At 48.0% G+C, this 135,820-nt stretch overlaps 1 protein-coding gene and 1 non-coding gene across 2 annotated transcripts; both read left to right on the top strand.

The window, feature by feature from the left end:
* The first annotated feature begins 21,754 nt into the window (after positions 1–21,754).
* On the top strand, positions 21,755–21,884 carry LOC114699305. The gene has a single exon (XR_003735510.1).
* A 3,636-nt stretch (positions 21,885–25,520) lies between these two features.
* On the top strand, positions 25,521–84,307 carry Ypel2 (yippee like 2). The gene is made up of 5 exons (XM_028878274.2): positions 25,521–25,721; positions 48,594–48,906; positions 76,490–76,533; positions 77,627–77,735; positions 79,737–84,307. Exons 2-5 carry the CDS (start codon positions 48,790–48,792, stop codon positions 79,824–79,826), a joined length of 360 nt encoding a protein of 119 aa, XP_028734107.1. The 5' UTR covers positions 25,521–25,721; positions 48,594–48,789; the 3' UTR covers positions 79,827–84,307.
* The last annotated feature ends 51,513 nt before the right edge of the window (positions 84,308–135,820 follow it).

Genomic DNA, 135,820 nt, shown 5'->3' with positions numbered 1-135,820 from the left:
GTGAAACAAAAAAAAAAAAAAAAAGAGGGGCAGAAACTGAGAGTGTGCCTCACACACATAACCCTGGCATTCCGGAAGTCTGAAGCAGGAGGATTGCTATGAGTTTGAGGCCAGCATGGTCATCATAACAAGTTCCAGGTCAATCTGAGATACACAGTGAGATTCTTTCTTGAACAAACAAACAAACAAGTAAAATAAGATGGGTATAAGTATATTTTAAATAAAAATTTAAATTAAAAATAATAAAATAGCCAGGAGGTGGTGGCTCACGCCTTTAATCCCAGCACTCAGGAGGCAGAGGCAGGCAGATCTCTGTGAGTTCGAGGCCAGCCTGGTCTCCAAAGCGAGTTCCAGGAAAGGCGCAAAGCTGCAGAGGAACCCTGTCTTGAAAAACCAAAATAATAATAATAATAATAATAATAATAATAATAATAAAGTTTACCAGTGATGGAGTTATAATCCTTAGTGCTAACACACGACGTTCTCGGGTGTACTGCAAATGTTCTTCCCAGCTCTCCTCCTCCCTAATGGATCCACTTCCCTTTTAGTTGGGTGCATGATGGTTATCATTTTTTTTTTAGGCCTTGTGATTCTGAAATAAACATTTAAACATTAATTAATTAATTAATTAATGTTTATTTAACATAAACATTTTACAAGGGTGGTACACCCTTGTAATGCCAGTACTTGGGGGAATGAGGCAGGATAATGAGGAATTCAAAGCCAGCTCTAGTAGTATAGCTAATTCAAAGTCACACCGGGCTATTTGAGACCCTGCTCCCCAAAAGGCCAAAACGGGGGCTTGAGAGACAGTTCAATCAGTAGTGTATTCGACAATCATGAGGATCTGAGTTCAAACCCCAGAACCCATGTGAAAAAGTCAGGAATGTTGGTTCACCCATGTAACCCTAGCATCTGGGAGGTTGAGACCGGAGGATCCTGTTACTAGCTGGCCAGTCAGTCTAGCCTAATTGGTGAGCTCCAGGCCAATGAGAGATTGTCTCAAAAAAACAAGGTGGGGCTGGGGGGGAAGGCTCAACAGTTATTTATCTGTTCATCTGTGTGTGTGTGTGTGTGTGTGTGTGTGTGTGTGTGTGTGTGACCAAATATAGCTTCCAAGCCTAGAACACCTCTGAATCTTTCAGGTCTCATATACCCCATGCTGGTCTCTGAACTTCTATGGTGATTCCTCCCCGGCCCCCCCCAGCTGAGGACCGAGCCCAGGGCCTTGCCTGGTGGCTCAGCAATTAAAGGCACCTGTCTGTCGCCAAGCTAACGATAGGAGTTCAATCATGGAGACCTACATGGTGGGAGGAGAAACCAAATCCCCCGGGTTGTCCTCTGACCTCCATGCACAGACAAAATTAATAAATGTAATAAAATGTTCTTTAAAAGTATCTGGTAATGGTAACAGGAAAGAAGAGCTTGTGTGGGATCTCAGTTTGAGGGAACACTGGTATGGGTGTCATGGCAGCCGGAGTGGAGCTCACACTACATCACAGTCAGGAAACAGTCTGGGGAATTCTTGTGCCTGACTCACTTTCTGCGTTTCATTCAGTCCAGGACACCAGCTCATGGACTGGACCGCCACGTTTAAGGTGAATTTCCCCACCCCAGTAATCGGAATCTAGGTAACCCCCACGCATGCCCGGCAGCTAATCTCTCTCGGATCCTGTCAAGACACCAGCTTTACCCCTCACACCAGCCAAAGCAGCAGCTTTCAGGATCCGATTCTCTTCTTGCACTGTGGTGCAGGGGTCACCTCAGTTATCTGGCTTGGCATCAAGCACCTTTATCTGCTGAGTCACCTTGCCACCCCAAGGTCTCTAGATTGTGGGCTTTCCTGTATCTGCAGGAGGAAGTCTGTATTGTCTTGACCTTTGACCTGGCAGAGGTCATGACCTACCTGCTTCTAGAGAAATTCAGACAGACGTGATCTGGGTACCTTTGGAGCAGGAGTTTTGAGAGGGACCGCTCATGGGATTCTCTCTCCTTTCTAGTTGTTTCTAGATAGACCTGAGAGGGGCTGTTCAGCCACGTCAGAGCCAACGCCCCAAGAGTGGAAGGCTACAAAGGTACGCTGTCTGAGGCGGAGAGCACAGTCCACTCATAACCGGAGGATCTGAAGTGCTGCTATCTGTGGTTTGTGGGTGGAGCAGAGCAAAGGACACCGATCTGGAGGCAGGTGGAGCAAAGCCCATGGAAGGAAGCGAGGAGGAACTTGCTCACCTTCTTCCAGACGATGCCCTGGAGCCTGCACCGGCTCAGTCATTTGAAAGCTCTCAGACGCTTTCAGCTTTGTTTAAAAACATTTAAAAAATTGTTGTAAACTATACATAACTTAATTTTTATAAAGTTTCCTTCAGTAGGAACTTCTTTTAGGGACCCACTAGTCTGGTGGTAAGACAAAATTTCACACACACACACACACACACACACACACACACACACACCCCACTTTTATTACACTGATCTTGTGAGGAAGCTGATCTTACCACATCTACATTTCCTTTTTCCCTCAACTAAATGCATATCAAATATGTGATAGATGCTCCTTAAAGTTTCAATGGGAGGAGGGTCAAGCAGTGGTGGCGCACTCCTTTGATCCCAGCACTCAGGAGGCAGAGGCAGGCGGATCTCTGTGAGTTCGAGGCCAGCCTGGGCCACAGAGTGAGTTCCAGGACAGCCAGAACTGTTACACAGAGAAAAATCATGTGCCTGGTGCTGGGATTATTAGAATGTGCTACCATGCCAAGCAGTCACTAGGTTCTCATCCTTAGACGAAACAGAGACATCAAATATGGCTACTTCAGCCTTCCTAAAGTAGAGACCAAGAACAAAACGGTCCTGCGTCACCACACATTGAAAAAAAATGTGAGGATCGTTGAGATGGCTCAGTGGGAAAAGAAACTCACTGACCAAATTTGGCAACCCCTGCTTCATCCCTGAAACTCACATGAAGGAGAGAAGTAACTCCATAAAATTGTTTTCTAATCTACACACACACACACACACTCACCAGCCATACACACAAATGATCGTTTTAAGAAGAAATGAGAACCCAGCCAATTCTCTTCAAAAGTGCTTGCAGAGAGCCTGTTTTCATTTAATCTGTTCCCTGAATAGTTTCCCGTGTACAATGTATCCTGTTCTAGGGTGTTCAGTGGTGAAAAATGCAGGCCAGGCCCCTCTTCCGATGTCCACGATGAAGGTTTTCAGTCAACCCAGGCAGTTTGGCTGAACTAAGATGTGTGTGCTGTTGGACCTGGCTGTAAGTGCCTCCCTCTCCTTAGCTGAGTCCCCATGACAACGACAGTCTGCAAGCAGACGTCCCAAGTGCCGACCCTGCCTGACTGGCCCTTTGGGGAAAGCGGGCCTTTCCTCTCTTGCCCCTGGAGACCGAGTGCCAAATGATTCAGGTAAAGCTGCCTGTGCCCAGCACTAACCAGTTCTGTTTCACAGAGAAACCCTGTCTCAAACAACAAACAAACAAACAAAAAGCTCTCACTGGAACTGGCTATGCAGACCAGCTTGACTTTGAACTCACAAAGATCCACCCGCCTCTGTCTCCAGAGCGCTGGGACAAAAGGGATGCACCATCACACCTGGCTGAAAAGCATGGGTTATGCCAGCTGTGATCTAGGAAGCTGACTTGGGCATGGCAGAGAATTCTCTAAGTAAAACATCTGTGTTGTACATACTTGGTTTTAATCTTGAACTCTTTGTTGACCAGGGCATTTCATTTTGTGAATGCCCTAAGCAATTCCAGATGGTCTGTCCTTGCGTGGGAGGCTCGGGAGCGGGGAGGGAGGAATTCGAGGACTGCGACACAATGTTTCCTGTTGGAGCCATTTCTGGGCAGGCAGAGCACTCGGCCTCACTGAGCATTGCTAAGCATTGCAGGTGGCTTTGCGCTCTTTCTGTATGGAAGGCTTTAGCTTTCCTGACCCAGATTCTTGACCTCTTTCACACTTCTTCATTCTCTGCTTCTGAAACGGCTTTGTTACAGGGATGACGCAATTCTGGGGGGGGGGGGGCGGGTAACCTTGTGCAGAACCACTGGGTAAGATTGGTAAAGAAGCGATTATTGTAAAATGGCATTCGTCCAGTTTAAATGACTCTGTGTGTGTGTGTGCACACATGTGTGTGTACGCTCTTCACAGTGTGTGTGTAGAGGTCAGAAGATGACCTCACATGCCTTCCATCTGGTTTTCGTTGTTCACCACTATAGACCGCAGACTCGCTGGCTGGTGATCTTGGGGGATTCTCTAGACTCGGTATCTTGTCTGACTCTCGGAGCACTGGGGTCACCACTGTGGGCTACAACCCAGACTTCACAAACACAAGTTTTCACACTCGTACAACAAACGCTTTACCCACTGAACTGTTTCCCCAGGCCCACCCAACTCCATTTCTTTGGAAACTGGTCTCACTGAGTTGTGCTCACTGGCCTGGCACTTCCTGTGCTGATCAGCCGCCCTTGAATTGGCCGGCCATCCTGGCCCCGCCTCGTCAATGCTTGGATTACAGACATCCCAGCCTATATGGCTTAAATGACTTTTTTTGGAGGCAGCAGTGAGGATTAAATCTACAGCCTATCACGTGCTAGGCAAGGACTCCACCACCGACCCAGAATGCCCGTTATTCTTTTTTAAAAAGCAAAACCCAGCTGGAGGGATGTCTCAGCTGTTAAGAGCACTTGTTGCTCTTGTGGAGGACCCAGGTTCCGTTCCCAGCACCCACATGATGGCTCACAACCATCGGCAACTCCAGCTAGCCAAATACTCATCTATACAAAATAAAATAAATAAATCTTAAAAAAAAATTAAACAAACAAAACCAACTTCTTACCCAGCCAGGGCTTTGCTAAATTGTACAGGTTGGCCTTGAACTTATGAACCTTTGACCTCAGACATCCAAGTGGCTGAGATTACAGGCCTTCACCACCAGGCCCAGCAAATCAGATCATTCATTTCCTTCAATGTCACAGCCTTGCCGTCACCCCAAACCATTTCCTTCCTGCATTGCTGCAGAATCGCCCCAACGTCTCCCCCGCTTCAGTCTGTTATTAAGGCAGCCGCCAAAGCAGTCCAGTCTGCTTGGTGGTTAGGAGCTCTTGCCTCCTCTTGCCGAGGACTTGGGTCCATTTCCCAGCATCCACACGGCAGCTCACAATCACCACTGAGTGAGTGAAGGCATCAGCCACTCATGTGCACACAGACATACATGCGGGCAAAACACCCCCCCCCACACACACACAAATAAACAAATCTAAAAAAAACCCAGTATTTTAAAAAATCCGGCCGGGCGTTGGTGGCGCATGCCTTTAATCCCAGCACTCGGGAGGCAGAGCCAGGCGGATCTCTGTGAGTTCGAGGCCAGCCTGGGCTACCAAGTGAGCTCCAGGAAAGGTGCAAAGCTACACAGAGAAACCCTGTCTCAAAAAAAAAAAAAATAAATAAATAAATAAAATAAAATAAAATAAAAATCCAGAAATCTGAGCAGTGGTGGCCTAAACTTTAATCCCAGCATTTGGAGGTAGAGGCAGGCAGATTTCTGAGTTAAAGGCAAGCCTGGTCTACAGAGTTCCAGGACAGCCAGGGCTACACAGAGAAACCCTGTCTCAATAATAATAATAATAATAATAATATCATCCAAAAGTGTAAATCCGGATTGGTGAGATGGCTCAGTGGGTAAGGCACTAGAACCATGCTAGAGTTTAATCCCCAGAATCCACCTGGCGGAAGTGACCGCTTGGGATAATGCTCTGACCTCCACATGAGTGCTACCTCACACACCTGCAAATACTCCTACAAACAAACAGTTAAAGTAAAACAAAAAAGAATGACCATGGGGCTGGAGAGAGGGCTCAGCAGCTAAGAACACTTGGTGCTCCTCTAGAGGACCAGGCTTAGTTCTGAGCACCTACATGGCGGCTCACCGACAAGCATCTGTAACTCCAGTGCCGCGGCATCCAGTGCCCTCTTCTGGCCGCTGTAGATATTGCATGCACTTGATGCACATGGAGGCAAACGCTTAAACACACAAAAATAAATCTTAAATCAACAAGAAAGAGCTAGGTGTGGCGGTACACAACCTCAGCACCTCAGCACTTTAGATGGAGTGGCTAGTGGTTCTCTGAGTTCAAGGCCAGCCTAGTCTTTTTTTTTTTCTTTTTTTCGGGACAGAGTTTCTCTGTGTAGCTTTGCACCTTTCCTGGAACTCACTTTGTAGCCCAGGCTGACCTCGAACGCACAGAAATCTGCCTGCCTCTGCCTCCCCAGTGCTGGGATTAAAGGTGTGCACCACCACCCCGGCCAGCCTGGTCTTTGTAGAGACCCTCAGAGAAAAGAAACAAAGGAAGAAGAAGGGAGTCATCTGGATGTGCCCATAATCCCAGCACTGGGAGACTAAGGCAGGAGTACTGTGAGTTCCAGACCAGTCTCACAAAAACAAAATGGAGAGAGCCACAAAAAAAAGAAAGAAAGAAAGAAAGAAAGGAAGGAAGGAAGGAAGGAAGGAAGGAAGGAAGGAAGAAATCAAAACCAAGCAATATCAACAAAGTCATACCTGTGTCTTCTCTAACCAAAACCCTCCAAGAGGCCGCTGATGACAACCTTTATCTCCAGCTGCAGGGGATCCAGGGCCTCCTTCTGGCCTATCCGGGTCCCTCGATACATATTTATTTTTTAGCTTTTTGAGACAGGGTCTGTCCATGTAGCCCTGGCTGTCCTGGAACTCACTTTGTAGACCAGGCCTGCCTCAAACTCATAGAGATCCACCTGCCTCTCCTCCTGGGTGCTGGAACTAAAGGCACACGCTGCCACCACCGTCTGGCATAAATAAAATTTTTAAATAAAATAACCCCTCCTTTGATTTCCTTTTTTCAACAGAAAGCCAAGGGCCTTCTGGGGTGGCGTCTTTTCCTTTCCCCCGGCCTCCACCGCTCTGCCCAATCTCTCACTCTTTCCACTACTCAGTGAGTTCTCACCACACCGGCTCCTCCATCCTTCTCCACACACTCTGTCCACACTTTGGACATCTCTTCCATGGGTAAAATGTCCTGGGAAGAACACGATCATCAGTCCCCTGCTTGAAAGTTATCTTGTGGAGCTGGAGAGATGGCTCAGTTGATACGTTGCTTGGGAGGCAAGTATGAGAAATGGGTCTAAACTCCAGCACTCAAATTAATTAGAAGGCCTTAGGAATGGTCCCCAGAACCCACATTTAAAAAAAAAAAAAAAAAGCTTTAGGGGTAGATAATGCTGCTCCCATAAGCAACAGGTTATTAAACAAACATTCCCGTTCCAGGTGTTTTTCATGGAGGCCCCAGAGGCCTAATACAGACTATTGCCTAGGGCCTCATATATGCTAGGCAGCTGCAGTCAACGTGGCCCACAAAGGTTTCCTAGTGAGATCTGAGCTTTCTTTACCCAGCAGAGCTGCATTAGAGAATTGTTTGACCATGTGCGTGGCTTCTAGGTAATTGAAGGGTCTACACATGACTGAGTTAGGGAGAGATCTTTTGCTCCACCCCTTGGCATTCCTATAAATAGCCCTTTAGAAGAGACAGAAGGGGATGGTGGATAAGGATCTAGGCCCTCCCGAGGCTATCCTGTGTTTCTGTTTCTCTTCCCTCTGTCCTTCTATCTAAATCTCTTATCCCTCACTCCTCAGGAGTACCCTGGGGTAAAAATTGGGAGTGGGTCTCCCAGCTGGCCTCTCACAATGGTCTCAGAACTATGTTCTCAGTTTTCTCTCTGTATCTTACAGAGAAAGCGTTCTCAAGGTAATGTTTTGCCTACAGCTTTGCATTTTTAGGAGTATCTTTCATCCGTGAAAGCAGCATAAGCTAATAAAAACCTAACCCTAATAATTAGATGAACGTTAAAACATTTTATGAGCTTGCAGTAAAAAGTGGCCAGGCTTTGCGTAGCCTGTGGCATCGAATATTGGTGTAGTCTTTCAGAAGAGCGATGTCTGGACTCTTGAGGAAAATAAGATGATAAAGGAGGACTGAAGGTGTAGCTTGGTCTGTGGGGTGCTCTCCTCACACGTACGAGATTCTGGGTACACACACATTAAATAAAACAAGAAAAATAAAAAGAGCCAAGGATGTGGTCCATGGTTCAGTACTTACTCAGCTTGGAGGAATCCCCCCTGGGTTTAACACTCAGAACTGCAACACACACACACACACACACACACACACACACACACACACACATGCACGCACGCACGCACGCACGCACGCACGCGCGCGCACACACGCACACAAAGACAACTCCGTGTGTTGGTTGGTTTGTGTCAAGCTGACACAAACTAGGGTCATTTGGGAAGAGGGAACAATAATGAAAATATATTGCATGAAAATGTGTTGGGTGATGGTGGTGGCGGCAGCGGCGGCTGTGGGGGAGCCCGCCTATAATTCCAGCACTCAGGAGGCAGACCCCTCCCTGTGAGTTTGAGACCAGTCTGGTACACAGTAAGTCTCAACCCAACCAGAGCTACATAGTGAGACCCTGTCTTACAAACAAGACAAAAGAAGCAAAACCTGTTTTTAAAATCCTAAATAAAGCTGGGTGGATCTCTGTGAGTTCCAGGCCAGCCTGGTCTACCGAGCGAGATCCAGGAGAAGCACCAAAACTACACAGAGAAACCCTGTCTCAAAAAAAAAAAAAAAAAATGGGGCCTGGAGAGATGGCTCAGTGGTTAAGAGAACTTGACTGCTCTTCCAGAGGTCCTGAGTTCAATTCCCAGCAACCACATGGTGGCTCACAGCCATCTGCAATGGGTGGGATCTGATCCCTTCTTCTGGTGTCTATGTAAAATACATTAATAAATAAATCTTTAAAACAATGTACCCCCCAGCTCCCCAAACCAGCATTTCTTTGTCCTCCCCCATCGTAGCCGCTTTCTTTGTTTAGCTATAATCTTTTCACAGTTCTTGGCCTCAGATTTTTAAACCTCAGCGATATTGATAGTCAGGGGATCTCTCGTTGTTCTAAACATGGCAGGAAGCTCTGCAGTGTCTCTGCCCTCTATTTCCTAGGTGACAGTAGTGGTGCTCCCAGAAGGTCTTTAGATTTTGACAAGTTTCCTGAGGACCTGGCTTCGGGAGGGGGGCGCTGGCTGGCGATACCCAAATGCCACCACCAGAGGTCTCCCTAGACCTCATAATGATTTGAACTAGTCACACTGGGCTGTGGGAACTACCAAATACTTTATCATTTGATGGCAAGTGACAAAAAGTTTAACTAAAGCATCTGATTAATTGCTGGTTCAAACAAATTTCAAATTGATGCACATATTCTAAAGAAGTACGACACTACTTTTTTCTATCTAAAAGTTATGCGTGTGTGTGTGTGTGTGTGTGTGTGTGTGTGTGTGTGTGTGTTGTAAACTGTGGAGAAAGCTGACTGACACAAGCTATAGCCTGATCTCTTGGGCAGGATGCCAGTTAAGAACAGAGAAAAAAATATGTAAAAATCTCAGGAAATAGGAAGAATAGGATTTAAAATGTACTTACTGGTGCCTTCACTATAACAAATGTTAATAAAACTGGGAAATTGGGGAGTGGGAGGATGGCACCTGCCTTTAACCCCAGCAGAGGTAGGTGGGTTTACTGTGTATGGAGTCTTTCTCTGTCCTGCCAGCTTCCAAATAACGATATGGAGACTTCTTATTAATTATGAAAGCTTGGACTTATCTTAGGCTTATTTCTAGCTAGCTTTATAGCTTAAATTAACCCATTTCTATGAATCTATGTTTTGTCTCATGGCCTTTTACCTCTCTTCCATCTTGCACCTCCTGTTTCCTCTCTGTGTCCTCTGGTGTCTCTCCCCCTTCTAAGTTGATCTCTTTTCTCTCTGCCTGGAAGTTCTGCCTAACCTCTTCCTGACTAGCTATTGGCCATTCAGCTCTTTATTAAAACAATCAGAAGACACCTTGGCAAAGACACATCTTCACGGGGTACAAAAAGGTTATCCCACAACATTTCTGGGAATTGGAGGTCAGCTTGGTCTACATACTGAGTTCCAGGCTAGCCAGGGCTACATAGTAAGACCTAGTTTCCAAATCAAAAACAAAACAAAACAAAAAACAAAAAACAAAGCTGGAAACAGATCCTCACTGGGCTCAAGACATTAATTTCCTCACTAGAGATTTCCTTACTGTGGATATTAGTCCATGTCACACTAACCTTACTGGGTTATTCTGAGGGTCAGATGAAAGTGCATGAGATGCCCTGCAACCCACAAAGGGCACCACTGCTTGGGGAATGCAGTTTGTTTTTGCAGCTCCTTGCCAATCTCCCTGTGAATTGTTACATGGAGTGTGTATGGAGGCAGATGGGGAAGGGTCAGACCGGAGATCCAAAAAGAGAGTCTTGCTGGCTCCCGATTCCTCTTCTGAACAGAAGGTCTTGGGTTAATGTAGAATATTATTTTAAGCTGTGTTAGTTTTGTTTATGTTGCATTTGTTTTTAACTCTGTGAAGCTGTGTTACTGTGCCTGTCTAAAACATGTGATGGTCTAATAAAGAGCTGAATGGCCAATAATAAGGCAGGAGAAAGGAAAGGTGGGGCTGGCAGGCAGAAAGGAGAAAACTGGGAGGAGAAAAGAAGTAGCCAGAGAAGGAGGAGACTCCAGGGGCCAGCCACCCAGCTACACAGCAAGCCACGGAGTAAGAGAATGGGAAAAGCCCAGAGGCAAAAGTAGGTTAATTTAAGGAAAGCTAGCAAGAAACAAGCCAAGGCCAGGCATTTATAATTAAGACTAAGCCTCCATGTGTGATTTACTTGGGAGCTGGGTGACAGGACCCCCAAAAGGACAAACAACAACAGGTTAAGCTGGGCTCATATCTCTAATCCCAGTGTCTTAGTGTTTCTATGTGAAGAGACATCATGACCACAAAACAACTCTTATAAAGGAAAACATCTAATAGGGGTTGGCTTACAGTTCAGAGGTTCAGTCCATCATCATCATGGTGTGATGTGGTGTGCAGGCAGACATGGTGCAGGAGAAGGAGCTGAGAGTTCTACATCTTGATCCTCAGGCAGCAGGAGGAGTCTGTGGGGCATGGCTTGAGCATGTATGAGACCTCAAAGCCCACCTCCACAGTGACTCACTTCCTCCAACAAGGCCACACCTTCTAATAGTGCTACTCCCTGGGGGTCAAGCATGCAAACACATGAGTCTATGTGGGCCGTTCCCATTCAAACCACCATACCCAGTATTTGGAAAGCCAAGTTAGAGGGAATTGCCTCAAGTGTGAGGCCTGCGTGAGCTGTATATAGTAGGTTCTAAGCCAGCATGAGTGTCTTAGGATTTCTATTGCTGCGATGAAACACCATGACCAAAGAGCAAATTGGGAGGAAAGGGTTGATTAGGTTTACTTCAGCATTGCTGTTCATCACTGAAGGAAGTCAGGACAAGAACTCAAAACAAGGCAGGACCCCGGAAGCAGGAGCTGATGCACAGGTCATGGAGGAGAGCTGCTTACTGGCTTGCTTCCCCTGGCTTGCTCAGCCCACCTTCTTATAAAACCCAGGACCAGCCTCCTAGGGATGGCACCACCCACCCTGGGCTGGGCCCTCCCCCATTGATCACTAAATGAGAAAATGCCTTACAGCCGATCTCACGGAGGCGTTTCCTCAGCTGAGGCTCCTTCCTCTGACGACTCTAGCTTGTGTCAAGTTGACATACACAACCGGCCAGTACACTGGGATATAGTGTGAGACCCTACATCAAAACAGCCACCAAACTGGGGACCGCTCAGTCCCTAAAGTGCTTATGGCACAGGCCCGAGGGCCCAAGCTGGAATCCCTAGCACAGTGTCAAGCTTCAGCACTGGGGGAGGGGATGCGGAGGGGGGAAGGGAGATTGCTGGAGCTCCTTAGCCAGCACGCCAACTGAATCAGTGAGCTCTGGGTTAGTGAGAGACCCTGTCTGAAAAAATAAAACAGAGAGGAAGACATCAAACATTGACCTCTGGCCTCTAAGTGCATGCACACATCCATGCACCTGTACCTAAATACACACACACAACAGCAAGTCGAGATCTTCAGGCTGGAGTATAGATAGCTTAGGGACAGTGTGAGTGTACACAAGGCCCTCGGTTTAATCTCCACACTGGCCAGGATTGAGGGAGAGAGAGAGAGGCGGGGGAAGCACTCTGTGGTATACTACTTGCCTAGCACATTGGAGACCCTAGGTCCAGTTCTCGATGTGAGGGTCTGGTAAAGGAGTTAAATGCAGAGAGGATCCCAAGTCCATAGCCTCAGCAGTGGCTGCACCTGTCACCTATGGAGCTTTCTTTGTTATTGTTGAAAACATTTCTATGTTGTATTTTAAGAATGGCAGGCAGGAGTCACACCATTACAACAGGGCCTACGTGGGAGGTTTATTGAGGAAAGGGGAGAAAGGGGGGCAGACACCGGTCCCTGGGGACTAGAGTGAAGGAAGAGAAAGAAAGATGGGATGTGGGCAAAGTGGCTGCAGTTGATGTATCCTGTCAGGACTCTAAGGGCGGGCCAGTACAGATGCCTAAATGCTAACAGTGTCTATCTATCTATCTATCTATCTATCTATCTATCTATCTATCTATCTATCTAATTAATTTAGTGTGTATAGATGTGTGCATGCAAGGACCATGGCCTACATGTGGAGGTCAGAGGACAACTTGTGGGAGGTGGGTGCTTTCCTTCTACCTTGTGGGTCATGGGGATCGAACTCGGGTTATTAGGCTTGACAGCAAGCACCCTGCCCCACTGAGCCATCTTGATGCCCCATCACTTGGGGAGCTTTTAAAGGCATCTATGCCTTGGCTCCATCTCAAACCAATTAAATCAGAATTGTTTTAGTATATTTCAAAACATCTCCAGGTGATTCTACTCTATAAGCAAGTCTGAACTCTGGTCCTAATTTATCTTAAGTCAGCTGGGCCAGGCTTGGTGATAAATGCCCGAAACTCCAGCACTCTATGAGTTTCGGGTCAGTGAGGCACATATAGAGTCTCTGTTTCAAAGAACAAACAATATTCCAGGTCTGCTGGCACACACCTTTAATCTGGAGGCAGAGGCAGACAGAACTCTGTGAGTTCGAGACCAGCCTGGACTACATGATACATTCTAGCTATCCAGAACTACATAGTGAGACCCTATCTCGATAAATATTAAATTAAAAAGTCAGCCCAATTTCATGTAGGAAGGCTGACCTTGAACTCACAGGGATTCACCTGCATGTGCCTTCAGAGTGTTGCGATTAAAGGCATGTGTTCCCATCCCTGGCCAATGTAGGTTGTCCTTTAACCCCAAGAAATTGCTGGAATTGGAATACTGCCATCAGCTGAGACTAAAATAGAAGTCTGGCTAGTCAAGTTGCTAGGCACCAGATGATATTGTCTTTTGACGAATGAAAGTGGATCCATTTCAGTGTTATTTGAAGAACTACCCACAAAGGATGGGTAGTTGGCTACAGAATTATTTACCACTCTATGCCCTGGTAGTGTTCCAGCATCTTGGAAGCTCCTCTGGCCTTTGTAAACTCAGCTCAGTATATCAGTTCACCTCGGCTGTCATATTCTTTAGTGAGCGTTTTTTAATCATCAATTAACATATATGTTAATGAATTAACACTGTTAAAAAAAATGCCATCGCTTACAAGTGGTAGCACACCTCTGCAGTTCCAGCAGTTGGGAGGTGGAGGCAGGAGGATCAGAATTTAAAGTTAGCCAGACATGGTGGTGCACACCTTTAATCCTGTAACTCTGTGAGTTCGAGAACAGCCTAGCATACTTAATGAGTTCCAGTACAGCCAGGCTACACAAAGAGACCTTGTCTCAAAAACAATAACAACAACAACAAAAATAACAACATAACCAACCAACAAAAACTTTAAGGTTGGAACTGGGGAGATGGCTTAGTATTTTCCACACAAGAGAGAAGACTGAAGTCCAGATCCCCAGCACCCATGTGACAGGTAGGCATGACTGCCGGTGTATATTCCCAGTGCTTGGGAGGCAGAAACAGGGGATCCCCAGAGCAAGGTGGATAGCTAGACAATCCAAATCAGTGAGCTGTGGGGTCAAGCGAAAGATCCTGTCTAAACATATAAGGCAGAGAGCGTTAGAAGACATCCAGTGTCTAACTCTGGCCTCCACGGGCATGTACACACACACACACACACACACACACACACACACACACACACACACAATAACACTTACATTCACACACACCCAGGACAAGAACAAAGTGCAAGGCCATGCTCACATACATAGTGAGTTTGAGTCCAGCCTGAGTTACAAGAAACCTTATCTTAAAAGACAAACCCAAGCCAGGTGGTGGTGGCACACACCTTTAATCCCAGCACTCGGGAGGCAGAGGCAGGTGGATCTCTGTGAGTTCAAGGCCAGCCCGGGCTACAAAGTGAATTCCAGTACAGGCTCCAAAGCTACACAGAGAAACCCTGTCTCAAAAAACCAAAGGGGGAAAAAAAAAGACAAACTCAGCAGACCAGGTGAGGTCACAAGCCTTTAATCCCAATTGGGAGGGAGAGGCAGGTAAATCACCGTGAATTCCAGGCCAGCTTGGTGTCTACTTAGGGAGTTCCAGGCCAGCCAGGGCTACTTTTAAGACTGTCTCAAACAAAACAAGACTAGAAACTTAGTGGTGGTGGTGGAGGTGGTGGTGCACGCCTTTTTAGCCTTTAATTCCAGCACTGAGGAGGCAGAGGCAGGCAGATCTCTGAGTTCGAGGCCAGCCTGGTCTACAGAGTGAGTTCCAGGACAGCCAGGGCTACACAGAGAAACCCTGTCTCAAAAACAAAAATTAAAAACCAGGACTAGAAAGATGGCCCGGTAGTTAAAATTGTGCATTGCTCTTGTAGAGGACCAGAGGAGATTAGTTCCCAGAACCAATATCAGGCTGCTACAGTGCAGGGCTGTTGATTCGGCTTAGTGAGTGTAGACCCTTGCCGCAAAACCTGATGTCCTGAGTTCCATCCCCGGGACCCACGTGGTGGAAGAGGAGAACTAACTCCCTAAAGTTGTCCTCTGACCTCCACATGGGTGCCCCGCTAAAATAAATATATGTATGGTAGGGAGTGATTTTTAAAACGTTATTACAGGACAAAGTAAAATGTGAAGTACCATATACAGAAAAGGAAACATGAGGTGTTTGTATCAACCTCTCCAGGGTGGAATTTGCATTTTCCCCTGACACGCCTCAGTGAAAATGGGGCTATACATCATAAATCGATCAACACGATGGATTCACTCAGAAAATATCACACTTGACAGCTTTGGATACAATAGGATTATGCAATTGTTCTTTTCTGAAAACGAAGCCCCAAGCACTAATTAGTTGCGTGTGGTCTCGAGTTTCCAGCTGCCATTTGCTGATGGGCTGAGAGTTTTGCAGATGTCTAGCTGTCTTCCATCCCATTTTGGTTCTATTTATTATGACTGAAGGGATCTTTACCTGAAGTTTGGGGAGCACCTAACGATGACACTGTCTACACAGGACCAGAGTGACGTCCAAGGGAGCTAGAGTGAGCACCGGCTTCTATTATTACAAGAAACATCTTAGAGCCAGGCAGTCCCAGGGCTTGGGAACCTGAGGAAAGAGGACCAGGCATTCAAAGTTATTCTCAGCTACATAGTCCAGCCTGGGCTACATGAGGTCCTGACTCACGAAAACAAGAAAGACAACGAGCAAACGACCTCATAAGGCAACCGTGCTGAAACAGCCGTTCTGGTTGAGGTGATCAGGACAAGTTAAGTTACCCTGCCCTGTGCGGCTTCCCCTGTGGGCTACCCAGGACTGAGGAAACTTTCAGGGAGTTGGAACTGTATTGAACTGGGGGCAGGACTCTGTGGTAGAGCATTTGTCTTACATGTTAGAGGCCCCAGGTTTGATTCCCAGCATTAATAAATAAATTAAGTAAATAAAAAATTACAAAGTGCCGTTTAAGACATTTGAAAACTCACTAACTAGCCAGGCGGTGGTGGTGCACACCTTTAATCCCAGCACTCGGAAGGCAGAGGCAAGCGGATATCTGTGAATTTGAGGCCAGCCTGGGCTACCAAGTGAGTTCTAGGAAAGGCACAAAGCTACACAGAGAAACCCTGTCTTGTCTCGAAAAAAACAAAAAACAAAAAACAAAAAAGAATGGATCAGGGGCTGGAGAGATGGCTCAGCAGTTAAGGGCACTGGCTGTTCTTCTAGAGGTCCTGAGTTCAATTCCCATGAACCACATGGTGGCTCCCAACCACCTGTAATGAGATCTGGTACCCTCACCTGGTGTGCAGGGGTACATGCAGACAGAATACTGTATACATAATAAATAAATCTTAAAAAAAAAAAAAAAAGAATGGATCAGATGCCTATCGGTGGTCGTGCCTGCTTTTAATCCCAGCACTCGGGAGGCAGAGGCAGGCAGATCTCTGAGTTCGAGGCCAGCTTGGTCTACAAAGTAAGCTCTAGGACAGCCAGGGCTACTCCAGGAAACTCTGTCTTGAAAACCCATAAGCAAACAAACAAACAAACAAAAGAATGAATCAGACACCACTCTGTATGTGAGGTGCTCTGGATGAATGGAAACAGCTATTTTATTAAAACAAGTTCATGCCCAGAAAGGTCCAAGGTACTTAGCAACAGTCTGCAAGGCACATCTTCAGCTACATTCATGCCTGAAAACAGTGACTTGGCCAGAGCTGAAAGCACTTATTGTACATAAAGAAACAAAGCACAGTTACAGTGTCTGTCCACACAGGAAGATGGCACCAGGCCCTCCTCTGTGATGTAATGCCACGGGACTTTACTGATGGGTGTGGGGGGGAGAGCATGCGGTCAGCCTGTGAAGGGCCCTTCCCCCTCCCGACAGGGGCAGAGCTGGAAGTTTTCCCAGGTGGGATGGCGGTGTGAGAGTGTGCAGCCTTTACCCTCCAGGAAGTTTCCATTGTGCTGTGAATTTTTTTTTTTTCTAATGCAGCCTGCCCCTTTTATTATAGAACATCCTGAAGTTTCAGGTTCAACGTGTTCATACTTGAAAGCAGGACTGTTATCCTCACATCAGCACACGGAGAACAGACCCCAGCCATTCCTGCCTGGTTCCCACTGGGTGCAACTCAGCCGGAACCTGTCAGGAGGAGCGACCAGGTGCCAGGTGCTGAAAATGCACTGTTGATCTGATAAGTTCTCGCCAGCGCCAGCGGGGCCTGGCAGAGGAGACAGATAGCTGATAATTCTTCCTAGGGAGTGTGGAGGGCTGGGTGATGTAATGGAGCTATGAATAAAGTGCTATTCAGGGCACTGGGGAGAGAAACATTAATTTCGTTAGGGAGAGTAAGGGAAGGTCCTTTAAAGAGACATTTGATCTGCTCTTTGGACTGAGTCACCAGGCAAATCGCTTTACTTTTCTTTTCCAGTACCGGAGATCAAACCCAGAGCCTTGAACATTCTAGGTGAGCACTGTACCACAAAGCTGTTCCTACTTATTTACTGGTAGTATCAATATTCTTGATTTGTTTTAAATATTCAAGATTCTTTCCAGGCTTGGTGGATAGATGTGCTGAGACAGATTTCAGGTGATTGGATCCTTTTTTTTTTGGAGCTGAGGACTGAACCCGGGGCCTTGCGACTGAGCTAAATCCCCAACCCCAATTGGGTCCTTTAAAAACACTGGCCACCCCCAGCCAGGGAAGCTGGGATATGGTGGTGATCCAGTAGCAACTGACATTACAAAGGAAGTTCTCTAGGTTTATAAACAGACTTTAGAGGGTAGGGGGTCTCTGAGCTTAAGGTGGATGGATTTCTGAGATCAGCAGGTCAGTGGAGACCACTAGATAGGATATAGGAAGCTGATCCTACTGTCCCAACCTACCTTGGGGCCGTTACATGTTAGGAACGTCAAAGCTTAGGAAAGGTATAGATGGGGAGTAATGTATGACTGATCTCCTGTACAGTAACAGACTGGCCTGAAGCTTACGCTGTAACCCAAGCTGGCCTTGAACTCACAGAGATGTTCCTACCTTGGCCTCCCAAGTGCTGGGATTACAGGTGTAAGCCACCATACTCTGCTTGTTTTAATTTTTTTTTAAATATGGAATTTTTTGTTTGTCTGAGATTGGTTTTTCTATACAGTCTTAGCTGTCCTGGAACTCATTATGCACTACAGGCTGGCCTTGAACTCAAAGAGATCTGTCTGTCTCAGATACTCCACTCCCACCCCTAAAGGTGGAATTAAAGACATGCACCACTACTCCAGGCTTATTTTGATTTTTGAGACAGGATCTCACTATCTAGACCAGGCCAGCCTTGAATGTGCAGCCACCTGAATGCCTCAGCCTTCTAGGTTGCTAGGATAGAAGGTGGGTGTCTTGTCCCAGATTCTTGACATTAAAGAATGAGTAAGGGAAGCTGGGTGTGGTGGTGTACACCTTTAATCCAGCACGCTGGAGGCAGAGGTAGGCAGATATCTAAATTCAAGGCCAGCCTGATTTACAGAGAGAGTTCTAGGACAGTCAGGGCTACATAGAGAACCATGTCTCTGCTGGGTGGTGGTGGCTCACGCCTTTAATCCCAACACTCGGGAGGCAGAGGCAGGCGGATCTCTGTGAGTTCGAGGCCAGCCTGGTCTACAGCGCGAGATCCAGGAAAGGCGCAAAGCTACACAGAGAAACCCTGTCTCGAAAAACCACACAAACACACACACACACACACACACACACAAAAAAAAAAAAAAAAAAAAAAAAAAAAGAGAGAGAGAGAGAGAGAGAACCATGTCTGGAAAAATAAAAAAGAAGACAGTAAGTGGTTGGGGTTATGACTCCATTAGCAGAGTGTTTGTCTAGCATACACTAAGCCCTAGGTTCCCCAGTGCCATATAAACCTGGGCATGATGACATTATCTGTCTAAATTGGGAGGTAGAGGCAGGAGGATCAGGAGTTCAAGGACAGCCTGGGCTACATGAGGTCCTGTCGAGGGAAGGAAGGAGGGAGGGAGGGAGGGAGGGACGGACGGACGGTGGGAAGAGGACAACACTGTCATGGAATTTATACTTTAGAGCTAGATGGGACAGAAAACAAACCAAATAAGAGAACAAGATGACTTCAGAGAATCTCTTGGTATAAAGCAAATAAGTTGGGTTATGGCAGTGCTTGAGGGTCAGGAGACGAGTAAGACTGAGTGGTCATGGAGAGCCCTCTTGAGGAAGCATTTGACCTGAGATCCAAATGTTAAGGAGGCAAAGTGTTCTGGGTAGAGGAACAAATATACTGATTTAACAGACTGCAGTTTGAATATATCTCAAAAAGAATTGTGACCTCGAGGGCGGTGGTGGCTCATGCCTTTAATCCCAGCACTGGGGAGGCAGAGGCAGGCGGAACTCTGTGAGTTCAAGGCCAGCCTGGTCTACAAAGTGAGTTCCAGGAAAGGCTCCAAAGCGACACAGGGAAACCCTGTCTCGAAACCCCCCCCCAAAAAAAAAAAAAAAGAAAAAAGAATTGTGACCTCTAGCGAACAGTTAAAGACTTTTTCTTTTCACTCATTCTCTAAACAATAGTCCGGCAATCGTTTACATATCGTTGGATGTGAACTAGATATATTTAAAGTACATGAGAGGATGTGCCCAGGGATGTGAGCATCTGCATCTACAGGGCTTGGAATCAACATGGAGGGGCGCTGGAGCCAATCTCCAATGGGTTTCAAGGAACGACCTCCTAAATGTCGTACAACAAGACCAGGCCTGGGGTACTGGAGAATGGGAAGGTGGCCAGTCTGACTTGATCAGTGTGAGGAGAGGACAGATCCTGGAGGGCCAGAGGGTTTGGCAAGCCTGGTGAGTGGGCCCTAGACTACCAGAAGGACTTTGTTTTGAAGAAGTACCATCTGGCTAAATAGAGAATGAATTAGAAGCAGAGAGAGGTACTGGGGGGCTGTAACTTCCTCAAAGCAAGAGGCTCAGATCATGGTGGCCTCAGTAAAGACAGACATGCTGAGAACAAATGTATTTTTGTTGTTGTTGTTTGGGTTTTTTTTTTTTTTTTTTTTGGGGGGGGGCTAGGGTTTCCCTGTGTAGCCCTGGGATTATTTCAAATGCTAGGCAAGGTCAAAAGGGGCCAGCTGTGGTCTCATGGCCTGTCATCCCAGCACTCAGAGGCAGAAGCATGAAGATCTTCGTGAGTTCCAGGCCAGCCTGGTCTACAGAGTGAGTTCCAGGACAGCCAGAGCTGTTATACAAAGAAACCCTGTCTCCAAAAACAAAAACAAAAACCAAACAAACAAAACCCCCCCACAATGTAACCCATTGCTTTATATGCTAATTTTGAGTTACTAAAAATAAAAAAGAGGGGTTGGGATGTGACTTACTTTGTAGAATTCTTGCCTAGTGTGCACCAAATCCTGGATTTGATGCCCAGCACTACATAAAACAAGGTATGGTGGGTAAATGCTTAGAATCCCAGCACTTTAAAGTAGGGGCAATCTTTGGCTACATAGGGAGTTCAAAGCCAGTCTGAGTTACAGATGGTCTCAACAACACAGGTGTGTTGAGAGCACACACACACACACACACACACACACACACACAGATACACAGACAGACACACACAGAGAGAACTTGGCAGTACACACCCATAATCCCAGCCTTTAGGAGGCTAAGGCAGAAGGATTGCTGTGGCAGTGAGGCCAGCCTGGGCTATAGATTTTGCCTTTGTCTTAAACAATAAAACAAAATGAGGGCAGATAAAAGTAGTCTTGAGGCTGGAACTATTGCTCCGAAGGTAAAGGGGCTTGTGCAAACCTAAGTATTAGGCTTTCTGCCCCCATAATAGGTTTCTCCACCAAGGCAGTAAGCCAGAAAAGCTGAATTGAAAAAGTATAAACAACAAGTTTATGTGAGCAAAGCAACTCCCCGGTGGGTTCTCCAGCCCCAGAGATGGAGGCCAGAGAAGCCACACGCCCGAACTAAAGCAGAGAGACTATATAGGTTGTAGATGAGGGGTGATGATGTGTCTGCCACAAGCTGGGTTTGTGCCCAAGTATGGTCAAAAGTTGAATGCTTTAGGCGGGGACTTTGGAGGTTAGTAACTGCAGGGGAGTCTGTAGTAGCCACTGAGAGTGTGGAACTGGGCTTTTTGGTGCCTTCCCTTTGTTTGGAGACTCTGAGGGGGTAGGGTTTAGAGAGAGAGAGAGAGAGAGAGAGAGAGAGAGAGAGAGAGAGAGAGAGAGAGAGAGAGAGAGAGAGAGAGAGAGAGAGGAGCTGGGGAGGAGAAAGTAGAGAGGACTGGGGCTTCCCTGATCATATAGGGGTGAGCTGGAGGTTCCAACTGAAGACTAAGGACCTGAGTTTGGCCCCTGGAGTTTAGGGGCAACTTACCCAGAAGTTCTCAGGACAGGTGACCTGAAATGTGCAGTGAAAAGAAATAACAAGAGTGACCCTACTCAACAAGGTGGCAGTTGGTCCAGAAGGATTCTCCTTTAGTGGTCCAGTTTATAGTGCATCTCTCTAACCTGTAATCTCCCTTTGCTCTAAATGAAGTTATCTTGGAGGGCTGAAAGGGTGCTGAATGGCTAAGAGTACTTGCTGTTCTTCCAGAGGATCAGGGTTCCACTCCCTGCGTCCACATCAGGTGGCTCACAACTGCCTGTAGCTCCAACTACAGGGAATTGAACACAATCTTTTGACCTCCGTAAGTACAACACGCACGTGGTACATATGCACACAGATACACACATTAACAAAATAGTTTATGGGACGCTTCAGCGTCAGCCTTGTGGACAAATGATTTGTCTGCAGAAGGCATCGATTCTACACAATCATGGAGTTCTCTGTCTGACTTGGACAGCTGGCTAAGACCCATCAGTCCCCTCCTATGCAACTTTTTGAATTGCTACTCTAACTATTATATCATTTTCCTTAATATTTTGTTCAGTATCTCTGCAGATTAAGTGTACTGGATTAACAAACAAAACAACAAAAATAAGGAAGAAAGAAAACCAAGTAAAGTTAGTTCTCCAACCCCCTCCCCATTTCTCTTTCTAACTTTGTAAAACAATCAACAAAAACAAAGGGGAAGTAGAGAACTGACCCCCACAAGTTGTCCTTTCCTGACTTCCACATGTACACAAAGACACACGCACAGCAAAATAAATATATTTTAAAAACCGACCTTGAGGCCGGGCGATGGTGGCGCATGCCTTTAATCCCAGCACTCGGGAGGCAGAGCCAGGGGGATCTCTGTGAGTTTGAGGCCAGTCTGATCTACATACTGAGTTCTGGGACAGCCAGGCTACATAACAGAGACTCTATCTCCAAAAACAAAATAAACCAACTAATATTAATAAATATAAAAAGAGAAAACAAAAACAAAAAGCCAAAAAAGTAACTTTGTTCACAGCAATAGTAGCACTTACGTGGCCAAAGTTGGGAACACAGGATTGATAATCTAAGCTAATGGAAAAGAATGATCAGACTTTGGGAATGAACAGACTCAGCTTGGCATCACAGAGGAGTAAAACTTCCCGAAACAGCCAGGCTGATAATGTGCCTGTGAGACCAGGAACTTTTATTGCCACAGTTCTTTTTCCCTCCCCTGGAGCTGAGGACCGAACCCAGGGCCTTGCACTTGCTAGGCAAGCGCTCTGCCAGTGAGCTAAATCCCCAACCCTCTTTTTTTTTTTTTTTTTTAAACCGGGTCTTTTGCCTCTGAGTACATCTGTCGCTGTCTTTCTAAACACTGCTTCATCTCTGTTGTTGTCCTCGGGATAAACATCTGTCTATTCTCAACTGCCCATTGGCCGGCGCTTATTCCCTCTCAATAGGCTCTCCGAATAAGACCTGGTCAAGCAGGAAATGGCGCTCAAGATGGGCACTGACTAAATGTGTGCTGAGGGCCAGTGAAGGTGTTTGGGTTTAGAGAGAAAGAGAGCAGGTTCTAGCACTTAAGTCCCCCGTCCCCGCCCCCCTCCACACACACACAGACACACAGACACACACACAGACACACACTTCTTTGTCTCAGTTCTCCTTTCTTTCCTGTCAACTCACAGAGCTTGGCTCCTTTGCTTGGGAGGATGCATGATCTGGCTTAATCATTTTTTTTTTTTTTTTTTTTTTTTGCTGGAGGGCTGATCCTATTGTTTTCGAGCCCCGTGGTTCTGTTGCCTCTTCCAATCACCTGCAATCACACAGCAGGCCTGCAGGGGTCCTCAGAGCACCCCACACCAGGCAGGCTTCTTTAGCTAATGTTATCTTTTATTCAAACAGAAAACAGTAGCCTCCAATCTTGTTACATAACATACCAGTATCCTAGGGTGCACAGAATCTACTGTTAGGGAGTAGGGGACCTGTAGATACAAATATACTCACTAACACAAGATTGCAGAAATGTAACAAGTTTGATTTTTCTGGCTTCTTATTTGAAACTTTAGAGATGGAAGGACTTCATTCAGGAACCACCTTAGTTCAGCCCTCCTTCTATATGCTTGCAGTAATAGGAATTGAATCCAGAGCCCCAAGCACACTAGGCAAGGTCTCTACTGTGAGCTCATCTCCAGTCCCCAGCCCTTCCTTATTTTAGGCTTGTGGGAACTAAGGCCTAAGGCCACAAAGGAACTTACCCAGGAGGCAGCCCTGGGCTGGTAATCGAATCTAAAGAATTTAATATATATTCTCTTGTTTTATTTTGCTTTTGTTTTTGAGACAGGGTTTCTGTATAGCTTTGGAGTCTGTCCTGGAACTCGATCTGTAGACCAGGCTGGCCTTGAACTCAAAGAGATCTCTGCCTCACGAGTGCTGGGATTAAAGGCATGCCCACGACTGCCTGGCCAATGTATATTCTTAAAGATTAAACCTTAAACCTTTCAAGTTTGTGATTAATTAGCTGAAGGCTTTTTGCCCTCAGGATTTAGACTCTCAAAGTTGTCGATTGTAAACCATGACATCGCCCTTCCACTGAAACTGATATCTACTATAGAATATGAGGCGGTTTTTACTAATTGAATCCATACCTAACCATGTGATGTACATTAACTGAAGACAACTTGGTTGATTGCATGTACATTAAAAACAGCTGGGTGGAGTTATAGGCGACATTTTGAGTCACCTGGGGATCTACACAAACACCACACTGGGTTTATGTGTAAATTACTGAGTAGGAGGCAGAAGTTACCTGGACCTTCTGCAGCACCTCACATCCAGAAACGTATTTTTTTTCTTTTTGGTTTTTCGAGACAGGGTTTCTCTGTGTAGCTTTGTGCCTTTCCTGGAACTCACTTGGTAGCCCAGGCTGGCTTCGAACTCACAGAGATCCACCTGCCTCTGTCTCCTAATTGCTGGGATTAAAGCCGTGCACCACCACCGCCCGGCTTCTTTTCTTTTCTTTACATAACCTAGGCTGGCTTGGAATTGGCTATGCAGTTGAGGATGACCTTGAACTTCTGATCCTTCTTCTGACTCCACTTCCCAAGCCCTTGAGTTATAAGGCATGAACCACCCTGCCCAACTACCATGCGTTTTCTTTTTATTTTCTCCTTTCTAAACTGTCAATGGAAACATGTTTTTGCCCCCACGCCATGCAGAACCCCAGTGGTTCAGTGAGAAGGCTGGACTTGCTCTGTCCTCTGGCAGGAATTCTTTATCAAATTGACCTGCTTTCCTGCTGGAAGACTCTGCTCCACTCCACCCACCTGGTACCTCCCTGGATTTCCCGACTGTCATGCGTTTATTTTTTAACCTTCTCTTCCTTGAAAAGCACCACCCCACTGACCCAGAATGCCGGCTCCTCCTCCTCTTCGGTCATGTTGACCATTCCTTGTCTACTTGCTGGGGTTAAGCGACCTCATTAACTTCTGAAGACCCTGGAAAACCATCAACAGGGCACCCTAATTCCTCTTAAAGTCCTTCATGCATGCTCCCCCCCCCCCCCATTGAGGACTGAACCCAGGGCCTCTCACCCACCAGGCAACCCTTTTCTAGTTTTAACTGGTTGAAGTTACTATCAGGGGAGAGAGAAGAGAGAATTGTCTCTGCTTCTGAGCAGGGCATGGGTGGGCCTGGCGAGACTGGTACTTTCTTATTAAATCCACCTGCCTTGAAGTCTGAGGGCCGCTTCTGGTAACTTAGGCTCCGGGTCAGGAGTTACAAGCCAAGGGAGGAATTCCTCTCTAGATTCTCCCAGCAGAAGCACTATAAATCCCACTTCCCAACATAGCCCCGGGTCCTGGGAATCCCAGTAAACCCAAACAAACAGCCTCCTATCTCAGCGCGCTCACCCATCCCAATCATCCCTCCTCCCAGCCCCGCCCGCTAGCTGCCCGGACTGGCGGGACCCGGACCTCGCCACACTCCTCGCACGCGCGCCCCGCCAGGGCGGAGGGCGGGTGGGGGTGGGGGGGCGGGAGGCAGGGGAAGCAGGGGCGGAGTTCCGTCCTCCGTTGATTGGCTCCTCGCTGATGGGCTGCGGCCGTGCCGGACCAACCAGTGGCGTGTTGCTATGTGCTGAGCCGATGGGATAGGCGCGGGGGCGCGTCTGTCACCCGGCAAGCCCCCGGCCCGGACTCCGGAGGGATGCGGAGCGGCAGTGGCGGCGGCGGTAGCGGAGACTGTGGCTTTAAGAGCGCGCAGGGAGCGCTAGAGTCAGCCGTGCAGTCCTTCGTCGCCAAGCACTCCGGAGCGGCCGAGCCTGGCGCTGGCGGGACCGGGCAGCCTGCCGCCAGGTAAAGGGATCGCTGGCCGGTCGCGCGTGGGCGTGGGGCGCTGTCCGCGCGGGTTCGGGCTGTGTGCCCTGCAGGCGGTCCGGCTCCCGTACTGCCCGCAGTCCAGCTCGGCTGGGGCGATGCTGGCGAGGTCCCGCGGGGGCTCCTCGAGGGTTCCCGGGGCGCCAGGGGCGGGGAGCAGGCTGCCGCGGCCACGTGACCGGTTTGTTTACAAACACTGGCGCGCGCTCCGAGTTCGGGGCTCGGGGACGACGGCGAGCTGATGGGCGCTGGTGGGGACCCGCAGATGTGGGCGCTGCCGCTTCCCTTGTGTGGCGTGGTGCCCCCGCGGGTGGCACACGGTGACACCGGGCCGAGTGGTCTGTGTCTCCACCGAGACACTTGGGTCTGGGGCACACCGCCCTCAAAAGTCCCCAGAGTGCTCCGCCAGCCCCAGGCCGAGGGAACCGCAGCGAGTTCCTGCCTGGACGCTTCCCGGCGCCTCCCCAGCGGCCTTGCCAAGGGGTGGGCGCGAACTCTGCTGCCAGACCCGCTGCGGGGGCCTCTGCGGAGGGTCCCTCCCCGGAGCTGGCTCCCGTCTCTCCTTGCTTCAAGTTTCACCTACCTGGTTACTGACTCCCTTCGGGTGATTTTCCTGAAACAGTGGGGGCATTACTCGCGTCTCGCGGCTGGCATTTAGGAGGGGGAACACGCCTGTTCCTTTGGACCCCTTGTGCAAAGAACTGCCTGCCACCTCTGACTTCACTTTTACCCACCGCTTTTTAGCAAGCTGAGTGGACATCCTCCGGTTTACCCAGCCTTCCGCAGCCCGACCTCTGGAAGTGGCAAATGGGTCTGCCCAGGAGCTCTGCCGGGGCTTTGTTTTTTGGCCTCCTGGTTGGTTTGTTGTTGCCACGTTGGAGTGTCTTAGAGCTACTGACTTGGAGAGTCCAGGGCTAACAAGGGCCCTCGCTACCAGTCTTTTGTCCTCTTCGTTATCGCAGGGTGGGCTGTGTCCAGAGCACTGGGCAAGACTAGGGATGGTTGCTTTTCTGTACCTCATTTACAGAAACATTAGAGGCACAAGGGAATTACAGCAAATCTCATACGTGTAGCTTTGCGATAGTCTGGTTTGGGGGTTCACAGAATCTGATCGGTAAGATGGGGCTCACACTTCCCAAATCCCTTTTGCCGCACACTGCCATAGGCTTTATCTGAATTCAGCCTTCCTGTCTTCCGCTTTCTTAGCATTTAGTACAGATACAGTCTTACTTTCGAGGAAGTTTATAAATAATTTTTAAAAATCCTGTCGTTTACAAAATAATGGCTTTATTATGACTTTTTCATGCACATGTATCATTGTGCCCGGTTCTTACTCGACTATGACTGTCCGCCCCATTTTTGTCCTGAGCTGTGATATGAGTGGCTGTGAGCTCTTTACACTGATAACAAGGCCAGCCTGAGGAGAGCTGGGTAAACTTCCCTTTGGCACTATGATTTGCTCCCTATTTCATGACAGGGTCAAATGGGGTGGAGTGGGGGGCCTGGGCTCATGCCCTGCCTCAGTTGGACTCTGCCTTAGCAGTTTAGAATTCAGTAACACCTTGTTTTGGATCTCTCTGCTTGAATTGAGGTAGGGGTGCAAAATGAGAAATAACATACATAAGAATACAGTTTTCCTAGCTAGGAGTAGTGGTATATGACCAACCCCAGAACTCTTGAAGTTAGAGGCAGGGGGATCACTGCAAGTTTGAGGCCAGCCTGGTCTGTGTAAAGAGATTCCAGGTGGAGGTTGGAGAGAGCTCAATGGTTAAGAGCATGGGCTGCTCTTCCAGAGGACCTGGGTTCAATTCTCCCAGCACCCACATGGCAGCTCACAACTGTATATAACTCTAGTTCCAGGGGATCCAACATCCTCACACAGATGTACATGCAGGCAAAACACCAATGCACATAAAAATTAAAATAAATAAACCACACACACACAATATACTTGTGTGGACTTAATCGGTAGAACATGGGACTCTTAATCCCAGGGTCATGGGTTTGAGCCCCACGTTGGGTGCCAATAAAGAAAAAAAAGGGGCTAGACAGGACTATGTAGGGAGACATTTTTGTTGTTTTTTGAAACAGGGTTTCTCTGTGGGTAGCCCTAGCTGTCCTGGAACTCGCTCTGTAGGCCATGCTGGCCTTGAACTCACAGAGAATGTGAGACACTCTTGTCTAAGAAAATAAACAAAAACCTTTCAGCTCTTTAGAACTATGATTTTCAAGCTTTTGTGGGATCCCCAGTAAGGAATATATTATAACAGTGTGCACTGGCCTGCCTGCCACTGAAAGAAGTTCTGGGAAGCAGTAACTATTACCCGCAATACCTGCAGTGTTCTGTTTTTCCTCCTTCATTAGAAAAAAAAAAATCAGCTGGTGGTCATGACTCATTAATTTGATTTCCTAACCAAATGGGTCATGACCTTCAGTTTGAGAAACATTGGTTTAGGGCGGAGGTCCTCAAGCCTGACTGCGTGATAGCAGAGCAGTGTTTAGAAATACAGTGGTTAAAAGAAATATATATGTGTTTTACATATACATTAACCATATATGTGCATATGTACAGTGTGTTAATTACTCCAGAGGTAATTACTTTCACTCTGTCTCATTTTGAGACAGGGTCTCATACTCCAGCCCAGGCTGGCCTGGAACACACTGTGTAGCTCCAGGCTGGCTTTGAACTTTTCTACAATACTCCAGCCTCAGCCTCCATAGTGTAGAGATTGCAGGCCTTAGGCACCACACACCTGTTTAGAGCGGCTAGTTGGGGCTGCAACTTGTGTAGTCACCGGGACACCCGTAGATGACGGTGCAGGTAGCTGGTTAGAAGCACGGGTCTACTGGGGAGTTGATGGCAGTGAACACGGAGCACGGATGTGAAGTGTCAAGGTAGGTAGCTGCCCCCACACTTTCAGATCCCTCAGCTGCTAGCCGGTCCCCCTTTGGGGCCTGGCATGGTGGTGGACACCTTTGGTCCCACCCCTCAGGAGGCAGAGGCAGTCAGATCTCGTCGTGCCTTATAACAGGTGGGGTGACAGAGTGGGAGTCTATCTCAGAAGCTTAGGCAAAGAGGCAGCCCTTGCACCCGGCTTCACTCCAGCTCATGTGAGGCTGCTGCTGCTCACTGTGCTGTAGCCCTGGATGCTTCTGAGTGCGTGGGGGGTTGGAGATGTGAGCAGTGCTGACGAGCTGCTGTGCTGTTCACAGATTATGTGCGTTTTCATTGTCATAATGATGTTAATGGTTCTGAGGCAGTCACTGTGCCTAGGGGATTAACAATTGGCCAGCAGAAGAAAGGATTGATTTTGTTTAATGTCTGGCTGGTATTCCAGACTGTGTAGCCTGAGGGAAAGGCAGGCTGTGACTTTATTTTGATTTGGGAGTTGGGGGCGGGAATCAAGGGGCTTGTCTATCATCTGATGTTAATAAGAGACTCAAGTTCCCACATCTCTTGCCTAGTCAGCTGGTTCTTTCCACTGCATGGGCACAGAGTGTGCAGGTGGGTCTTCTTAGTCATCCAGTTCCTGACGCTTTTACTTCTGCACAGATATATATACATAAACACACCGGTGGGGCTGCACATCCAATTTCCCCTCTCTTATTTTGTCCAAACAGGTTGGTGGAAGAGATGTCTTTGAATTAAAGCTGCAGTTGAGCCTTACAAAGGATACTTAATTATCCAAATTCAGATTCTACTATGGTCCTTCTTGGCAAAGAAGTGCCTTGTAGGAGAGCATTCACTGTGAGATTGTTTAAATTAACTTTAATAACGCTCCATTTGACCTAGCTGCTCACATTCAGTGTATCCAGTTTTGAGCACACAGAAAGAAAAAAAAAAAAAATGGAAGCAACCAGAGTGGCAAGGGACTTAGTCTTAGGAAAAGAGGGGAAGGGGTCGGAAAGGAGATCAGGCACTGTTCCCTTTGTGAACGATCTCAGCGTTTCTCTGGGTCTATCAACCAAACCGCTGGGTACTGTTGACAGGCACAAAGCATCATTTTGAATTCTAGCCCACAGTGACAGAGAGCTAGCCAGCACCCTCCTGCCTGCCTGCCTGCCTGCCTGCTAAAGGTATTTTGTTAGGGCTGACAAGTTTTGGGTGATGTTATCCAAAACAAAAGGTGCTGTCTGCTTGGGTCTGTAAAAGATTGATTGCATCTGCCTGATTTCCCCCGTGAGCTGTGGCGGGTTCTTCCTGGTGCACTTACTTCAGTATGGTGCAACTTCAATCTCTGCCCCCCCCCCCACCTTATCACCTGTCTTTCTGCTGCAACTACGTGGGCCTTTGTTAAGTTTCTGAAACACGCCATGCTGTTTTTGAGAGTCTCTTAATGGTGCTCACAGGCTGTCTTCAGGCTCGCTGTGTGCCCAGGCTAGCTTTGATCTTCTGGTCCTCTTGCCTCTACCGCATGGCTGCTGGGATTACAGGTGTACATCACCACGCCCAATTTAAGACCTCCCCTCCCTTCTGGGTCACAGCTTTATCTTTTTAAAGATTTATTTTACATGTATGAGCATTTTGTCTGCATGTATTTATGGTGCCAGATTAGAAGAGAGTATCAGGGCTCCCTAGAACTGGAGTTTTGATGGTTATGAACCACCATGTGGGTGCTGGGAACCAGACGGGAGTCTTTGACAGGAGCAGCAAGAGACATAATCTCTAATCCTGCTTGGTTTTGTTGGTTTGTTTGCTACTGTTACTTTCCTTTTTCGGATGAAAGCCAGCCCCTCCCAGACTAGCTACCAGCAGCTCCTCACCTCTTTGCCCACAGGCTTTTTTAACCCCTTAACTTTGTTTTGACAGTCTCTCTGGTATCTGAGGCTGGTCTTGAGATTTATTATGTCCGGCCTCTATCTCCCTAATGGTGGATTTAATTACAGGCTGAGTTCTGTGTCTTGCTGGTCTTTCAACGTCATGCATGCTAAGCAAGCAATCTATCAACAGCTACATCCCCAGCCCCCAACTTTATTATTATTTTGTAAACTCGGTTTACTGTCATCTGGAAATATATTGTCTACTTGTTTATTGGAATGGAGTATTGAGAGCATCCATTCCATTCTGCCTTCCTCACTGCTGACAATACTTGGCATTTAGCAGGCGCTAGATACATACCTGTTGGCTAAAAGCGTAAATGACCAAAGGAGCCAAGCTTTAGTCTCTAGAGTAGGAAGTCTTTTGTTTTTTTTTTCTTCCGCCTTTGGCTTTTTTGAGGCAGGTTTTTTTTTCTTTGTTGACTTGCTTGGCCTCCAACTTACAGAGATCCACCAGCCTTTGCTTCCCGAGTGCTGGGATTAAAGGTATGAAACAATTTTTTTTTTCCTCTCTCTGAGACAGAGTTTCTCTGTGTAACAGCCCTGGCTGTCCTGGAACTCGTTTTGTAGACCAGGCTGGCCTCAAACTCACGGAGAACATCCTGCCTCTGCCTCCCCAGCACTGGGATTAAAAGCGTGCGCCAGCACACCTGGCTATGAATCAATATTCTTAAGAGGATATGAGAATAAGAAAATTTTTTTCTTTCTTGGAATGAAGATAGTATTTTCACAATTTCTTCTGCAGCTTGCATTTTTCACAGTATTTTTTTTTTTTTATTCCTTTAGTCCATTTATAGGTTGCCAGTCTCTGAAAGCTCCATGGTCGCTTATTGTTAATGAACATCTCTTGGCCTTCCACTGACCTCACTCTGGGTCTCACTGTTGTTTTTTTTTCCGTGACATGCATTAGCATTTCTATCAGTAATCACACATTTTATTAATACCAGCAGGCCTTACAGTGGAGCTGAGGGCCTAGCTTTGGAATCAGAAAGAACCGATAATTAGCTCTGTGACCTTGGGCAATCTACAATTCTTTAAATCTTTGGTCCTTATTTGTAAAATGGGACTAATAATAGTTGCTATCACTCAGGATTTATGAGAGGATTAAGTGAGAGAATGCAGGGGAAACCAGGCCTAGAGCTTGGCACCTAGGAAGCACTCAGTGCCTGCTGTTAATAACAGCATTAATGGTATGAGGTGGATTCTCATTCCTAGCTGGCAGGAGTCCATTCCCAATCAATTGATTTGGCAGTGAGTGGTGGGCAACTACCAAGTCTTAATTTATATTAAGTAAACAAAGATCAGAAACACATTCACATCTGACAGAACTGGAATGGAAATTATTTTAGTGCTTTCTTTTTTTTTTTTTTTTTTTTTGGTATTTCAAGACAGGGTTTCTTTGTGTAGCTTTGCGCCTTTCCTGGAACTCACTCTGTAGACCAGGCTGGCCTCGAACTCACAGAGATCCACCTGCCTCTGCCTCCCGAGTGCTGGGATTAAAGGCATGCACCACCACCGCCCAGAATTTGTTTTAGAGATAAGGTCTCACTGTGTAGCACTGGCCTCAAGCTCACAGACATCCACCTGCCTCTGCCTCCTGAGTGCTGAGATGAAAGGTGTGTGCACCACCAGCCTGGCTGGAATGGAATTTAGAGATCATCGAATTTAATGCAGACTGTTGTCCAACTCTTTTTTTCTTTTGAATCTTAAGATGGGTCTCCCTGCAGCTCAGGCTGTTCCAGAGCTCACTAGCTCCAGCTGGCTGCTCTTACATTAGTTTCCTATTTAAGAGTTAGTGTCTTTGGAAGAAGTAATATTTGTGGAAGTTTTAGAAAAGGCATGCTGTTAACTAGGTGGTGGTGGGGGGCAGGAGTAAGTGGATCCCTGAGTTCCAGGACAGCCTGGTCTACAGAGTGAGTTCCAGGACAGCCAGGGCTACACAGAGAAACCCTGTCTTCAAACAAACAAACAAACACAAACAAACAAACATGCTGTCTACCTGTGCCCACTCTTGTTTTAGCCTTGATTAAACCAAGCTGGACTGACTGAAGCTGCCTTCTGAGGCCCTCTTTTCTCACCTTCTCCAGAATGCTTTCACCGAGTGTCCCTGCTTTAACTGGAAACCCCGGAGAAGGAGCTTTATATAACTCGATTCTGCAGTTCTTAGGATTTAGATTGAAGACAACTACAGCCTCCTGTGTCTCCTTTAAGGAGTTCGAGGGAGAAATTCTTTTAGAACATAGTGCTAGGAAAAGGTTTGGCCCTCTAAGGAACTGGTATGCTGGGTTTTGTTTGTTTGTTTTTGTTTTTGTTTTTTGAGAATTGGAAATTTACAACTGCTCATTTCTCTTTTTGCTTTGGCTGTCAGGAAGTACAGAGCCAAAACTGGGCTTGATTTAACTAACTCCATAGAGGCCTGCACCCTAATTTTTTCAGTGTTAACCTTATAATTTTTTTTTTTTTTCTGATTTCACATGAATGACTTGTAGCTTTAGATACAAACTAGATATATGCTGGATTGGGAATTGAATCTAGTTAGATGATTTTGTTTTAGAAACCTAAACACTGAGGCTTACATAGACAAAGAGGACTTGCTTAAGATACAGCTCTAACTAGGTAAAGCACAGCTCATGGGTGCCAGGGAGGTGGAGGCAGAAGCCCCGGAAACTTGGAATAGCTGGAACTACATGAAACAGGCTTCGACTGTTAGCATTGTGTATAAACTAGGCAAGGTGGTGCCCATCTGTAATTCCAGTGCCTGGGAAGTGGAAGCAGGTAGATCAGCAAGTTCAGGGTCAGCCTAGGATGTGAGAAAAACAAAAGCTCCAAGTACAGATCATACATTCTGTGTCTCAGGTTTGAGGTTCTTTCTATTCCTGCATATGTTAGAGGAGTACCCACTTTTCACCTGACCCTAAATTGCCAATCAATTTCAATCCTAAGCAAAACATGCTTCCTCCAAGATGGGTAAAGGAGCCTTTTCCATGCTGGTGCATCTCTCCAATGTGGTGCAATGTTGCTATTTGCATTTTGTTTTTTTTCAAGATAGTGTTTCTCTGTGTAGCTTTGGAGCCTGTCCAGGAACTCACTCTGTAGACCAGGCTGGTCTCGAACTCACAGAGATCCGCCTGCCTCTGCCTCCCGAGTGCCGGTATTAAAGGCATGCACCACCACTGCCCAGCTTGCTACCTGCATTTCTGCTGCATGGCTGCTCTGTCTCCCCAGCTACATAGGCCAGCCCTTCCTTGTGGTCTTGAGAATGGGGCATGTCCAGACAAGATTGCCAGCTCAGAAAGAAGCAGGCCTAGAGTTCTCTTGCATGTTTCTCACTGGGGGGAAAAAAGGTTGATGTGAAATGGAAAATGGGTACCGCTGGGCTCAGACAGGGTCTCTGGGTGAATGGTAGCTGAACTTTGTTCTGTCAAGTTGGCTTTATTTTGTTTTGGTTGATGGAAATTTAGTCCTGGGGGACACTGACCTTCCCAATCATTTGCAGCGTTTTGTTTTTCCAGTTCCTTTTGGGAATATAATAGCTGGGGTTGGGGAGCTTAAGATTGGCCACAACTGCCAGTGGCGAATAATTGGGACCAGCAGAAGAAATTCTGACTTGGGGCTAAAATGTCATTTTGTTTTTTTGTTTTGTTTCGTTTTCATGGGTAATAACCATCCCTCAGATAATAAGACCTTTGGGGGATAGAGATGAGTTAAGGCACAGATCTGCCCCCTACAAGCACGCTCTCCAACCAGTGATGAAGGCACATGTGTAAGTAACCAGGGTGCAAACCAGAAGGAGCTCAGTCGTTGTGGAGACAGGGAAAGCAGGGTGAGGCTTTGGAGGTGGGCCGGAATAAAGAGGGTCTAAGTTGGGGGCAGTGTATTCTCCAGGGTGCAGAGTGGAGAGGACAGGGCGCTGCTTGGCTGCCAGTGTTGTAGAAAGGACCAGCTTGGTGGGAGTGAGCTGTGACTTCCACTCTCCGTAGAAATGAATGCAGTGGAAGAGCTTGGAGCAGTGGCTCTCTGGCCCCATTTCAATGTCCTCAGTGGAAAACTTCTAGAGATACTTTCTCATTTTCTCATCCCCACCCCCACCTCGTGTGAACTCCCGAATCTCCTGCCTTCACCTCCAAAGGCTGGGATTTGAAGGTTTTTGCTTTCTTCAGGATTTGAGGAAAAGGTTATCCCCACGCTAACTAAAGCCTCAGACTGAAGATTCCATCAATAAGAACGGAAGCTAGATTAAGCTAGTGCCGAATCTCTCATCTTCTCTTCTGGTTCAGACTGTCCCTCGCCGTCCCCACCCCAGTCCCTTCCCTCCTGTTTTTCCTCAGTTTTGCAATTGTTATTTTATGTATGTGGATGTTTTGCCTCTGTGTGTGTGTGTGTGTGTGTGTCTGTCCATGTGTCCATCCTCTATGTGTGCACCTGGTGCCTGAAGAGGCCGGAAGAGGATGTTGGATCCCCTGAGACTGAAGTTAGAGATGGTTGTGAAGCTACCATGTGGGTGGGTGCTGGGAATTGAACCCTGGTCTTTGGAAGAGCAGCCAGTGCTCTTAACTGCTGAGCCATCTCTCCGTTCCTGCTATTTATTGTTGAAGTATTGAATCTGATAGTATTCCAGTGACATCTCAGATAGGCATTATATTATATATTATGGATAATGTGGTACATACCTATAATCCAAGCATTTGGAGGTCAGAAGATCGTTTCGATTCTGAACAGGCCAGCCTCAGCTATGTGATTGATTGTCTTGGTCACATGTACACACCCCACCTCAACAAAACCAGTAATTTGTGTGTGTGTGTATATATATAAATTTTATTTTTGTGGTGCTGGGAATTGAACCCAATGCCTTGTGCCTGGCAGGCAAGCATTCTGCCGCTGAGCTATGCTCCTCAGTCCAGGAAATAGACTCTGAAAGCTTTCCTTTGCATTTGGAGCACTCCACCACCCCTGTGTCTATATGATTCTCTATCCATACATCGCTGGCCCTATATTTTGTTTTTATATTTTGAGACAGCGTCTTAGCAGGCCTCTCAGACTGTCCTTGGCCACGCTGCCCTACTGCATAACATACAGATTCTTCCACTTAGCGTAAACTCTGGAGGACACAGGGACCAAGAATACATTTTCCCAGACCTCTTCCTGTTTGTCTGGGTAGAAAGGGTCCATCCCAGTACTAGGGAAGTAGGAGCAGAAGGTGCATGAAGTCAAGGCCAGCTTTAGTGACGTCACCAGTTTAAGCCCTCTGCTCAGGCTGGCCTTGACCTCTCAGCCTCTTGCCTCGGCCTCCCAAAAACTAGGGTTTCAGACGAGCACCCCCACCCCCACCCCAGCTGAACTTCCCAGGGCTGGACTTCAGGTCCAGCTTTTGGGACGCCCCATAAACTAGCTCTGCCGAAGCTTCTTAAATGGAAAGGCTGACTTGGCAAAGTGCGTGTAAATCTATCCTCCATGCACTAGGCCTGAAAGGAACAAGGCTTTATTTGTGAATAAGGTCTATGGGCTGCTCCCAGGTAGAGAAGCCCAGAAAGTCACCATGAGCCTTCCCTAGCAGGCGAGCGCGTCGTCGTCTTTTATGCATCCTTTCAATGCTGTCTCTCTCTCCCCTTTCTCACTCTCCATTTAAAAAAAATTTCAATTTCCAGATTTCAGTTGTTGAAAGCCAGGGAGCTCAGGCACAGACAGTCTGTATCTAGAACGTGGGATTTATGTGAACCGGGGATAAAAGCGGGAAAGCCAGAGGCGCTCTGACGGCTGAACAGCAGAAGTGTATTGGCAGGTCTGGGATGGATAGCTGGTAGTTAATTGGAGCCCCGGCTGTGCCCTGGAGACCCATCAGTGAGAGAAATCAAGGTCGTGGCGGCGCCCAAAGTCCAAAAGACATTCATTAATTCAGCAGAAAGTTGAGTTTGGGAGCACAGACACATCAACTAATCACTTCTGGAACGGCAAAGGTGGAGCTGGATGGACGGAGCGGATGAATTTTGAGGGGAGGGGACTAGACTGGAGTTTGAAGGCAAGGGGGGATTTCTGGGCGATGTGGGCTTGGAGAAGCCGTATTATTTCCTTTTGGGGAGTGGGTAAGTGGGGGGTCACCCTGGGTCTCCCTATTTAGCTAAGGCTGGCCTGGAACTCAGCTTGCCTTGGCTAGCCTCAAGTGTACATACAGCAGAATTCTTGTCTCCACCTCCCAAGTTCTGCAATTCCAGACAAGACCACTCCTAGCTCAAGTCTCTTATTTTCTAAAGCTGTGTTCTCAATAGAGCTTCTAAGTGGCTGTTTTTCATTATATAGTTCAAGTATAGCCCTGTCTAGGGGACAGAAGAATGGAATAGCTCTCTGGGTCACAGACCATAGACTGAATGTTATTTGTTTTGTTTTAGCCAGGATTGTCATCTGTGAGCATGATCAAATACAAAAGGCCGGCACTAAAGGGTGGCAGAATTGGCCTGGAGGAAAAAAGGGTGCATTGGGCCCTCTCCTGCATTCAGCAGAGGCAAAGTTGCGAGGTCCTATGCTTGGCCTGACCCCAGTCCAAGATCTAGAGTTTAGACTGTGGGTTTTGTTGGGCATCCTGGGAGAGGATGCCTAGGTTGGGAGTCTGAGAGCTTCTCTAGGGTCCAGAAGGCACATACAGCCTGGGTAGGGTCATGTGGGCAGCTCTCAAGGGATCTAGTGGGATATGAAGGCTCAGGAAGGTGGAACAGAGTACAGAGTATCACAAGAGCCAGGTCAAAAAACAGGTTCATGCAGCGTGGCTCATCCGGGCTATGACCTCACAGTGCTGAGTCTCAGATACCATCTGCCAGCCCTGGTGACTCGGCCCCTCAAGAGTTAATTGCCTTTGTGGGGTGTTAATGGTGAGTGCCATTAATGGAGGAATGCCCAGAATCAGGTATGAGACTTGAGCAAGTGTGTGAGAGTTACAGGAGGGCAGGTAAGCAGAGAACAAGGTTTAAACCACCAGTGTGGTCCCACGCGTCGCTCATCATCCCCGGTTAGCCAGTTTTCAGGGCTCCCTGGTGTGCTGAGTGTGGAGTCCTGTGAAGAAGCCACTGTGAAGGATGGGTCAGAAAACTGGACCTTTTCAGCCACTTCCTTGTCTTGGGGGATAAATTCTATCTCCGAGAAAGGTAGTCATTGTGTGCTGGGATGAGGGCCCCCAGCTCTGCTCAGGGTTTGGTTTGTGCTAGGTAGTAAGGGATGAGCAGCCATTTACGGGGCACAGGAGGAGGTAGATTAAAATACAGCAGGTCACTGGGATAATTTGAAAGAGCATAGTAACTAACTTGGTCTGTTAGACAGGTTGGGAGTGGAGTGTGGAGGCTTGGCTCAGGCTCGTGGATCCCCCCAGAGGGGTTTGGACTGTGCCCTGTAGTCTGGTAGGGAACTGGTACAGGTTTTGAAACATGAGAGAGATGTGCTCAAATTGTGTTTTAGAAAGAGAGTTCTAGAATGAGCTGGAGAAAGAAGCGCTAAGTCAGCGAGTCAGGAAGCAGGGGCAGTGGCCCATGGTGAAAGAAAGGGCGGGGCTTGTGAGGGGCTGCTGCTGAGGACTGCTGTGGATGATAGAGAGTTAGGCACCACTCGGGCTGGGGTGCAGCTCAGTGGTAGAGTGTCTGCCAGGCATGTCTGTGGCCCTGGGTTTGATCCCAGCTTTATATATAAAAAAATCTAGTCAATTAGCCAAACCATATAAAACAAACAAACAAACAAAAAAAAAAACCCAAAAAACAAAAAAACTAGAGTCAACTGATTAGGGGACCTGAACTGAACTATAAAAAGGAAAGGAGTTGCCTGCTTGGTCAGTGGGGTCTTTAAGGAGATGGAGTGGGACTGAGGCCCTAGTGGCCAAGCACATGCCTAACGGCCAAGGCTCTGGATTCAATCCTCAGCACCTACCCGGTGGTTCACGATCATCTGTAACTCCAGTTCTAGGGGGTCCAGTGTCCTCTGAGCTCTGCAGGCACCAGGCAGTCTCTGCACATACAAACACTCAATACATATAAACAAATCTAAACAAACGACTTACAAGGACTGGTGAGATGACTCTGTGGGTGTAAGCCTGGAGAACTGGGTTCGAGTCCCCTCTGAAAGTTGTCCTGATGCCCACCCAGGTGCCGTAGTAAGCATGTACAAACATACATACACACATCCATGTATACATATTCACACCATACGAAAGTTATACTTTGAAGATGCAGTACCTGCAGGGAGTTGAACGCAGGGCCTCATGGGTAGGTAAGTGCTTGTGGTAGTTTGAAAGAAAATGGTGCCCAGAGAGAGCAGCACTATTAGAACATGTGGCCTTGTTGGAGGAAGTGAGTCACCGTGGGGGCCGACTTTGAGGTCTCTTGATCAAGCTTCCCTCAGTGTGACTTTCAGTTGACTTCCTGTTGCCTGCAAGATGTAGCACTCTCAGCTCCAGCATCACATCTGCCAGCACACCACCATGCTCCCTGATGTGATGATAATAATGGACCAAACCTCTGAAACTGTAAGCGAGTCGCCCCGATAAAAATATTTTCCTTTATAAGAGTTGCCCTGGTCATGGTGGCTCTTCACAGCAATAGAGACCTAATTAGAGTGCTCTACCACTGATGTCGCCCATGATGTCCACTTTGGTCAGCTTAGTTTGACCTGTCTTCTTAGGAGTTTACTAGAAGTACCCTTTAGGAAGGGGCCAAAGGTGCAGAAGCAGCATGCACAAGCTGAGTGTGTGCAGAGGAGCAGGCATTCGAGGGAGGCGGCCAGGAGGACATCATGGAGGAAGCAAAGCCTAGGACTCTTTGTTTTCAAGATACAGGGGTCTTGCTACATAGCTCAGGCTGATGTTCTTACACTAGCAGTCCTCCTAGGTGCTACAGTTACAGGCATGCACCACCTTGCCCAACTCGGTCCATACAGCTTAGGGAGAGGAGCTGAATGCCTCACCAAGGCGGAACAGTGTGAGCAGTAAATAATAAATGACGTATTAGTGCTTGCACCTCGCTTCTTTCACCGAGGCCCATATTTTTGCTACTTAGTCTTGATTGTGATTAATAATGGTGACGCCTTGCCAGGAACTTCTGTAGCTCTCCATTCTTCTTGAGTCAGCATTAAGCATATGATCCTGCAAGACCATCGGCAGTCCATATTCTTGGCCTGCTCTGCCTTGACACCCCCCCCCCCCTGAACTGTAGTTCAGGTTTGTTGGGGGGATGCGCCAAGCAAAATGCAAGGTGGTCACATGATATAAACTCTTGCGATAGTCTTGTTTCTGAGACAGGGTCTCACTGTAGCCCAGGGTGGCCTAGAACTCATTGTGTAGGTTAGGCTAGCCCTGAACTATGGCAGTCAGTCTTCTTGCCTCAGTCTGAGTGTTGGCACTACAGGTATGAGCCACCATGCCTGTTTTTTTTTCTGGGGTTTTGTATATTAGATTTCCCATTGTCTTCCCTCAACAGGAAAATTCCAAAAATCTGTATACTCAATTCCAGGATGCTTTTATAAACCTTGCAGGTCGGAAACTTTGCAGGGGAAACTTTGCTTCCCCTGATTATGAGTTCAAAGCCTAATTTGCATTTGAACTCCAGTAGTATTTTAGCAGTTTTAAAAGCATTCATTTCAAGCTGGGCTTGACCTCCTTAAAATACATGTACACATGTGGTGTATATGCACTCATACATATTTTAAGATTGTATGTGTGTAAGTGTGCTGTAGCTAGAGTTTCCCTGCCTTGCCCACAGTCAGGACAAATCTTTGTCACCCGCCAGTCCCACAGCCGCTCAGACCCAACCAAGTAAACACAGAGACTTATATTGCTTACAAACTGTATGGCCGTGGCAGGCTTCTTGCTAACTGTTCTTATAGCTTAAATTAATCCATTTCCATAAGTCTATACTTTGCCACGTGGCTGGTGGCTTACTGGCGTCTTCACATGCTGCTGGTCATGGCGGCGGCTGCAGTGTCTCTCCACGTCAGCCTTCCACTTCCCAGAATTCTCCTCTCTCCTTGTCCCACCTACTTCCTGCCTGGCCACTGGCCAACCAGTGTTTTATTTATTGACCAATCAGAGCAATTTGACATACAGACCATCCCACAGCAGTGTGCATGTGTACACACCAAGTTATGTGGGTGCCCTTGAACACCAGAAGAGGTTTTTGGAATCCCTGGAGCTGGAGTTAGAGGCAGTTGAGGTCCTTCTTCTATGGGTTCTAGAAACACAGGTCCTTTGGAAGAGCAACAGGGCTCTTACTGAGCTGTTTCTCTGGCCTGACTCAGTCACTGTTCTATTGCTGGGAAGAGACACCTTGACCAAGGCAACTCTAATAAAAGGAAGCATTTAATTAGGGGCTTGCTTACAGTTTCAGAGGTTAGTCCATTATCATCATGATGGGCAGCATGGTGGCATGCAGGCATGGTGATGGAGAAGAAGGTGAGAGTTCTATATCCTGATCTACAAGCAGAGAGTTGCACCCTGGGCATGTCCTGAGCTTTTGGGACCTCAAGCAAGCCCACCCCCAGTGACACACTTCCTCCAACAAGGCCACACCTCCTAATCCTTCTCAAATAATGCCACTCCTTGGTGTCTTAAGCATTCAAATATAAGCCCATGGGAGCCATTCTTTTTCAAACTACCACAAAGCCCCAATTTTGCTATTTTGGAAAAAAAATAGATTTATTTTATGTGTATGAATGCTTTGCCAGTGTGTATGTCTGTGCACCATATGTATGCCTGGTGTGTGCCAGAGGTTACAAGGCATCAAATCCTCTGGACCAGGAGTTAGAGATGGTGTGAGTCACCATGTGGTTGCTGGGAATTGAACCCAGGTCCTCTGTAAGGGCACCAAGAGTTCTTCATCTCTCTAGTGCAGTTCTTGTTGTTTTTAATATATTTAAGAGCTAGATTCTGCATTTGAAGGAACACGGATTTCGTCTTCCCATCACCCTTCTTCCTCCTCTCCCTTTCCTTTAGAATTCTCCCCAAGGCAGGCGCAAGCCTTTAATCCTAGCACTTGGGAGGCAGAGGCAGGCCAGCCTGGTTGACAGCCAGAGCTAGACAGAGAAACCCTGTCTCAGAAAAACAACAAAAGAAAGAACTCTTCCTCCCTTCTCAGTTCCTCTTCTACTTTCATGGTCTGTATATATTTCCAAATTTAATTCTAGACTCCACATATGAGAGAAGTAACTTGTTTGTTTTTTTCATAACTTTACTACCTGCTCCTAATTTTGTAATGGATTCTAAATCTTAATGCATAATAAATATATTTTTGTTTTCTGTTGTGTTTTTGTTTCTGTTTTTTGAGACATGATCTTATTATGTAGACAAGGCTGTCCTGGAACTTCCCGCTCCTGCCCGAGTGCAGGGATTAAAGGCATGCACCACCATCATTGGCCCTGTATACACATAATGTAAGTTATCTTAAATCCATTGTGGACCTGGGATTTGAAAGGAAGCCATCAAATTTCAGCCAAGTGGCCCTAAGCGTCTTCAGAAACTTCGGAGATCTTTCCATTGTTTTCTATTTTGCAGTTGTATCTTCTTGATAACCAGCTGCGGCTGCTTCTGCCCAACACTTAGTATGCCGTGTGAGTTGGAGGGTGTTCAAGGGAACTGTTTCCTTTTCCACACAGATGTGCTAGCAGATGTGAGCTTCCACAGGTAAAATACTGTGCTAAGAGCCATGCCGCACATTGCTCTGCTAACGGATGTGGCAAGGGCACCATTCCGCAGCCGCTTCTGAATGGGCTTTCCAAGACCGGCATGGTGTGTGACCTTGCTGAATTGAAGGCCTTAAGAAAATGAAGGTTGGTGGATAGAAGATGCTTCACTGTAGGACAAGGTTCTATCTACTGAAACATTAAAACATGGAATTAGAGGGAGGGAGAGATGGCTCAGTGGTTAAGGACACTTGGTCTCTTCAGAAGACCCAGATTTGATTCCCAGCACCCACATGGTGACTCACAGCCAGCTGTAACTCCTGCCCAAGGGCTCTCACACCCTCTACTGGCCTCTGAGGGAGCTGCACACACATGTACCACAAAGACACATGCAGACAAAACACTCATGCATTAAACAAATTTTTTTGAGACAGGGTTTCTTTGTGTAGCTCTGGCAGTCATGATGGAACTGACTGTAGACCAGATTGGCCTCAAACTCAGAGATCCACCTGCCTCTGCCTCTCAGGTGTATACCACCATTGTCTGCAAAAAAAAAAAAAAAAAAAAATACGTTTCCCCTTCCCCCCACATTTTTTAAAAATCAAAATCAGGCTGGGAATGGCCATGCAAGCCTTTAATCCAAGCACTCAAATACAACAACAAAGTATTAAGTCAGGATTTTAAGGAGAAAAGGAGCTGGGGTGGCCCACTCCTTTAATCCCAGAGGCAGAAGCAGGTGGATCTCTGAGTTCAAGGCCAGCCTGGTCGGCAGTGGTTTCAGGACTACCAAGGCTAGACAGAGAGACCCTGTCTCAAAGAGATAAGGAGTCCCAGAGATCATATAAGATTGTCATGAGACAGATACTTGCTCAAGTCAAGTTGGAGATGAGTGTTGGCTTTGTTTCTGAAGGAACATGACTCCTTGCGGTCCAAGATGGGTTTTGTTACCTGTGGTCCAGGGCTATTAAGAGGTATCTGTAAAATGATAACAGATTTTTTTCCTGTTGAGAGATTTTTGTTTGTTTGGTTTTTTCATTTGTTTGTTTGGTTTTGAGATTTGAGGCAAGGACTCACTGTGTAGCTCTGGCTGGCCTGAACTTGCAGTATAGACCAACCTGACTCACACTTGGAGCAATCTTCCTGGAGTGCTGGAATTGTAGGCCTGCGCCATCACACTCAACTCATGACTTCTTTTGTTGTTGTTTTTGAGACAGGGTCTCACTGTGTAGCCCTGGCTGGCCTGGAACTCTGTATACAACCTCCTAACCACCATCAATCAGCCAGGGGCACAAGAACACTGGTACCTTTGGTCTTGGGAGTGGGAACAATAACTCCTGTGCCCTTTCCCCCTTGTTGGTAAGAATGATTGCAGCTAATCAGGGCAGTAGAGAACCCTGTGCCAGGTGCTGTTAGAATATTTCACCCTTTATCATTTGATTCATCTCCCCTGGGATGAGGGCACTGTTATCTGTCTTCAGGCATTCTGCCCAGTGTTAATGCAACTGGTGAGAAGCCAGACCGAATCCAAGTTTACCTGGCCTCCAGGGCCTATGTTTTTTTTTGCTAGGTAGCCCAAGCTTTCCTCAAACTCATGGCATCTTCCTGCCTCAGTTCCCAAATGCCAGCTTTACAGTACCACCACACGTACCAGAGTTGGCTGAAGTCTGAGTGGACAGGTGAGGGCTTGATGAAGGGACAGCATGAAGTTGGACCAGACTGTAGCAACAGTAGTGAAGCGTGAGTGTGATTGTGGTGTGTTGGAGCCACAGAAGGGTTTGCATTGTCCCATCCAAAGCGGCGTCATTTTACTTTCACTGACCACCAAGAGTGAGGGAGTGCTGGAGTACTTAGTTGGAGAGGGGACACCAGGGTCTGCAAGTTGAGGAACTTGCCAGCAGCTGTCACCCGGCTAGGAGGGAACAGAACTCATTTGTGAGATTCTAGAGCCAGCCCACCTCTGGTAACCTTCTGTGTGCCCTACTGAACCGGCACGCGTTAGGGACAGCCCTGTCTTCCCTGTGGCAGCTCTGCTACCAGCCAGCTTCCGAGGCTGTTGTGGGATGCTGCTGCCTGACTTCCTGCTCACCTCTCAGGTTCCTCATGGCATAACTAAAGAAAGCGCATGCCACTCTTTCCTCTCAGGGACACCTGGGAGGTACAGTCCTGAATCTCAGTGGCTACTGGGACTCCCCGTGGGAATGGCCTGTCAGTCACAAGGGCCCCTGATGGGCTCAGCGTGTGTTCCCTATGCCTCTGGCTCTGGAGATGGTATATCTGAGATCTTTGTTTTTAATCATAATATTTCACATTTTTCTTTCCGTGGGGATCATCGTGAGCCAGCTGCTGGTGGTAGACAGTCTTTCTTTAATTTCCACTGTGGATTATTAGTTCACTTTAAGTGCTGTTTAAATTGTACACAAGCCCTGAGGCTTTTGATTATGTTGGAAATCAATTGGACTTTTCGAAAATGCTAAACAAGTTGGACTTTTGTATCCATGCACACTGTGGCACCATTAACAGGGACCAAAGTTCAGAAATTAAAATGTACCAAGTCCTGTGGCCCCATATGGGTAATTCATTTCTCTCCAGGAAAATCAGTGCACTTCTTTATTGAGAATTAAAACAAGCAAAATTTTTAAAAATCTCCTGTAAATGGTATAATGGCTATTCTTGGTTGTCAACTTGACTGCATTTGGAATTAACTGAAAACCTAAGTGCCTAGGTACACCTGTGAGGGATTTTTCTTTCCTTTTCTTTCCTTTCTTTTCTTTTACTTTATGGTTTTTCCAGACAGAATTTCTCTGTAACCTTGGGTATTATGGAACTCCCTCTCCTCTGTAGACCAGGCTGGCCTTGTACTCACAGTTCTATATCCACACCCACATACATACATGCACGCATGCATGCATACACACACGCACACCCACCTACAGGTTTCCCCCATCATACACATGCTGGGATCAGAGGTGTGCACCACCACCACCCAGAGATTTTTTTCTTAATTCATTTGAAATAAGACCCACTTTAATCAGGATCTTTGAGTAGGGAGTCACCTTTAATCTGGGCCACACCTTCTGCTGGAAGCCTATGTGAGGACTTGGACAAAGGAAGCTTTTACTCTTTGCCTGTTTGTTCTCACTGGCAAATACACCGTTGCTAGAGACTCAGGCATATGCAAGGAGACCAGCAGAGACATCCGGCCAATGAACAACTACTGGGTTCTTAGTCTTTCTGTTGGTAGACAGCCATTAATTAGACTAGCTGGACCACAGCCTGTACCACTACCTGGACCAATTCCGCGTGTGTGTGTGTGTGTGTGTGTGTGTGTGTGTGTGTGTGTGTGTGACAGACAGACAGACAGACAGACAGACACAGAGACAGAGTGTGTGTTCTATTCCTTTAGAACCCTGACTAACTACATGTGGGAAGAACACTAGGTGATTAGGTGGGTTTTTTGTTTGGTTGGTTTTTTCATTGTTGTTTTAGGGCCTGGTGTTCATCTTTGTGTTCCTACTTGGCCTGTGTCCTTTCTTATTAGATACACAATGCCTCCTGCCACTGCTTCACCATTCTTTATTCCAGGATTTTGTATTTTAAAGAGAGAGAGTGTGGGTGCTGGTGCCTGTGAGTGCAGGTGCAGCACTGGGGTTGGGGCATTGGCTCCTCCCAGGTTGGATTGCAGGCTGCTGTGAGCTATCTGATGTGGACGCTGGAGACCGACTCTACCAGAGCAGTGCGTGCTCTTTACTGCCCAGCCATCATCTCTCCAGCCCTCTTGTTTCTCTACCATTCTCTCTCCCTTCTTCCTTCTAGGTTGTCTTTCTAGCTTGTCCTAGACCAATTGAACATGGTAACATTTCTAATACTTTCTGTCTGTCTGCCTTGCCCCACCCGCACCCCCCACCCTCCACCCTGGAAAAAGTCCCTTCTTTAGGATACTTCTGAAATTACTAAAGAGCAATAATGCAGGACAAGGTGGTGCGCATCTTTAATTCCAGTGCTCTGGAGGCAGAGGCTTTTGGATTTACATGGCAAGTCCCAGGACAGCCAAGTTTACAAAGTGAGACCCTGTCTCAAAATAACACCACCCAGAGGACAATGAGTCCGCCATAGACAAGGCAAATGTCCGTGGTCCCGTCTTTCCAGGGTTTTCCAGCACCATGCAGCCTTGGCCAATGCATGGTAGCATTTTCTCTGAGTCATGGTGAGGTATATTGCATGGGTCCATGTTTGTGATCTACTCAACATTTTAATACATGCTGCAAATGCTTAATTCTGTAGAAAGAGCTGTGAATGTGTTTTTGGATTCAGGGCATAACAAGGAACCTCTGCCTGTGTACTTTTTTTAGGCTTCCTACAGAGGAGAAGTGGGAAAAGAAATAATTCTACTCCAGGGAAATGCATAATTGAGAAGCTGTCTTGTGTGCATAAGGAAGTACTCAATGGCCTCTGTAAAGCTCTCTGCCCGCCAGGGCCATTGTTTTCCTTTCTTTCCTTGGTGTTTGTGGAAGACCTGGGGGTTGATGATGCTCACGCTGGCCCCTGGGCAGCCACGGCTGTGGACTTGAAACATCCAGCTTAGACAGCTGGGCATGGTGATGCCCATTTCTGCAGACAGTTCTAGGGAACTGAGGCAAGCAAGAGGTTCCAGGCCTTCCTGGGCTGTAAGAAAAACAAAAACATAACCCAGACCAAACAAAAAGAACCCCTATGTTCCCACCCTGCTAGTACAGCAGAGGCACTTGGCGTGGACTGGGACTGGGTACAGCCTCCGTTTTCCTCTGCCTCTTCTGGAATTTTTATCCTTGCTAACTAACATAAGAGCAGAACAGGAATGTTGCAAATATTGAGGATAGGTCAGGAAACCCAGTGGAAGGGGCGGGGAAATAGTAACCTAGGCCTGTCAGCCTCTAGTCCCCACCGGCTGGCTTGGGATCCCAGGCATCTGTGTATCTGTTGTGGCTACGCCTGAGGCACGGTCTAGGGTATCATTTACACCTCTGTCCACCGACAGTATTTCTGTGTCGTCTCTGTCACACAGGTCTTCATCTGGAACCTGTGGGAGACTGAGCAGGGAAGACATGCCCTGGCCCCTGTGGGTCTGGATCTGAATCAGACAGGTCACACAAGTGGTGTGTGTTGGCCATGGAGCCCACATGGCTCAAGGACGCTGTGAAGAGAATTGTTCACACTGTCTTCATTATAGTGCTAGGCAGTGGTATTGTCCACTGAGAGAGGTGTAGCCCAGATGTGACAGCTGTGGTGGGGAGAATGAAAGGCAGGTGGGATGGATGGGAGCAGCCTCCCTCCTAATGAGAGACTTGGTTCTACTAGTTAGTGGATTTAGAGGAAAAAGAACACTATGATTTGCAGGTTTCCTCCTAAGTCCAGATGGATCCCAGACAGTCCAGAGAGGAAGAGCTTATTTTATTTGCCTCCCTCCCCCATTTCTCTAAATAATTTAATCTTCAAAGCATGTTGCAGGTGTTAATTAACACTCATGGCTCTCCTGGGAAGGTAGGCAAGGGGGAACGCCTCCCCCATGAGTGAAGTCCAGGGAATAGACAGGTGCAGAGCCTGAGGTAAGCAAAGGTTTAGAGGCCTTCCTTCATGTTGATCCATTGGGAGCGCCATCCCTCTCCCCTTTTCTTAGTGTCCTCTGTTCCCAGTACAGTGAGAAAGCTGAGGCTAGGTAGTGGAGTCTTCTACAGGAAGTAATGGAGAACTGGGGAGCATTGTGCAATTCACGGTCACTACGAGTTTTCAAATGTTATGCCTTTGATTTAATTCATTTACTTGCCTTTTAAAATACACGTATAAATACATGCACTGGGCATCTTGTCAGAGCAAGGTGTTGCAAAAGGGAATCACTTCTCGAAGACAAGCTAGCTAACATTCTTCGGGAGCATTACTAAATGGGAGCTTGGTCTTTTGAGTCCCACACTTATTCCAGCAGGAGCTGTTGTGTGGTTTGCTCCCCTGTAGGTGGTGGCTTCCAGGGTTGGCATGCTCCTGGTGTCTGAAAATGGATGCAATACAAACAGCACTATTGGATGTTGTGAATAGCTGAAGAGATACCGAGTCCGGGAGTGAGGATTTCTAGGAGGTCCGCTCTGGGGGCTGCGAATAGCCCATCTTCAGTCCTGGTCTGTGTCCAGGGATGGTAATGATGCCAGTTTGTTGTAACTCTTGTCAATACTGTGTTAGTACTGAATAATCTCCAACTATCTAACAGAGCCAGCGAGACTGGAGTGGGTGCAGTGTGAGGGAACAGAGAAGAGGATCTTTTATGTGGCCAGTGTCTGCTGCTCCCTCTCAGGGCAGCACTTGGGCTCATCTTGTAGGAAGCTTTGCTCCAGCTGCTGATGGTGTTTCCCTTTGCTGCCGCAGGCTCTGAGAAGCGGCTGTAGACCTCTACCAGAGAGTCCTTCCTCTGAAGACGTCACCAGTGTGTGGAGCCTGCCGCACACCCACTCCCTGCCAAACCACGGCCTTTACCTGTGTCTTTCGGTGTTTCCCGTGCGACCCGTCCTGTGGGAGTGCCTCGTGGGCTGCCCCAGAGTTCGCCCCACGCTCAGCTGCACCAATGGTGAAGATGACAAGATCCAAGACTTTTCAGGCATACCTGCCCTCATGCCACCGGACCTACAGCTGCATTCACTGCAGAGCTCACTTGGCCAATCACGATGAACTCATTTCCAAGGTACTGGTTTCCCAGAAGGCCTTTCTTGCCTCCCAGTCAGGGGGCATTTCCTGTTCCTGGGGTCATAGACTTCTAAGCTCTCTCTTTCATACAGTCTGGAATATTTGCATGCTGTCTTCTATAAGGGGAGGGCTGACCCACAGGCTGTCCTTTCAATGGAGAATTAACTCTGAATCGTAGGGACAGAGTAGTGGATCAGTTTATTTTAGAAGTTAGATGTCAGCCCTGTTGGCGGCTTGGGGGCCTGGCAGCTCACACAGTTTTGGGGTCCATCAGGCCTCTGCATGTTAGGCAAGAACTCTGCCACGGAGCCACCCTCCGTCTCCACTGTAGCAGCTTCACTGGCTGAGATGGGAGAGCCCCTAGCAAGCCCTGAGGAAAGGTGCCAGGCTTTATGAAAACTTGTCCTTTGGAGAGGAACAAAAGTGGCCTGTGGAAAAGCTGAGCCACTGGCCTGTAGGGACCTGTATACACGAAGTCATACAGGGTGACATTTGATCGTAGCTGAAGAACGAGTCCCCGTTTTCCCAGAGGTGCCTTGACAGCGGCTTCTGAAGTTGGGGCTGGGGGTCACTAATGAATAAACCCAGGTTCTCGATTGTGTAATACAGGAACTGAATACTTCAGGCCGCATTCTCAGGGGAGCTGTCTCCCTCCCGGTCCTGGATTCCCAGGGGAGGAGAAACAGGTTTTACTAGGCTAGATGACAAAGAAAAATCGTGGGAGAATTTCCCCCTTAATAGTATCTTTCCTGAGAAGCTAGCCTCCACACAACTAAGGGACAAACAAACACTTACGCAGACCCAGACTAAGAAACATTAGCGATCCCGAACTGTTTATAAGAACTGGCGAAGGCTCTCTTGCTTGCTTGCTTCTCCCTGGGTTTGGTAGTCTCAGCCCGAGATGGGTGATAGCTCCAGCCAGCAGTTACAGAACATTCCTCTTCAGCTGGCTGGCCTGACTGGCACATGAAGGCTGCCCAAACATCCAAGTCTGCGGTCATAGATTCTAAAATGAGGCCCCAGAACAGAATCTGTTGTTGTGGGTCTATTCCAGGCTGCTTAGTAACCTACAAGCTCCATACCTCCAGCCCCCAGGGCCCTGGCTGAACGGTCACCCATTCCACTCTCTTCTGCATTCCTGAACTGTGTTATTTACACTTAAGCCAGCCTTTAGCTATCTGCTCTATCATCTTGTCGCAGATTTCTTGAGTTTTAGGGTAAACCCTTGACTGGAAATTTGGATGTGGGAGGCCATGTCCATGGGAGAACTAGCCAGTCTCCTGGCATGGAACGTGAGCCAAAAACCTTGTATTTGAGTTGGCGCTGTCTCCTTTCCACAACCTTTTTCTGTAGTCATTTCCAAAATAAGTGTTTCTATCTAGAGAAGCATCTATGGCATCCTTTTAACACAAGGAAGAAGTGTTTTGTGGTGTAAGAAGCCAGGGCTCCCATGCACTTGAGTGTCCTCTGTGTACTGCAACCTGACACTAAAATTCTATTCCACCAACCCTGGGACTCTTGATGGTGGGTGGATGGTCATGTTGTGCCAGCGGGGAAGCTATTTCTGTCTGCGGGTACTCAGTAGCATTTCTTCACGAGGAGGTCTTGATTGGAGCTGGGCCTGAAAAGATGGATGGAAGTTGGACATGCAGAGATGGTAATGGTTTTCGAGGTTACCTCTGCTGTATTGAGTCAAGTGTTCGGGGCCTTCGATGGCCTGCCACATCCTTGTTTTTTTTTTAGTTACCTGCAGGACACAAACAGCCATCCATGGATATGAAGGTGGGGTCTCTCAAGCCTCTGCTGACAACAGCCCCCCCACCTTTATCCCTTCTCATGCACCCTTCCGCGTCCTTCTATTGTGTCCCTAGATCAGAATTCGACCCATGGCAAAACTCAGTGAATGATCAAATAAATGGACAGATGGGGCCCTGGGAGATGAGGCTGGGGGGTGGGGGTGGGGAAAAGCTTCGTTGGCTTCATGTCCTCCTTCCTACCCACCCCTTCTGGGGCAGGAAGGCTCACAAGTCCAGGCCAAAGTCAGCACAGGCTTTGATTTCATTGGCTCCAGCCAGTGCACAGATGGGGTGCATTAGGGCTGGATGATTCAAAGAGTTGGGTGAAATGCCTGGCTGGGGAGAGAGTGAGGAAACTGTGCTGGGACTGTACAAAAGACTCCTTTATTTCCCTCTGCAGCCGCCCCCAGCATTAAATAATCTATACATTCTTATGCACGTCTGCCTAATGGAAAGATCATTGCCTCGGCCCCCTCCTTGGAAAAATGAGCCTTTTCTTTTCATGTCCCCCCCTCCTCCGTTTAAGAAAGTTCAGGGAGATAATGTGGCTCCTGTTCTCCCTCTTGACTTAATCTCCTGTACGGTTTCAGAGTCTGCCCAGTAGGAGTTGAGAGCTGGGCAGCAGACAGCAGGCGTGGGGGGTGGGGGGTGCAGCAGAGCAATTAAAATGAGGCTTTGTGCTTGAAATGGGTCTTTAGTCGGAGAGCTGGACCTTTGGTGGTGGTGGGGGGGGGGGTTGCAAAATAAAAGTGAGTCTGCCTTTATTGTGGCTCAAGAGATGCAGAGGTCTAGAGAATGGAGTGTGTGCCTAGGAAGAACGGGACTTCAGGCGCCCTTCCTGCCGGCCGCGTGGCTAAGCCGTCAGGGACATGCAGCATTGTAAAGTTTAAACAGCTCGAGTGCGTTGATTCTGGTGGTGGAAAGCTCTGTCCTTCCCCGCCCCCTTGCCATACCCAGGAGGTAAGTCGCCAGCAACCAGCTGCCCAACCTCTGAGTCTCCTTTCTTCCTCATGAAATGGGCAAAGGTGTCTTCGCCGTGTGAGTGGAGTCTGAAGCCTGTGAAGGCTGGTGTAACAATGGACCGTCCACAGAAGTGGCTCCTGAACAAACAAACTCACTTCTCACACTTCTGGAGGCCGGAAAACCCCAGATTTGGAAATCTGGCAAACTCAAGTGTCACAAGGTTTACTTTTCAGTTCACAGATGGCTTCTTGTTGCTGTGTGGCCTTCCATAGTGGGAGGGGCAAAGGATCTTTCTCCGGCCTGTTTCTTCATTCTCGTATTTTGTGTATGTGTTTGGAGGAAGTCTTACTAAGCTGTTGCCCGGCATGGTCTTTTAACTGCTGGGCTGAAGAAGTCTTGCTTTGGCCTCCTGGGTATACAGGGCACGAGCCACCGTGCTTGGCTTGTTCTGGCCCCTTTATACTGACAATAATCTAACTCATGAAGGCTCTGCCCTCGTGGCCTAGTGATTTCCTAATGGCCATATATCCCATCTATTTCAGTCCGATGGGGTGGGGAGTGGACATTCAGACCATAACAAGGGGCAGGTAACCAGCACTTAGTGTGTGCCTACCTCACTGGGTTGCCACACAGCTCAGATGAGATCAGGGATGCATGGGTGGATTGTAAACGACAAAGATCTTTGCAGTATAAAGTATAAAGTCTCTTTACATCCAAAATGTAAAGCAGAATACCCCTCCAACCTACTCTCTGCCTCATAGCCATGAGTTTTCCATTAAGACCTGGTGCATAGGCCTTGGATGGATAGAAGGGACAGTGGATAGCCTAATGTGTCTATAGGAAGTCACACAGCCCTTGGTCTGTGGGAGGGGAGAACTTTGAATTGATAATAGAGCTATCTAGGGAATGTGCTGAGGCGTCCTGCAGTCTCCCCCTTAGAGGGTGTTGTGGTCTACATGCTGGGGTGTTTGTCTGCAGAGGTATTTTGAGTTGGCATGAGGAATTGCTCGCACTGTTGCTTCTTAATGTTGTCAGCCCTAGCATAAAAATGCTTTGGTTCTCAAATAACAATGGTTTCCACCAGATCAGTGAGTCCGTCTGCCTTAACCTCCCAAGCAGTCGAGATCTACAGGCCCCTGCCACCAAGTCCAGCTTCACAAAGCTTTTGTCCAGAGGCCCTCCCTTGCTCTCTTCCTGCCAACCCTCAAAGAACAGTAGGGCGTTTGAGAACTTGGGACTTCATTCCAAGACTTGATCCTTATCGGAAGGGCGTTGGGGGAGGCTGTTGGGTGGGTGTCCCGGGCAGGTGGAAGGAAGAAGTATTTTGCTCACCACCCAACCTGCTTGTTACTATGGTCAGATCTGTGGGTCTGGTTATTTTCTGGAGACAGGTGCTCCAGGACTGCAGACTGGCTAGTCTTGGTGAGGAAACACCTCAGGGTGTGGCAGGGACCAGCCTTAGGTCACAGCACTCTGAACCAGCGATCTTTGTCTCAGCCTGGGCCATGTTCTGTGCAAGGAGCCCCGAGCTGACTGGCCTTCTGGCTCCCGACAATCCTGAGGCTGGGAACTCAGGAGGCAGGTTTTGTTCCTTGTGGGGTTCCTTGGGCTGGCTCTGGTGGCATTTGGGCACTCTGTTCCTGCTAGGAGATTAGAGGTAGCACTGCTTTGAGCAGAGGAGCAGGGGGGCCGTATGTGCAGAAGCTGTATTGATCTGGTGGCTGCTAAGGGCTAAGCTGGCCTTCATGTCCTGCCTGTGCCTTTGAGCCCTAGGGTTCTACACCTGGGGTTCCCAGCAAGACTCTTTGACCTCTCACTCCAGCGCAGTGGCTTAAAGGTTGCGGACATGGTGGGGTGCTGATGTGGTGGTACGAAGATCTCTCTCGTCCTGCTGACAGTCCTGTCAGGCAGAACTTTGTTTCTCCTAGTTTCTGCTGCCCACTATCTTGTCCTTGTGGTGGTTTGTAGCAAGGGTACACACCTTTAATCCCAGCACTTGGAAAGTAGAGGCAGGTGGATCTCTGAGTCCAAGGCCAGCCTGGTGTATGGGGTGAGTTCCAGGACAGCCAGGGCTACACAGAGAAACACTGTCTCGAAACAAAAACAACAAATACTCTGAAGCAGTGGTTCTCAACCTTCCTAATGCTGTGACCCTTTATAATACAGTTCCTCATGCTGTGGTGACTCCCAACCATAAAATTATTTCATTGCTACTTCATAACTGATTTTGCCAATGTTATGAATCATAAATATCTGATATGCAGGATATCTGATATCTGACCCCCATGAAAGGGTTGTTTGACACCCCCCCCCAAAGGGGTCACATCCCACAGGTTGAGAATTGCTTTTGTAAAGTATTAAGGAAGGTCCTGGGCTGAGGATGCAGCTCAGTTGGTAGAGCGCTTGCCTAGCACACAGGAAGCCCGAAGTGGGATCCCCAGAACCACAGAAATACAGCGGTCTGTGCATGTAAGTCCAGCACTAGGGGTTGGAGACAGAAGGACCAGGAAGTCAGAAGTCACCTTTGGCTACATAGGTTGAAGCCAGCCTGAACTACATGAAATCCTGTCTCAAAAGGGAAGAAAAATTACACGAAGAATGTAGGAGTAGACAAAATGCCTGCATTTCCTTTTCCTTAGGTAAACCTGAAGCAAAGTGGACACTGGGGCATGAGAGCGGCACCCATGCTTCCCCGTGAGGCGCAGGAACTCCTAAGGGACAGGTCCATTTATCAGGGCTCTCACTAACTAGCCCGTGAGCTTCTCTGGCTTGCAAACTGTTGAACTCCCAATTTGAGGGTATGTGTTTACCTGAATGTATGTGTATCACATGTGTGTTCCATGTCTGAGGAAGGTGCTGGCATTGGGCTCTGGTCCTTTGCAAGGCTAACCAATGCTCTTAATGGCTAAGCCATCACTCTAGCCTCTTGCAATTTTTTTTTTTAATCTAATGGATGTATGCGCTATTTTTTTTTAATTGAAATAAAATTAGTATTTCTATTTTGACAATGGGGAGAAAACAGGATTGAAGCTTAATCTATAAATATCTATCTTAGAAGTGTTTAGCATACTGGGGCTCTGGTTCTACCCGGTAATTAGAGGGCTCTTAGAATCAGGAGGTTGAACCATCACTGTGTAGCCTAGTTGGGAGTCTTGTGCCTTTGAGTCTTTTTTTCTTTTAAGTTCTCTCTCCCTTCCTCCCTTCCTCTCTCCCTCCCTCTCTTTCCCTCCCCTCCTTTCCCTCTGTGTGTATGTGTCTGTCTGTCTGTCTGTCTATATGTCTATCTCTGTGCATCTAAGCCTGTGATTTTGTGTGGGGCCAGCAGTCAGTCCTCATTGTTGCCCCTCAGCTGCTGCCCACCTTGTCTCTTACTGGCCTTGACCTCAATAATTAGGCTTGGCTGGCTGGCTGGCTGACCAGCCAACCCAGGAACCCCAGGAATCTCCCTGTCTGTTGTCTCCCAGTGCTGGAATTACAAGTGCGTACCACCACACCTAGCTTTTCTTCTCTCACACCCAGCTTTTTACACGTATTGTGAGATTCAAACTCAGGTCCCCATGCTTAGGATATCTAGGTCCATATCTCCTTAGCAGCAACATTTGTGAGCTATACCCAAAGCTTATTCCAAAGTAGTTTTAACCAGTTAGGCTTTGTAAAGGGAATTACACTTCCAACCAGAAATTATTTCCTTCATTACAAGTGTTTGCTCTGCAAAAGCCCTGTCTCCTCCTAATGAGTATTAGCTCATTCATACTTCTCCAGAGCTGTCTGCTGACCACCTAAGAAGGGGTGTGTGAGGGGCGTGTAAAAGTGAGCTGAGTAGGAAAATCTCTGAACCAAGTGACTTGGTTGGATTTCAGCACTTGGTAAAAGCTGTTTGGAACCGTAAACATTGTACCTTATGGTGAGTTCAGGGTGAGATAAGCCCACGAAAGAGGCTGATCCTGTCATGACAGTGGGGACTGAGACAGTTATCACCAGTATGGGGACACCTGTGTCCCATTAGCCTGTGTGTTACTTGAGATGATTATGATGTCATGCTATCTCTAGCATAGTTCTTCAAGATGACAGATTTCCTATTAGTAAAATATTAGCACAAGGCAGGCTTTCACTAGGGAGTCCCAATCTAGGGTCTGTGGACTGACTGAAAGAATCCCTGAAATTGTGTGTGTAATCATATACAGGTGTGTATTTCTGAGGAAGATAACTGTCCATCAGGTATTTGAAGTTGTTGATTGAACAAGAAACCGGCTAAATCCCTACCTGCATAGAGAGTGAGGTTCTGTGCATACTTGAAAGACGTGCCCACGAACCAGGTGTGGTGGCACTTGCCTGGCAATCCCAGCACTTAGGAAACCAAGGCAGGAGAATGCCACCCACTGTGCTCAGACACATGTAGAAATGGGCGGGAAGGGCAGCGTGAACAGGGGCCGTGGAGCAAGCATGCAGGAGAAGCCCTTCTTCTGGGTTAGTCAGTGTGTGGGAACAGATTGAAGAGTAGGTTGGAGCCAGGTTGTTGGAAGTTCAGGCTTCATGCTGTTGGCAGTTTGATGTTCCTTAAGACTAGCTATGTCGTGCTGTGGCCAGCTTTGGTGATGCGTGTTGCTATCGTGTGGAAGATGAGCTGCTGGGGGGGGGGGAAGGGTGGTGGCCTGAAGTAGCCACTTGAGTATGTCCTCTGCTGCACTGCTGTGGTCTGAATGTTCTGGAAACTGCATGGTAATTGAGGATCCTCTGCTGCACTGCTGTGGTCTGAATGTTCTGGAAACTGCATGGTAATTGAGGACCCACTATGGACTGCTGCTTGGCAGAAAATGTACCGTCAGTGGTTGAAACAATGAACCCCTGCACTTTTTGGCATGAACAGGGGAATCAGTTCCAGTTCTTAAGTCTTCAGCGGAGCGTCATGGTTGCGCCCTGGGAAAGTGAATGGCCTGGCATATGTCCTGCTGCTCACTGGTCTGTTATCCAGGAGGTTTTGGGGGACCAGGACTGATAATCATCTTTGGGTGTGGACTACAGGGAGCTGGAACACAAATCTGCTCAAATGGGATCCTTTCTGTGTGGGTATTTTAAATAAACACCAAAAAGAGATGTTGACTTGACCAAATGAAGCATGTCCTACAAGCCTGCTCTGTGGATTACAAATAAATGCCTGCCAGATTTTACCCGAAGACATTTGGACACTTAGTGAGGTCGCAGGTACTTATAAGCTAGTGTTTCCACCCAAAATAAACTGGGATACACACACACACACACACACACACACACACACACACACATATTTTGGAGACAGGGGTCTTGCTCTGTAGCCCAGGCTAGCCTAGAAATCCCTTGCAGTTACTCTCCTCCTTCAGCCTCAAGTGCATGCAGGTAGGTGTAAACTAACACTCCTGGTGAGAAACTTTCTCAGGAGTATTGATGTTGGGGAACAAGACTTAGCTGTAGGAGCACTCTTCTCTTGTAATTTCGTTTTAGCCCAGGCTCTCCCTGTGGCCACTGCTGGTGTGGCTGCTGTCCACTGTTTCTTGTACAGTTTGTTCAGTGATACTCCATTTCCTTTATTGGACCCCTCCCCACTTATAGACAGTCTTGTCTTGCTAGTTCCTCAGTGTTGCCTTAGCCTGCCTGGTGCTAGGATCGAAGGGGTGGAATCCTAGACCCAGCCTGAGTAAGTAATACTTCTTTAAACACTCATCGAGGTGCTAGGGATGAGGAGGAGAAACCAGCATGATTCCTGTAGTGAGAGCCAGAGATCTTAGTAGGTGAGATGTGGAATGTAAGGCTCTCTGCAGAGGGCAGAAGAATGTTGCAGAGGAGACTGGTCTGGGCACCTTTTTAAAAAAAGGACTGAAAATCCCCATCGCCACCGCCGCTTACTCTGTTGTGTGTGTCAGACTCTCCAGATATGTCGTCCCTCCCTTAATTTATGACACCTCTTCTAGGTAGGCACCCCTCCCAGGTAGGCATCAGTGGCTTGTCCAAGGCCAAGGTTACAGAGAAGTCAGATAGATAGGCAATCTGGATCTGCCCAGCTCTTTTCACCACAGCCTGTCTGTGTGGCATTGGCTGACCTATGATTGTGTGGAAGTATCGGTGGTAGATACTTCCTCTGTTGCTGACATAGCCCGTGTCTGGGGAGTCTCTCTTGTTTCTCCACTTAATTTCCACACATTGGAGTGGTGGGGGTGGACCCTGGAATGGAACCGAGGGCCTCACCCATGCGAGGCAGGCATCTTGCTACTACTTGGGATCTCTGGGACTCTACCCATTCTCGAAGAGCACCGAAGGAGCTTTCCCAGGAGCTCTGCCCTCCTGTAAGATTCTGTCCCTACTTTGTCCCTGCTTTGAATTGTTATAGACCTGCCTGGGTTTTACATCACACCCCAACCTCAGATGCTCACTATGGCCCCGGCAGGCTGGATCTTCCCGTCTCAGCCTCAGTTGCTGGGATAAAGTGTCCTCACCACCACACCCAGCAGGTAAGCTTTTTATATAGAATTACCTTGTTTCCTAATGAGGTTCTAAACGCCCTCAGAATTTTAGAACCAAGTGCCTTTGAACCTGAGCCTTCTCATTTTATGGATTGGGAAGCCAAGGCCCAGAGAGAAATGGAGGACCTTTGGATTTTATTCCCTGCCCACCACTTACTGCCTTGCTCATAACAAGTGCTTATAAGTGCTGGGTGTAACCCCTGCAGCCGGGGAAATGAAGGTGTCAGCCTGTGATCTTCCAAGACTGCTCTGCTCCTGCCCTCCTTTTTCTCCATGTGTCTAAACAAGTGCAGTTAAGTTTCCTCCGCCCTCCCCCACCAAGGCTGCTGCAGTGGGGTGTGAACCAGTCCACCAGTGTTCAGATCCTGGCTGTTCACGTGGTAGTTGAGCACATTAAGTGACTTTGGTGTAAGCGACAGAAGAAGAGGAATATGACGGGAGATGTGTGGTGGAAGGCAGTTTTAGGGAAATTAAATGGGGTAGCTGGTGGGAAGGAGTGTTTATTTACAATGTGTGAGATAAAGTCCGTGCTTAGTAGCGAGCAGCTTCTGCTGTCCCGTCAGGATTTGCTGAGTAAAGTCAGATGGAATGTGACATTCGGATATAACCAGGGGCTGGTACTCTGTATTTCCTTTCTTTTCTTCTGGGAGGCTTAGCCACTGCATGGTCTGCCGAAGCCTTTGCAGTCAAGGGGTCTCTCTTTTTACAGCTCTAAGGTAATTAGATGCTAGCAGCCCCTAGCATCCGGGCTCCTCTGAGCCCCCGCCTCTAGGCAGCAGAGAGGCTCCCACCTGCCCTGCTAATCCATCTGTCAAGTGAGTTTGGGTCTTTGTTTTTGTTTTGACCCACTTTTCAACCAGTTGCAGAGACTCCAATCCGCTGTGACTACCTCTGCTCCAGCATCTGGAAGAGGGTTTCCAGGCTGGTGTTGCTCCCGAGCTATGAATCGCTTGTCAGTTTGCCTCATTCTCTGAGACTGCAGGGTGGGGGTTCTTTGGAAAAGAGGCGCTTTCTTTATCTTAAAAAACAAAGGAAAACAAAAACTGATATCTTTGTTCTCAAAGTTCAGCAAAACTCCAGAGGGAAGGGTCCGACCTGGTGATCCTAAGTATTATCTTTGAGGTCAGGGCCGCCAAACCGTTTTCTCTCCCCTCCCTGGCCTATGGCTGGTGTCTGGGCACTGAGTCAGAGGAGGAGGGGGAGGGGGTGGTGGAGATAGCTCCACCAGCTGCTGCTAAAAACAGCAGCATCCACTCGTCCACAGACACCCTCTCTAGACCATAGGAGTGTCGGGCCATATAGCAGCTGGTGCTGCTCTGCCTTTCCCTAAGGCTCCTCTCCCTTTGGATCTTTTTTGGGGGGCACAACCTATAACCATCAGAAGGAAAATTGCCCAACTTTGAGAAGTTAGGGGCCCCTTTTCCTTCCTTTTAGAGTTGGCCCCATTAAGAGCATTTTTCATTTTTTTCTTTCTCTCTCTCTCTCTCTTTTTTTTTAGCATCAGTTTCTCAACAGATGGATGGAGAGAGATGTATGTGAGACAGGAGCAGCAGGAGACCTGCTGCTTGCTGTGAGCTCTATCCCTTAGCTGTTAGACTCTGGGCATGGGTAGCAGACAGAGAGAAAAGCCTTAGCCTCACTGAGTGGTCCACAGGACCCTTTGGCAGCCAGAATGGGAGTCCTCACCCTGGGCCTGCTCCCAGACTTTGGGGTACCAAGAAGCCAACGTGTCCATACTGTTTTCAGTTCGGATTGTCTTTATACGAGATGTCCCAGCGTGATCAGCTCCCTCCTGACTATCCTGTACTGCCTGCCACAATCTGTGCTAGCCCCGGCTCGCGAACCTGCCTGCCTGCTGGTGCTTCTGTTTGGGGAGACTGTCCGTGCCCAGGGCCAGGCCTCTCCCTGTTGGTCAGTGGCTGCTTTGTGCATAACTCTGGACCTTCTCAAACTTGCCCACGTCTACTCCTCATGGTCGCCTCTTCACTCTCCATACTGAAAGCTCCAAATGACAGGTAGGGCACTGAGGAGGTTTATTTATTCCAGACAGATTCACCCAGGACGCCTAAGGGGAGGAAGCAAATGAAATCCTGTTTCTCCATCTTCCCCTTAGCAGGAGAAAGAAGCACCTCAGACTATATCTGTGGGGGAGGAAAGCTCCTCCCTGCCTGTCTGCTTCTCTGTGCAAACAACAGGCCGTTCCGCCCTGGGCACCGAGAGGTGGGGGTGCTGGGTAAGTACACGAGGAAGAAGGAAAGCCGATAAGATAAGCCCTGGCACATCTAGGTCACCAGGCTGCTGCCAGCCACCTGTGTGATTGGTCACCTTGAAACTGACAGGGGGTGGACTTTGGTTCAGGCCTAGACTGGCTGACTTCCCATGCCTCAGTTTTTTCAGTAAACATTTATTGAGCGCCATTAGGTGCCAGGTCATGTGCTAAGCATTTCAGGCTCCTGTGTGTCTCTAACAGGCTAGTGTGGATCCCAGACTTGCAACCAGTGCTAAAAAAAGAAATGACTTCATTCAAAAAAAAAAAAAAAAAAACCCAACACACAGCTTGTGAAGGGGGATGGGGGTGGGAGTGAGAGTGAGGAGCCTGTCCCCAGGAGTGTGTGGGGGGGGGCGGCTCTCTGGAGTCTTGATCCTTTCTTCTTTGGGTTAAAGCCAAGGGTCTGCAAGAGTTTATAGAGAGACCAGATAGTAAACATTAGGCTTTGCTGAGCCCCTGGTCTTAATGGCCAACCTTGGTGGTACTGGAGAAAATATCAACAAAGAGGCAGAGGTCCACTGGAACTTCCTTTACAAAAAGCAGGGGTGGCCCTGGGCTTCCAGGCCTTGCTGATGCCTGGGAGAGATGTTTGAAATGACAATGGCGAAGTGAATGCTGGGGCAAGTAGCCCCACGGGACTTGCATCTCCGGTTGACGGTTGACGCCGAGTGGCTTGTGCAGGAATTGAGGCAACCATGGAAAATCCCATTCCACTGGCTCGACTTCATTTTTAGCCATTCAGCACCCACAGGTTCCCGCCATAGGTTAAGTTGGTAACTAAGCCGGACAGTGTACCTGGTCTCCTCACTCGAACTGGAAAACATCATGTAGTCCTACTGGGTCAAGAGTCAGTGGCGCCATTTTTAAACTCCTGAATGGAAGGGTCAAGTCACTTCTGCTTCAGGCCTAGACTAAATTTTCAGTGTTGTATCGGACAAATGTCTTAACCTCCCTGATGGTTGAGCGCACAGTGAACACTGCTGTGTGATGCTCTGGGCTATAGAGGCGGCCAGGATATAATTAATGCCTGGAGACCGCTTACGTTCTAGTGCAAAAGACAAGCAGCTAAGCTGTTATAGAGTGGGTCGAAACACAGGCTTTTTTGAGTACCCGATTGTTCTGTATACGGTTCTACGTACGCTATAGCTGCATGCATAAGACGAGATGCCGTTCTGAGCTGAGATAGCGTCTTAGAGGAAATCAAGCCTGGAGGACCACAGGGAAGCCAGAAGGGCAGAGCGTGTTTCAGGGGAGCAAGAGGTCAACAGGCGTCAGTCTCAGGGTGCACAAGGCCGTTCTGTGGAGTTTAGACTCAACTCGGTGTGCTGTAGGGAACCACTAAACGGCTTGATGGGAGGGAACAGTAGGATTTGATGAGAACTGGAGAAGATTACAGCATGGCCTGAACATCAGCTTCCCTTCAGCTTCTGTAAACTTGTGGCCTAGAGCTGTGAGGGACTAGCATTGTTGATAGTGTACAGCAGTTGGTAAAGCATCGATAATGTTCTGCCGTGGCTGTGTATAATTAATAATAATCAGGCTCCACCCATCTCTGCTGCTGCCTCCAGCTAAACAGCAGTCAGGGAAATCCTTTGCAAACTGCAAGAAGCCAAGGACTTCGAGTGGCTCACAGGCCTGGGCACTGTTGTCTAGCATGATGTCCCTGACTTCTTGAGTGAGGGTGCCTGAGTGATGAAAAGCTGGCAATTGTAGCCCCAAACTTGGAAGCTTTTTTTTTTTTTTTTTTTTTTAAAACATAACGTTTTTCAAGACAGGGTTTCTCTGTGTAGTTTTGGTGCCTGTCCTGGATCTCTCTCTGTAGACCAGGCTGGCCTCAAACTCACAGAGGTCAACCTGCCTCTGCCTCCTAAGTGCTAGGATTAAAGGCGTGCACCACCCACCCCACCCCACCCCCAGCTGGAAGCTTTTTCTATTACTTAAATATATCACGTTTATTTGTGTGTGTGCATGCAGTGAATTTGCCTGTGCGAGAATTTGTAGAAAGGCCAGAGGCCTGGAGCTTGGTAATTTGGCTAGGCTGGCCAGCTGGGAGTCCCCTGAATCTGCCGGTCTCCCAGCCATATCCTCCCCCACTCCCCTCATCACCGCTGGGGTAGAGGTGCGTGCCGCCATACCCGGCTGTTCGGTAGATGCTGCCCCTTGCTGTTTGCACACCAATCACTTTACCACAGAACCAGCTCCTTAGCCCATATTTGGCTTTTTAAAGACGAGGACTTACCATATAGCCTAGACAGGCCTTGAACTCAGGATCATTCTGTCTCTACCTCCAGGTGTGGACCAGCAGGCCTGGTTCTGTCTATTTCTCTTATGACCTTTAATTTTCTGTATGTGAGGGCTGAAGTATATATTTGAGTGTACCTCCTGCATCTCATGTGTGGAGGTAGAGGACAGCTCGAAGGTGTCGATTCTCTCCTACCATGTGGGTTTTGGAAGTCAGGATATCAGACTTCATGGTGAGCGGCGTTCTCACCAGCCCGGCCCCCCCCCCCCTTTTTTTTTTCAAATAGCGTTTTCTGGCTCATTTCCATGGCACAGGAGAGGATGGAGAGGGAACACATGATCCTCAGCAGGGGTAGAGAGTAACCTTTCTTAAATTGTTTGCTGATTAACTCCCTTCTTTCCTGAAACTAGATGAGAAGAGGAAACCAGGAGTCAGCAGGGCTTGGGAGCCTTAATTAACTGTGGTCCAACTAGGTCAGAGGAGTGTGACCTTTGGAGTGCTCCCCCCACCCCCCAGACTTGTATGCCCCAGCTCACTGGAGCAGAGTTCCCCCACCACCAGGGGGTTGGGATTCCAGCACCCAGGCAAGGGCATCTGTGCTTCTGTGAAGCACGGCCCTGCCTGTTCGTTCCCGTCCTCCCTGGCACTCTGGCCCTGCCGGAGCTGGTGTTGAGTTGCCCCGATACCCAGTCTCCTATTTCACATCCTTAGGCTGAGATCCTGCAGCCGAGTGCTCTTCCAGCTTCCCTTTCTGCTTGCCTCTCACTGATAGATAAGCTCCTTGGGGTGGGGGGTGAAGAGTGGAGAGGTAGGTAGCTAACCGCCCCCCCCCCCCCGTAGACCCCTTTGTCAGTGGGCACAGTGCCCCGAAGCTCCCCAGCGCTGTGTTGGGTAGGGTGGTGGTACTCGCTGCCTAGCTCCAGGCCTTTGCTGGCAGATGGAGTCCGGCTAGGCTGGCCCCCAGTTGTGCACATGCTGAGGCTTTACCTTCGGGTGGAAACGGGAGGCTGAAGTTGAAGTCAAGAGACAAGGGAACTCTGTTTGAGGTGTGAGCCTCGAACACAAGGGCTCTCTGAACCAGGCTCTTTCTGCATAATGTACCCTGGGTATGCCAGAGCCCCTGTCCCGTCCCCTGGGCTGGGCTGAGACCCGAGTGTGGCTGAAACGGGGGAGAAGAAGCCAGTGGACAGAATGTTCCTGCTTTGGGAGGCCTGGGTCCTTGGGGACTGAGATGAGGCATCTCCCATTTCCATAGACTGAGTGAGGAATGAGGTTTCTACCCAGCTGCCCACGTTTCATTTTACCCCACGAGATGAATGGGGGTAAAGAAAGATGGCATCAGGGAGGAAGTCCGCACACCCCCTCCAGGCCTGCTCTGGAGAGTACCCACATGCTCCCAGGCCACGATTTCCTCCCGCTACCCAGTACCTGGAACCCGGCTGTAGAGATCACCAAGTTACCTAATAGAGCTGATGACCTAGTCAGTCTCAAGCTACTTTCCCATGGCTATCAAAGATGACTTGTCCGTCCGGTCCAGAAGGACAGAAGCCAAGAGCCGGGCCTCTATGTCTACACTGGTCTTGAGTATCCAGTGTTTTCAAATGTGTATAGAAAGGTGGCAATTAGATGTTTGTCTCAGAATAACCCCAGCCTCTGCATTCTCCCAGGAGCCCTAGCCCAGGGAAGATGATTAAAAATAGATCTGAGTAGTAAGTACTTCCTGCCTGGCAGATGCTGACAGCAAATGCTAGGCCTTGTGGCTGACCTTTCTTCTGAAATCTGCTCTGTTTCCATGATGCTAATTGAGTCCCTTGCTAGACCTCATCAGAGACTGACTGACTGACTACAGAACACCAGGGCTTGCTGTCCTGGCCCCACTCAGGGAGCTTTGTGAAAGCAAGGGCTGGAGTGTATGAAACGCCCACTCCTTCTCCAACTGGCTGTTCCTTGTTTAAAAACTAACAAGTTCTGCTTTCAGGGGTACCGCCCTTCTGTTAGCTATGGCACATCTCCACCCCCGTCAGTGATGTTGAGGGGTAAGGGAGCCATAAGAATGCCCAGTGTTTGGAAGTATACCCAGTAGACAGAACTCACAGACAAAATGTGGATGGCTGAAAGGGGTCAGCGCCTCTCTTTGGGGTCTAAGAGTGGCCCGGACCCCATCCAGTACTGCCTCTCCTCAACCGCGACGTGCAGATAATACGACCTAAGGAGTCTCTGGGTTATATCTCTGGCCATTTAGACATCTTTAGTTCTTTACTTTCCTACTACTTTAGATTGGCACCTTTACTTTTGATTAGGAAATGATTTTTCAATGCCCTGATGGTTCACAGTGAGTCCTATACTTACTTACTTTCTCTCTCTCTCTTCTTTCTTTCTCTCTCTTTCTTTCCACTTTTTTCCTTTTTTTTTTCTTTCTGAGACAGATCTTTTCTGTGTAACTTTGGAGCCTGTCCTGGAACTCACTCTGTTGACCAGGCTGGCCTTGAACTCACAGAGATCCGCCTGCCTCTGCCTCCCTAGTACTGGGATTAAAAGTGTGCACCACCACCACCTGGCGAGTCCAATACTTTCATGTTGGCCCAAGAAGAAAGAGGAACACCAGAATATATGGCAGGAATTTCAATTTCTTCACCTGAATCTGAGCCCTAAGCCAGGGGATCATCAGAGAGGCCAGCCAGTGAGCGGCAAAGATACATAAAGAGGAGGTTTATCAACATGAGCGAAGAGGTCTAACTCTGAGTCAGAAGAGTTCAGTGTGTCAGGTGGCTGTTCTCTGGAGAATATGGACTCAGGGGGATTACTCTGTAAGAGACCTTGCTCCGCTCCCTCAGTTCATAGATGAGCATTAGGCACACCATCCTCGGGAGAGGCAGGCTGTGGAGTTTTTCCTGGCTGTAGGAGCCAACAGGCTGGTTATTCCATTCCGGTTATGTTCTATTTCTGGGGAGCCAGAAATACCAGGAGTCGTCATTGTGTGTAGCTTTGGCTTTTCAGCAGCACCTTCTATGTTCTACCCGATTTCTGTGGTCCACACTGGGACTATTACCCCCGCCATGTCCTTCCCCCTCCCCTTCTGAAACAAGGTCTCTCTATGTAGCTCTGGCTGCCCTTGCTCACTGTGTAGACATCTGAGCTCACAGAGATCTGCCTGTCTCTGCTCCCTCAGTGCCCCACTACACCTGGCTCTTTTTAGAGCTCAGGCTTTTTTTTTTCTCTCCCCGCCCCCCCCCCTGGAGTTCATGCTGGTCTGGAGTTCAATGCATTGCCAAGCTAGTCTCAATTTGTGGTATTTCTTCTGCTTCTGCTTCCCCTCTCAAATGCTGATCATGACTTTTTAAATAATGTATCTGACTTCATAAGTACATCATACAACTCTGCTAACCCTAGTCCTGGAAGGCATGTGAATGGAGAGGCTGGAGATGGGAATATGCTAATGAGAAGCTGGACAGCTGCCACGGCAGGAAAGAACACATTCATTAGCCTCCTTTAGTTCATACAACCAACCTGAAGCACAGTTAATTGTTGTAAATCCTTGTACGTAGATTAGCATTTCCGGGAGGAGGAGGTATTTAGCATTTAGGGCTGAAAATGAGGTACAGAAGCATAGAGCACAGGCAGGGAGACGTAAAGCCAAGTTGGGCAGAGAAAATGGAAAGGGTAGCTGAAGGAAAGTCTGCTGTCATTCCATTGCACAGAGGAGGAACTTGGGACCAGAGACATGAAGCCAGGGCAAAGTGCTCGTACCAGGAATTAAGTCTCGCTTACCCAAGCACGGTCATGTGTCAGCAGAGTAGTTCTGAGAAACTTGTCCCTAGATTTCAGCCTTGTACAGACATCACAGGGCACTTACACAAACCTAGATGGTTGTTAGCTCACCAGGCATTCCACTCTTATGGGATTGCTATTTACACACACAGACACACACAGACACACACACACAGACACACACACACACACAGACACACACACACACACACACACACACACACACACACACACACACACACACACACACACACGAGCCGTGCATGGCCTGGAAATAACCATGTAGACCACAGTAGCCTAGAACTCAGATCTAGCTGCGTCTGCCTTCCAGGTGCAGGGATTAAAGGTGCGTGCCAGCCAGCCTAGCTATACTTCTTTTATTACCCCAAACTGCCGAATGTTTAGTCCATAGATGCTTGAGGTATGCACGAAGAACTTCAGATAGACAACCCAGAGGATGTAAGACCAGAAAATCTAGGCAGCTCGGAGGCGAAAGGGCTCCTTTAGCTCATTGAAGGAATGTGGTGGTGTCGGGCCAGTTGGCTGGGGCTTACTCAGAAGGTCGAGAGTCTGCTCTAAACCGTCTTGTTTGGGAGATTTGGGTGCAGTGAGGGCACGAGCCATGTGGGTCTGTGAAACAAACACGAAGGAGTTCTGTGTGTCTGGAGGACTTCCAGTACCCTCGGAGCACAGCCCACTTCGGGGGCTTTCTTTCCAGGGACTGGGGTTCCTGGAGCCTTTGCTGTGCAAGTCCCAAGCAGCCTTCTAATCCTTCTTTGCCAGCGAAAGGATTTTTACGGAGCTAAGAAGCTAAAAACTAACTTCTTAGCTTTGAATTATTTATTTCAAGTGTTGTGAAATAATCTTTCAGTAGTGAGCTGGAAAAGCTGTTTTTAGTCTAGGGCGGAGAACATTCCCTGGGTGGTCCTCAGTCAGCTTTACACATGGTAGGTCCATAAATCAAGTTTTTCCTCCTTTTTTCATTTACTCGAGAGTGAACAAACTCTGAAGCGGTTTGCCATAAGCAACTCATAGGGCGCTGACTGGTAAGCCAGAATTTGGATTCATTAATTTTTAGTGCTCAATCCTGAAAGCTTGAACTGTGTGTTATCTTCCTGGAAGGTAAACCCACTTGAACGAGAGAATTAAATTTAGACCATTAAGTAAATATGGCATCAGAGCAGAGGCATTTGAATAGCCTATGAGATTTCGTCGGTTCTGACAGATTGACCCATCCTTCTCTCATTAAAGAAGAGAGCTTTCCCCAGTGAACACCTGCTGGGGAGATCTTGGGACGCAAACTCAGAAGCCTTCCATAATGACCTTGACTTAAGGAGTTGAGTGAGGCTGGGAGGTTTCTGAAGTGGCTTTGGGCTTTCCTTGTTCCTCTTTGGATGTGAAATTCATAATGTGCACCGACCACCCTGGTGCCCAATATACATTTGAGACTAATTCCCTTCTTGGTAGGAGGCCATGTCTACCATACTCTTGTCACCCCTCTTTGTGCTCCCCCAGATTTTTAGAGCCCATTGCCTGAGTCTCTGGTGGTGGTGTTTGGCTCTAGACATATTTCTTAAGCACTCTTTGTTTTCTACATCTGTAAAGTGGGGTTGATTTAACCTTTCCTCATTGTATTGCTTAGAGGACTGTGTTTGGATCACAGTTTGAATCATGCCTGGCACGTGGTAAGTACCATGTCAGTGTGATCCATGACTGTTATTTCTAACTTTTTTTTTTTCTTCAGGGTTTTACTACATTTTAACTTCCTGTGTGTGGTTCTCTCTCCACCACGTGTTGGTCCTAGGGAATGAACTCAAGGTCATCAGACTTAGCCAGTCCCTTAACCCGGGGAGCCGTCTCGTTGCTCCTGCAGTCCTTGTCAGGAACCACTTCAATATCATGTATTATTGACTTGATTGTTAGAACTATGTAGAAAGCAGTTCCTTCTGTATAGCATGGCGCTGTGAGCTTACTGTCTGTGGGTTTAACCACTGACTCACTGTCATCCTTAGTATTATAAGGGCATTTCATTTGCAAATGCCTCATTGACTTTGGGGAGTAGAAGTGCTGATTGAAATGTAAGTCAGCAGATACTTTGATTTTTGCATTTTGATTAGTATATTTAAAATATATTGATTATTTATACTTTGATCATCATAATAGCATTATCTTTTCTTAAATGATAGCAACTCTGAATTGTTTTGAAAGGCCGGATGGATTTGAGAGGAATTTAGGCCCCAATATGAATACTCTGTTAGAAGTTTTTCGTTTTGAATTGCACCGAATTCAAATTTGACTGGAATTTGATGCCAGTGGCTGCCTGCTATTACCCATTCCACCGGCCGGCCGGCCCCAGTGACCAGTTCAGAAAATGCCGTCTTCCTAAGCAGGCCTTGTGAGGGTGACCGGCCAGCCTCTGTCCTGGGAGACAGGGTGTGTGAGCTCAGCATCCTCTGTCCTCTGAAGAAGGGGCATTTGCCAAGGGAGAAGGAAGGAAGGGTGGATAGTGCAAGCTGGCAACACCTTTCTCACTGCCTGGCGGTTTACGTTGGCATCTGCCACTCAACCCCACTGCCACGACACCGTAAGCTTACCCCGCTTTAGTTGAGCAGAGACCAACCACAGTCGCCATCTGAGGCCCTGGGACAGCTGAGGGATGAACCTGTGGGGTCTGTAACGCCAGGGTGATTTGGAAGGAAGTCTGGGAGGCCTATTGGCACAAACACTCTGGACCCGTTGTGATCTCTGTGTGGAGGGAACAGACTTACTAAGGCCTTTTTATGAGGCGGGCTGCATGCCTATACGCACACATGCACTTAATATCACAGCATCCCTCTTGCCTAGTATATTATGGAGTAGGTACTGTTTGTGAAATCCTTCTGCATATGGATGCCAGAGGCTCCAAAATGACTTGCCCAGGGACATGCAGCTAGGGAGAGCTGGCCCAAGGCTTCCCAAGCACCAAAGTCATCTGCATCCTCTTTACCAGCATCAAGCAGACATGAGTGGGTGAGCGGGGGTACCACCTGTCCTTAGGCCCAACCTTGAAACTGCGGGGCAACTGGGTCATCAGGAACAGGAGTGTGAAGGGTCTCATTGGGAGGCGTAGATCCCAGACTGCCTTTCAGCAGTGGATCAAGACACCCAGGGTCTTTTTGCAAATACGGTGATCATGAATTCTCTCCCATGCACTGCAGATATTTCTCCCTTTAGAACAAGTCCCTTCTACCCCTCTCTGTGTGCTTCAAGAATGCGAAGGTAGATGAGATTCAGAGGCCACAGGCATGGAAGGTGGGACCTCAAGGAAGCCATCCTGTAGAAGTCCCTTTCCTGGAGTTTATTTGACATGAGGTCTTCCTGTGTAACTGTGGGTCACATGGTACTCACCACATAGAGCTGTGGGAAGTTCTTCCGGGTGCTGGGGTTACAGGACGCCACAGCAGGCTTTATGTCACAACGGAGATTGTTAGATCCCTGTGTGAAGTTTTTGGGTAAACCATGAAGATACACAAATGGCTTTGTTTTATCCCAGTCTTCCTGGTGACCTATGTCCCAGTGTGGAAATCACAGCCAGGAAATACCTTCATAATTACCCGTCCCCCCCATGTCCATGTGAGTCCATTTCCTTCAGTTCTTATTGTAGAGAAGATGGAGGGAATTCCCTGTAGTAGTCTTTTCCTCTTAACTAAAATTCAGTTACCATAAACTGCACGTGTGTGTTCTAATTCTGGAAGTTTCTAGCATCGTCCGTTATTACCAGTCTTCTCACTTATCCATATGCTTCATCAAGGGTGAAGTCCAGGAGGATCTAGTGCCGTTCTGCTCGGGTTCCAGCCCTTTGCAATGGCTCTTACAGTTTATTGTGACCCTGGAAAACCCCATGAACATTCACGATAGACAGAGAAAAGGATAAGAATGAATAATAGGAAAATGGCTGACCTGACCCTTTCTCATAACATGCCACATCTGTTTCCTGCTGGTTAAGAGGTGGCGCCAGCCAAAATTCCAAGGGAAAAGGTCTTACTGATCCTCCTTTGTACCTATACCTAAACTACTTGGCTACCATCCCGATGAAGCTTCGAAAAGCATTCCAAAGGTCAGTTTTAACCACCTCTTAAGTATAGTGCCTCCTGCAGCTCTGTAGGGTGGAGAGGGGACCCGCTGCCAGGGGCCGAGGCAAGAGAAGGGTGCTGGGAGATTCTTTCTGGAGTGTGAGAATGTTCCGGAATTAATGATATTCATAATTAATAACCATTGTACAACCTTGCAACTTTACCAAAATCCACTTGATTTTATATTTAGGGACACATTTCCATCTTCCTTGTTATGTCTCAAAAGTATTTTTGAGTCAGAATCTTATATTCTAGCCCAGGCTGGTCGGAACTCACTAGCCTCATCAGTCTCCTTTTTTGGTTTTTCAAGACAAAGTTTCTCTATGTAGCTTTGCGCCTTTCCTGGAACTCACTCTGTAGCCCAGGATAGCCTCAAACTCACAGAGATCCGCCTGCCTCTGCCTCCCGAGTGCTGGGATTAAAGGCGTGCGCCACCACCGCCCGGCTCATTCTCCTTTTTGTGATGACGCTTGAATTGCAAAGTGGAGAATCTTCGCGGTAAGAGAGAGGCCGAAGGTCTGGATCAGGTGCTAAAAGTACTTGGTGTGGGGAGGGGGCGGCTGGATTTGGTTCCCCTGCATCCACATGGTGACCTACAGCCATCCATAACTCCAGTCCCAGGGCATCTGATGCCCTCTTCTGACCTCTCTGGGCACCAGGCACACGTGATACCTATGTTCACACACATACAAAACACCCAGACACATAGACTGTTTTATTTTTAAGACAGAAAGATGAAAGTCACCAAAGAAAAGAGCCTTGAAGAGTTAAAGGCCAGCTTTTCCATCTCTTCTCTGGGCTCCTGAAAAGAAAGCCTTGAGTGGAAATAGAATTTGTCTACTCTGGACTTCATTCACCTTGTGAGGCTTACTGGGTTTTTTATTTTGTTCAATTTGGTTTTAGAAACAGGGTTTCTCTGTAACAGCTCTGGTTGCCCTGGAACTCTCTGTAGCCCAGGCTGGCCTCGAACTCACAGAGATCCACCTGCCTCTGCCTCCCGAGTGCTGGGATTAAAGGCGCACGCCACCGCCCAGCTCCTTACTGTTCTTAACTCCCCTTTGGTTTCCATTTACAGTTGAAAAAGGAAGGAGAGCCGGGAAAGGCTCAAATCAAGCCGCTAGGAAGTGGGGGTTTCACAGCCAGAACTGGAACCCGAGTCTTCTGGGGTGACTAGCTCCTCACCCCTTACACAGATAAGCAAGGGCTTCGTCTGTTCCCAGAGGTGACACCCGCTCCTCACACCTCTGCATTCTGCCACCTCCTAACGCCCCAGTTTACTCTCCTCGGGACAGGGTCTCGCTGTGTAACCCAGGCTGGCCTCGAACTTGCATTCCTCCTCCCTCTGCCTCCCACGTGTTCGGGTTGCAAGCATGCACCGCCACACCCAGCCGCAGCAGTTCTCCTGCTTTACAAAGGAGTCGCCTGCCTTCCAGACTTCCAGCAGGGCCAGAAGTGAGTGGTTTTGGCTACTAAACAGGAAACTCAAAGCCCTTTCTGTTTCTTGGAGCCGGCTGGAAGGGCTGGGCCCGCAACTGGTACTGTACTTTATAGGACAGAAGGAAAGTTTTGTATGGCTTGAAGACAGAAGGAAACCAAACAAAGCCTTTGGAGGCCTGCACACCAGCCTTGGTTGATACACAACACCGCAAAGAACCGCCTTGTTGCCTGGCAGTAATGATAGCAAACAAATGTGTTTGACAGTCTGGCATCTCCTGCTCTCTGTTCTCTTTGCTTCCTCAGCTCCCCTTCAGTTTCCCCACCTTCAGCACCACCCTCACCCAAGGGAACACCAGGCTGTGCCAGGTTGTGCTGGGCGGGGCGGGGCGGGGCGGGGCGGGGCGGGGCCCCACAGAATCCAGTGACCCAGCCGGGCTATTCTTGTCTGTGTCTCTTTGCAAGAAGCCTGTTGTTCTCACTGTCTGTTTCCCTCATCATAAATGTTGAGTTGGCAGGGTCCCCGGGGTGGTGGAAGCCACGGTACAAGAGCATCCAGACTTCTGCCTCAGAAAATTCAGCTGGCTGTGAGTGCCAGGCTGAGGAAACAGACGGGCGTACCTGAAGTCGTATTCCCACCAGGACAGCCCTGCTTGGGTCCAGCACCCTTGGTAGGGCCTGGATTTCCGCCAGCATACTCTCACCACACATGTCTGGAGGCTCTGTCCTGGCATACCTGTGAGCCACCTTTGAGCCTAAGGAGATTATTTTCTTTGCCATGCATCCTACCCCGCAGCCCCTGCTCTCTAGGATTTTTAATCTGTGTCAGGCTCACAGTGGTTACTCCCAGGCAGTGCCCTGAAGCAGATGGGCATTCCTAGTGCAGTGCCCTTTTAGAAATGCTCGAGCATAAGTTTACTATACATATTCATGGTTTGCATGAATGTACTGCTATAAAGTGTAAATGTTGTGAACTTTAAGAACTTCATGTGCGGCCTGGAGAGTAGTTAAAAGCACTGGCTGCTCTTCCAGAGGTTCTGAGTTCAATTCTCAGCAGCCACATGGCAATGCATGATCCAGTGTCCTCTTCTGGTGTGCAGACATGCAGACAAAACATTTGTATAAAATACACAAGTAGAGCTTTAAAACAATTTACATGGGCTGGGCAGTGGTGGTGCATGCCTTTAATCCCAGAACTCGGGAGGCAGAGACAGGCGAATCTCTGTGAGTTCAAGGCCAGCCTGGGCTACAGTTCCAGGAAAGGTGCAAAGCTACACCGAGAAACCCTGACTCAAAAAACAAAACAAAACAAAAAAGGAATCTGTTGCTTTTAATGTTATTTTATTGTTTGGCCGTTTCAGACGTTTACATGATGTCTACTAGTTGTTTTGCCCTATTACCCCCTCTGATTTTTTTGTCTGGTTGCTTGAGACAGGGTCTTGCTTTGTAGCTCTGGCTGGCCTCAGACCGCCTCCCCCCAGGCACCCACCTGCCAGGTTAAAGCATATACCACCATGCCTGGCTTCTCTGAGCATGCTCAAAACACAAAAGCATGGGAAGAGTGCGGTCCTGCTGCAGTCTCAGCTCCTGAGAGCTGGAGGCAGGAGGAAGGACAGACAGACAGCTGCTGTGTAGTGAGTTTGTGGCAAGCCGGGGTTTTGTATATGGAACTCGAGCACAAAAGAAAGAAAAGGAATCAGCTGGTTGTAAAAGAACCTGGGCACTTCCTAAAGTGAACCGTGCAGGAGGCTGGAGAGATGGCTCCGTGACTGAGGGCATTTGCTGTTCTGACCGAGGATCTGGCTTCAGTTCCCAACGCCCATATCAGATGGCTCACAACCATCTATAACTCTAGCCCCTGGAGGTCAGCACCCTCTCCTGACCTCCGGGCATCAACTTAGATACATACTCCTCAATGAAATGCATCTTAAGATTTTTAAAATAATTCTGAATGAAAGAAGCCAAACAAAACCTACTGCATAGTATATGAGTGACGGCACTGATTACCCGTGGAACCATTAGTGAGAAGGGGTACAGAGGAGAGGGAAGGGAGAGTCAGAGACCCAAGGAAATCTGGAGGGATGACGGATAGTCAGCGAGCGATCTCTGTCCTTTGTTTTTGTCTCACTCTTAGGTAGACCGGTTAGCCTCAACTAACAGAGATGTGAGTGAGGTGTAGTGGCAGGTGTCTTTAATCCTAGTATTCTACTTTCCCTAAAGAAAATGCACACCTGCCCATAATCAGACTACACATAGACGCTGAATGATGTTCTGAGATCGTAGAGTAAATCTGCATTTGATAACTGGCTATTGGGTAAGGGGGTATAAGGTTCTAGAGTATGTGAAGAAAGGTGCGTGATACAGTGGAGTCACACCTATTCGTTTCATATAAACATTTATTATAGTCTGTGGAGGTGCATGACTTTAGTCCCAGACAGAGGTGGGCCAGTCCGGTATACGTAGTGAGTTCTCGGCCAGCCAGGGATAAATATATATAGTGAGATCCTGCCTCAAAACAAACAAACAAAACTGGTGTTCTGAAATGCTGTATATAAATTAGTGCCACCAGGCCTGGTGATTATCCTTAGTCTTGATTGTGGTGATGGCTTCACGGGCATACATATATCAGAACTCATGAATTAGTGCACCCCAATAATATTTAAAGAAAAGAAATACAGAGGCAGTTCACTGGAGTAGTATTTAATATATGCTGATGAACTGGATGTAATGGCTCATACCCATGATCCTATCAGCTCTGGCGGCTGAAGTAAGGTTACTGGGAGTTCAAGGCCAGTCTGGCCTACATAGTGAGACTCTGTAAAATAAAATGAGCAATCATTACCTGCCAGATTCACGTGCTGTGTTCTGGGGGTTCAGAGAGACGTGAAGATATGAGTCATGTTTTCTAAGACTCAGAGCATAGTTGAAGGAGTTCGATTTTTTAAAAAAAATTAAATCCAGATGCCAAGCAGGGGCTAAGATTCCAGATCCACAGGTGTTGGTGGTTAAGTCTTCCTGGGAAGGTCAGAGAAAAGGGGGGGGCAGCAAAGCTGGGGGCATTAACTATTGAGTGTGGTTGGGCGTGGGCTAGAGTCCAGGGCACAGTGGCGAAGTAGCAAGAGAAGAGGCCACTGACTGAGTAGGCAGCTTTTGTTCCCTGGACACTTTGTGGCAAGTCTAGGCTGTGTCACTGGGACCTCCGTGTTCAGTGTTGAGGCCATGATAACCCAGAGCAGCTTCCTCGTGCCTGGGAGGTCTTATCCTCCCTGGGATGGGCAGCAGCTGGGGAACATCTGCTTGCTCCTTGAGCTGCACCTGGGCAGGAAGGCATCCAACTATCCAGCTGTTCCAGTGGCAGCTTCTCCACAGGAACTCTGCCTTTCTCTGTGGCCAGTGGCACCAACTTCCAAAGACCTGGACTTCTGACGAAATGGCCGTCTTCGGCACAGTGATCCGAGCCGTTGGGTCCTCTTCTAGTCATCTGTCAAGTAGATGCCCCAGATTTCTTCAGAGTTCCTTGTTTCCTTGTCTGTTTTTATACTGCCCCCACCCCCCCGAGCTGACTAGGAAGTTAAATTCGGATACAGTTGTCATACCACATTAAAAATGTAAGCAGCAATACAAAACATGACAGGCTCACGTCAGCCAGACAGCTCCGTGAAACTGGAGAGGGGAACCACGGGCAAGGCCTCTGCTGGTGGAAGTAGATGCCAGAGTGCATGGCAAGCTCTGGCTCCTTTCTGTCGCATCCCCGGTCACTCTGCCACTCATCGGAAGGCAGACCTAGCTAGAGGTTGAAACGAGACTCCTGCTGGACTGCTGGGTAAGCGTCTCTGGAGACCTAGAGACCAAGCCACTTACATACACACCAGAAATGGAGCCCTCGACCCGAGCCTCAGGACCCGAACTGCTGTGGCAGGTAGAATTGACCAGAGCCAGGTGAGAGATGAGTGCAAGTTCTGGTGCTGGGAACTGAGTAGTAGGAAGACAGATGTGTTCCCACTGGCTTCCCGTGCCTAGCCACGGTGTGAAGCCTGCCTAGCACAGGTGACTGACATCAGGTTGAACCAGGAAACCTGGTGTGGATCAATCCTCTCAGTGAATTCACTGTCAGGCAACGTCAAGGACGGAGAGGTGTCTGGTTACCTGGAGTTGTGTCGTTGTTAAATAGAGATCGTGTTTCTCGGTGTACCCCATGTCAGTGCTGGTACTCCAGGCTGCACCAGCACACCAGCCTAGCTGCTTTCTTGGAACCTGTACCCCATCCTTCATCTCACCTGAGCTGGTAGAAATAGCCCACATGTGGGCTGGCTTGATCTCTGTTGACTGTTTGTTCTGACCTCCCCTCTCCCCACGTGCCTCCTGCCGGCTAGACTCCTCGCCCATCGTCTGCATACTCCCTTCTGCATGGAAGGTCAGGCTTGTTGGGATTTGGGGTCTATCTCCCAAACGGCCGTGGGAGACCCAGATGTCTAACTATTGGTTTGTTTTCTTGTCTTTCAGTCGTTCCAGGGAAGTCAAGGACGAGCCTACCTCTTTAACTCAGTGTGAGTGTCTCTGAATGGAGCATCTGTTTATTGGGGGGAATTCTTGAGGGGCAGGGAATGGACTCCTCGGCGATTCGGCAGTGACTTCTGCCTTCTCTACCTTAGTAACATTGAGGGACATTCCCTAGCAGTCCGTGTCAGTTAGCTTAGGGGAAATTTTGTTGGCAGCCCCTCCAACCAAAAATATGTACCCAGTGCTGTGCTCCAGCACTGGCTCATCCCACAAGGAAGACAGACAGACAGACGTGGAGGGGCTTCTGCCAGTCCTTCAGCATAGAAATCAGCCAGACCTGAGATCTGTGATTGGGGGAGAAAGCAGGAGTGAAAAGAACCCATGGTGAGGGGAAGGCTTAGGAAGAGAGCCTCACCCCTCCTCCAGAGGATGTCGACACAGCCCCTTGTCAACCCGGGACACATTCATAGGGAGGCAAAGCTCACCGACACTTGGTGAACATAAGGAAATCGAGCACAGCTCAAAACAGATGCTCTGTGAAGGAGAATAGCATGTTTGAGACTCAAGGCTCACTCACCCTTGCAATAAGGACTAAAACACATGGTCTTGTTCGACATCTTAGGCACCATCCAGTGCTCTGTGACCTTTAAGGATGTCTCAAGGCTGTGAACTTGACTGTGTAGTTAGCAGATTAGGGCAGGAGAGATGAGTGAGCAGCTGAAGGCTGTTGGATCCCTGAAGTCATTGTAGGAGAGAACCCACTCGCAAAGCTGCCCTTGCCTGCATGCATGCACTATAGCATACGTGTGTACCCCCAACAAGTAAATGCAATACCATTTTTTTTGTTGTTTTCTTAGTTACAAGATTAAAAACTTGTGCCAGAAAATTTAAATCCTTAGCAAACTGTCATCCAGGGCTATTTTGGTAAACCTACAGAATTTAATCTTGCAGATCAAGAATTTATTCCCACTGAGATATTTCCATGTGGCTACCTTTGAGGGGATGTTTTTCCGTTTTAGACCAGTTTCTTCCAAATGCTGGCTTCCCTGGGAGCAGCCTTGTCCAGTCAGTTTTTGCCAACTTGAGTGACTAACGGTTGTTTATGACTAACTGTCCGCTCTCTTTCTGTCTTTGGCGTAGCGTTAACGTGGGCTGCGGGCCTGCAGAAGAGCGGGTGTTGCTCACAGGACTCCATGCAGTTGCAGACATTTACTGTGAAAACTGCAAAACCACTTTGGGCTGGAAATATGTAAGTACAAAAGAGCCTGGGTGGGCGGGGGCTGGGAGCCATCGCAAAGGAAGGGCCTCCTGTCTGAGGGATGCTTGCTCTCTTCCAAACCGCTTCCCTCAGCCCTGGGCACTTCTTACCTTTGACCATGACAAGTGACTGACTCCTCCGTGCTCACCCCTTCGGAGCTGAGGACCGAACCCAGGGCCTTGCACTTGCTAGGCAAGCGCTCTCTACCACTGAGCTAAATCCACAACCCACACGTATACTTGTATAAAAACAGGACTTTGTAACATCTTCTGACAGCTTACTGTGTGGTAGGGGCGTGTTGTGTAAGAACACCGGGGAGAGGGCTCAGTCAGCAGAGGGCTTCCCCACGAGCACCAGGACCTGAGTTCTGATCCCCGGGACCCATGGAAAAAGCTGGGTGCGGTGACCCATTTGTAATCCCAAAGCTCAGTAACGATGTATATATAAACCAAGAGAATGCTTGGGATCGGTGAGCTCTGGGGGCAATGGGAGACTGTCTCAAAAAACAACTGAGAAAGACACCTGACGTTAACCTGTGGCTAACACACATCCTGCCTCCCTCCCACTCCCTCTCCCCCCCCCACACCAAATACATGTACGCACAAACAGATGCACATATACACAAAAATAATAAAAACACTGGCTGTCTAAACCAGGTACTGCACTTGTAATCCCTGCACTTAAGGGAAGGAGAAGCAAATAGATGGTTGTGTTAGAGACCCAGACGGACCACATGAGACCCTGTCTCAACAAACAAAAAGGAAAGAGCCAGTCACCACCAAACAAAATACATCGGTGGCTGGCCTTCCCCCTTGTTTGGGTCTCTACAAAGGCACAGGCTTCCACAGCCCCCAGCTAGTGTTTAAATACAATCGGGACGTTGGAATGGGCTCTGTCTCTTAGCTGGCCGTATGTCTTCATGCTCAGCTTTTTGAGTGCTAATGAATACAGTAGCCCCTGGGCATGGTAGGGCACCCTGGAATTGTAGTATTTGGGAGGTGGTGGCAGAAGGGTCTTGGCCACCCAACCTTGCTGTGGAACCAATAAAAGCTCTGAAAAATTTATTTGTGGGGACATGAATTAGGAGCAAGGGGACTGTGGGGTGGTAGGATTAGGTCTTGCTAAGGACCAGCTTGGCCTGCAACTTGAGTCCTTTCTCTTGAGCCTGCCATGAGTTGGAATTACAAGTACAGACCACTGTGTGGTCACAGTTCTGATGCTGATCACCTAGGGGTGTTACTGTTCTGCTCCTCCTGTTTCGTGACTGTTTGGCTGCTTTACTCGTTGATAGAGTATTAGAGGCGAGAGATAAACTCCGAGTTGGCTGATTTCATTTGTTGCTTGAGGTTCAGGTTCAGTGCTCTGACAGAATTTTACAAAAAGCTGTTGACTAGAAACTTAAGGCTAATGAGAGCTGTAGAGTACTTTCCTAGCAGCCCTGAGTATGGTCCCCAGAATCAGGGGCAGGAGAAGAGAATGTGGCCCAGTCCCTGTCATGATGATGGGAAGGATAGGACAGTGGGGAACCGTCTGCTGACTCATAGTGATCACCCTATGCAGTGTTTCTATGGACTTTCAGAACACTCCTATAATAGACCAGTGGTTCCCAACCATCCTAATGCAGCGACCCTTTAATACAGTTCCTCATGCTGTGGTGACCCCGCCTAACCTTAAAATTATTTGTGTTACTAACTTCATAACTGGAATCACTGTTATGAATCATAATATAAATACTTTTGGAGATAGAGGTTTGCTCGAGGGGTCACGGCCCCACAAGTTGAGAACTGTTGCTCTGGACAGTTTGTGATTGAGTGGCAAGTCAGTTGGTTAGAGGGCAATTCTAGACTGACCCAGATCACTGGCTCTTCTGCTGGTGTCCAGTGCCACCACCACAGATGCCTGTGGGCAGTGGGTTTGCTCTGCTTTTCTTCTCCTTAGCAGCCACCTGTTTGCCCTCGGTCACTCTGTCCTTTCTCCTCCTCTGTTTCACAGGAACACGCTTTTGAAAGCAGTCAGAAATATAAAGAGGGCAAATACATCATTGAACTAGCGCACATGATCAAGGACAATGGCTGGGACTGACCTGACAACATCCATCCGGTCCAGCATCCACATGAATGCCATCCAACTGAACATTCTACCCAAGCGTGAGAGAGTGACTGAACAATTGGTTCCATCCATTTAGGGGCCTTGCCATCAGGGGGCATCCTCCCACCCTGACGCCATCTTTTTGGGTGACTGGCCTCTAAATTGCTGTCTCTCTGTCTCTTTGCTTTGTATCTGTTTGTGAGTTGATCTTGGCTTCTCTGTTCTAGTGTTGGCTGAAAACAAAAATACCGAACAGAACAGAACAGATCCTTGGCTGCGTGGCGGCAGTCCACCTTGGAAAGGGGCCCCCAGCCCATAGGAGAGCTGCCTTGTCAGAGCAGTGGTACATGGGCATGAGGAAGAGCAAAGACCAACCTGAGAGCCCCGGGGTTGGGGAAGGGGCAGGAGGGTAGGGGTAGACCAAGACTGTCCTACTCTTGGGGACCTGGCTTGAAATAATTGACTTTTTCAAAAAGACAAAGAGAAAAAAAAATACCTCATGACTGTATTCTCTCTGACAACAAACTTCTGTCCTAACATCAAATGTGCCAGGATAGCAGATGAGCACACGAAATGGCCCTGATTCTAGCTGACAGGGCAAGACCCCAGCCGGCATGCTGGGCCTGAGTTAGAGAACGTCCTGCTAGGGTGAGGGGGGGCATAGGTAAAGCCCCAATGGGTTATAGTGACTCCGGTGCCCCTCCACCCCCACCCCACCTCTGGGCAATCACCTCCTGGTCTCCGCTGTTGTAGGTGAGGGGAGATAGGCAGATGTCCCATTTAACCAGCACCACACTGAAATCGGTGATGGAGGGGAGCCAGGGAGCATGGGTTGCCGCCTGGGAGCTCCTGATAGCGAGCAGGAAAAGTAAAAACTGGGAACTAGTCAGCAGTTCTGTGGGAGTGAAGCAGCAGAAGAGGGGTTCTGGGAGGAACAGCTGTGATTTGAGCCAGCTCTGGCTGGGCACATCTGCTCTCACCGCTGGGCATGGGTTTAGCTGTTCTCTGTGCCTAGTGTTTCCGGTTTGGGTCTTGTTTTTTTCCCCCCTCCAGTTCCATCATGACCTGGGAAACAAAGATCCAAGATTCCATCCCTCATGCCTCTCTTGTTAGATCTGCATGTCGTAGGAGGATAACTTTTGACAGTGTGGTCCAGCAGTGGGGAGGAATTATAGATTCAGTAATGCCCCCCACCCCTCACCCCACCCACCCCAGCCTCCTTGCTTTAAGGATGGGGAGGAAAATCCCTGTAAGTCTCCTGAAGTGAAAAGGAACTCAATGCTTTGAATCAGCACTGAATGTTTTACGGCAGTTCAGCTATTATGTGGCTCACGGCCGAACCTCGTTTGCATTAATTTCATTTCTGAGGCAGAAAATGATGTTAAAATACACGCGTATGAGGTAATCCTCAACATCATTCTTAACTAGGCTGCTCCTACAGGAAAATTCACCTCTTTTAAAAAGAGCCAAATAAAAGAGAGTTCATGGGGATAAGAATCTGTAAAATTGATTAACCCAGATTACAGCAGCTGGCACAGGACGTTTTCCAAATCTCATCTTCAGCAGAATCAAATTCCCAGCAGGAGAGAGCTCTGGTGGACGTGGCTTTGTGTCCCGTCCCGTCCCGTCCCCGTCCCCGTCCCCCCGTCCCCCCCCCCCCCCCCCCCCCCCCCCCCCCCGTGTCCTGATCTGGGAATGGAAGAACCGAGGCTTCTTTACCCTGTCTTGCTAGTGGCGATGGCGGGGTGGCAGGAAGCAGGCCAGCTTTCTTTAACAGCAGAGCGCTCCTCTTCCGGGACACAGAAATGTCTAAAAAACGAGATTTTGTTCTCAGGTCTCCTTGTCCAGAGCCTGGGAATACTAGCTCAAGCTCCTACCCCACCCCTCTGGACTGCAGGACCGACTGAGCCTCAGAAGGACTGAGTTTTGCTTCCTGAAAAACCACCCCGTGGCTCCCAGGCTCAAGTTCCCAGTGACACACATTTTTCCACTTTGACATTCCTAAACTGGCTTGCAGGCTCTGAAGTCATGCTGCCCCCACCCCCCACCCCAATCCTGCCCCAGGGAAGTAGCCTTCATTTAAGGATTTGATTATATACACCCTTTGCTCAGGGAATATCCCAGCTAATCTACAAATCCATTTCTTTCTTTTCTTTCTTTCTTTTTTTTTTTTTTTAAATAGAGGGTGGGGGTTAAACCTTGGTAGATGTTTTTTCTTGAAAAACTAAAATTAGTGACACATAGAACCTGGATATGGGATGCCCTGCCATTCTCAAGGGTCAGAGAAGGAGACAGTGTGCCACTGTTTTTCCTTGGGGTGGGCTCCTTGACCATCCTGGATCAGCGGAGCTGCAGTAGGACCCTGGCTCTGGGTTGTTCTTGAACTGCTCTCTGCTGAGCGCCCAGTGGGTGTCCGGCACCACACCATGCTGGGTGCAGAAGATGAGTAGTAACATGCCAGTTTTCCCATAACTAGTTTGGGGGCGGGACCAAAACTCATTAGGCTTCCCTCCGTGACAGCGACACCAAAAGTGCTTCTTACGACCTTCACTCCATCGGTGGCTTGTCTGCCTGACACTTAGCAGTATTAGAGAGTCCACAGCTGAGCAGTGGAGACGGGCACTCAAGGCCTCGGTCGGTCTGTTCTTTCTTTTCCTCACCAAATGATTGACTCAGCATAACCAAAGACCTCATCCATTCACCCCACATGGGTTCAGGGAATTGGAGTCGATGGGGTGAGCTTGGGCAGGGGCGGGTGAGTAGGGAAGGGCCTGAAGTTCTGTACCTCAGCCACCAGCCGCCTTCGTTCTGAACTGAAGACTAGCTGACCACCTCATGCCATCTCTCCTGTGCCGCTGTAGGTGATAGAGCCGTGCCCCCGCCCCCCAGTACATCCACATCCCCCACCCCTGGATTTCCCTAGGCTGCTGATGGGTGAATCCACATGAGTCAAGTATAGCCAAGCTTGATGCCCTCCAGCTCACAGCTGGGCCTGGCTGAGTACCACCCCAGCGCCTGTGACGACAGTCAGATCATGTAGATAAAGTAAATCCTTGCTGGTAGATCAGTGTGTACAAAGGCAGTGTCCCTTTATAATAAGATTTCCAAGTACGTATACATTCTCTTGTGAAGTATACTCTTGTAAATAATATTTAATTTTTTAAATAATATATTTGGTGCTGTATTCTCAGATCCCTGAGAGCACTTTTCAATTCTATGGCTTCCTCTGTGTTTCTTGAAGTACATTTTAAGGGAAAAGTAATCAACAAGATTTTTTTTTTTTTTTTAGATCTGTCACTTTAAAATGGATTGAGGCTTTAAAACATTTTTTTTCATTTTTTTCTGTTTGCATTTTTCCCCAGTAGAACAGACTGTAGTAAATTGCAGGGTTGTGAACTGATACTTTCTGGCCCAGTCTTGGCTAGAAAAGAAACAACAAGTTTTAGTAGTAACAACTTCGAAGTAATTGCCGTAGCTGGGAGAACTTCGAAGAAGTTGGAATCATGTGTGCGTGAGTGAGTGTGTGAGTGTGTGTGTGTGTGTGTGTGTGTGTAGTCTGGATTTTTCTGTTTCCTTTTCTACTGAGGACACTCTATGAACTACAGTTTACACCTTGGGCACATAGCGTTTTCCCTCTCTGGTTTCCATGTCTGAGTGGACCAACAGCACGAAGCAGGATTTTCCTTCCCTGAGGAGCTGTGTGGCCAGTTCCTCTTCCTCTGTGCGCTGCTTCTAGAACTGGCGAAGCGAACCTGTGAAGAGGAAGCCGGAGTCAAGTCTGTGCTTCTGAGATGTGAGCAGACCAGTCACACATCCGGGCTCTGGTTGTTCTAGAAGCTGTGTCTTATTAAATGTTAACTGGTTCAGGTTAAAAGGACGTTAATAAAACAATAGCTTTTTATTTTTTGTTTTTTTTTTTTAAGGTCAGATTGCTTTGGGCTCAGGCAGAGGCTGGCAAATCAAATTTTGAACACAACTTGTATTTCAAAAAAAACCTGCCTCAATGGAACATTCTAGTTCTGTGTGTTGAAAAGAATGCTTTTAAAATGGTGATTGATTTTTTTTTTTAATTATCATACAGTCATGAAATGTACCAGAATAAAAGATAAAGCCAAGAAAGAGACTGTCTCTGCAGGGGTAGATCTGCCTGCCCAGGGTTTTACAGTGTGCTGTCGAAGGTGGAGTCAGTTCCCTTTCCCCAGCCTGCAGACTTGTGTACCACAGGTTTGTCCGTCTGTCTGTCTGTGTTTACAAACTGTATCATTGGGTTTGGAATTGTTTTTGTGTGTTTGGTTTTCTTCAGTGGCATTTCCCCCCAGGTCACTTTGCTTCGACAACAGAGGTGATTATTTCTGTGTAAATGGTCTTCACCTCTGTCCGGTGACTGTACATAATGATTCAGTGTTAGTGAGAAGCATCGTTTGTTCCCAATCTGTGTTGGTGCTCATTTGAGAAAATAAAGTTTTCAAATATTACCTCTCGGGAGAACGCATGTTTTCATTGACGCAATGTGAATTAATTACCTTGACATTTATACTGCAGGGAGGCCTGCGCAGGGTCATCTGTATAACCCTGGCCATAGGCCTGTTAGCTGAGTCCATAAAGGGCATTTCTCTTAAGGACAGCAAGCCAGTTAATGAGCGAATCTCAGGTCTCCTGTTCATCTCTTTTCTCCTGGCTCTAGCTATCAGAAATGCAGAACGACCTTCATCCAGTTATCTAAGCCGTGGCCCACCTTCTGAAAGCTTTCCCACTGACATTGTCTTCAGACATAAGATTGCATTAAGGGGGTAAGCCGACAATGGGAGATAAATATCCACGTGAAAAAATAAATCAAATCTTGTCCAAGTATTAAATTGAGATTACAAGCCTGACAATTCTGTCACTATAAGTCAGCTGGTTATGTTTTAACAAGCACACAATCTTGAATAACCAGTCACTTGTAAGTCCAGTTACATGTACTTATATGTACTGGTGCCTTCCTTTTTAAAAATCATTTGACTCTATATTTGAATCCGAGGCTTAGTGCATATGCTAGGCAAGGCTGACTTCTTCAGAGGGATGGGCCTGGTGGTGCAGTCCTTTAATCCCAGCACTCAGGAGGCAGAGTTGAGCTAGCCTGGTCTACACAGTGAATTCCAAGACAGAAACCCTGTCTGGAAAGCATGTGTAAGTGTGTATAGAAACCCACCCCCACCCCCTACCCGCGCCTACTTCCCACAGATTTTCAGCTATCTTTTCTGGGCCCGGCTGCAGCTGTCACTTTTTGTCATTGAGCACATTATCTCCTTCCTGTGACCTGTTTTGCTTCAGTAGACCTCGTTATCATCTCACTCCTGTTTGCCCTTATTCTAATCTCACTGCCCACAGTGGCCAGGGAGGGGAGAGCACTGAGCGCCTAGGCTTCTGCCTGACCTGGGACTCCTGGTGCTTTGCTTGCAGAACCTGGAGCGGGGTCCTTAAGCGAAGGCACTTCCTCACATCACCCCAGGAGATCTCACCATCCTCATTTCATCACAGGTGACCATCAGGAAGCAACACACTGACTTCATGACTCTTGGGTTCTGCCTTAGACTGTTTCAAGCTGGGTTTTGGATGGGTTTTATTTTCAGATTTATTTTACTTTCTGTGAATAAGTGTTTGGCTGGCATGCATCTCTTTATGCCTTTGGGACCCTTGGAACCGGGGTTAAGGACAGTTGTGAGCCACCATGTGGATCCTGGGGATTGAGCCCGGGTCCTCAACAAGAACAAGTGCTCTGGACCACTGAGCCATCTGTCTAGCCCCTGTTTTATTTATTTTTAGGCAGGGTCTCACATTATGTAAGCTTGGATGGCCTAGAACTCAGGTACCGGGACCAAAAGTCCAGCTCAGGTTCAAACTGTAGCCTCTTACTCTCCAGCCTGAACATGGCTGTGGCTTCTCCATGGCACAATCCAGTCTGTCTACCTTGGCTGTCTTTGCTCTCCGTACCATTTTGTTTTCACAATAATTCTTCCATTTAAAGGGAACCAAGGCTCTGAGACCATAGAATGAACCCCCAAGGCAAAGCTGGGATTTTGTGGGCCTGGTGGCTGATGCCGTAACCTTCACACTGGGGAGACTAGGATGGGAGGATTTCACTAAGACCTGTCTGGATAACTGTGTAAGACACTGAAAATACAAAAAGCTTACAACCAGGCAGTGGTGGTGGTGCATGCCTTTAATCCCAGCATATGGTAGGCAGATGCAGGTGGACCTCTGAGTTTCAGGCCAGCCTGGCCTACAGAGAGAGTTCCAGGACAGCCAGGGCTATATGGAGAGAGACCTTGTGTTAAACAAAACAAAAATTACAGATTGCCTTCTGAAAAGAACCCATTTGTAGTACCAGCCTACCCTGACATTTCTGTATATAGGACCCTTTTTGACATGTTTAAACACACACCAAAATGTCATGGTTTTCTTCTCTCTCCCTTTCTCCTCCCCCTTAATCTCTGACAAATGCAAAAGAGTTTATCATTAAAGAAAAGATATTTAACATTATTTAAAATTTCTAAGTCTAGGGGCTAGGAATGCAGCTCCACAAAGATGTACAACTAGTGACTACATATGGCCCAGGGTCTGATCTCCAACACCACATACCACACTGGACAATGACATGTCCAGGTCATCCTCAGAGACAAGTTGAGTTTGAGGCCTGCCTGAGATGCACATGATTCTGTCAACAAAAAGGGCCAGCTTTTGGCCAGTCTATCTAGGTTGGCCAGGACCGGGTTCAGTGATGAGTCCTATTATAAAAAAAATATGGTGGAAAGGAGCCAGCAAGACAGCATTTGCCGCTGATCCTGAGGACCTGAGAGAAATCCCAGCATTTTGACCATTGGAAGCACAGAGCTTAGAACTAAGAACTGAGGAAGTCTAACTTTTTTTTTTTTTCAGGACTGTTGATTGTTTTGTTTTGGAGGGAGAAAAACTGTTGCTTTCCATTAAGAATGATTAAAAGAAAAAAAAATAACCCAACACTTGCCCATATGAATGTGAGCAAGATATTTCAATGCTGACACCTGCGAGTGCCAGTGAACTGTTGAGAACAAGCCAAGGGACCAACTTTGAACATAACAGCGTGTCCATCAAAGCAGCTGTGACTGCTTGCAGGTGCCCTTGTAACTGGGCCCATTGGACGCCCTCCCAGAAGGCAGTGAGGAAGCTCATTAGACCCACACCTGAGATCCCAGCCAGGCCTTCCTACACTTCGCTTCCTGCAGTCTGTAATTCCATCCACCCTACACGTGGCCACGGCCAGGACTGTGAAATGTGTGCAAGGTTAAATAGATGAACGATGTCATCTATGCGGCATTTGGTGGGGGGAGACTTTTCAATGATGTGGCTATTTGGGGTCACGCACAGGGCTGGAACTACCCCCTCACCCAGGCTTCTGTTAGAAAGCCCCGCAAAGTCATTGGTTCCCAAAGCTGAATCTTGGCAGAATGGTCTACTTTGGTCTATCTCTGGAACTGTATGGGGGGAGGAGGTCGATGTTTGTGTCTGCCTAGGAAAAGTTGGCCAAACAGCAGACTTGGTGGTGTACCCCTGTAATCCCAGAGACAAGAGGACCAAACATTCACGAGCAGTATGGGCTATATACTGAGATTTCCTTATCTTTTTAATTAAATGTCATATGTCACATGAAGAGATTTCTAATTTCCAAGTGATATGAGAATCATTTTAATAGAACAGACAGAATATTCTGAGGGCACTTAGCAAATTATTTGAAATCCATGACAGGAATTAAGTGTTTGGCAGGGGTGGGGGGTGATTAAAATAGTGTTAATGATTTATGTCAAGTTCATGAACTCAGAGGCAAACTGAGTTGATGGTGGCTGCCTGTAATCCCAGCCCCTGGAAAGTGGAGGCAGGGTCAGAGTAAAGGCCACTCCGGGTGACATGGCAGCTTTGTGGCCAACCTAGACTGCATTAAAAGCAAAAACAGCGGCTGGAGAGATGGCTCAGCGGTTAAGAGCACTGGCTACTCTTCCTAGGGGTCCTGAGTTCAATTCCCAGCAACCACATGGTGGCTCACAACCATCTGTAATGAGATCTGGTGCCCTCTTCTGGCCTGCAAGGACACATGCAGGCAGGACACTGTATACATACTAAATAAATAAATCTTTAAAAAAAAAAAAAAAAGCAAAAACAACACAACAAAACAAAGCATACACATACATCATCAGAGTCAATTAAGAACACTGGCTCTTGAGTTCCAGGGAGCATGTGCAGGCCATGTCAGGTACAGCCGGACATCACATGACTTCATGCATAGACATTCATCTCGAGAAGGTGCCGAGTATGGGAACTGATTTCTGTCTGGGACTCAGAGATGCCAGCAGCAACCCAAGTTATCAAGAAGTCACATACAGTAACATCATGTAGTATCCAGCACAAATAGACTTTGGTGCTTGAATCCTTTGTGTGGCGTGATTACAGCTCACTGATACACACTGCTAGCAGGTAGGTATAGCATTCATTCATCTAACCTAAATTCTTCAAGGAGATAACACCCACAGGTTACATAATCCAGGGTTCTGGGTCTGCTGGAGTAGTAGCTCCTGAGTGCTGGCATTAAAGGCATGCGCCACCACTGCCTGACACAATTAGGCTTTTAATTTTAGAAGAGAGTGTATACAGAAGAAAGGAAGCTGGGGGCATGGCTACGGCCCTGGGTTCAATCCCGATCGCCATCAAAACAGAACAAATGACTTTAAAGAAGATGGAGGAGAGCCCAGAAAGTCCATCCTTGATTTTGATGGGCGCTACCTTTCGTGGTCTTCAGTAAACCAAGTGCACCACACGAGAAAAGACAGGACACCGTCATACTCCCACAGCCTCCCCTGACGCTCCCCCAGGCCCCTTCTCCAGCCTGCAGCCATGCAAACAAAGCAGCCATGCTGAAGAATCAGAGGTGCTTTGTTTATGGCCTTAATAAAGGCGTTTCTTGAGGAAATTTTGGTTTCTCTTATATTTTTGGTTGAGCCTAGCCTTTAACGGTTGAGCTATCCCTCCAGCCCAAATTTTGGTTTCTCATTCGCAGAAGCAAAAATGCTTCTACAGAAAGTTTTTGAAGTCTTCCTCTCATCCCCCACCCCTCTTTACTTTTTTTTGATCCTTAATAGAGTTTAAAGCATACATTTGCAGACGTGGAATGTTTGGCTGGTATGTTCTGTACCAACCCAGCCCTCTACAGACACTGAAACTGTAGTCTGGATTATGCTTCCGCTGGTGGCACAGCTCTGTGTTGAACATGATGTGTGTATGACCCAAACTGCTGCTAATCTAATAGGAAACCTGTTTAGCCTTTGTCCAGTGCCCAATCCTTTACTGCCCCAGCGCTTGGGGAAGAAGGCTCCCAGCACCCACATCTCCTGGAGGCTCTCAGGCTTGACGTCGTTTCCATGGCGACAAGACATGGCCAATGTTCCGATTTCATTTCACTTTAGATGTCAATGATATTATAAGAGAAATTGTTTACCAAGGAGAATGCCAGCCATCTGAGATCGAATACTGCAGGGGAGGAGGAGCCACTGACCTTCTGGAGACTTCTTCACAGGAAGGACCTGAGGGAGTTCCTGTTTAACAAAGGGGCTGGGCAGTCATCCCGGAAAGAGCTGCCTCCCACATGACTGGCATAGGCCAGTTGTGTCCAGAGCATTGAAAACTTCCTCTTGCATTGGTGAAATCCATGTTCAGCTTTTGAGGGAGGCTTGCCTTAAAAGGGGTACATCAAGACTGACGAACCTATGCTGTGTTGAATCTCCCTCCTGCCCGTGGGGTGGAGACCTTGGGGCTAATGCCAGGAGTTAGGGCTCCAGGTTCTGAGCATGGAAGGGTCCGTTACCCCCTGAGGCTCAATTGACATCTTTAAGAGTTGTGAAGACAAGACAAGGGAGGCAGACGGGTGCCCAGGCAGATCTGGGACCCCAAACCTAAAGTCTCACTGCTTAGGCAGTGGTGAGGGCAAAGCTGGATGTGTGTTCATTAAAATGGAAAAACAGCCACGCAGCTGCCCAAAGGAAAGCATTAGTAATATGATGGAGGCTAACTCTTTTTTTTTTTTTCCTTTTTGGTATCACTTCCTAAACAAGCTTGATGATTTAATATCTTTTCCTGTTTTGGTGGTGCCGGAGGGTCAAGAGTGGGAACTGAGAAAAATCGTGTTGGGATGAACATGTGACAGAAGCCAGTCTTCTGAGGACGAGAAGCCCATCCTTCCTGGCGTCATCTAAGGAAGAGAAGGTGGTGGGAAACAGTGACACAGGCCCACCCGAGAGGTTGGCGACTACAAAAGACTAAAACCCCGGCTGGATGCTTTGGGCTGCACCCTGAGCCGCTGGAGGGTTTTACCCTTTCTTAATATCTATTTCTATTCCATGTGTAACTTAAAAGGCATCGCTTTTCTCCACCTCTCTTCATGGTAGTAGTTACTGGGAGTTTTCATATAACCCATTCTAGATGTTTCTCTTAAACTCCATTAAAATTGTCCTTGAGCTTCCTCCCGGGGCCAGAGAGATGGCTCGGAGATGAAGAACACTTTCTACTCTGCTAGAGGACCCAGGTTCCCTTCCAAGTGTCAAATCGGCATGGCAGCTCACAACCGCAAAACCCATGCAGGCAAATACACATACACACAAATAAATTATTCTATCAAAATAGTGTGTTCCGTTTCCTTAGAAGAGATGGAGAACCTCAGTTTCCCCAATAACATCGGGTGTAGAACTCAGGGCCTTGTACATACTAGGCAGGTGCTCCTATCACAGAGCCACACCCCTGTTCTAACCTGTCTTTTGTTTTGAGTCACTGTCAGGTAGTCCATGTGTTGTCAAGGCTGGGATTGCGGGTTTGTCGCCACCAGAAACCAAGCATCAAGGGTCAAAGCCCCTGCACTCCGGAGCTGTCCTCAGTTCCCTGTGGAAACGTTTCTTGAACAAGGGGAGTGCCGCCTTCACTTGCCCAGGGAGGAAAAGGTCAGAGTTGCCACAGCAGCTAATGTTTGGACTAGAAAGCATCTGTCGTAAGCTGAGGCCATAACTCAGTGCGAGTGCATTTGCCTGAGTGCAGGCCTCGGCTTCCACCTGCCCTCAGCCACTCCCTGCAAAGTGAGAATAGTTGTGGAACAGCTTCCTGGGGACCTTGCTCTGCAGGCCCCCTTCACTGGGTCCCTGAAACTCTTCCTGGGGTCTCTGGTATGGCCCTTATGAAGTAAGTGGTGTTCGCCTGTCCCCTTCTAGAATTCCTAAGGGGTCAGGGGCAGAGACTTTCCCTCCCCCAGGGGTTTAGTCCCCAGAACTGCCTAAATTGGACATGCTTTTGCATACTTAATAATTCCAGCATTAGGGAAATCCACGATCCTCCACAGCAGAATCGTCAGAAGTTCATTGTCATCCTTAGCTACTTAGAATTTGAGGCCAGCCTGGGCTACATGAGATCCTGTTTCACACAAACTACAAAAAAATTTCTCTTGAGGCTAGGGTGAGGCTCAGTGGCTTGCAATGTAAACCTGAGTTTGATTCCTGGCACCCCACATTAAAAAATGGGGGCTGGGGCAAACACATATAATCCTAGTGTGGGGGAGAGGTAGAGTTAGGTGGATTCCTGGGTCTCTCTGCCCAATCAGTTTAGCTGAATCATGGAGCACCAGACCACTGAGAGAACTTGCCTCAAAAATAATTTTAAAAAACCCAGCAAAAGCAACATCGCCCACAAACATAGCAACTTGTGTGGAATGACTTGCTGTGGTCCACTCCGTTCACATGTCCAACCCCTGACAACACCATGTTTTGTTGTTACTGTTTGCTTTTTCGGGAATTCCATACTCTCTGTACCACCCCACCCCTAATGCTGGAGTGTGAACCCAGGGCTTTGAGCATACTAGGCCAGAGCTCTCCCACTGGGCCATGCTTACACCACAAATGGAGCCATCTTTATCTGTTTCAGCCCCCAGAACATTGAGACTACAGGCATGAGGCACTATGCCTGGTTCCACATGTAGACTTCAGTTGGCTTTTCTTCACCTAGCATAATGCTTGATAGCTTCATGGACCAGTAAGTTGTTCCCTTTTATTGCTGAATAGCATTCCATCGTATGGATATACCACCGTGTACCCACTGTCGGGTCACTTGTGTGGTTTCCAGGTTTCAACTGTAGGAAAAAGCTGTATAAACATTTGTGGATTGGTTTTGTGTAAATGTGCGTATGTGTATGTGTGTGTTGTGTTCTCTTTGGTGAATTCCTGGGAATGAGATTGCAGGATCTTGTGGTAAGGGAAATTTACATTGATAAGGAACTAGCAAGCTTTTTTTTTTTCTAACAGTGTGTCATTTTGCACTCAGCAGCATATTAGAGTTCTTGGTTGTTAGTCGTCGTCAGCAATCAGGACACCCGTTCACTCATTTGTCAGGGTAGTCATTGTGACAGATGTGCATGCTCCCCACCTCTGGTTTTTACCGACACTTTTCTTCCTTGGGATAAATGTTTAGAAAATCTTATTTGACAAAATGAAGTAAAAATCCAAGAGGAAATTCAAGGGTGAGTTTCCATATTCATTAAAAATAGGGAGCTCAGCTGGGCGGTGATGGTGCATGCCTTTAATCTCAGCAACTGGGAGGCAGAAGCAGGTGGATCTCTGTGAGTTCAAGGCCAGCCTCATCTACAAATCAAGTTCTAGGACATCCAGGATTGCTACACAGAGAAATCTGTAGCTTGAGAGTTTTTCTGCCTTGCCCACATTCAGGACAAATCTCTGCCACCCGCCAGTCCCACAGCCGCTCAGACCCAACCAAGTAAACACAGAGACTTATTTTGCTTTCAAACTGTATGGCCATGGCAGGCTTCTTGCTAACTGTTCCTTTATCTTAAATTAATCCATTTCTACAAATCTATACCTCGCCATGTGGCTGGTGGCTTATCAGCATCTTCACAGGCTACTGGTCATTGCGGCGGCTGCAGCGTCTCTGGTCATTGCGGCGGCTGCAGCCTCTCCTTCTGCCTTTCTGTCCCTTTTATTTCTCCTCTCTGCTAGTCCCGCCTATCTTTCCTGCCTAGCCACGGCCGATCAGGTTTTATTTATTAACCAATCAGAACAACTTGACATACAGACCATCCCCCAGCACAGCCAAGTGCAGACCATCTCAAACACCTGCACTCAGGCCCATGGTCCTAATCATCCTCTATACGGACCTGCTGGGTAACGCCACAAGGAACCCAAGAAGGGCTCCCACAGGACATACAGAACATCCCACAGCAGAAATCCTTTCTCAAAAACACACCTTCTGCCAAAAAAAAAAAAAAAAAAATAGGGCCAGTGAGATGGTTCAGAGCATTAGAAGCCCTTGCTGCAGAAGCCTGATGACCTGAATTCAACCCCAAAATTCACAGTACTGACTCCCAAAACAATATCTGGATGGGCTGCAGAGAGAGAGAGAAGCCGGGGGGGGGGGGGGGGGGGTTGGCAGATGCCTTTAATCCCAGCAGATCTCTGGGAGTTGGAGGCCAACCTGGTCTACGTAGTTCCAGGACAGCCAGAGAGCTACATAATAAAGACTGTCTCAAAAACAAAAGAGAGAGAGGAAGGGAAGAGAGAAGGCAGGGAGAACTGATAGAAGAAGAGGGAGAGAGGGAGGGAGAGAGGGAGCTGAAGATTTCTTCTAGCTGAGTATAGGATGATGCAGCGAACATATATAACAAAACAGGGCCAGGGGATAGTGCATTGGTAGAGCACTAGCCTAGCACACTCAAGACCCTGCATTCGGCACCCAGCACCCACACACACACACACAGCCCGCCTGCCCTCTCACACACAGGAACGAAACACCCCACGGCCCACTCTGAGATAAGTGTCACATTTTCTTCCTTCAAAGCCGAAAGTACTTGTTGCTTTCTGAACTGACTACCCCAGTTATCTCCTTCAAACCAAGCAAAATGGATGACAAGGGACAGCAGGGCCCTGAGGGTGGAAACGACGGAGAATCCAGGTGGTCTGTTAGCGGGGCTTACATTTGGTTTCTGGGCAATAAATCAAAACATAGGAGGAGAGTCTCCTGGTTTTAGGTTCTGTTTGGGTCCATTTTCCCCAGAGCCCCAGGGTGGCACAGCATGAAGGCGAATGTGAAGCTGATGAGATAAAGCACCCACATGTGAGTGCTAGACTCCAAACATTTGGTTCCAAAAATAATGGAGACACAATGGGGTTAAATGAAGGAAAACAGCCGGTAACAATGGTTCGTAGGTATGGGCACAGCTCTGTGCCCGTCACCACACACCAGAAGAACCTGTCTTATTAATCTTCACGTTAGCCCGTAAGGTAGGCCCATGACTAACTCGGTTTCCTTCCCTCCTTCCTTTCTCTGTCCCTTTGATTTTATTTTCAGACAGAGTCTCACATAGCCCAGGTTTGCCTGAAAGCCATCATGTAGCTGAGGCTGAGATTATGGGCGAGCGCCACCATGGCTGGTCTTAATTCTGTGTGTGTGTGTGTGTGTGTGTGTGTGTGTGTGTGTGTAGGCCGAAAATTCAAATGCCTGAACTTCATTGCCCTGTCGAGGCCAGTCTGTCTTTGCTTCCCAGGCACCACGAGGTGAGTCTCTCTGGTCCATCACACCCTCCTCACCATGATGCAATGTCTTAACCCAGGCCCAAAGACAACTGCCTCTGTGATATTTTGTTGGAGCCAAACAACCGGTGGTGGTGGTACACGCCTTTAATCCCAGCGCTCAGCAGGCAGTGCAGGCAGATCTCTGAGTTCGAGGCCAGCCTGGTCTGCAGTAAGTTCCAGGACCGCCAGGGCTACACAGAGAAACTCTGTCTCAAAAAACCAAGGGGGAAAAAAAAAGATGTGTCTGAATGCTCCAGGTTATCCAGGGAGGAGACAGATGTAAACAGACGATGTCCCCAACATCTCCATCTCATTAAAGGTACACCCTAGCTCCTCCCCCCCAGTTCCCCAAAGCTCCTCCCCCCAGCTCCTCCCCCAGCACCCCCAGCTCCTCCCCAGCACCCCCAGCTCCTCCCCAGCACCCCCAGCTCCTTCCCCAGCACCCCTCAGCTCCTCCCCCAGCACCCCTCAGCTCCTCCCCAGCACCCTCAGCTCCTCCCCCAGCTCCTCCCCCAGCACCCCAGCTCCTCCCCCAGCACCCCTCAGCTCCTCCCCCAGCACCCCTCAGCTCCTCCCCCAGCTCCTCCCCAGCACCCCCAGCTCCTCCCCCAGCACCCCTTAGCTCCTCCCCCAGCACCCCCAGCTCCTCCCCAGCTCCCCCCCCCCGCGCTCCTCTCCCCAGCTCCCCCAGCTCCTCCCCCAGCTCCTCCCCCAGCTCCTCCCCCAGCTCCTCCCAGCACCCCCCAGCTTCCCCCCCAGCTCTCCCCTCCTCAGTTTTACTAGGTTTCACGTCTAGTTTGGTTTAGCATCTTTGATTTCTGTCATTCAACCCTCACACTTGACTCATTTGCAAGACCCCCAGTTTGTACAGCGTGGCAGTTCTCACCATCTCCAATCAACGGAGCTTCATCCCTGGTCCTCCTGTTTAGGATACTGGTGTTTTTATTTCTTTGCAGTGCTGCAGGGGGACAGAACTCGAGATCCTGCGCATGCTAGGTAGGTACCTTTTGTAGCCTGAACCGCAGTCGTCTCCTCAACCAGCCTGTTTCCCCACTTCCTGTCCTGCTCCTTCTGGTGCATTCCCGGCAGTCCTGAAGTGATCTTTTCAGAGTATAAACAAGAGCTTGTCACTCCCTATGACTGCATCCAAACCAAACTCTTGGAGTGCCTACTATTCTGAATCAAAGCCTGGCAACTTTGGGCTGCTTTGGAGGCTGTGCCTTCAACACACCCGGCTGCCTGGGGCCTTGGCACGGAGGTCTTGAACACAGAGGATGGCCCTTCACAACTGCACTCGGAAGTCAGGTACTTCAAGAGACATTGTGTGGCTCCTCCATCTCACCCCTTTGTCTTCCGGTTACCTGGTTTTATGTTCCTCCTATCACCTGTCTCTAGTTCCCCTTCCCCTTTCTCTCCCCTCCTCCCCCCTTCTCTCCCCTCGTCTCTTCTCTCTCTAGATGGCTTACAGGATGACACCACCGCGCTTTGCCGCCTCTACGCCCCTCATGCCTTGCACATAGTAGGTGGTCATAACTGGATTGACTGACTCAGTGCAACTCTTTCAGTGAGCATGGCTCCACCAGGACAGTGTTGCCCACGGCTGCCTGCCTTCTTCCATGGAAAGGACCCCATCATCCAGCATCCAAATTCAGTCTGACCAATAGCAAGAACATGGAGCCTCGCAGCTGGAATTGCGGGAGCCTTATCATGTCTTGGGTCCTGAAGTATTTGCCTTTCATCTTTTTTATTTGTTTGTTTTTGAGACAGAGTGTGTAGCCTGGCCCAGAACTCTCTGCAAATCAGGCAGAACTCGAATTCACAGAGATCTGCCTACCTCTACCTCGTGAGTGCTGGGACTAAAGGTATGTGTCACCCTGGCAGGCCTTAGTTTTTAACAATATACAGATTTAAAAAGCTACTTCGGCCTAATGGCTCTAGAAATTGATGCTTGGCAAGTATCCTTTTGTTACTGTTTTTATTTTTATTACTATTATTTAAAGTGATTTTATTACTGGAGTACAGGAGATAAATTTATACCCCCAAGGCAGAGGCCAAGTGACTCCTAACTGGGGTTCAGGGGAGGGGTTGGCGGGGAAATACATGACACAGAGAGGGAGAGTCTTTTGTTGTTACTGGCCCCCCCACACACAGGGTTTCTCTGTGTAACTTTGCTCCTTTCCTGGAACTCGCTTTGGAGACGAGGCTGGCCTCGAACTCACAGAGATCCACCTGCCTCTGCCTCCCGAGTGCTGGGATAAAAGGCGTGCACCACCACCGCCCGGCCTACTGTTTTGTTTTTTCAGACAGGGTTTCTCTGTGTAGCCATGGCTGTCCTGGAACTCGCCCCGTGGACTAGGCTGTCTTTGAACTCATAGAGATCCGACTGCCTCTGCCTCCCAAGTGCTAGGATTAAAGGCATGTGCCACTACCACCTCCGGGCTTGGGCGAGAGTCTTACAGTGAAGGAGCCAATCTGAGTTCAGGTTTCTGTCTGAATCAAATGGAATTAGCATCATTGGTTCCCCTTTCTGTTCCTCTCAAGATGTTTGTAGAAGGCAACTGCTTTCACAGTTAAGAGGCAGAGAGCACTTCAGGAGGTTCAGGAGCAAGTCCCGAGGACTTTGAAACTCTCAAGATTTTATTGCTAGTCACAAATGTACTTGCACAACACCGTGTGAACTCCTCTGGGCCTTACCAGTCTCTGAGGGAGTCTGGCTTTACTCTGCGTTGTCAGAGGTCAACTTGAACCTCGTGGGGGATGTTTCAGCCATATGGACAGGCTTTTCCCTTGGGGGTGCGTGTAACCCATGATGGCTGTCTAGCAGTAAAAAGCTACAGTTCTGTTATTGAGACGGGGTCTCACTGTGCAGCCAAGGCTGATCTGGAACATCTATGTAGCCCAGGCTGTCCTCAAACTCACAATCCTGTTATAGAATATTACTTTAACGATGTAGGGAAAACCGGCTGGCTAAAGAAACCCACCCTGACCCTGGAGCCCAGAATCAGGGAAAGATGGCCCAAATAAGGCCAATGAAAGAAACCCAGTTTGGCTCAGATCAGAGCCATCTCTGCCCCTGTCCAAGTGACTTGTGAAACCAACCAATTACAGAGCAGGACAGTAGAATTCTGGCCCTAGGGTTCAGGACTAGGGAAAGAAACACAGCCTGTGTTTGGGACCTGAGCCAGAGAAATGAACACTTTATCCCCAAACCCAGAACCAAGGAAATATGCCCTGACTCTGAAACTAGCACCAAAATAACACTCTTGGTCCCTAGAATCAGAGTCAGTGAAAGAAAAGTGCCCTGGCCTTAGAGGTAGTGTCAAAAAACAAAGAAAGGCCAGTGAAAGAAACACAGTTTGGCCCTGAAATCAGGGCTATCTCTGCCCCTTGCCCACAAAACTGGCCAATCCCTGGGCAGGAAAAAAAAAAAAACTAACTGATCACGGTTGACTCCACCCCCAGGACATCCTATATAAACCGCCCTGCCCAGTCAGTTGAGAGCTGTTCTCTCCACCCTGGTAGAGGCAGCTACTCTCCTGGACTCCTCCTTCCCAAATAAATCATTTTCTCAAAAGAGTTTTGGGTGTGGAGACTTTCATTCATTGGTGCACAGAAGAACCTTGCTGGGACGTCCATAGTGGATTGAGCAAGGGGGAGCTGAACAGAAGATCCTTGCTAAGACATCACATAGTGGATTGAGCAAGGGGGAGCTGAACAGAAGATCCTTGCTAAGACATCACATAGTGGATTGAGCAAGGGGGAGCTGAGCAGAAGATCCTTGCTGAGATGTCCCTCAGTGGACAGAGCAAGAGAGCTGGTAACACTAAGCCGGAGGAGATTGCTACATTTTTGCAATTTCTTAGGCGGGAGAAGCAGAGCTCTGCTAGGAAGCCCCCTTAAGTGGGGACTGACCGAAGCTCAGCTGTAGCGGCTCTCCAGGAGAGGAGCAGGATTGCTATATCCTGCAAGGAGACCATCCCCTCTCACAGCAGGGATAGCCTGACTTTCCTGAACAGTCAGGATACTGAAGCAGTTCCAAGCCTGACTCTCCCGAGAAGTCAGAAAATTTTCCCTTCCATGGTTGGGCTGCTTCTTTGCAGTTCCAGCCGTCAGAGCTGTGCTAAGCAGCTCCAGGTGTCTGGGACACCTTCAGGGCTGAGCTGTCGTTCTGAGCAGCTCCAGGTGTCCAGGATACCTCGCCTCCAGGGTTGAACTGTCTTCTTGCAGTTCAGCCATCAGAGCTGTCCTAGCAGCTCAAGGTGTTGCCTGACTCCCCAGGTAGTCAGGACACCAAACCCAGAGTTGTAAAACTCACCTTTTGCAACCAATTTACCTACAGATGTAAAGGTGTGCTGCATTTGTTCATGCTGCATTTGTTTAATATGTAAAGATGTGTTGCTGTTTTATCTTGCCTGCCTAAGGCACCTGATTGGTCTAATAAAAAGCTGAATGGAGCAGTGGTGGTGTATGCCTTTAATCCAGCACTTGGGAGGCAGAAGCAGACAGATCTCCGTGAGTTCAAGGCCAGCCTGGTCTACAGAGTGAGTTCCAGGACAGCCAGAGCTACACAAAGAGACCCTGTCTCAAAAAAAAAAAAAAAAAAAGAAAGAAAGAAAAGAAAAGCTTATGGGACAATAGCCAGACAGTAGAGGGACAGGTAGGACTGGCTGGCAGAGAGAATAAGTAGAAGGACTCTAGACTTGAGAGAGAAGGAGAGGAGAGAACAAGAGGGAAGAGAGGGAGACGCCTGAGGCCAGACACAGAGTAGGACGTACAGAATGAAAGAAAGGTAAAAAACCCTTGAAGTAAAACATAGATGAAGAGAAACAGGTTAAATTAAGTTTAAAAAAAAAAAAAAGCTAGTGGGACAAACATAATCGAAGGTCCAGCATTCATAACTAATATTAAGTCTCCAGGTCATGCTTTGGGAGCTGGTTGGTGGCCCAAAAGAAAAAGCCTGCTACATTCTCCTGCTCTGGTTTCCCAAGTGCTGCGATTATAAACATGAGGCGCTGTGCCTGGCTTTAGCACAGATTATTTTTACAGTGACAGAATGACCAAGACTCCCACTACTAGTTTACCTTTTCCATCCCAGCCACCTTCCAAACCTCTCGGCCATTTCCTACAAGATTCTGCAGAGCAGGTAAAACCGTCCTCATCTCACATGTAAAAAAACTGAAGCCCAAAGAAGATGCATGATTCGAAAAACTGATGGAGAGGAGATGAAGTTCAGACTTAGGTCTGTTTGGCCCTGATGTTCTGAGCTGGTTTTATGGCAGACTGAATATCCAAATCCTTAACTCAGGGGGTAGATAGCCTGCTATCCATCAGCTGGCTAATGCTAATTTAGGAAAACAACCCCGAGATAAGGAGTTAGAGAAAAGTGACTCTAATTAGCTGGCCCAGCAGGAATGGGGAGTTTTATCTACTGAAGTGCAGAGCTATTCGGCTTCTAGAGATTCCAGGGCAGGACTGTGGGGTCCCTGAGGGAAAGAGTGTTGAAAGATGGTGAGACCATGAAGAGCTCTCTGGGGTATGCCAGGGAAGGCAGCGTCCTTACAGAGGAAAGAAAATACTGGGGGTCAGAACCAAGGGAGTTGGTGAAGGACACAAGCGTAGGACAAGAGAAGCCCTGGCACTGAGGACACAGGATGCTGGGGGCCGCAGAATAGGGAGAGAAAGGGAAATGCTTCCCAGCTGAGATAAGGAGGAAAGGTTTTTCAGCCCCCTTTCTTCTCCCAGAATGCATTTCTAAGCACCCCTGACTGAGGTACCCTTATGTTCTTCTTGGGGCTTTTGTTTTTAGAAGCCACCACCATCAATGCCAGGCTTGAAGACTTTCAACTGAATAGAAAAAAGAGACTTTCATGTGCAATTGCTACTGAAGTCCCTTAGTTTTTTTTTTTTTTTTGAGACAGGGTTTCTCTGGGTAGTTTTGGTGCCTGCCCGGGATCTCAAATCTCATAGAGGCTGAGGCTGGCCTGGAACTCATAGAGATCCATCTGCCTCTGCCTCCCGGGTGTTGGGGTTAAAGGCATGCGCCACTGCTGCCCAGCAAGTCCCTTAGTTCTTAAGCGCCACGCTTCGGGCCTTCCCTTTGCTTCTCTTCTAAATCAGACACGGAGTCACCACCATCACTTCCTGTTGCCATAATTCTCTCACTAGCATTTCTCATGGATTTCATTATATACACCTGATAATCCTCATGCTCGGGGTCTGGGCCACAGACTTTTTTTTTATTATTATCTTGTGTTAATACCTGGAACAGAGCCAGGAGGCCACCTTTAATCCTAGCACTCCAGGGGCAGAAGCAAGTGGATCTCTATGAGTTCGAGGCCAGCCTGGTCTACAGCACTAGTTCCAGGGCTGTTACACAGAGAAACCCTGTCTCAAACAACAACAACAACAACAACAACAAAAACCAAAGCCAAAAAAAAAAAAAAAAAAAAAAAAAAGAGCCTGGAACAGGTGTTGGTCATAGTGACTCATGCCTTTAATCCCAGCACTGGGGAGACAGAGGCAGGTGAATCTCTTTGAGTTTGAAGCCAGCCTAATGTACATAGAGAGGAGCATTCCAGGCCAGCCAGGGCTACATCAGGAGATCCTGCCTCAAAACCAAACAAAAATATGCTTTGTTAGAGTGACTGGACAAGTGTTTGAGTGGCCGGTCCTTCCACAGGGCAGTCTTTGTGGCATGCGAGTGAATTCCAATGTGTGCTCCCTGTCAGCAAGTGCTTGTAGGTGGATCCAGGCTAGGGACGGCACCCAGGACAGGCCTAGGAAGGAGAGACGGACCATTCTCTCAGAGGTGTGGAGTGTGCCTATGACAGAGGGGAATTCCGAGCTGCCCTTTTAGAGAGCCTTGCTATGTATCCCTGGCTGGTCTGGAACTCGCTCTGCACTCCAGGCTGGCCTCCCACTCATAGAGCTCTGCCTGCCTCTGCCTTGTGAGTCCTCGGTTTGAAGGTGTGGCCCACCATACCCAGCCTGGGCTGCTGTTAGGGAGAGGAGCCTGAGTCAAGTTAAAACCAGTCCTCTCCTCTCCCTCCCTTGCCCCAGTCCGTGCCAGACTGGAGGCCGCACACAGGGGTGAGGGGCAGGTCATGCTGGGGCTTGCCCCACTTTGCGCTGCCAAGACCTCTGGCCCTCCAGCATAAGCCGGCTTTTGGCGAGCAAGAAGGAAGTGAGCTGAGGCGGAGCAAGCTCAGTCTCCCCGCCCCTCCCCGGCAGGTGATGGAGTTTGACGAGAAGAGCCACCTGGCACTGGATGCAAGGACCATTATTTACCGTCTAATAATCAGGTTTCTAATCATCTCTTCTCTGCTGGTTGAAACTATCATTGTGATTTTTTGTTTCTCCTTCAGCCTTCCTGATAGGAGTGTTTCCCCGAGGCCTGGTTGACCTGTTCCTTCTAATGAAAACTTTGAAAACAGGGGAGCACTCCATGGTGGAATCAGTGGAAGCCCTTTGCTTACCGTGTGTGTGTGTGTGTGTGTGTGTGTGTGTGTGTGTGTGTGTGTGTGTGTGTGTGTGTAAACTCAGATCCTTTACAAAGGCAACAAGCAATCTTAAACTCTGGGTCTTATCTCTACCTCTCAGCATGTCTGGTTTTACTAGGAAGAAACTGGATGGGGGCTAGGCATGAAAAAAAATTTTTGAAGGGGTAGAGTTCAGTGTGCTCAAAGTACCCCATCCCACCCCAGCTAATCAGAGCTCCTGTAAGTAGGTCGCCGAGTTACGGCAGAAAGGAATGACCTTGGTAGAGACTAACTCCAGTTTGGCACAAAACTGGACATCCAAGGTAGCTGAGGGATCTGCATGGTAGAGATGCCAGCAGCCACACTATTTCCGTGGTGCCCAGGAATACCTGGGGGTAAGATGACAGACAGTCAGGCTGCGTCCCTAGCTCCTGCTCCAAATCAGGGTCAGAGTCACAGGATGGAAAGCCCACAGCAGCTGGCTTATCTCTTTAGTCTCCCAACCTCTGCACCAAACCGCCTGAGCTGAGAAAAGCCAGCGGCAGCCTCCCTCTGCAGTCCCAGCTAGGGCATGTGCTCTCCGCAGGGCCCTGGCAACCCAGCTCAGGAAGGGCGCTGCTTCCTTGCTGGAGATGTATTATTAAACTGTAATCATACTGTGAGTGGAGTCAGCCAAAGCAGTGGCTATTAATAGGGAGGTGAAGAAAGCTGATTCAGAAGGAAGCTGACTTAGGCTGGCGAGCAGAGCTGGGCCACCTTGGCCTACAATCCTGTGCAAGAGGTCAGGGGATGGGACAGACCTGAGCTCATTTCCCTCCTGGGCCGTCAGCAGCATTATCCGGCTTTCTCAATTTGGGAAACAGAAAACCTGAGGCAGTCCTGAGCAAAGGGCCGTCTCGTTGTCTCTCCTGGTCCTTGGGGAGTTGCAGAGCCCCCGTACACAAATAGCTGGAGTAGCTGTGAGTCGGCAGCCACTCTCCTCTCCTTGTCATGGGTCGATGGCACTTGGAAAGGGCCACTCGGACTCCATTTCTGTGGCCTCTTTTGGCCGGGCAGCCAGTGCTGACCCAGCCCCTTAGCTGGTCAGAGCTCCCCAGAGGCTGAGACAGCTGAGCAGGGTGATTCCATTTTTGGCTTGGTGGCAAGGCTTGGGGATGTGGCCGTTAGAGACAGGTGAAAGTGGAAAGGTCAGAGGCCACAGGGGACCTTCACGTGTGGTGACAAGATAGCCCCTGTACCTTGTGTAATGTATTGGACTTCCGTGGGTCTTGGTCATGTCAGCATCATCTGGCACCTGGAAACAGGACAGATCCCCAAAATCACGCCCAGAGGATGTCATGGGAGACTTGAAATGGCTCCTAGAGCTGAACTCCAGCTTTCTAGTCTCTGTCGACCATAACTTGCTGTCTGAGTACTGTCTCTCGGTGAACGTTTCTACCAGACACAATAGGTGGTATAAACCCCGCCCACCCAAGGGTGGTAAACCGTGGAGTGACTTGGTGCATAGTTAAAAATGAAAACTTGAGCCTGTGTGACAACGAGGGGGAGAAGCCAGGCTAGAGCGAGCAGCATCTCCAGTTGAGGCACACCCCTGCCCTGTGGAAATCTCCACCCAGCCGATTATTTGTTGCTATTGTATACTCACCCTGAGGCCACGGATGCAGGTGCGAGCATGCATTAGTGTGTGTGTGTGTGTGTGTGTGTGTGTGTGTGTGTGTGTGTGTGTGTGTGTGTGTGTTAGGAGAACTTCTAAAGATGTCTAGAAGAAATTCTTTTCATTGGTTAGGTATGTCTCCCCAAACTGGAAGACCCATTTTGGTTCCTGGGTCACTGAAGGAGAATGGAGATGGGACATGGAAGATGTCTTTGCCTGCTCCCTAAACTACTGATTAAATAGTCACTGGACTCCCCCTCTGGGTAACCTGGGGACTTGCAGATTATGGAACACCTTAATGAAGGCTTTGGTCTCTTTGGGGTTGCTTGTTTGCAGTATCTGTGTGCATGCTCAGTGTAGGCCTGCACCTACAGCCCAGGTTCATCTGAGTCCGAGTGGGTTTTTTGTTGTTTTTTTGTTTTTTCAGCTTTCTAACACATGTTAGCATGATTTCCTATGATAAGAATGATCCACAGATTACAGGGCATGGTAGCACCAGCCTATGAGCACTGTGCTTGAAGCAGGAAGGTTAGAAGTTCAAGGTCATCTTCAGGTACATAGTGAGCTGAAATACATGAGATTATCTTAAGCAAACAGATATCCTTGTGGACCTGCCTCTTTAGAGATGCCAGGGTGTCCTTACTGTGTGCTTAGATGTTCCTGGAGAATAACTTGTTTCCTTTAAAACCTGAGTTAAATTCCCAGCACAGGGGCCTGGAGGAATGGCTCAGTGGTTAAGAACGCTGGCTGCTTTTCCAGAGGGCCAGGGTTCAATTCCCGGCACCCATATGGTTGCTCGCAGTCATTGGTAAATGCAGTTCCTGGGGAATCTGATGCCCTCTTCCGGCCTCAGTGGATACCAAGCATGCCCATGGTACACAGATAAGCATGCAGGTAAGCACTCATACACATAAAATAATAAAATTATTTTATCTTTTTTTTTTTTTTTCCGGAGCTGGGGAGTTGGGGATTTAGCTCTACCACTGAGCTAAATCCCCAACCCCATAAAATTATTTTAAAAAATCCCAGTAAAGGGGGAAGAAAGACATCTTAAGGTGTGGCTTTTCCTTCCATTGACTGTCACATAGGTCAATTCCTGAGCCTAAAAGAGATCCCATGACCTTAGGCACAGGCCTTGGGCTCTAGCAATACCCAAGGGTTTTCAGCCCACAGCTCTCACATGATACCAGCCCCGGCTTATGGGAACATGTTCATCTCTTTATAGTCATATCATGCTTGCAAAGAGCCTGAGAGAAATGGAAAGCAGATTCCCCTCACTGTTTTGAAAGGCAAATGGCCTCAGAACAGTGCCAGTCAACAGAGCAGAGACATCCAGGCCCACACAGCTGGCTTCTCTCACCGTGGTCCAAGTGAATTCATTCCCACTCTACCTTGAACTAGGTCACCTGCAGGTCTGCGCTGGGGGTGGACCTGGCTATGAGAGGAGGACATTGCCAGACTGGTTCTTGGGGTGACCTCCTAGGGAGGCCTACAAAGGGGTATGTTTCACCTTTGTGTGGGATTGTCTTTCTTCTTCCGGAGAAGCGACCATTTTCGGATCTGTGGGTGGAAAGGAAAATCTTCCCAAAATAACCTCTTTCTGTAGTGGGTCTGAAGCCGGACCCGGCTGCTAGCACTATTTTTACCCAGCTCACAGTTCGGGGGTGTAAATAGCAACTCTGGCTGTGTTTTCTCCCTGCAGCCGACAACAGGGTCAGGCTCTTTGAAGCGGAGGCGTCCTGGTATTTTGTGCAGATAAAAACTGGACAGAGTTTACCCTAGGTACAGGTGATGAGTCCTGGGCCGTGGGGTCAGTATATAAACACAGAGACATCACCATGGCTCCGTTATCTCTGCTGTAAACACCAGAACACATGACAGCCACTGTGCAGAGGCCGAGTTAAAGATGCGGAAGCAGAATCATGGAAGAAAAGGCAGCCCCCCCCCAGCCGCCCTGTGCACCCCAAGGTTCCCCGAAGCCCAGGCCATGGCCCTCACTCCCTCTTGCCTCACAGCCACAGGACCGGAGCTGAGGAAAGCAAGCACTTACTCCGAATGTAGAATGTCCCTAAAACTATTCACGTCTCCAGAGACTAGAGCTCCACAGCCTTCTGCTCTTGAGTTACTTTGAGACCATAGAGACAGGACCAGCTCCCTCCATGTCCCCGGTTGACAGAGACCACGTGGAGCTAAGCAAAAATCCTTGTCTTATGTCTGTCATGGGAGTGGGGGAGAGGCAAGTTTGGCTTCCTAGGGGGCATCTTGTTCATGAAATAAAGAAACCAGCAGAGATGAGGACGGGCTGACCACAGTGGCAATTCTCTGCAGAGGCACGACTGGGTCTCGGTTGCTTTTCCCTGCAGCCATGTTTGTTACCCCATGCTTTCCCTCTAAATAGGGACAGTTATGAGTCAGCAGGAAAGCCTGCTCTTGTTCATTATGAACAACACAACTTCTTCATTTAAAAAAAATAGTTCTGTGTTTATTATTATTATTTATCATTACACCATATACCTCAGCTCGCACTGAAACTCTGGAAGCTGTCCTCAACCTCCAGATCCTCCTGCCTCCACCTCCCACAAGCTGAGATTGCTGGTATGCACCACCACCCTTGGCTTCCAGCACCTTCTTGGAGCTGCTGGGGCTCTTTTACCATCAACCCAAGCATTTCTCAAAAATCCAATGCACACTCAGAACCGCGCATCTCGGTAAAACGGTTCCCGTTTCCCGTCCTTCGGGCAGGTGCTTTTGCAGGAGCAAGAGAAAGAATTTGAAGGCAGGTCGGAGGCGGAGTAATCCCTCAGTCAGCTCTTCTGGAGGAAATGGTTTCGATTGATCCTGGGCAGCTGTTGGCTGCCAACCCCAGTGCCAGCTATTGATGGCTAAAGCGGCACCGGAGACCTTCGGGTGGTGCTCGTGGGGCAGGGGACACAAGAAGATGGCTTTCCATTTGAGAAGCGAGGGTGGGAACAGATTGTCTCAAACTGCTGTGGCCTAGATTTCCACTGTTAGCCTGGGCTTTTCCCAGCACTGGGCGCAGAGTCCGAACAGAGACCTCCAGCCTGGACTAGAGTGAGACTATCTCAAAAGCCAAAGCCAGGGGCTGGAGAAATGTCTCTGTAGTTAAAAGTCTTTGCTGCTTGCTCTTCAAGAGGACCCAAGTTTGGTTCTCAGCACCCATGTTAGGCAGCCTGAAACTCCAGTTCCAGAGGATCTGACTCTCACTTCTGGCCTCCACAGGCACCCCCATACATATGTGTGGCATAGACATACACAGACACACATACATGCATGTAAATAAAGATTTAAAAACCAGGTCAGGCATGGTGGCATACACCTTTATTTCCAAAACTCAGGAGGCAGAGACAGGTGGAGCTCTGTGAGTTCAAAGCCAGCCTGGTCTAAGTAGCAAGTTCCAGGCCAGCCAGGGCTACATAGTATCTCCAAACCAAACCAAAGGGAAAACAGCAACAGCTAAACAAAAGGTAGACATATGGGGATTAACTCAGCAGAAGAGCAACTGGCCTGCGTTCAGTCCCTGAGCTAGGGCAGGAGGTGGTGGTGTCGCATGCCTTTAAACCCAGCACTCAGGAGACAGAGGTAGGCCGATCTCTGAGTTCAAGGCCAGTATGGTCTAAAGAACAAGTTCCAGGACAGCCAGCCAGGTTTACACAGAGAAGCCTTGTCTTGGGAAAAGAAAAAAAAAAAAAAAAAAAAAAAAAAAAAAAAAGAGAGAAAAAAAAAAACTTTGAAGAAAAAAGGGAGCGGTGATGAGTGTTAGCTGAGGATGTAGCTTGGTGGTACTAGTCTGCCTGCCCAGCATGCTCAGGTGCATGCTTGGGTACATGCTTAGGTGCATACTCAGGTGCATGCTTGGGTACATGTTCAGGTGCATGCTCAGGTGCATGCTAGGGTACATGCTCAGGTGCATACTTGGGTACATGCTCAGGTGCTACGTTTGATCCCAGTATGGCATGAACCAGGTGCAATAGCACATGCCTGCTGTCCCAGCACTCAGGAGGTGGAGGCAGGAGGATCAGGAATTCAAAGTCATCCTCAGCTGCATTGTGAGTCTGAGACTAGCCTGAACTCCATAAATCCCTGTTTCAAAACCAAACCAAACCAAACCAAACCAACACATAAACCCCTAGAAGACAGGAGCAGAGGAAAGACGAGAGACACCAAAAGCACGTGGCAGGCAGGCCTTGCTCTGCGCGATGCCCATGCCCAGTGTTGGCAGCGTGGAAAGTGGGAACCTGCAGCTGACTGCTGTGCCTGCATTTCCCAGAATCCACCCCGTCGCACCCTCTCCTGCCAGCAGGAGTTACGCTTTGGTCTGCTCTCAGGGTGACTCACCTTCACTTGGGCTGCTCTGAGATCATCCAGAGAGACAGTGACAGTTGGCGTGGGAAGTGTATGAGGCTTCCGTGCTCTTGGGATGCCTTTGATGGACATGGAGAGTGGGCGCAAAGGACTGTCACCACCTAGTGCCCCTGGTTATGTAATGTCTTCTTTTTTTTTTCCCCATGAATTCTAGTTCCTTCTTCTGAATTTTGCTTTAAAAAAATTTTTTTTTCTCCCAAACAGAATCTGACTCTGTAGCCCTGGCTGGCCTGGAACTCACAGAGATCCACCTGCCTCTGCCTCCTTTGAGCTGGGATTAAAGTCGTGCACCACCACCGTGCCTGCCCCCCCCATTTTTTTAGTGTGTGTGTGTGTGTGTGTGTCTGCGTGCTTGCACGTATGTGCTCATGTCTTCATCCATGCCAAGGCATGTACACAGCTTCTACCATGAGATCTCAGGGAATGAATTCAGGTCCTCAGGTTCAGCCCCAATACTCTAACTCAGCTATCTCCCCAACTGATTTCTAGGCTAAGAGCTCTAATTCCTGTGGAAGGTGGGTATTGCCATGTGTATGAGCTATTTCTGGAGATAGATAATTTAGATTCACACTCCACAGCTTTGAAGAAGAATCCATTTTGAATGAAAGCAAAGTAGAATTTATCGACTGAATCTCACCTAAAATGTAACAGGACAATACAGTCTTCCCACTTTTTACTTCCTCCTGGCTCCTCCCTTACCCTCCTGACTTTCCTCTCCTCTCCTCCCCTCTTTCCAAACAGGGTCTCATTAATTTTGCCTAGGCTGAACTCACTCTGTAGCCCAGATGGCCTTAAACTTGTAATCCTCCTGCCTCAGGCTCTGGGGTAGTTGGGACTGTGTCTTTGTACCATCAGGCCCTGCCCAGCTAACACTTTTTTTTTTTCCTATTTTGTTTTCTTTGTTTTCCTTTAAGACAAGGTCTCTTGTAGCCCAGGCTGGCCTTAAACTCACTTTGTAGCCAAAGGCAGTTTTAAACTCCTGGTCCTCTTGACTCAGCTTCCCAAGTAGCTTGGATTACAGGTGTGTGGCCCAGAGCCCTTGTGGTTGATGTTTTCTTTCTTCTGAAAGAAACTCAGTGAGCAGAGAGGCTTCACCTCCTCACTCCTCCCTGAGAAGGGGGAGGAGTTTAGCATGACTGATGGGTAGGAAGGAGGAAGCGGGCCTCACAGCATCCCCTTTTCCTGTCTTTCTGGGTGCTTTTCTCCCGCAGGGTGGGAAACAGGAGCCCATTGTGGCCCAGCGTCCTCTCCCTAAGTGGCCAAGATGGTCTGATCCTAAGATTGAGTCCTGGGAAGCGCAATCTTTTGACAGCATGAGCCACATTCTCTATCAGTCTATGAACTGAAGATTATTTTGGGATCTCATTGAACTTACTACTGCCTTCTGATTCCATTTGCAACTTGCAGGGAAGGGAAGGGGGCTGCTATTTTTAGTCCTCCACAGAGACCCCGACAGATTTACTGGGAAACTCCCTGCTAAGTCAGACAAGACGCCTTCTAGTGCCGCATTCCTTGTCTATAGAACGCCAGGTTCCTTAGCTGTCAACTGAGCAGATGGAGTGGGAAGGTGTTTTCCCATCTGAAATGCATCAACGGTGACAGAACGAATGCCCGGGAATGCATGGATGATGGAGAGAGAGACTCCGTGCCATCAGGCTTTATAGCCTAACTCGGGTGTATCAATTACGATGTTTAATGTTGCAAATGAAATAAAGTGATTTCAAACATTTATTGGCTCATTGGAGATCTGGGAACAATTGGATCCAGCACTCAGACAACACACATCCTTCCTTGGCTCTGCTCTCCCTGGGTTGAATTCATTCTTTAGCTACCCATGACGTAACTCCTCTGGCTGCCGCAGATTGTAGATGTACCATTTCCCAGGCAGTGCAGGCCCTGAGTCCTAGCTGTTCCTAGACCCCTGACGGCTGCTGTGACTGGACCGGCTTAGGATATCTTGGGTCACCCACTCAGAGGACAGTCCACACTGACCGGCTCACACCCAGAGGGTGTAGTCTCCCTCTGCCTTCTTCCCCTCTCCCTCTTTAAATGGGACTGATTTTTTTTATTTTATTATCTTGTATGTGGGTGGAAATGCATGTGTCACAGAATGCAAACGGAGACCAGAGGGCAATTTTGTGGAATCCATTCTCTCCCTTTATGTGGTTCCAGGAATCAAATTCAGGTTTTGGATCTTGGTAACCTTTACTGGGCTGAGTCCTCTCACTAGTACTCTGTCTTTGTTTCTTTCTCTGTTGCTGTGAGAATGTGCTCTGGAGAGGTTGCTCAGTGGTTAGCGCTGGTGTGGCTGTCCTTCCAGAGGGCCTGGGTTCAAGTTATAGTTGAATACCCACATGGTGGCTCACAACCACCCAGAGCTCCAGTTCCAAGGAATCCAGCACCCTCTCTGGCCTCTGGAGGCTCCAGGCACACAGGTGGCACACAGACATACACGCAGGCAAAACTCCCATATACATGACGTTTTTCATTTTAATATATATATATATATATATATATATATATATATATATATTCTGAAGAAAGCAGCTGAAGGGAGAAAGGTTTTATTTTATTTTTATTTTTGCTCACAGTTCAGAGGTATAGTCCATCCATTTGTCAAGGCAGCAGGAGCCTGAAGCAGCTAGTCACATGACATCCACAATCAGAAACCAGTGATCAGGGTGAATGCATGACCGTGCTCAGCTCACACTCTCCATTCTGTACAATTCAGGGACCCCTGACCAGGGAATGGCCCCACCCACAATTAATGCAGGCCTTATTGCTATAAGATACGGCCCCCTCCGTATTCAGAGGACCATCTCTCAGGTGACTCTAGAGTCTATCAAATTGACAATGAACTCTAACTGTAACATGGGGCCTTCCACAAGGCTCAGCAATTTGGACATCTCTTTGGAAGCGAGAAGGGACCATAACTCAACTGGTGGGTTTGTTTTGTTGTTGGTGGTTTTTTGTTTGTTTTTTGTCAACCTGACACAAACCTAGACATATTTGGGAAGAGGGGATCTCAATTGAGAAAACGCCCCCATCAGATTGGCCTGTAAGCAAGTACCTGGGTACTGTCTTGATTTTTGCTTGATGGGTGATCTATCCCTGGCCTGGTAGTCCTGGGTCTATAAGAAAGCAGGCTGAGCAAGCCATGAGCAAACCAATAAGCAGCATTGCGCCAAGACCTCTACTTTCCTGTCTGCAGGTTCCTGTACTGAGTTCTTGCTCTGACTTCTCTCAGTGATGGAGTGTGATCTGGATGGGTGAGATAAACCCTTTCCCCTCTAAGTTGCTTTTGGTCGCGGTGTTTTATCATAGAGTAGAAGAGGAACTAATACATCATACAATAGCAGCCTATGGCAGAAGACAAAGTCAAAAACTCCAATGAGAATTCTCTGAAGGAACGTTTCAGAGACTTGTTGATTAGCAAGCACACTCTCCCTACCCTGGGTCTGGGCCTGGTTATGCAGGCTGTAGTTCTAGCTACTCGGGAGGCTGAGACAGGAAGCTGATCGCTTCCAAGCCCACCTGGGTTAAAGAGTGGGTTTAAGGCCAGCCCAGGTAACAGTGAGACCCTGACTCAAAATTAGAAATGAAAAGAGAGGGCTGGGGCACAATGGGCAGCAGAACATTTGTTTAGAATGTGGGGGCCCTGGTCAAAACTCAGAAAATAAAACAGAGGCATCATGCTACTCACCGGTGAGTCAGGTGCAGGCCGGGGAAGCCAGACATTTACATTGCAAATTCTATGCAGGTGTTATTCAAAGCAGACCCTCAAAGCAGACACTGCTGGGGTGAATAGACTCTGTTTTCTTTTCTTTTTTTTTTTTTATGTATGGGCATATGTATATGTGTGTTTGCACATGCATGCACAGATCACAGAAAAACCTCGCATGTCATCCTCAGAAACTCTGTCCTCCCTCCTTTGAGACTGGGCCTCTCACTGACCTGGATCTCACTTTTTAGGCTACTCTGGCTGGCCAGCAAGCCCCAAGGCTCCTCTTGTGTCCACCCCCCAGCACTGGGCTTCCAAGTGTGTAGCACCACACTCAACATTTTTATGTGGATTCTGGGGAGTGAACACGGGTCCTGGTGCTTACAAGGCATGCTCAAAGGGCTCTCTCCATCCCTAGACATTGCTTCTTGATCTGGTCCCCTTGGGAGTTGTCCTTGGGTTAGATTTTCCTGTTCTGTGATCCTCCTCTCTCCTCCCATCCCTTTTTGATTAAGAAAATATATTTATATGTGATATATAATATCAACATTATATAATTATTATATTAATTTATTATCTGTTAATAAATTAATATAATGTATTAATATTATACACACTGGCTGTGGTGACACACGCCTTTAATTCCAGCATCTTCTAGTTTGAAGCCAGTCTGGTCTACATAGAGAGTTCTAGGCCAACATAAAGATATGTAGAGAGCCAGGCGGTGGTGGCACACGCCTTTAATCCCAGCACTCGGGAGGCAGAGGCAGGCAGATCTCTGTGAGTTCAAGGCCAACCTGGGCTACCAAGTGAGTTCCAGAAAAGGCGCAAAGTTATACAGAGAAACCCTGTCTGGAAAAACCAAAAAAAAAAAAAAAACAAAACCTTTTTGTACCAAGTCTCGTGTAGAACAGGCCAGCCTCAAATGTACTATGAAGTTGAAGATGGTCTTGAACTTCTGTCCCTCTGTCCTGCTCCACCTGAGTACACCACCATTACAGGTTTATACAGGGAATCCAGGGCCTTGTGTAGGCTAGGCAAACAATCTGCCAACTGAACTACCTCCTCAGCCCCTCGGGATTTTGAAACAGGTTTTCATGTAGCCCAGGCTCGCCTCAAACTTGTTCTGTAATCAGGAATCATCTTAACCTAGAAACCCTCCTGCCTCCACCTCCCGAGGGTAGAGATCACAGGTGTGCCACCATGGCCAACACCCTTCTGGTTGAAAAGGAGGATAGCGCGTGTCTGCGGGAGGCTTGTAGGCTAAGTGAGGTGATATCCATAAAGAAAAATATGCAAGTCACTTCACGCAAGCCATCTATTAATGTGGGTTGTTATTTTTTTAATCAGAGGTAAGGGCTAACCATTAACCACACCAAGGCAGATCAGCACTGTGTGAGCTATGAGCCATGAAGATCCACTGGCCCTCCGTGTTCTAAGTTCACAAGATCTCTGAACAAGATATAACTGAGCGAACTGAAAACCCACGGAGCTTGCTGATTACTGCTGGTTCACAGGAGCTGTGAGAACCCACCAAGCAACTCAAACTGTCTGTGGTGCCGGTGTGATCCCTATCTTCCCAGGGGTCCACCTGCTGCTCCTTTGCCTCTGCCTCCCCAGTGCTGGGTCAATAAGCATTTTTAGGGACCTTTTATGTAAGCAGCTACAGCAGGGAACTGAGGGTATATAGCTCAGTGATAGTCTTTTCTCAATAGATGAAAGAGTTAGTTTAGTACACACTATCCCACCCTCCCTCCACCCCCCACAAAAAACCAGCTACAGCAGGGACACACAGTCTGGCTATCCAGCAAGCTCTTGAATCCTTTTTAAGAAGTCAGGTGGTGGTGGAGCACGCCTTTAATCCCAGCACTTGGGAGGCAGAGGCAGGTGAATCTCTATGAGTTCCAGGCCAGCCTGGTCTACAAAGTGAGTTTTAGGACAGCCAGAGCTATAACACAGAGAAACCCTATCTTGGGGGGGGGGGAGGAAGAGCTCATGTAGCACAGGCTAACCTCAAGTTTGCTATGTCTCTGAGGATGACCTTGAATTTGGGATTCTTCTGACTCCATGTCCTGAGTGCCTGGATTACAGATACGTGCTGCCATGCCTGATGAGTGCAGTTTTGGGCATGGAACCCAGGTCTTCAGAGTTGCCAGGCAGACAACAGGCATACTGTTACTAAGTCCACATGCCCCAACCCTCCTTTTAAAAATGGTCACTCCTTTAACCCCAGCACTTGGGAGGCAGAAGCAGGCAGATCTCTATGAATTGGAGGCCAGTCTGGTCTACAGAGTGAATTCCAGGCCAGCAGGACTATGCAGAGAGTCCCTCTCTCAAAAACAAAACAAAACAAAAAAAAAACCCTAAAAACAAAACAAAAAATAGGTACATTGAACCAAAGAGATGCCTCCCAACCTAAGGGCAATTACTGTTCTTCCAGAAGACCTGAGTTCAGTTCTCAGCACACACACCAAGTGGCTGTCAGCTGCCTTTAACTTTAGCTCCAAGAGATCTGACTCCTCTGGCCTCCAAGGGTACCCCCTCAACAGACACATATACAGAATTAAAAATTTTAAATAAACAAATATTTACCAATGGATAAATTGTTATCAGAAACCACAAGCAAGCTGTCTGGAGCGACACAAGAGTGTCATGCCAGTATTTGGGGGCTAAGGGGGTGCACCTGGAGTCTGAGGCCCACCTGGGATGATACTTAGTATATAGTCAGGCAAGCCTGGACTCCAGGGATAGAGAAGGCAAAACTGGTTTCATTTCTAGAGAGGAAGTTGGAGGAAGGGTGAGCTGTGCCTGAGAACTGACCTTGAACTAAGCCGTAAGCAAGTCGGTTAGCTCAAGAGAATCCAATCAGTCATCGCCAGTCTTTTGCATAAGTGACTCAGCCCTCTGGACGCGGCAGCAGTAGCCTATCTGTGCTTTTTTTCTTCCGCTCTTCCACTGACTTGTGGCACTGTCGGTGATTTAGTCATTTACTTATTTGGTCATTCACTGAAGCATGTTAGAAGGCTCACTTGACCTGGAGTCACGCCAAAGGTGTGAGGCAGGGTGAAGGAGGTTTCAGATGCTAGGAGCTCAGACCAAGCAGGACACACACGCACACGCACACGCACGCTCTAACAGAAGCACACCCGAGTGTGTGGAGGTGAAGTCTTCATAAAGGAAGTGACCTGAAAGAATTTTCTGGAACTGAATTCCCAGGGGGACCTGGAAAGCCCCTGAAAGAGGAGCTAAGGTTGTTGTAAGTGGTTTGGTATGCAAGGATCCAAGGTGTACAGGAAAAGGGACCGGTAAAGGTGAGTGAGTTTTAAGTCATGTGGAATGCTATTTCAGTAACCAAGATGAGAGATGATAATGTCTTCAGAATTGAAATTGAAAAAAGAGTGAACTCGGTGAGTTCAAGGAAGACTAGAGGGATCCAGTCAGCAAGACTTGGTCCCCTGGGGGGTAACAATGTGAGAAAAGGGTTAATAATGCAAAAACTAGACGTGATGGCCCCTGCCCCTAGTCCCAGCACTATAGAGGCTGAGGCAGGGGAATTATGCAAGTTCAAGGCCAGTCTAAACTGCATTAAAAAAGAAAAGAAGGGGCTGGAGAGATGGCTCCGAGGTTAAGAGCACTGACTGTTCTTCCAGAGGTCCTGAGTTCAATTCCCAGCAACCACATGGTGGCTCACAACCATCTGTAATGAGATCTGGTGCCCTCTTCTGGCCTGCAGGGACACATGCAGGCAGAACATTGTATACAGAACATTGTATGCATAATGTAAATAAATAAATCTTTAAAAAAAAAATCTACTTTAAAAAAGAAAAAAAAAGATTTGTGAAATACCTGTGCAGCTGAGGAAGTGTGGGGTTCCCATCTCCACAACAGGTAATAGACAGATGGTAACATGCTATGTTGAAGATGTCCACATAACATCCAGTGGACATGCCTCATTTGTAGTTAATAAATTCCTGCTTTTGAGACTGGAGAGGCTAAAAGTGCACACCGCTCTTGCAGAGGATCAGAATTCCGTTCCCAGCACCTACATCAGGCACTTCACAACTGCTTGTAACCCCAGCTCCAGGGGAATCTGATGCCCTCTTCAGGACTCTGCAGGTACTGCATGAAAGCACATGACACCCCCACCCCCACCCCCACTCCCATATACACCTAATTAATTTTAAAATAAAAATGAAATATTGGGGACTGGAGAGATGCCTCAATGGTTAAGAGCATTGGCTGCTCTTCCAGAGGACCTGGGTTCAGTTCCCAGCACCCACATGGCAGCTGACAACTGTCTGTAAGTTCAGTTCCTCAGGATCTGACACCTTCATACCAATGCACATAAAATAAAATTAAAAAGTAAAATTAAGGGGTTGGGGATTTAGCTCAGTGGTAGAGCGCTTGCCTAGCAGGCGTAAGGCCCTGGGTTTGGTCCTCAGCTCCGGAAAATAAAATAAAATAAAAAATAAAAATAAATAAATTTAAAAAGTTATTTTATTTTTGGTTGAGACAGGGCCATGTGGTAGCTGGCCTGGATATGTTACAGTAGACCAGGCTGGCCTGGAACTCACAGAGATCTGTTTGCCTCAGCCTCCCAAGTGCTGGGATTAAAGGTATGTGCCACCACACTGGGCCAAAATATTTTTAAAATACTGGCTTTAGAGCTGAGAAAGATGGAAGCTAGAGGTTGGCTTTGGCATGGGTGGGTGCCATGTCTATGGACTCACGGCACAGACAAGGCAGAGTTGAAGAACTGTAGAGTTGAGGCTCTAGGGCAGATCTGAGCGGACTCAGCACATCAGCCTGGTCAAGGAAGGTGGCTGGAGGGCCAGGGGCTGCGGGTAAAAGAGAGGGCTCCAGAGAAGAGCTGGGAGAGTCAGGAGGCAGCTGAAAACCACAGCAGACCAGAAGAGGCAGCCATTAGGTGAGCTGCTGAGAACGAGTCCCTGAATAGCATTCGTGATGGTGTCCCCATTAAAGAGAGAATACAGTTAGCAGATGCTAACTTCATGCATCTGGCAGGCATGAAGTCCTGGGTTCCAGGCCCTGTGCTATATAAACCAGGCATGGGAGCCTATACCTGTGATCCCAGTATTCAGAAGGTGGAGCTGGGGGAGTGAGACATTCACTTCTGCCTAGAGGGTTCTAGGCTAGCTTGAGTTAAATGAAACCCAGTCTCAGAGAGAGAGGGAGAGAGAGAGAGAGAGACAGAGACAGAGAGATAGAGACACAGAGACACACCGAGAGAGACACAGAGTCAAGAGAGAGAGAGAGAGACAGAGAGAGACAGAGAGAGACAGAGAAGGGAATGGTGTGTGCATAGATTTTAATCTTCTTCAAATTCTACTAAAAACCTGGTGCACCACCCTGTGTATTTCTTTGCGAGTGGTCTTTGGGAGGACATACATGTTAAATACTATCTAGTGTGGATACTGTGGAAATGTCATTTGCTGAAATTGGAGAGCTCAGTAGAAGTTGCTGGAACACAGGAATTGATGTAATTTGTTTGACATTTAGAACAGTCGTTCGGAGGCCACCTTCATAGCGTTCTAGGAACTAAGTGGTGTCTTCAAATGTCACACGGCATTTTGGTCCTTTGCATTTGCTAGTCTTCCAGCCTTGTTTGAGTGTCCGAGAGAGCCTAGAGAGTGCTGGGGACAAAAGGCGCCTTCTCATCTCTCAAGGAGCTCACTGTCCAGCAAATCTAAACGTGGGACTGTCACTGAGGCAGCCCAGTCTGCAGCTGAAGACAGAGGACATCCCAGTGCAGAGGCAGAAAATATGGTTTCAAGCATGGTCAGAGACGTCTTTCTACCTTGTCGCTCTCACTTACTTCGTTCTGGTCTTTGTTCCTTTCTGTTTGTCCTTTCAAATCCTAGCTGGTCTGGCCTGTCCCTAGGGAGGACGAAGGCATGGTCATTTATGGTTTGTCCATGCTTCTGTGTGGAGAAAAGTTAAGAGCTACAGATCTCTCCCCTGACACCCAATTCCCACCCGTGCTGGGGGATCAGACAGAGGACCCCGGGCATGCTAGGCAAGTGCTCTACCACTCACTCACATCTCCAGCCTTAGGGTTTTAAGACAGGGTCTCATTATGTAGCTCAGGCTGGCCTGAAACAGTATTCCCGAATACTGGGAACACAGGGGTGCACACCATGTCAGCTTTCAACCTGACTTTTGGTTAAAGTCAGAAGCAAAGTGAGAGGGTCCCAGGAAAAATGTATAACATCCAGAGACCCTCCACCCAAGATAAGGTGGAGATGAAGAGAAACACGTTAAGTTAGAAGAGCTAGTAGACATGCACAAGATAAGGCTGAGCTTTCATAACTAATAATAAGAAATCACTTGTCGTGACTTGGGAGCTGGTTGGTGGCCCAAAAGAAAGCCTGCTACACTTTGGTGTTTGTTTGTTTTTGAGATTTATTTATTTATTTATTTGGTTTTTCAAGACAGGGTTTCTCTGTGTAGCTTTGCGCCTTTCCTGGAACTCGCTTTGGAGACCAGGCTGGCCTCGAACTCACAGAGATCCACGTGCCTCTGCCTCCCGAGTGCTGGGATTAAAGGCGTGCGCCACCACCGCCCGGTGAGATTTATTTCTTTTGTAATTGTATCTATGTGTGTGTGTCAGGGAGGTGTGGGATATGTGCTTGCTTTTGTGGGTGCCAGAGGAGTCCAGAAGAGGGTTTAAACCCCGAAGTTTGAGTTACAAGTTACAAGTTACAAGTACCCAACCTGATGTGGGTGCTGGGATCCAAATTCAGGTCTCCTGCAAGGGCAGTACATGCTCTTAACCATTCAGCCATTTCTCCACCCACCACCACCACCACCACCACCACCACCACCACCACCACCACCACCACCCCTTTGCTGCCTTTATTTGTTTTTGGCAGGATCTTCTACAACTGAGGCTACCTCAAGCTCACTATGCAGTCAAAGCTGGCCTTGAATTCCTGATAGGCTTGCCTCTACCTCCTGAGTACTGTGATTACGGGCCGTGCAGCACCATGCCCAACTCCAGGGTGTTTTCGTCTTCCTAAACTGGAATATAGTGACACTCTGGCTGCCCGTCGGCCCGTCCCTGACCACCACCATCCTTTCAGTTCCTATGAACTGGACTACTCCAGGTACCGTGACCTCTAGGACACTTGTCTTCCTATAGCTGGCTTCTTTTACTCACTGCTACGTCATTTCGATTCATCCCTGTTGTAGCGTTTTCCCCTTTCCCTACATTCATTTTTTCTCACTTGCGTTGAAGCAGAATTTCTCTCCTTTCTAAGGCTGAATGATCCTCTCCATTGTGCATCCAGAGTACTTTAGCATTCATCCAGGGCAGACATTTGGCTTGCTATTGTGGAAAATGTTGCCAATGGGTGTGAAAAGATTCCCCCTTACCTTCTTTTCCTGAGACAGGTCCTAATGCGTTGTCCAGCCTAGTCCCAAAGACACACAAAGTAACCTTCCCACCTGGATCTCCTGAGTAGCTGGGACTACTCTAAGTGAACACCACCATACCCGCTGAGGGATCAGTGGGGGTGGGGAGGGAGACCCTCGACATCTACAGCCCAGGATGGCTTTGAACTCACAGCCTCTTGAGGGCTGGGGATATTGACATGTTGTCAGTCACCACTCTGAGTTTTTTTAAGAATGGCTATTGGCTGAGCATGGTGGTCTACACATGAAACTCAGGAGATGTAGGGTGGGAGACTGAGAGTTAGTTCTAGGCCAGCCTGGCCTACATACTAAGACCTTGTCTCAGGAGAGAGAGAGAAAGATCCTCTCCCACCAGTATTATTGAGAGCCACACAGGCCTCCCAGCTAAACACATTATTGTTTAGAATGCTAAACAAACGCAAAATCCCCAGCTAGGGGACATCACCATGGATTTTTTTTTTTTTAATCTATCAAGTCTCTAGATGACTCTCATTAAGAAAAATGAATTTTCTGTTGTTGGGAGCAAACTGTCCATTTCATTTAGTGTCTCTGTCCTGAAAACAGAGCTAGAGCCAAAACATTGATTTGTGAAGTTCAGGAGTTGATCCGGTGATACCGTTTTCTTCCCCCGACACCATTCCTGGGCACCCAAATTCTCTGTGTGCATATAGGAACTTTTTTTTTCTTCCCCAGTGTGTCAGGCAGCTGGTGACAAGCAGCTTTGCTGACACGCTCTGACAGAGATGCACAGTTGGCTGCCCTGGGCCATGGAGGCTTATCTCCCTGTCACTGTTGCTGGGCAGAGACATCTGTAACCCCAAAGCCCAGGGCAGACATGGCCCAGGCAATCTCCATGCTCCATCCTGATTTCATCCATCTCCCAGCAGGGCTCGTCCAAAGGGAGCAGCAGCTGAGCTTATGTGTGACCTAAAGAATCAGGGGGACTAGAGGGAGCTCCGGCAGTAAAGCACTTCCTGTGCAGGTCTGAGCCCCAGAATTAGGCTCCTCCAGGACCCACGTAAAACCCAGGTGCAGTGGGGTGCCTGTAACCACAGTGCTGGGAGGTGGAGGCTGGAGAGGCGAGTCCCTGTGTCTTGCTGAGGCTTGCTGGCCAGTCTAACTGAATCAGCGAGCACTTGGTTCCTCGAGAGACCTTGACTCAGAAAATAAGATAGAGAGGAAGACATCTATCCAAATAACATCAATACATGGCCATCACATGCATGTATGCACACATGGACTGCACTACATGTGTGTGTGGGAGAGAGAGAGACAGGGAGAGACAGAGAATTATGAATTATGTAAGGGTATTATCTTCCCCAAATGTTGATAGCTCTCTCTGAACCCTGGCTTCTGGCATATCATCTTTCTTTTTTTTTCTTTTTCTTTTTTTTTTCTTTTTTTTTTTTTGGTTTTTTGAGACAGGGTTTCCCTGTGTAGCTTTGCGCCTTTCCTGGAACTTACTCTGTAGCCCAGGCTGGCCTCAAACTCACAGAGATCCGCCTGGCTCTGCCTCTGGTCTTGCATGCTTTCCCTCAGGCATCCAGTGGGGGCGCTCTGGCACTCTCTAGTCCATCCCTGTTATTCCAGTTCTAGGAGAATTTAGTGTTGTCAGATCCCCTGGGAAGGGCGGGTGCCAATCACACCCGCTCATTTGGAAGGCAGACATTCAAACTCCGGATTTCACCTTTCACTCTGCAAAGTAAATCTAGTCCTAAAGACAGGGAAACAAGCCAACTCCCCCGTTCTCACCTTAAGTCCCGGTCCTCGAGGACGATCGCTTTTGGTCTAATCATTTATGGGCTCTGATTAAGGGCTTTGGCAGACAGGATGGGCACCTTCTCCGAGAGAGGCTCTATCGATTTGGAAGAATGCACACAGAACGAGTTTCCATTTACCACTTTTCAAAAGAAATCACAAAACAGCGACAGGACAGCCGGCTGCACTGAAGGAAGGGCTGGGCCCGTCTGTACCAAGCTAAAGAAGCAACAGTTTGCATATTCATCACACACTTGCTGAATCCCCAGGAGAGCCAGTGACGAGCCAGAAGCTATGATTCCTTGGGGAGGCTATACAGGTGGGCAGCAGGTGACATGTGTGTGAGACAGTGAGGATTCACGAAGGCCTGGGAGCATGTGTGAGATTCTAGCACATGGGGAGGCAACCACCTGGCGTTTATAACTTGCCAGCTCTCAGGCTGATCCCACTGTTAGGATTCTGTACATGTGCAGCTCAGGGTCCTGGGTCTTACGTCATCAGCAGGCACTGGGGACTATGTACCCACCGAGTGGTCATGCAATCCCTGCCTTAAAAAGCAGGACGCAGACCCCCACACTCTCCCGCCATCTTCCTTTCTGTCCAGGCCTGGCTCTCCTCCCTCTGATCCCCTCTTTCTTCCTAATAAAGCTCTTTATAACTCTGGTAGTCGTGGCCGTGGCCCGTGACTTTTCCGCCAGTGCCGTTTATCATAACCATCACCCACCCTGTCCACTGGCAATGCCTTCCTCCCCTGTGCTGTTCTGGTCTTATTCTAGAGCCCAGGAAAACTGTGCTGTCTGCAGAAGATTGCCCAGACTGACCTCCCTGGGTGATCATTCCTTTTTCTTCTTTGCTTTTTTTTTTTTTTTAATTAAATCCTCGATATTGGACCTGGGGCCTCATGAATGAATGCTAGGGAAGCTGTACACTGAATACATAAGAAGAAAAGCAATGGTCAGGGAAGGCTCGTATCCTCTTCACCCTGCGCTCTGCAGGGCTAACGTTGTGAAGATGGGAGGCTGATTTGGGAACAAGTCCCCAGCCCGACCACCTAGTACTGTTTCCTTTTTCTGAACATTCTGTTTTGAAACAGGGTCTGGCTAAGTTGCCCAGGCTGTGCTTGAGCTTGCTATGCAGCCCAGGCAGCTCTTGAACTTGAGATCCTCTTGGGCAGCTGGGATTATAGGCTCAAAGACACCAGGTCTGGCTTCATCATCCTTTTGTATACATCCAACAGGGCAACCATCTGGCATTGGTGACCTTGATCTCTCTCTCTCTCTCTCTCTCTCTCTCTCTCTCTCTCTCTCTCTGTGTGTGTGTGTGTGTGTGTGTGTGTGTGTGTGTGTGTTTTATTTTTTAAGTCTCACTATGCAGCCCATGCTGACCTCAAAGTTGTAGCAATCCTCCTGCCTCAGCCTCTGGAGTGTAGGAGCCACCACATCTGGCTCCAGTGATGTATCCCCCCCTTTTTTTTTAATTTAAAAAATTACACTTCAGGTCATGATGGTGCATGCCTTCCTTTAGTCCCAGCACTCCAGGGGCAGAGGCAGGTGGATCTCTTTGAATTTGAGGCCAGCCTGGTCTACATAGTAAGTTCCAGGACAGCTAGAGTTACATAGTGAGACCCTGTCTCGAAACAAAAACAAAAACAAGCCACTTTTGTATTTTTAATTGTGTGTGTGTGTGTGTGTGTGTGTGTGTGTGTGTGTGTTGGGGTATGTGCCTGTGGAGACCTGAGGACAACTTGTGGGTGGCAGTTCTTCTTCTACCGTGTGGGTCCCAGGTACTGATCTCAGTCATCAGGCTTGGCAGCCAGTGCCTTTAACAGCTGGGCTGGCTCACCAGCCTTGATGTGATATTTCTTTTTGTGTTTTTATTTCTTTTCCCAATGTGGTATTTCTTTTCTTTCTTTCTTTTTTTTTTTTTTTTGTTTTTTGTTTTTTGTTTTTTGAGACAGGGTTTCTCTGTGTAACTTTGTGCCTTTCCTGGACCTCACTTTGAGACTAGGCTGGCCTGGAACTCACAGAGATCCACCTGCCTCTGCCTCCTGAGTGCTGGGATTAAAGGCGTGCGCCACCACCGCCCAACCCAATGTGGTATTTCTTAATGCCGTTTTCATGTTTGGTTTGTGTTCCAGAATCTATACTCCATGAGGTATTTAGCAAAGGAAGTATGGTGTCTGTTATTGGTGGTCTTTTCTCTTGGATAGCCTAAAGCAGTGTGCTTTTTGTTTTCTAGAAAGGGTCACATGTAGCCCAGATTGGCCTGAAACTAGATATATCGCCAAGGGTAGCCTTGAACTCCCGATCCTCCTGCCTGCACCCCACAAGGCCTTGTGATCCGCAGTGTCATGCTTCAGTATAAACCAGTTAAAGACTTTACTTCATTCTTTGAGATAGACTCTTGCTATATAACCTAGCTTGCTTGAAAGTCTCTATGTAGCCTAGGCTGGTCCTCAAACTCATTACCCTCCTGCCTCGGCCTCCCAAGTATTGGGATTACAAGTGTTCACCACCATGCTGAGGTTCCAACTAGGTCCACTCTGCACTAAGGCCCCCTTGCTTCAAGGCTGGGGGTATGCCTACACCTTGTTGTTTCAAGTGGTGGATGAGGGTCAGCTGCCTCTGCTCTTGGGACTTGGTAGAGTCGAACTCTGCCTGCTGGGAGCTCCCAGGCCTTTTTTTTTTTTTTTTTTTAAATCAGTAAACTTTGAATGGGTAGCTGTTTCTAGGAAAATTTCCCCTGCTGCCTTATAATAAGGTCGTTCGTGGCTTTGATCACTGGCCTGTCCCCTAAATTAGTTGAAGCCTGAGAACACAGTTTTGTTACGGGCCAGTTGTTTGAGTCTGTGTTTAAATTCTAGGAATACATTTGGTTTTACTAGTGAAACTTGAGAGGATTGGTGAGTTATTTTGAGTGTGCATGGCCCAGCCCTGTAATACTAGGCCACTCTCGATAAGAGCCACAATTGTACCAGCTAGCTCCCTAAAAAGGCATGCATTCTATCCGGCACCGAGTGTTGAGATTGCGGACTCCACTATCTGATGATAGGCTCTCGCTTTTCTCTCAAGTGGATTAGGTAGCTGGAGGCAGAAAGGAAGCTTGATTTTCTTTACCTGTGTCCCATACACTTCCACTTCACCATGGACAAAGGATTCTACCCTAGTTTCACACAAATTAATCCCCTTACTTCCTACCCTAGATATAGGGTATCAGGTAGCCCAGGCTGCCCTTGAACTTGCCATATAGCCAAGGATGGACTTACATTTGCTATGTAGATGATGCTGGCCTTGAACTTCTGAACCTCCCCCATGCTGAGATTCCAGACCTGTGCCACCATGCCTCAAGTCGGTAGTAATTCACTCATGCTAAGTAGACTTCCACAAACAATTTGAGACCAGAGGACAGGCAGACAGAAACACCCACACTGGAATGGATTCCTAGCACAGAACCAACTTGAGGTTGGGCCAGTGTCAGGGCTTTGGAAGGCAAGTCTGTAAGATCAAGGTTTTGGGCTGAGCACGGTGGCACTCACCTGTAAGTTCAGCCCTTGGAGGTAGAAGCAAGGATCAGGAATTCGAGGTCATTCCTGGTCACTCAGGGAATCTGAGGCCAGCCTGGGCTACATGAGATGCTATCTCAAAGAAACAAAAAAAACTAGGAGAAAGGTTAAAATAAGATCTAGGTGGAAATACTCTGCAGCGGAATCGTCTACCAAGGAAAGCAGCCCCACGAGTGCAGACTTGGCTGCTGGACCGCACGGTGTCACGGGGAGTCTTGGCGGCTGACTCACTGTTTCTGGTCTCAGCCCAACTGCCTGTCCTGATATGGTGCTAGGTTATCCCTTCCTAGAAAATTCGGTGCCTCTCTTTGGCCCATCTGTTATGGAAAGGCCTGGAAAGATGTGCCCTGTGCTGCCACCTAACGGCCGTTGTCTATCAAGGCCAAGCTCCCCGGGTCCCTTTCTCCCCTCAACCCTCTCCACCCACCGGGGAAGAGAAGAGAGCCCAGGCCCCGACTAAGACTCGGAGCCCAGCGGGGGAAGAGAAGAGAGCTCCTCCAGGTGCCTTCATCCGGAGCCCAGGCCCCGACTAAGCCTGGCAAGTCCTTTCAAACGCCACAATGTCCTTGTTATTTCCTGACTGTTTCCCCTCCGTGGTTAACTCTGAAAGCAGAGAGGACCAGGGAGGGAGCGGGGAGCCGGGGACAAGGGATTCCTGGGTTGAAGGATCAGCCTGGTGATGAGCTGACCGGAAGGGAGGTCGAGTCCTCAAGCTCGTTAAAGAAAAAAGAGCAGGTGCCATCTGCTTGGAGTGAAGATGCCAGTCAGATGGCCCTGCCAGCCTTCCCAGATTTATCTTTTTAAAGTAGGATTTGTTTATTTGAGACAGGGTCTCACGCAGCCCAATCAAGCCTCTGTATCTTGAACTTTTTTTTTTTTTTTTTTTTGGAGACAGGTCTCTCTACTATGTAGATCAGGCTGGGCCTGGAACTCACAGAGATCCTCCTGTCTCATCTCCTAGCTGCTGAGTTTTCAGGAATGTGCCACCATACCTAAGTACACAGCTGTGTTCAAGCAGGGAAATGAGGGAAACAGAGCGTTACCAGCTAGGGCTGAAGGTTGGGGACCTTGGTAGCGAATGGCCCTCCCTGACTGTACAGGATCCTAAGTACACATGGCTACAGGAAGGCCAGGCGTAGGATACCTGCCTTGGAAACAGAAAGGATAAGGCTATAGGGAGTGGTGGAGACTGTGGTAAAGGAGAACCCATGCCTCAGCTGAGGACGCAGCAGCTGATGAACCACTGGCGGTTATGAGTTTAGTAAGATGGTGCACCTGCATTGCCAGACCTTTCAGATTCGAAAAAGCTGGGAGCCTGGATTCTTCTGTGAAGTCTTTCTTTTGAAGTGTTGGCAGCCAATGTTGCTTTAAAAAAAAAAAAAAAAAAAGCAGCATTCTGTGGGCCAAATAAAACATGTCAGTGAGGCATATTTAGCTCCAAGGCTGACTCCGAAAACTTGGATCAAGGGCTATTTGTGTTCTGGAATCGTGACACACTAACAGGACCCTTTCAAGGCATGTGGTCTCCATCAAGCAAATGCCAGATAAAGGGGGGGATGGGCGGAGCGAATGTGTGAAGCGCTTTGGCTCAGACTTATTAGCGCTGCCAGTCATACCTAGAAGTTTGCAGAGAGCTAGTTTGTTAATATTTCACATACTACTAGGAAGCATTGCTTGTATCCATTCATGGACTTCAGAAGCAGTTATTGGCTAGACCCAGGGAGAGAAGCCCGTAATCCCAGCTCTTCAGAAGGCTGAGGCAGGAGGATGTCAAGTTTGAGGTCTGCCTGATCAGCATCATGACTGACACCTTGTCTCAAAATAAAAAGTAAAAAGTCTGGGGATATAAGTCAGTGTTAGAACACATGCCTAGAATACATAAGGTCTTAGGTACAATCCCTAGTAATGAAAAAAAAAAGAAACAGTGATTGAGTACCAACTCTATGCTAAGTAAAGACGTGTCGGTCCTTTTCTGGGGGCCCAGGTTCTGTCTGAGACGTTTAGGGCCACACAGATTCCATCACAGCTACTTAGGTCAGCCATGTAGTTCCAAGGCAGCTTTAGGCTCCACACGAGCCAGCGGGCATGGCTGGGCCCCAATAAAACCCTTTTATCAGCAGGCAACAATCCAAATTTGGCGTCTGGGTCAGAGCCAAATCCTGACCGACAAGATTTAAGGAGCTTGCAGCCTAATGCAGCTATTTTCTTTCTTTTGTTTTGTTTTTGTTTTTTTGGTTTTTTTTTTTTTTCTGAGACAGGGTCTCTCTGTGTAGCCCTGTGTATCCTAGAACTCACTCTGTAGACCAGGCTGGCCACAAAAGCAGAGATCTACCTGCCTCTCTCTCCTGAGTGCTGGGATTAAAGGCATGAGCCACCAGCACCACCAGCTCAGAGTTGGTTTTCTCCTTCACCCATGAGGGTCCTGGGGATTGAATTCGTGATGCCAGGCTTGGTTACAAGGGCCCACGACCAGTGAGCCACCTTGACACTCCACAACTGTTTTCTTTAAGGAAACTTACACATGCATTTTGCCTATCATGACAAGAATTTAAGATGGCATCCTCCCGTGATTTTAAAGTTATGTTTATAAGTAGGATACTCAATGTACAGTATAACTCTCCTCCTTACCCCCTGAGATGGGGAGTCACTATGTAGCCCTGGCTGGCCTGTGCTCATTATGCAACCCAAGATAGACTCAAACTCAGAGAATTTGTCCTTGCCTCCTGAGTGTGGGACTAATAGCCCGCACCCCACCCTGGGTACCATAACCTTCTTGTTAGCTGCCATCATCTAGTTCAATAATTTATGGACGGCTGACGGAATCACTCAAATCACCAGAGGTGCCGCTGGTCTGATCTAGCCACCCAGGGTAGTTTGTCCAGGCTGTCTGAATCTGAATATGAGTTTGATTTCAGATAATTTTCACATAGGGAACTAGTTCCAGAGGATGTTGCCTTTTTTTTAAAAACAAAGATTGAATTATTTTAAAGGCGTGATTCAACTCTTTCTTTTTTAAGCAAAGCAAATATAGATTTGTTAAGGTTTATTAAGGAAAAGTGAGGAAGAACTATGGTGGGTAGGAGGTTTACCAAGGAAGGAGTAACCCCCTCTCTGTTTTGATGGGATTAAAAACTGCCACTGAAGTTGGGTGGTGGTGGCACACGCCTTTAATCCCAGCACTTGGGAGGCAGAGGCAGGCTGATCTCTGTGAGTTTGAGGCCAGCCTGGGCTACAGAGTGAGTTTCAGGAAAAGCTCCAAAGCTACACAGAGAAACCCTGTCTCAAAAACAAAACAAAACACAACCCCCCCCCAAAAAAAAAAACTACTACTGAGAGGCAGCCTGACCTGAGTACACCTGTTTGTCCTAGAGTCCCCCTGGACTTGCTACTCGGAACCCTTCAAAAAATATGATCTAAAGAGAGTAAAATAAAGTAGCATTTTGTTTTCTTACTTTTAATTTCATTAAAAAAAATTAAGCCGGGCGGTGGTGGCGCACGCCTTTAATCCCAGCACTCGGGAGGCAGAGCCAGGCGGATCTCTGTGAGTTCGAGGCCAGCCTGGGCTAGAGTGAGTTCCAGGAAAGGCGCAAAGCTACACAGAGAAACCCTGTCTCAAAAAACAAACAAACAAAAACAAAAATTAAACCTGTTGCTATAATTTTCTCTTCCCCTTTTAAAAATTTTTTTCTTAGTCACTTATTATGTATGTATGTATGTATATATGTATGTATGTATGTATGTGTATGTGCCTTGAGTGTATTTATGTGTGCCAATTCATGCAGATGCTCATGGAGGCCAGAAGAGGGCATTGGGTCCCTTTGAACTAGAGTTAGTCAGTGAGCTGCCTACTACAGTAAGTGCTGGGAACTGAACTCAGGTCCTCTGCAAGAGCAGCCAGTGCTCCTAACTGCGGAGCCATCTCTCCAGCCCCTTTAGAAGGTACTTTTTTGAAATATCAACTAAAGATGCTTTGGTGTTAACGCAGCTGTGGAAGACTGGTTGCTAGGCACCCGTGAGCTGCTTACGGCCATGTCTTTTTGCGTTCATCTGCTGCCGACCCTTCTGCAGGCAAAAGACCACGTGTGCCAGTTTGGCTTAAAAGACGTGGCTGGAAGCACCTGCTTAGGGCCCTGGAGAAAGTTTTCCAACACGGATGAGTCAGTTTGGCCTCTTGGCCATTTCTTTTTCTTCGTGACTAGAATATGCATGTAACCCCTAAGTAGTTCGACAATTGTCTTGTGACCATGAAAACAAAAGCTACAATCTGAGCACAGTGGAGCGAGGGGTGGGGGGCTGACCTCATCGATCTCCTGGCCCTGAGCAGAAGGCCTTTGTTTCTTTTTACTTTCCTCTTTGCTTTTTCTTTTGTTAAGATACTTATTTTATTTAAATTTATTTATTTTTGGTTTTTTGAGACAGGTTCTCTGTGTAGCTTTGGTGCCTGTCCTGGATCTTGCTCCGTAGCCCAGGCTGGCCTCGAACTCAGAGATCTGCCTGGCTGTGCCTCTTGAGTGCTGGGACTAAAGGCACGTGTCACCACCGCTCGGCTATTATTTATTTTAATGTGTACATGTATGTGTACACATATGTGCATGTGCCTGTGGAATCCACAAGAGGGTGTCTGACTCTTGAGCTATAGTTAGAGGTGATGGTAAGTTGCTTCACATGGGAACTGAAATCCAAACTCAGGTCCTCTCTAAGAGCCGTAATTGCTCCTAGTCACGGGAACATCTCTCCAGATCCTCCTTTTTTAATTTATTTTTTCAGGATCCTGCTATGAGACCAGGCTAGCCTAAACTTGAACCATGGAACTCTGTGAAGAAAGATATGGTCTCTCTGGGTAAAGCCATTATCATCTATTTTTTTTTTTTTTTTTGGTTTTTCGAGACAGGGTTTCTCTGTGTAGCTTTGCGCCTTTCCTGGAACTCACTTGGTAGTCCAGGCTGGCCTCGAACTCACAGAGATCCGCCTGGCTCTGCCTCCCGAGTGCTGGGATTAAAGGCGTGCGCCGCCGCCGCCGCCGCCGCCGCCGCCGCCGCGCCGCCGCCGCCGCCGCCGCCGCCGCCGCCGCCGCCGCTGCCACCACCACCACCCAGCTCATCTAGTTTTTGTTGTTGTTTGTTTGTTTGTTTGTTTGAGACAGGCTATTGATGCTGGCCTAACTCACTATGTAGCTGAAAATGGTCTGGAACTTCCTACTCTCCCACCTCCCCATGCCCCAGCGCACTGGGCTCTATTTGAGCTTTTTAGAGTTTTCTCATGCTCTCACATTCCATCAAGCACTCTGGGTATGAAAATGTAGGGGAATCCGGCAGCCAGATCTGTATTAATATCCACCTCTTCCTTTGCCACCTTGAAAGGTTAGGGTTGTTTAAATCTCAAGCTGGGTTGTAATGCAGTAATAAAGGTCTGCCTTGCTCTTGCTGGAGGTCTTGGGTTCTATCCCCAGCACCAAAGAGAAATAAAGAAATAGGACCTTGTTCCAAATTAAATAACATATAAAGATCAAAAGCCCTTGGTGTCCTCAGGAAGACATGCTATCATAATACATCACCCTGAGATTCTAAAGAAAATGTTCAACAAGGCAACCTCTCATGAAATCAAAGGGCCTGTCAACAGACTTCTCCCAGAGTAGGCGGCAAACACATTATGCTGACAGATTGCCCGAAAGGTATTTAAAAATACCTGACTCTAGCCTGTATTTCAGAGGTTCGTGTCCTCATAGTCCATCATATTTTGTGGCATATAGATTAAATTAAAGGCCTTTCAACTCTTCGAGCTCTGACTTGCCAAACTTAATACAATTTGAGTTTCACATAATAGTGCCGGTGCTGGATGACAACCTAGGATGGACTGAGGGAAAACTGTGTACGTTGGCAGTAGATCAGGAGCATGCCTGCTATCAGTCACCTGTATGCTGGTGTTGGAATTATATGTTGTTGTGAGCTGTCCAAAGTGGGGTCCTGGGAACCAAACTCTGGTCCTCCGCAAGAGCAGCAAGCACTCTTAACCAGTCAGCCCTCTTTCCAGCCCTGCTGCTGTTTTCTGTTATTGTTTGTTTGGTTGTTTGGTTTTGATTTTATTCAGCAACCTGGAGTTACAACGTAATCAATTAACTCCACTCTTGATAGAAGCCTAAGAAAAAAAAGGGATAAGAAAACATGTGAACAGATGTCTACACAAAATTTGAACATCAAAGCCAGTACATACAATCCTGGCTCCCTGGAAGCTGAGGCATGAGGATCCACACAAGTTCAAGGCCATCCTGGGCATCATAGACAGCTCAAGACTACACAGTGAGTGCCCTCCGAACATCTACAGTCTCCCCTTCCTGCCCACAATGTTTATCCCGGTAATCATCGCGTGTGCTTGCCTGCCCTTCCCACTGAACAGAGACCCCTCTGATGGCAGTAACTTTCCGTTCCTCTCAAGACCAGCCTCACCGGCATGCAACCTAGGCCGTCACACAAGATCCTTTGCCAAAAGTAGCTGAGGATGACCTTGAACTTCTGATCCTCCTGCCTCCACCTCCCGACTCCTGGAGTTACATCATGCGCCACCAGGCCTGGTTTGTGCAGTATCTCAGATCCAGGGCCTTGTCCATGCTAGACAAGCCCTCCCATCCGCTCAGCCCCATCTTTGAAATTCTTGATACTGTTTGAACAAGTACAGGTGTTCCCCCACCCAGCCATCCACTTCCTGCTTTGTCCTGTGCAGTAGCCCTCCTGAATCCGTCTTTGTATCCCTAGTTCTCAGCTCAGTGATGATGCAGAGGGTATGCTCCACAAGATTCATTCCTTTTGCCAACCCCGCTGCTCCAAGAACAGAACCTTGACCTTCAGCATGGATACAACTCCAGCTCCTTATGTACCAGGCGCTGTATTAGCAGCTGGGGAGACCTCAGGGAGTCAACGCAGGCAGGCAAGGCTGTCTTCCCCATCTCTGCAGGGAGCTGTTCCCCAGGAAGCTGCTAGGAAGACAGAAGGGCCTACCCCCAACTTCAGTGACAGCATCTGACTCATTTGTACCCTCAGTTAGAGAAAAACACATCACCTTGGGATCCTGACTATGTCAGCCCAGCGGTTACAGGAAACAGGCGTCTCTGATGAAGCTGGATGGATCTAGTTCTTTTCTGCAGTGTGAGTAAGAAGGGAGTCTACTTTGTCTCTTGAAGTGTCTTTGTTACAATCACACTGACATCCATAATTAAAGAGACGTTGTCAGCACTCTGTGCACTCTGGTTTCTCTGCACAAATCATAGCAATAGGCACTGTCATGGAAGACGCTCTGGCTCTCCTTTTTTCCCTTTTGCTTTTTTGAGACAGGGTTTCCCTGTGTAGCCTTGGCTGTCCTGGAACTCTCTCTGTAGACCAGGCTGGCCTCGAACTCACGGAACTCTGCCTGCCTCTGCCTCCCGAGTGCTGGGATTAAAGGTGAGTGCCATCACCGCCGGCATTGCTGGGCTTCTTTAAGCCAGCACATGAGGCGCTTGAAGCTTCACCAGAAGGCAAGAACAAGCTAGAACCCGAATTCTGACATCTTTATAGGCCTGGAATTGCTACATGTGGTTACCCAGTCGGTCAGTGAGTCCCTAGGCCAATTCTTAATCTCTCTAAATTTAGAGGTTTTTAATCAGTTAACTAACCCTGAGGTCACAAAGCTTTTCTGTAAAAATAAACTAGATCCTATGGGCCAGGCTTGGTGGCTGTCTATGGCCTGTGCAACATGGTGAGCTCACAGCCGGCCTGGGATACAAAGGGGACCCTGCCTAAAAATAAAATCAGAAAACCGACAAGCCAGGTATGGTGGCTCATGCTTATCATCCTTCTGGCAGGAAGATTGCCAGAAGTTAGAGGCCAGACTCTTGGAAGTAATGAGTTCCAGGCCAGTCTAGGCTATGTGCAAGACTTCGTCACAAACAAGCTAGAACATGAATAATTCAAAGTACAATGTCTGCCCTTAGTTAGAATGCCATACTATGAACAGAACCTAAAACAACAACAACAAAAACAAAACCAAAACAGCGTAAATAGCAAAGCAGAACCTAAAACATCCATCCTGCAGTTAATTGGACTATTCCTGGCACTGAACCACACTCTGTTTTTCCTAGGACCAGAGTTCTGATTCCAGCATTCTCTCAGTGCCTTATCACCCACCTGTAACTGAAGTTCTAAGGGATCCAGTGCCCTCTTCTGGCCTCTGAGGGTATCTGTATACACACACACACACACACACACACACACACACACACACACACACATACACACACACCCTAAATCTTAAAAATAAATAAAAGTACGTAGTCAGAAATGGTATGCTCTGTGCACCAGATTAAAGACATATTTACTGCTATGCCAGGAAGACACTGACGTGTTTATTGATTTATTTTTATTTTTCAGTGTTGGAGAGCAAACTCAGGGCTTCCTGCGTGCTAGGCAAGCCCTCTACCCCTGAGCCACACCTCCATCTTTTTCTTTTTTTGCTCTTTATTTCCTTTCAGTTTTATTAAATTATTTTTGAGATTCTAATATAAAGACATCATTTTACCTTGCCTTTCTTATCCTCCTTCAAATCCTTCTATATATTCTTCCTTGCTTTCTCTATCCCCTGGGCCCCCCACAACCCCCCTCCAGCCAACTCAACAAGCCACTGCTATATATATAGCTGAGGTTAGCCTCTACCTCATGAGTCTCCTGTCTCAGTCTCTCAAGTACTGGGATTGCAAAAGAGTTATCATACCCAGCTCCATTTAAGCTTTGTGAACATAAATTATTAGAAAATAAAAAACCAGGATGGCTTAGTAAGGGGAGACTGAAGATCCTTTGATATTCTTATTTTATTTTATTTTTTAAAGAGTCTCATTGCATATATCTAGCTGGTCTGGAACTTGCTTATAAACCAGGCTGGCCTTGAACTCTTAAAAATCTGCCTGATGGGGCTGGAGAGAGGGCTCAGAGGTTAAGAGCACTGGCTGCTCTTCCAGAGGTCTTGAGTTTAATTCCCAGCAACCACACGGTGGCTCACAACCATCTATAATTAGATCTGATGCCCTCTTCTGGCATGTAGGCATACATGCAGGCAGAACACTATATATGTGATAAATCTTAAAAAAAAAAAAAATCTGCCTGACTTTTTGATTTTTAAGAAGTAGCCTGGGGCTGGGGGTGTAGCTCAGCTGGTAACGTGTTTGCTGAGCACAGATGAAGACCTAGATTCAGTCTCTGTGCTGTATAAACTAGGTATAGTGGTGCATACTCGTATTCCCAGCACTCCAGTCATGGAGGCAGGAGGATCAGAAATTTAAGGCCTTTCTCAGCTTCATTGCAAGTTTGAGGCTAGCCAGGACTACTTGAGACTGTCTCAGAAAATAGAATTATTTAATGAAAGAAACCTTAAGGGAAAAGCAGGAAAGTGAGGCCCTGTGGACATGGAGACACCATGCAGGCTGGCCTGAAACTCACATCAGTCCTTATGCCTCAGGCTCGCTTCTCCGGAGACATTTTGAACAAATGTTTGTGGGAATGGACGGAGTCTTCTCTGGTAAGAGGGTCCATGCCATTCATCCACCCCAAATGATGTAACAGCCCTGAGTGTCCTGGAATTCTCTTTGTAGACCAGGCTGACCTCGAACTCACAGAGAGCTGCTTGCCTCTGCCTCCCGAATGCTGGGGTTAAAGGTGTGTGCCACCACTGCCCATAGGGAGACTTAATTTTAGAAAGGCTAAGGCTCATTCATCTAGCAGTCAGTACTAGATGACTAACAGAAGTTCCTTCTATCAAAAAACAAAACAAAACAAAAAAGGTTCCAGCTGGGAATATAGCTCAGTGGTGGACCCCCCCCCCAGCTTGTATGAGGCTCTAGGTTCACTTCCTAGCCCCTCAATAAAATCAAATGGCATAACAATAAGAAGTGACCCAGAGTAGACACAGCAGGGTGGTGGGGTGGGGAGGGGGCGGGAGGGGATGGATGGGAGAGTGCAGAAATGGTCACTTCTTCCCTCCGAGATATTTTGATATTCTAAGTTGTAGGTGGCTCTCCAGCAACCAGTAGAGGCCTCCAGCCCAGATCCTCAGGGACTAGGCAAGGCCATAGGGTAGGGAAGCAATCTGTCATAAGCCACAGTCGGAATGACATTGTCAGGCAGGCAGAAAAGCCGGTCAAGGACTTGCTCCTGGGTGTTCTCCGCAGTCTGCTCTGCCCTTTAGGGCCTCCTGACAGACTGTTTTTCTCCACATAGGAAGTTCACATTTTGAACTTCAGTTTCTAAAACACATTAACTCCTATTTCAGCTTCTAAGGGGCAGGAGGGGACGCACATAATGACGACTCATCTGCTGCATGCCTCATCTAAGGAAATTATCTCTTCAACAGCGATCAGGTGCTCCTGACCCGTTCTTAAGGGTGGGTATTTTTGAGCTAACTTAGGAAGTGTGTAGGATAATTGTCAGCACTCAGAGGACCTAGTTCTAGCCTAGTGTTTAAAATCTCACAAATGCGTGGATGCCCCTTTCTCTGTGGAAGAAAAGAGATTTGCTCATGCCAGGAAAGCTGAAAAAAAAAAATTGATCACTTCTGTCAAGGACCAGAAGCCGTAAGTAACCCAAGTATTTTATTGTGCAGAAACAGCCCAAAGCAGGGCCATCATCCCTCCTCCCCGTGTGTGTGTGTGTGTGTGTGTGTGTGTGTGTGTGTGTGTGCGCACGCGCGTGCGCGCATTCATATGGAGGCCACAGGTCCATGCTGGTGTCCTTCTTGGTTACTTTCCCCCACCCCCATTTTATTTTATGTGTGGGTATTTTGCCTGCATGTATGTCTCTACACCGTGTGCATGTAATGCCCTCAGAGGCCAGAAGAGGGCACTGGATCCCCTGGGACTGCAGTTACTGATGGCTGTGGATGCTGGGACTCAAACCTGGGTCCCCTGGATGCTCATCCAGTGCTCTTAACTGCTGAGCCATCTCTCCAGCTCCTCCACTTTTTTTTTTTTTTTTGAGATTGTGTCTCTTCCTGAACCCCAAAATCACCCATTCATCAAGATTCACTGGCCAGTGAACTCCAAGGCCCCTTCCTGGCTCTGTCTCCCCAGGGCTGAGGTTACTGACGGGTACCACCATGCTCAACTTTAAATGGGATTCAAACTCAGATCCTCATGTCTCTGCAGCAACTACTTTACCAAAGTGAATCGCCTCCCCAGCTACTCTCTGCCCTCCTTTTGTTTATTTGTTTTGAGACAGGCTGCCCTCAAACTCACTATGAGGCTGGCCTTGAACCCCTGGCCATCCTGCTTCTACCTCCTAACTGTTGGGATTACAGGCAAATGCCACCATATCTGTCTCTATCATTTTCCCCACAGCTTCTCTAATTGTTTGTTTTT

The sequence above is a fragment of the Peromyscus leucopus genome, chromosome 8b (assembly GCF_004664715.2).
Source record: "Peromyscus leucopus breed LL Stock chromosome 8b, UCI_PerLeu_2.1, whole genome shotgun sequence".
Classification (NCBI taxonomy): Eukaryota; Metazoa; Chordata; class Mammalia; order Rodentia; family Cricetidae; genus Peromyscus; species Peromyscus leucopus.
The sequence above is the reverse complement of the archived record's forward strand: the minus strand, read 5'-3'. Positions and strand labels throughout refer to the sequence as shown.

Bases quoted from the DNA above. Each gene is read 5' to 3' on its own strand.
- Ypel2 (XM_028878274.2), top strand. From the start codon at position 48,790: ATGGTGAAGATGACAAGATCCAAGACTTTTCAGGCATACCTGCCCTCA. The intron at 48,907-76,489 runs GTACTGGTTTCC...CTTGTCTTTCAG, and splicing joins ACGATGAACTCATTTCCAAG to TCGTTCCAGGGAAGTCAAGG. The intron at 77,736-79,736 runs GTAAGTACAAAA...TCTGTTTCACAG, and splicing joins CCACTTTGGGCTGGAAATAT to GAACACGCTTTTGAAAGCAG.